At 35.7% G+C, this 144,179-nt stretch overlaps 1 protein-coding gene across 3 annotated transcripts; it reads right to left on the bottom strand.

The window, feature by feature from the left end:
• Window positions 1-1,808: 1,808 nt before the first annotated feature.
• On the bottom strand, window positions 1,809-89,805 carry USP7 (ubiquitin specific peptidase 7). 3 transcript variants are annotated; one of them, XM_056806134.1, is made up of 31 exons: window positions 89,673-89,805; window positions 45,942-46,046; window positions 38,199-38,397; window positions 34,968-35,106; window positions 33,737-33,825; window positions 30,811-30,919; window positions 29,633-29,763; window positions 27,771-27,825; window positions 26,251-26,331; window positions 26,063-26,153; window positions 25,636-25,718; window positions 25,154-25,263; window positions 23,048-23,204; window positions 22,431-22,575; window positions 21,699-21,829; window positions 20,314-20,448; window positions 18,114-18,215; window positions 17,883-17,988; window positions 15,241-15,333; window positions 15,073-15,140; window positions 14,598-14,698; window positions 13,500-13,653; window positions 12,445-12,512; window positions 11,666-11,774; window positions 11,484-11,561; window positions 9,572-9,672; window positions 6,358-6,457; window positions 4,888-5,007; window positions 4,431-4,502; window positions 3,684-3,774; window positions 1,809-3,224 (listed from the first exon to the last, which is right to left on the bottom strand). In XM_056806134.1, exons 1-31 carry the CDS (start codon window positions 89,743-89,745, stop codon window positions 3,118-3,120), a joined length of 3,303 nt encoding a protein of 1,100 aa, XP_056662112.1. In that variant the 5' UTR covers window positions 89,746-89,805; the 3' UTR covers window positions 1,809-3,117. The 3 variants fall into 3 exon arrangements, with proteins under 3 accessions (XP_056662112.1, XP_056662113.1, XP_056662114.1); XM_056806135.1 differs by lacking the exon at window positions 89,673-89,805 and adding an exon at window positions 55,463-55,617; XM_056806136.1 differs by lacking the exons at window positions 45,942-46,046; window positions 89,673-89,805 and adding an exon at window positions 44,978-45,130.
• Between the last annotated feature and the right edge of the window lie 54,374 nt (window positions 89,806-144,179).

Below are 144,179 nucleotides of genomic sequence, written 5' to 3' on the forward strand. Positions count from 1 at the left end.
AGATAACAGTTGTGCGGTATAACATTGCAACCCTATAGTCTTTCCAACTTGGTTGGATCTACTGGTATAGTCAGGATATCTCTCTGTATCACATGCCATCAGGTGATCCCTTTCCCTGAGTGTTATTCGCCCTGGCATGCTTCTTAAGGAATCTTGGGATTATAGGAGAAAGTTTGTGTAAACATGTAACCTCAACTCAACTCTTTTCAAGAAGCTAGTAGGAAAACTGGTATCAAAATTAGTGCTATATAGTCAAGTAACAAAAGGTATGATTTTGAGATGTAATGAAAATGTCAATATGGAAATAGTTTTAATCAATTATTCAGATGAAGCAGTAGAAGATGAACAGAGAAGTGTTTCTCATATTGCTGGCATGGATGCTGAACTCCCTTCATGACAGCATGCCAGGAAATTTTCATGAATTTCATTATGTAAGATTCACAAATTAAACTGATTCTTGGCATTATAAAGCCTGAGAATACACACTAGAAATGTCACATTGTTTAAAAGTTCTTACTAAACAGAACAAATGATTTCAGTACAAAGACTTTGCTCTTCCTACTTCTTGGCTGTGCTGAGGTACTCACAACAACAGCATTTGTCTGCTTCAAAGGCCCTGTTAAATTCACCACTAGGAAATATTAGGGTTCTTTACTTCTACAAGGATAAAACATTCTAACCTACAGATTCATTAAATTGCTGCATACTTGGGTAAAAAAAAAAAACACCACCATTAAGTATGTCAGTTTGCTATCAAAGGCATGTTATCACAATACTGTGGCTGCTAAAATGAGCCATGGCTTTACAATATCCCAAGAAATTAAAACAGAATTTGCCCCACCCAATTATATACTCCAATGATTTCAAGTAAATCTATAATGTTTTATAAAACTATTATCCCAATTGCCCAGAGGGTCTCGTACATTGCTAGTATCCAATACATGTTAAAGAAGGTGGTATTCACTTCAGTGGTTTAATATAAGCCATTAATGCCATCATTAAGGAAGTACCTTATATTTCATAATTAGAAAACCATTTTTTCATTCAATTAAAACCCAGAAGCATTGTTGTCTTTGATTTCCATGCCTGGAAGTGAAGGAATAATTAAATTCATCACACAATGTAAACATTACCAAAAGTTCTTTGAAAAAAGTCATTTAATATCTTATGGGAGAGTGGCAAGTTTCTGTTACCCTCCAAGACTATACTTAATCCCTTCTCCCTCCAAAAAACCCTTTAAAGTTCAAAGACAAAAACTATTGGTAAATTATTTTTACTATCATTTCCACAACTAATTTTTCAGGGGTTCGAAGGCAAAGTCTGTGGTACTGCTACTCCCGATGAGTGCTAGCTATTCATTGATTTTTTGAAGGCAGCTTTTGGGTTATGAAGGCATACACATTACAAAGGAAGTCCAGAGAGATCATAATTGAAAAGTACAGATTTCATCATAATACCTTTATAAATACCACATTTGGGGTGTGTGGACCATAGAATTTTAAACAAGGCAAGTGGAGTCAAATCCACTCCAAAAACTATGGATCCCACAGACTATATACCTTAAAAAGTATTCAAAGAATATTTCCAGTCATTGTATTTTACACGGTTCCTTCCTGGAAAACCTTTTATTTCTTAAGCTCAAATGGGACTAGTTAGAGGCCAAAAACCAGGATTATAACATTGGCAATACTGAAATTTAAAAAAAAAAATACATCTTAGTAAAATCTCGTTGTAAATGAAAAGGTTTCCCAAACTGTACTTCCAGGGAGAGTAGAAATCTTCCTCAACTTCCACGTCACTCACTGAAGTAAAATTTTTATAGAAAATTTTATTCAACATACAACATTTTCCAGCAAAAAGGCAATATACAGGAAGAGTTGTTGTACACTGCTGCTACAGAAACAAAAAAAAAATACTGGAAAAGAATGAAAAATAAATGTGATTTTGCTGATTCTATTTTTACTGCACTCAAAACTAGACACGCTGGCATTAGCTCCAAAATAAAAGGAAACAGTCTGGGACTGAAATAAAACTACACACAATGAATATCAACATCAGTGAAATTCACTTGCAGACTCACCCAACAAAATTAACCTCCAAGTGTTAAATTGTACATGTTCATTCATTAAATATACAATTTCATGTTCTTTTTCCTTTTCCTATTTTTTTGCTGTTTTTTTGCTTTGTTTTTCTTTTTTTATTGTTGTTTTTCTGTTTGTTTTTTACAAAGTCAACAGCTTACTAAACACTAGTGAGCATGCCCTCTGTGCTAAAAGGCTATTTTCCTGGTTTCTTCCATCTGTTCCCATTTAAATGAAACTATATTTATAATCCTTTCACCTGCTTTTGCCAACTTTTGATGTAATTAAATTTGCCAATAGGCAGCATAGTAAACCTTAATTGTATTTAACAGTGTTTTTAATTTATTAAAAAGACCCAAAATGTCTTGTAGGGCTTTATTCAGTGCACCCACTCTGCAAAATGGGCAGCAAAGTAGTGGCTGAACTAAATAAATCAAAATTTATTAAAAAAGATCCTATGCACAGCTGGAAGAGACATAAATCCCGAATAAGTGCCAACAATGTACACAATGAAGTAGAGATCTCTATTTATTGATGTTGTGAGTTCTTTTTCTTTTGCATTTACAAATGCACAAAAGGTCATTTAAAGTATAACTGAAGGAAATAAATCGGTTGTGAGTCTAAACATAAGACTTACTTGCTGCAGGGCTGGTGAAGGAGACCACACCAGGAAGGGCAGCCAGTCAGCTTATGCCATCTATAAATGTACTACAAGACAAATTTTTCGCCAATATCAATTGTCCTACTAAACTCTTCCCCCATTATGTTGACAATTGCCTTGCATTATGTTTACCATAAAATAACTCTCATTGGCATCCAAGCTTTATAAAAACACCTTCATTTTGCTCAAAAAGGGCAGTCAATAGATACAGAGAAGCCAAACTGAACAGCCTCAACAAAATAAAATTAACATCAGCAGCAAATCCTCTTGCTGAAGACTTCAGATATAGTGCACGTGTACCAAAGTTCTACTGTTGTTAAAAAGGTGCACACACACACGTATTGTCCCTTGCCTTGAACAAACTGGTTAAGTAAGTCAGTTATGAATTTTAATAGCCTTTTCAAGGTAAGTGTAGCGACTTCTCTTTGGGGCTTTATTGAAATGATCAAGCCCCAGCCAAGGCCTGGGATGAGACATGTTACCTAGGAGGAAAAAAGAAAGGAAAAAACTGAGACCATGTTGCAACTTACAACTGTTACTTTACACCCGAACACAGTGATCAGAGTTGCCATGGCTCATGAGGCCAAAGGCTAGTATACGCCTCCTCTACCCTACACAACACTGTTTATATACAATTCAACAAAATTTTTTATTATCAATTTTAAAGTGAATAATCCTAAGCAAATATTTCATGCTTATGGTGTTAACTATATTTCTCCTATCTTTAGGACACTGAAATATAATGTAATTGTAGTCTGCGAAAAAATGGTTTGAATATTTACTTATTAATGACGTAATAAAATAAGTATTTATTGCAGTTTATTTTTAATTATAATTTCTTTTAAATAGTAGTAAAACTAAAAGGGTTTCTTTTTGGTGTCTGAGCTTCTCTGACTTGTAATTGAAAGGAATAGTCTAAAACTAAAGGTCAAGGCACTTACCCGGCTGAGCCTCAAAATCTTTCAAATTGACTTCATATTCATCTTCATTTATGTACTGGTGTCGACCCATCATTACAATGGCAAATTTAAACTTAAAAACAAAAAAGCACAGAAACAAAACAAAACAAAAATCTTTTCAAGTCTGAATAGAGGCAAAATGTGACATTGCTGGATAAGTAGCACAGATGTAATATTAAGCAATATACAGGGATTGCTCATGTTTATGGATATAATTATATCCCTTTGTAATAATAAAAGCAAGCCACGAGGGAGCTGTAGTGTTATTTTTATAGGGGGGGAAAGAGGGGGTTGAGATTATGTAAAGAGGACAAATATGTGGGAAGACAGAATTATAAGAGGTAGGGGGGCTGTTGACCTGGCTCTTGGCAGGGGCAGAATGTGTATTCATTTTACAGATCAGGAACCCCATGAATCCAGGGGAGCTACAGATAAAGCCGAAGAGGTAAGGTGGTAACTTGGTTGTCAGGGGGCTGGGGTAGGGAGGCTCAGCATTAAACATAACATTTTATCAAGGAACCCCTAATTCGCATTAAAAGGAACAAGCGGGTTTTCAAGGAATAGTTTGATTAGTTGTGTTAGAGAAAGCAGCATATTGTCGATCAATATTCAAGAGTAAACATGGCCTTTATTTAATGATAATTAACATCATAGATCACTTAGAAAATATGATTTACAGATCTATTAAAATGATTTTACTGCCCTTGCAAGCCTAAGGTAAATTCTTACCTTTTCAAACTCCTTTTCCTGGATATCTAGCATTGTTTGAATTCGCTTCATCACTTCTCTGAAATGTTCACCCTAGAATGAATAAATGGATATACCCACTGATATTTTAAAAAGCTAGATGATTTCATTTGAAATTTTAAACTAATATTTTTTCATAATGAGCCACATGCATGACACTTAAATATAAAAGTAATACAATTTATTTCAAACAAACATACATTAAAGTTAACTCTTTATAATGCCCCAGAGCTAGGTGTCAGGAGAAAACTTGAAATTATATAAGCAGGTTATACAGGCCTCATGAAATCCAGTGAGTAGGAAGAAAATTACATGTAAGCTTTCCCCAGTTTATCAATTAATAGTCATATAATTAAAAAAATGAAAGCAAATCTGTGAACATATTACAAATTTTTAGCTTGAAGAGAATCAGGAGGACCTTAAAAAAAGTATTACTTACCTGGTGTATCCTGAGCAAAAATGGTATACCAAAAGTTCCAAAGACCTCTTTGTGGAAATGAGCCACTGTGATTAGCATCTCATTTTCTTTATCTATATCTACCTGGTCCAAGGGTATTTCCTGTAGTCAAATTAAATATTCTGATCATGAGCAGTTCTGATAAACAATTTAGAAGACAGAAATAGGTAGATTTACAATTAATACAAAGACACTACCAAATACTGTTTTTTCCTTAAATAATTCATTTTGAACCATTAGTTTTTATTTTAAAAAGGTATAAGGCCAAACTTAAAATTCAAAATATTTTCAATATAAAAGCATCATTCTAATATACCTATCACCTAATGGTTTCAGAGAAACTAGGAAAGACTTGTATGAAATAATGTAGTGTGAAGTGAAAAGAATAATTTTTATTGGAATACCTATATGGCTTAAAATAAACAAATAGCCCAAAACAGAAACTTTGAGAGATCTAAGAAATGTGACCAACTATGATACTAGAGGACCAGTGATGAAGCAGGACTGAAGGAGAGGGGATGGATTCAAATGTACATCTGATCATGACATAACTCTCCCCATTCAATAAATTCATCAGTGTAAGCCTCTCCCCCTATCACCTCCAGGATCAAGCAAAAAGTTTTTTGTTTGGCATTCAAAATCCTTCATAAACTGGTCCCCTCCTACAATCTGCTTACAACTTTATTTAATCCTGCCTTACTCTGTGATTCAATTCAAAGGAGACTCTGGTCCCCTTTTTGTATCTTGCACAAGACAGCCCATTCTCCTGACAGTAGGCACTGTCAGCTGATCAAATTCTCTCATCTTTATTTTCTGGCTTCCTATAAGTATAAACTTAAATTGCATCTCCTACAAATACCTTTCCTAATGTATCTTAAAGCTAGTGCTTTCCCTCTAGTCCCCTCAATTTATCCTGTCTAGAGCTTGATTGTAAATAGTTGTTTTCAAGTTGTCTTCCCCCAGAAGATTGGGAGTTCCTTGAGAGCAGGAGCTGTCTTTGGCCTTTCTTTGTATTCTCAGCAATCAGAACAATGCATATATTTACTTAATGAATAAATGATAATTGGCCGATTGGCTGAATTCTTTACCTCTCTATCAGGAAGTATGTAGCATGAGAAGTTATGATGTAAGATGTTTAGTACCTAAAGGGGACTTTCTTCTGGGAGTAATGAGAACAAAAACCTATGAAACATTTTTGCTTGAAACAAAAACTTGCTAGAGTCCTCTATTTCCAGAAATCTCTAAGAATCTACCACTTTATGAATCAGAAAACTATCTTCCACTGAAAATGTAACATTTAAAATGTATTTTAAAGGAAAGGATTGTCAAGTTGTACAATCTAATTAATTAGCTTTTTTTAAAAAAAGAAATTTACCTTCCATCATAACTGGTTTGCAATGAGAAACAATTTTTTATAATTCCTTCCAGTTCTAAATCTAATGATTTACTAACCTCTATTCGAAACGTTCGACTTGTTGCAGGTGATAAACATTCTAACAATTCATCTTCCTGATGGACACCAATAATTTTGTAGCTTACAATTTCTAGCAGCCTTAAAAATAGGAAAGGAATAGAAACAGAATTAAAAAAAATTATTTTAAGAAAATGATTGCTTGGGTTAAATTATTATAAACAAAAGTACGTTCTAAACCTGTTTAGTCCAAATTTGCCTAATTAGATGCATTTTATTGGGTAATATCACTTAACCAAGTCAACAATTTTTTTTTGTTGTTGAAATGGGTTTTTCTTAATGGTGGAGGGAAGTAGAGAGAGAGAAAAAAAAATAGATGCTAACTGATAAAAAAATAAACTAAATTAAAATCAGAAGAAATGTCCAAGGGGCAGCTAAATGGATCAACGGATTGAGAGCTAAGCCAAGAGGCAGGTTTAGTCCTGGGTTCAAATCTAGACCTACTATGTGACCCTGGGCAATTAACTTAACCCCAATTGTCTAGCCCTTACCACTCTTCCACCTTGGAACTGATAGTTGGTATTCAAAAGGAAATGTCAAAAGTGTGAAAGGGAAAAATGAAATAATGAAATGAACTCTAACTTTTAAAATGGGGGGGGGGGGGAAGGGGGGGTGCGGACACGCGCATGCCCCCGCACACCAGCTGGGTGGCTCAATGGATTGAGAGCCAGGTCTAGAAATGGGAGGTCCTGGGTTCAAATCTGGCATCAGACCCTTCCTGGCTGTATGACCCCGGACAAGTCACTTAACCCCAATTGCCTAGCCCTTACCACTCTTCTGCCTTGGAACCAATACACAGAATTGATTCTAAGACAAAAGGTAAGGGCTTAAAAACAAACAAACCAAAATAAATGAATAGAAATAAAAATAAAAACTATTATAGGGGGAACCTAGGTGGGTGCTAGAGTGCTTGACCTAGAGTCAGAAAGACCAGACTTAAAACCTGGCCTCAGACACTGTGACCCTGGGCAAATAATTTAACACTATTTGCCTTTTACAAAAGACACAAGAAAAGAAAAAATGACAGGGACAAAGAATTCATTTAAAAAAATAAAAGCATAATGTCTAGATTAAAAGACTTCCATATTTTGAGAACAGTTGTGATTAAAGCTGACACTATAATGAATGATAGAAGAGGAAGAACTTAAATTCAAAATAATTTCATTCTTTGCTCATAAACTTGAGAAAAGACTTGGAAGAACAGGAGAATTCAACAATTGAATAAACTTAAGATTGCTGCTTTCATTTGTGACTAGTACTTAGGATATGGCCTTCCCAACTGTTGCTATGCCTATTCTTTGAGGATAGAGGAATGGCATTCTCCATTCCAGATGAACAGTCTCACAACTGGAGATAACCTAACTCTTGTGAGAAATCATTCAATCCCCATTTCATACCCTCTACCACCTGATTCCTTACCCAGCTCAAACATCTCACCCAAAGGTACAACCTAACTACACTCAATACTTCCCCCCTGTGTCCTCTACAATGCTGGTTCCATCAGCAACAACAAACTTCATTTTACAGAAAATATTTTCTTTTCTCACTCCATCCACCTGTTATCTTTGTACTGAAAACTTGCTTCCTTTGATGATACAATCTCCCTGGCCAGCCTTTCCAGTACTGACTAAGGAACTAAGATTCCTTAGGTAACAGAGAGTAAGAGATTTGAAATACTCCTTATTCCCCCATTGTCACTTCTAAGTTCTCCCCATTATTCAGTAACCTTTCTTCCTTTGAAGCTCATGCTATTCAATTTACTACTCAATCAAGATCTTGGTAACAATTGTCTATGGATCCATAGGTCATTCCCCTTCCTCTCAATACTTAGTTCACAATTTATCTCTATTCTCTTACACCTGCCCTCATATTAAGGCACTTCCAATATACATAAGATTCTTTCTCAAAAACAACCACTCACTTTCCCTAACCTACTCTTCCACCCAACCTTAGTCACATACAAAGACAGTCATACCCTTGATCTTATCACCTACAAATATATAACACCTATATATTCAAGAATTCTGAATTACCCTTATTGGATTATAATCTTTTTCATAAAAATAAAACACACACACACACAACAAACTCATACTTTCTGTTTTAGTATCAATTCTAAGACAAAAAAAGAAATAGAAAGGGCTAGACAATCAGGGTTAAATGAATTGTCCAGGGTTAGAGTCTGAGGCCAGATGTAAAGAGGCTTGGTGTTCTATCAATTGTGCTTCCTAGCTGCTTCCTGCTCCCATAATTCATTCTTCGTCCTAGTCTTCATTCATGCTATAAATTCTAATCCCTTGAACACTCAATTCTCCAAGGTTATTTGGTCTGCACTAGCCACTTTTCTCATCTTGATCTCTTGAATAAACTGAATAAAGATCCACCACAAATTTATCACTGCTACTAAATACTTCTCATCAACTCACTATCCCGCTCTCCAAACTTTTTCTTACTTCTTCAGTCCTCCACTGGGGCTACTCCCCATCTCCCTGTCTCAGCTAAGAACTTTGCCTCATATCTTACAGAAAAAATTGAGGCCTTTGCTATGAATTCCATCTTTTCCATCCTTCCACATCTCCTATCACTCAGATGCCTTCTACTAATTTTTCTTCCTTCTCTCTTGTATGATGATGTCGACTTGCCACTTATTGAGACTAATCTCTCAAGATATCCCATTCCATCCCATCTCCTCCAACAGATTGCCCTTTGTCATTTCCCATCTTTCACTTATTTTCAGTCTATTTTTGTGAGCTTCTGCTTAAAAATTACCATGTCGTCCCTATACTGAAAATAACTCACTTGCCTATTATCTTTAAATTCCCACTAATTGCTGTCCTTTTCTCTTTCTTTCTCCACGTTCTCTCCTTGGCCTCTCTTGGTTGCCTTTGGCAATGTTGGCATTATTCTCCTCTTCTTTCCGGTATCTTTTAATATACCACTTTTAACTGGTTCTCCTCCTACCTGCATGACCACTCTTCTCTCATTTGTTGGATTCTCCCTCATTAGATTATATGTTCCTTTGGGGCAGGGACTCCTATTTTGCTCCCTTTGAAACCCCAGTGGTGACCACAGTGCCTGGCACATAATATACCTGATGCTTAATGTACACTGATTATTATCCAGTTAAGATGAATATAACTGAATGAGATTTCATTTTGTTTTTATTTGCCATAACTATTTTCAGAAAATGCTTACCTAAGTTTCCCTGACGCTTTCTCACATAGTTCTACAGCCTTTTTACATTCTTCTAACAGGTCCCGGACACACCCATGTTTGTCTGGATATAGTGTTATTTCCTAAATAGTAAAAGAATTAAACACATACTTTTTAGAAAATGCAAAATGTCTTTTTCATCCAAGTCTTCCAGTGTCTCATATTCATGTGTAAGTAGCCAAATTCTCAAGGGTGATGCAAAAAGAAAGCCAGCTATAACAGATCATATGCAGGCTAAAAAAAAAAATCTAGGAGTAAAAAAGATGTGATCTAAAATTGCAGTGCTAACTTCAGAAAGTCTTCACCAGAACTTCTCTCCCTAGCAATTCATGACATTGACTAGTTAAGTATGCTTGATTTATAATCTGCATTGAATCAGGAAGTAATAGAAATTTTTATAATATTAAAAAAATTTTCAGAAACCTTGTGAGGTACCCAGTATGCAGTTTTTTGCAAAGAAATAAACAAAAGTAGTGTAACTAGAATTATAGACTATCAGAGTCAGGATACCCAAAACAACAAAATAGAATTTTCATAAAATAACGTACCTATGACAATCTAATCCAGGTTGCCACAAGTTATGTTCAAAGTGGCTCATTATTAGTTTTATTTCTAAATATCACCTTTAGAAATGTCTAAAATAATGATGTCCTTAAAATTTATCTTTAGAATAAAGGCCAGAAAAGTTTTAGAATGTTCCAATGTACAATAATAAACAGTTACATTTTCCTACAGTTTACATTATGTAAAAATTTTATTTCAACTTATTCATCTACTTGCCACTTTCACTGCCAAATGAAATACTAGCAAAATTCAAATGACATACTAAAATTTTAGAAGAGGCTAGGAAATGTGCAATATATTAAGACAATCTACTAGGGACTAAAATGCAGAGGAATTAAAAAATAAAAATTAATCATGCCCCACATGGAGGAATTACGAAAATCTGTAAAACTGATACCATGTTGAAAGCCATAATTTTTCTATATACAATTTCCATAAAATTGATGGTGAGATCTTTAAAAATGAAGGTTCAACAGTGCAATTTGACTAGCAAATCAGAGTAACATGCAAACTATTTTAATTTCACTGAATAATAAAATGGCCAAGATAACTAGTGTCAATTTTGCTCCCAAATCCTTTAAGGCCCAAGCAAAATGAAAGTAAAATATTCACAAAATTATCTACAATTACAAATCAAAAGCATGTCATATATGCGATTCTTTTCATTCATACTGTGAAAATGGCAGTATTCTCTAGAAGTAATTTGTTCCAGGATGTGAAAAGACAGATCTCTCTCTCTCTCTCTCTCTCTCTCTCTCTCTAGATTAGCTTTTGGAAATAAATTTAGGGGTGTTAACACTATGAATTTTTAAAAAATCATTTTGAAAATCTAAAAAAAAATCTTCAGAAGTAATGTTTACCCGACTATAGCCATTACTCCAAATACTTTTAATTCTTGAACACTCTAGAAAAGTATATGTTTTAATAATTTCCTAACTGTATAGTGGGGGTTTTTCCCCGCTACAAAAAGTTCAATGGAAAAATGGAATATAAAAAGGTGAATATTCTCATTTGAATCATACTAAACTTTGCTAGAGGGAATTAGAGGACTCAGTGAATAAAGCTTGAAGCCTGGAATCAGGAAGACCCGAGTCCAAATCTGGCCTCCGACACCTAATAAATCGAGTCACCCTGGGCAACTCACTTAAGCTCTATCTGCCTTAATCCACTGGAGAAGGAAAGAAGTGGCACACCATTCCAGTATCTTTGCCAAGAAAATACCCTATAGATAGTATAAGGTGAACATAACTGAATGACTGAAAAGCAAAAACAAAAAAACTTTTTGAGGAAGTTTACAATCAGCTCATCTTATAAATATCGCTTTGCTTACCTCTTCCCTAAATTGACTGTTTAGCCAAATACATTTAAAACTCCTTCGATTTTCAAAATCTGTTATTTTCATTTTCAGCTAGGAAGAACAAACACAGTTTAAATACATGTCCACATATATTTTCCTCCCACCCATTCTGTGATAATTGCTCCTCCCCTTATAAATATGATTTGGCTTCCTACCTGCTGGTAGTAAAGTTTCTTAGGTTGTCTGGGTTTAAAGAATTGCAGGAGATCTCTTAAAGTACCTTCATAATTATGTCTAAGAGGATTACCTGGGCCATCCCTATAACTATACAAGAAAAGAGTGTATAAATATAATTTGTTTATATCTATAATATAAACATCTGGATGTACATACAGAAACAAGCCATTATATTTTTAAGCATAGGTATACAACTTAGGATCAACCATTTGGAAGTGAGTTAGTTACCTAAACCAACTAATTATGATAATGTTGTCTTTTGTTTTTAAAGAAATCATATGGAAAAAAATCTTATATTGTGGCAAATACTGCTATCAATTACAATATTTACATATGGATAAATGCCGGAAATCATACAACTGAAACCGAAAATAAAACAAGTGTCCTTAAAAATTATACTTTGACTTACTCCTTCCTTTACAGGCTAATTGCCTGAAAAAGCTCTTTTCTTCCCATTCAACAAGTTTCACATGATCACCATCTTCCAGCTAACACACATTCTGCAACCAGTCACCCATCAGTTTTTCAAATCAGTGACTGCAAAATATTAAAATACAAAACCTCCTACTCTTTCCTTGGGCCAACCCATCGCAGTAATGGGAAGCAATGGAATGCCAACTTAAGGAGGAGTTGCTTGGTATGGACAAAAAAAAAAGAAAAAAAAGACTATAACTCATTTAAACAGTCTTCACTATACCAGAGCAAAAGCATAGAAATATCAGCCTGCACAACACAGATTTCTATAAATACATCTTACCCTTGGGACTTGAAAAACTGAAGTAGCATTGGATCTGTATTTAGCCTCTGTGCAACTGTCTTTGCAACCTAAAAAAAATGAAATGGTTGTGATGACAAAGAATGTTCCAAATTAGATGAAAATATAAAATTTAAATATAATTATAAGCTATCAATATACTAATAGTTCTGTTGGTAAATATTAAAAAAGAATAGAATATAATCTAGAAAATATTTCTTAACTCTTAACTCATCATCATTGGAGATGATCTTAATCTTAAGTCTTTACAATTTTGCCTTAAGAATATTAAGAACTTTACATTACCAGAGATGAGTAAAACGCTTTCTTATACAATGTTTTTAATCTTATAATATCTTATAAAATGTAATTAATACATAAAATGTAGTTAATTAGTTATTTTAAGATTTTTTAGTATTACTCCATTTGTCCAATTATGATATCAGAAATCCAATACTTAATTCTGGAGAAAATGAAGAAATAAGGAGCAGGCATTTAACTGGAATCTGTATTCTAATGAATTGCCTAGGATGGACAATTATTTTTAAATGAATTTGTTTTAAAGCGTATCTACTTTCTAGTTGTAAAATGCAAACCTTATGATGGTAGAAATAAATTTGATCTTTCTGAAGAAATCACCTGCTCCCAAGAATGAAATAAAGGCTAATTGTACAACCATACACTCAATCCCCACACACTCAAAGTGAGATAAACCTAATCTTACTAAGTATAAACAAAAACTTATACTTTATTGGGGTGATGAGGATGGGAGAAAAAGTGCACTTTTGGTTTTTTGGGAAAGTTTCTAATAATGAAAGGAAAAAGTAGGAAGTGAAAAGTATGTTCTGGGGAAAATTCTTAATACATTCAAAATGTATTGTATGTTTTTCTACTCAGTAGGTTTGGGTATGGCTTATAATCCCAAAATGATCCATAATTAAAACTGATAGTATAAATAATTTCTTGTAGACACTATTTACTAAGAAAGTTCTTTAATGAGATAGAAGGATAAACTATATGTAGCTTGGAAAAGAAAAATGTCAATTTATTATATATACCTGAAAATAATTCATCCTATTTGACAAAGTAACAACAAATCCAGGATCATTAGGAATAGTTTTATCACAGAAAATGACATCCACACGGTGATACAGGTCTCTGAAATACTCCTTTGCAGTTGGTAGTTCACTGTTATCATTTTCTGGGTCATCCCTGAAAACAAAAATTAAGTACTTAAAAATGTAATAAGAGTTAATACAAATTACATTAATTTTAAAAAAGTTTTTTAAAAAGAAAAAGTATTGACAGGCAAATTTATTCAATGAAGAATCTACATCAAATTGACATTTAAATATTATGTTTTATGGCATAGAAGACTACAAGACTGTACTTAAAAATGGTCTGGCAAGACAAATCCAACTTTTTAGAGGCATGGATTAGTCTCATAACATGATAGTTTTGAATGGGTTTATTTGCATAATCTTGAAAATAACACTAGTTCCAATCTACCACACCAAATCCTGCTATTGCCAAATTATATTGAAATTGAAGGGGAAGAACAAAACAAAGGTACTGATATCAAATAGACACAATTAACTATACTATGTCCTTGAAAGAAAGTATAGAAATACTTATTTTAAATCCCAATATAACCATGTCATTATATAGCTCATAAATTATAATAAAAAAATTCTAACCCAGTAAGAATCTACAGTTCAGCTTTAATCTTTGGTTGGCAAAAAGTTAAATGAGTCTAATTTGAAAATCAGATGACTATAGAAATATTATTGTTCTAAACTTAATCCTTTCACTGACCCAAATCTCTCAGAGGAGGGGAAAGAGGACAGATTAAAGACAAATACTAAAAAGGACCTTGTGAAACCATGTAGAGTCCAATATGCTTATTTTATAGAAAAGGAAACTTGGAAGCAGAAAGGATTACGTGACTTTCCCAAGGCTACCATGGTAGCAAACAGAGCCAGGACATAAATTAGGTCTATTGACCCCAATCAGAGTTCTTTCTATGGTATCAAAAGGGAGTTAGTTGGGTTGGGTTTTAAGCTTGAGATAAAAGGCATCAAAATTCCTACCATTCAATAAAAAGCTTAACAGTAAGTTCAACTTGACCATAATTAAACCCTTAAAAAAATACATACTTCTGAAACACTATGATGTCACCATCCATTAGTTCATCGAGTGCTTTATCAAGAGACACATCATAATCCTGAATTCTCTCTGTTAAATTCGGTTTAACTTCCTATAGCAAAAGATAATATGAAAACAAAAACAAAGCAGCTTCTGTTTTTGTAAGAATTAAAAAAAAAAACGAATAGTAATCTAACAATGCATTGCATTCATCACTTTCTCTAATAAAGAATTGTCAATCATCTTATCTTAACCATAAACTTTACATATATATGTATATATATTTTCTAAGGATTCTTAAGTCACAAAATCCAAATACAAAATAGGCATAAAATTTATGCTAAATTTATTTTCTTTAAATCACAATCTGGCTATGAATACAGTTGTCACTATTTTACACCAATGATCACAATGAATAAATGAAGTTTAGAACTACAAAGAAACATAGCAAAGCATGTTATTATAGAAAACATAAACAATCCAAACCTCATAGAGGATAAGGTTAGTTTCTTGGGAAAATCCTGCTCTTTCACACATAACTGGGAGCAAGTCACCTAGTAAAGAAAATATATACAAGAGATCATGATGTAATATAATGAGAATTAAAGCACCAAATTTCTACATTGTAAGAGAAAAGCTTATGTAAAGACTTACGAATTTTACAGGATATTGGGGTATAGATATGTCCACAATAATTCAAACTCCGTGTTTTGGGATCATACATCTTCAAGAACAGCATTACATCATCTGTAAATTGATGAATAATTTTTTTGTGAACAAACTGAATATACACTCCTCCCCCATATTATACACCAAAACACAGTTAAGTTTAAAATTTAAAATCAGGGTCCTTTTTGTTTGCTTTAAACTTTTAAACACCAAGGCTTCAAATTATTTTGCTGGAATTAAATGAATTAGTGACCCTAACCAATTTCTGAAGTTTATGGGCTCATTATTTAACTCATAATTACAACTGAATAAAGATGGTTGAAAGAACTTTAAGATAAAATGTAGTTTCTTCTGTGAAGTATGATTAGGGATAATCTCTCAGTATTGTAATAGATAAACCTCTACTTAAATCCTGCCTCATAATGGTTCTGAGGTCTTCTAAGTTATGTCAATTGAAGGTAGGTTCTATAAAAAAGCCTTAATCTAGGCTTAATAACCTATGCTACATTACAAACATTTATACATCTTGAGATGTATCCTGAGATCTCCTTGATGTAACTATTCCCCCCCTAAAGGAAAGCGATCTCAATCTATGCCATTCCTGTCCACGTTACCCTGTAAATCTCAGTTATCTTTCAAAATGTTCAAAACCTATTAAATAATACAGAGAAGCATAAAAAGATCTATGAATTTATGCAATAAATTAAGTAGAGCCAAGAAAAAAAAATTAATGTTTACAATAAAAAATTGCTTTAAAAAAGGTAACTGTTGCAAAATTACAATGAAAGACAGGAGGTCCACAAATATACATTGTACATATTTTCAATGTATTCATCAGTTATGCCTATTTTTCCTCTTCTTTATAAGAAATATTATATTATGATGGCCCTGGCGGGGTGCTGGGGGTGGTGATAAAGTTACTTGTGTTATTGACGTCAATATTTTTTTGTGGTAGTAAAGAGCTGGAAATAAAGCAGATGCCCATTAACTGGGAGAACTGCTGAACAAATTATACTATAAAATCTGGCTCCTCTCTACCTATCCAGATTTCTTACAATTTGTACCTCTCATATACTCTGTTGTTGTAGCTATTGTCTACTTTCATTTTGTCAGAGATGACTCTAACCATCTCCCATCTCTAGACCTTTTTTGCTGACTTTCTGTACTCATTCCTCTCACCTTTGCTACTTCCCTTCTTCAAGATTCAGCTAATGTGCTACTATCTGTAGTAGGTCTCCCTGCCTCTTAGCTGCAAATGTCTTTCACTTTCAAATTACCTTCATTTAGATAGATATTACATTAAGTGAAAAGTTATTATTATGCTATCTCCCCTACTTGCAGGACAGGGATTGTTTTTTATTGTTGGGTTTTTGTTTTCATTTGTCTTTCTTTGTATCTCTAGTCCTCATTTAGCACAGTGTCTAGTACATAGTTAAGTGCTTAATAAATGTTAATAAAGTAACCCAGTGACCAAAGTAATCCCTAAACCCCTCACACTCTAAATTCTATGAACTTTTTGTTATTGTCGTTCAGTTGTATTTGACTCTTGTTGACCCCTTTCAGGGTTTTCATAGCAAAGATACTGGAGTTATTTGCTATTTTCTTCTATAGTTCCTTTCACAGATGTGAAACTAAGGCAAAGAGGGTTAAGAGGCAAACAGGATTATAGGTCATCCAGCTAGTGGAATGAGCCCAGATTTAGAAACTCAGAAAGATGAGTATTCCTGATTCTACTCTATCCAATGCAATGCCTAGTTGTCTGGAACTATGAATGTAATATCACATCATAAAATAACAAGGATTGTGAGGTTTCTCCCACCAATCTCCTTCATATCCATTTCTTTTAGCAGGTTAATAAGGTTTAAAGGATCTTGTCAATTTCTTCATAGGCCTATATTAGATTGTTTTTATTTTTCTGTTTCACAGACAGTCATAGCTAAAGAATGTATTACTTGAAGATAAGTATCTCTGTATTAGGCAGACAGTCTATTGTCAAAGCCTACATCTGGTATCTATTTCACCTATGACTAACCTAGTTGTATCAAATTGATATAAGTTCATCACTTGAAGTGAAGTCTCTTTTGAAGCATGTGCTAGATGATATTGTTTTAACTTTTTTGAGTTTTCATTTTATGTATATTAAAATGTTTAAAGTACATGCAAAAAGCAAAAATACCAACACAATGTTAATATGGTATTAAGAGCTAGTCTCCTCTTTGCTGCCCAATCACACATTATGGCATTATGAGATTTCCAGAATAGGCCCCTTTAACCCTCTAGATACAAAACACAGGAACAATTGTAACCATTTAGAAGTGGTTAATGGAAACAAAAATAGGTCAAGGAACTCTGAACTCACAATGCTTTTTCTGAATTTACTATAAGAATACTTATTTTCTTTTAAAGAAGCACTTACCTGGGTGGCTCAGTGGATTGAGAGCCAGGCCTAGGGACGGGAGGTCCTGGGTTCAAATCTGCCCTCAGACACTTCCCAGCTTTGTGACCCTGGGCAAGTCACTTGACCCCCATTGCCTAGTCCTGACCACTCTTCTGCCTTGGAGCCAATACACAGTATTGACTCTAAAACGGAAGGTAAGGGTTTAAAAAAAAAAAGAAGAAGCACTTACGATCTTTATCAAACTTTGGTAATGTTGCCCCACTAGCAGCCATTTCAGGATCTACTGTTTCAAGAAATATTGTCCATGGATTTTCATTGTCACTGAGTTCAATCATCTGTTTGGAAAAAAACAGGCACTTTAGTAGCAAAAATCTGCACTCATAAAATAAAAATGACCCCATATTTCTAGAATTCTATAAGCTGGATCATGTAAGAGATTCTTAACATATGAAACACTTACTGTTTTATTGCCATCTGCTTCATTATCTAACATTGCTGGTCTTTTTGTTCCATTACTCCTAGCCTGCATAGGCCATAATCGAATCTGATCCTGAGGAAATCCCTAAACAACAACAAAAAAAATTATAAAATCCCAATAAAATAATGAAGTAACACAATGGACTGAACCCTGAATGTGGACCTCTAAAAGGTCTGTGATTTTTTACTCTCTGAGAGATCCTGGGCAAATAAATCACTTAATTTTTTTAAGCTTTAGATGCCCGATACAGTTGCTGTGATACTAAACATAATTTATTATTTTTTTTTGTTGCCAATTTCAAGGGGTCATGTGATATATACACAGCATGGTATAATGCAGTGATCCTGAACCTTTTGTGCCCTGGCCCTAACCCCTCAACTAAGTGCCAGGCATACCCCACACAAGGGAAGAAGAAAGCTCTCCCATTGAGCTAATGGGCAGAAGGGTGAACGATGTGAGAAATGTCCTCAGCCAATGTAGAGAGGGGAAGAGGAGTTCTGTTTCCCTCCAACTCTGATGCCTGCCTTTTCCCTTGTGTGCTCCCATTAGGCTTTTGGGCAGAGGGCGGGGGATATGAAAAAATGTCAAACACAATGGAGAGGGGGAATGGAGCAGCAATGCCTGGGACCCTCTGCCTTTCTAGTAAGGAATTCTGGTGGTGGTGGTGGTATGTGTGTGAGGGGGTGGGGGGGGGGGGGTGTAGGGTAGGGCAGCTGCATGCCCACTGAGAGTACTCTACATGACATAGGTTGCCACCACTATTATAATGGACAAAGTTCACTTTAAATGCTAGGTTCAAAGGGTAACTATGAGATATAGTGTTATATGATCACTAGCAAATCATTTAAACACTTGGCACTCAAAAGCAACTCAAGACTCAAGTTATAGATGAGGATGTTCCTCTGTATGAGTTAAAAAAGTCTCCAAAATGAGGGATATTACTATCCTCAGCCAATGATCTTAATATTTTAAAATGGAAGACCAATGTACAGACTGCAGAGTTAAGAACATTCTCTTACAAATCTTTCAGAACTGGAATTCCATTTTCTATTCCCTTCCCACCATGCAGATTGATGATGATCTTAATTCTCTACTTCATAAATTATCAAAACCTTCTTCTGTTAGGAACTATACTTGGAAAAAAACATGCAAGGTGAAATTTAACAATTGAGAATTAATTTTGTACCTTATTAAGTGCTCTAGACAAAACAAAAATTTGGGGAGGTGGGGGGAGATGTGGTACAAGAACAGGGCAGGTGGGGGCAGTGGATGGAGAGCTAGGCCTGGATAAAAAGATCTTGGGTGCAAAAATGGATTCAGACACTTCTAAGCTGTGTGATCCTTGGCAAGTCACTTAACTTCCACTACCTAGCCCTTACTTCTCTTCTGCCTTAGAACCAATACACAATATTGATCCTAAAATGGAAGGTAAGGGTTAAAAAAAAGCTTCTAAATTGTTCATTGACTATCAATTAAAAAAAAAAAAACCCAAAACAAACCACCACCAGACTTTAATCTTAGGTTACAGGTTGCTGCACTGAGGCATTTATTAGATTTCCCTTTAGCTACACTTGCCATCATTGTCTCTGATGTTACAAACTAAAAATACTAATCTATCCCTGGACATTTCGTTCTTTTAAGTACAGTGTCCTCCATTAGAATGTAAGCTAAGTTGTGATTCATGGGTATTTCCTCTTTATTACTAACTAGTTTTGCAGGCAGAGAGTAGGGAGAGAGACATGGAAAAGTAGACAATATAAAAACAAAAGATACCAATAAGAATCTATAATAAAAAAAGAAAGTAAACCCCTTCAGGGTAGGAAATTGCTTTTGTTTATATTTGTATCTCCAGCATTTGAAATGTTTCACACGTAGTAAACAATGAATGCTTTTTAAATTCAATTATTGTCTACAATTCTACATTTCATAGATTTCTTTAGTGATATTAAAAAAAAATTCCAGCACTTAAATGATAGGAATAGAAAAGAACTAACAAATATTTGGACAGTTTAGTTCATAACCTTCATGAAAAATTTAAACAAAAATGTATCCCCATGAACTATAATCTGAATCCAATTTTCTCATTAAAAGTAAAAGAAGAACTTTCCCAACAAATGAACTCACTGAACTGGTGCACCAAAACTGAATATATTACAAGAACCATTTGATAAAACAAACTTACCATTGTTTGAGAAAGATTCTGTACAAACTCAGCTAATGAGGAGTTTTTTAATACTTTGAAGACTGTATATTTTACTTTTTCTTCATCATACATATCATTGCCTTGGTGCCCACAAAACTGGTCCTCGGTTACTATCTGGAAATATGCATTAATATTGAAACTGATTAAAAATGGGAAACCTTTCAACCAACCTTAATGAAAAATAAAATCACTCTTTGTATTGATTACAGCTAGTTTTGAATAAAGAATGAAAAATTACAGAAGAGGACTAAAATTCAAACGACCACATATAATGTAGTTTTAAAGCACAAAGAATTTTATTATAAATCACTTATTTATCCCTCACCCCCAACTGCAAATTCTAGCTTGATGAATATCAGTTCCTTTAAGTAAAAAAATGGGTCTTTTTTTCTCCCCAAATCAGAATACCATATTATTTTTACATTCATAAAACATATCAATATACACCATATATTATGAATATCAAATGAGAAGCTATGCAAACCACTAGATAATTGTTAGCTATTATTTCTTTCTCTAGTGGAAGTCTAGTTTAAAATTTTAGTCTGTTCTCTCCAGTAGAATGGAAACTTCTTGAATGCAATGTCTCCTTTTCTCAAATGCTCCTAAAAGTTTCTTCTAGTTTGATATCTTCATATTTCCTAGATCACTGAAAAATGTAAATAGCTAACATGGTCCAGTGTATGTAAAAAGACACAAGTAATATAATAAAGGATTTGTAGAACTAAGAGTTGACTTTTTTGGGGGGAAAAAAGAATCAGGGGCAAGGTAATCTTGGACATTTCAACACAAGGGTTTGAGAAATAAGAGGATAATGGTGGTGATGGCTGTCATGTGAGATAATAGCAGTCAGAAACCATCAATGGAACCATCTTGGGGCAAGGGGGGGAGAAGGGAAATGGGGGGAAAAAAAGATAGTCAAAGAATTAACTCTTTATTCCATTATGACTTATGAGCACTGTGGGTATTACCATAGCATGAAGGGAGAAATGATCTTCCAAATGGACATTTATATAAGTAGCACATATTTGGGATGGGTACGTATCATTAATTGTTCTTTTTTACTGTCTTGCTCTATAAGCTTTCATAAATCTATGTCTTAATCTTCTTTGGTATCCCTAAAGTTCCTATATAATGCTAGGCACAACATAAACATTCAAAAATACTATTAAAAATAAGAAAAATGGCCCCTCCAAATATTGTTCAGAGCTATACTAAATGAACTATTTTTTTCTCATTGATCATTTATTACTCCTAAAGTCTGAACATTCATAGGAATTCATGCTTTTAAACCCATGCTTTTATACCTGTCTCATCTAACAGTCAAATAAGGACTTTGTGCCCTCCTTGGTTTGGAAGCTGACCTGCACTTGCATATAGAGATGGGCTTCCTGCCGCTCCTTCCTCTTTTGAGCCTCTATTCTTTTTTCTTCTTGTAAGCGTTCTACCAATTGTTGAGGAATATCATGATCAGTGACAGCTTGCAAAACTTCACCTGCAGAAATAACTGGGAATTAGTTTAAAATTTTTAAGTGATTAAATTCTACTCCTTTGAAGTGAATATGCTAATCTGACAGATCACTTTTCAATTTTATTATGTGCTCTAGTCTTCTACCTTAAGAATTAACTCTTTGTGCCACTGACTCAGACCTAAATGATGAAAAAAAAAATATTTTTAACTACATGCCTGACTGAACTCAAGTTAGTTCTGACAAGATAATTGGGCTTTTCCTATTCTCTTTTAAGAATGCTCTAATCATTTACATAGCCATAATATAATTTCTTCAAAAGTCATTTTGAAATCTAAAAAAACCTATCTTCCCCTATTATCTCCTCATAGGAAATAATTTACCGTAAATAAATTAATGTAGTTGCTGATAGGGTGCAAAAGAAACCTAAAACTTCATAATACAATTGTGGGTTGACTTCTTATACTAAATCCTTCTCCTATCACTTTCATTTCTACATTTTGTTATAAAGAATGATGAATAGAGGATGATAATAAGTGTAATCTAAAGTTAAGGAGATGGGAAAACAATTTTAAAATGATGAAGGAAATATACACAAATTCAAATGGTAACATAATGTATACTTACTCAGTTTTGATTCCCTGATATAAACTAACATATAAGCATTAGTACAATGCCGAACTGATAAGTCATCATCATGACCTCCGTAATTATGCTCAATTGCTTCTTCCTTTGTACACCTTGACACAACATCGTCATCAAATTTACACCACTGTAAACAAAATGGATGCTGCTTAAATAAAACAGGTACTTTATTCTCTTAAAAAAAAAAAACTCTTACCTTCTGTCTTGGAATTGATACTAAATATCGGTTCTGAGACAGAAGAGCAGTACTAGCCAGGCAGTTGGGGTTAAGTAACTTGCCCAGGATCATAAACCAGTAAAATACAACTGTTAAGTATTGTGATCATGTGACAAAAATTCCCCATGCTGGAACATTTCCCCAGTGATATTTAGAATATACTCTCTCTCAAAATTAATGCCGTGATAATATAGTTGAAAAACATCATTAGATCAAAATAGTTGCAATGTGTTCTAAAACAGCTGCTTATACAACTAAAATCATACAATAATACATATTTTGATAGAGTAATGAAATACTTAGGAGTAAACTGAAAATTATTTTTATAAGAAAAAGGGTGGCTATTTTTAGGGTTTTGTTCAATTCTACTTCAGTTACTTACTTTGCCATCCCCTCTAGGGTTTAGATAAACCACATAATGTCCACCATGATTATCTCCACTATGTACTAGTACTGCATGAAGAATATAATTTGCAGGATCCTTGGGGTCAGTTTTTTGTAAAAACTCATCAAGTGGTAACTGTTCAGGAAACTCAAACCTATGAGAAAAATGCAACAGCTTTACTAAAGTGCATAAAATATTTCAGAAAGTTATGCTTATCACTAGTTTAAAAAAAATCTTAATTAGCCATGTTAATGGAAAGAAGTCATGACACGGTTAACACAATGATAGATGACATAAAAATAATTTATATTGGCCATTGGATGGTAATTTTTCTACTTACTGTGCATAGAGCTGCTGCTGATTTTCTGGAAACTGAAAAATTTTCAAACAAAATAATGAAACCATAGTATCCAGCTATTCCATCTTGTCCTTCCTGCTCCATAATCCATGCTAGGAATGGATTGCAATAGCACTCAGGTTGTGTGGTCACAGACAAGCCTAAAGCATTGTTAAGAGCTTTCTGCAACCCATATGGTTTATATCTTTCTTAGGGAAAGGATTCTAATTTTAATGAATGCAAGATCAATGAATCAGTTTGTCACATGACTGTGATAATGTTCATTTGACACTATGCTGAATGAATAGGGAAGTGCCAGAGGTGAAAGTTGTACTGCACAGAACAGACATTCCCAAATTTTAGAACACACGTCAAGGTCAACACACGTCAAGGACTAGTTCAGGCGAGGTATAAAACCTCTTCTTCATGCCCTAAGTCAAAAATCATTAGTCTGTTAAAAAAAGGGGGGAGGGGGGCGCGCGCATAAATCACTTTTTGTTTCTTTCCTTTGCCCTTCCACAGCTGTTAAGATGATGCAGGGGTATACCCATCCCTGGGGATCTGGATGAGGATTTAAAGTGCAAGGTAGTAAGGCAAAGGAAAGCAATACTAAGAGAGGTCTTCCTTAAAGATTATTAGATGATCAATAGCACTGAGTAATTTTCTTTAAAAAATAAACAAAAAATCCCTTACATTCTTCTGTCTTAGAATTGATACTAAGTATTAGTTCTAAGGAAGAAGAGAGGTAAGGGCCAGACATGGGATTAAAGTGACTTGCCCAGGGTCACACAGCTAAGAAGTGTCTGTGGCCAAATTTGAGTCCCAGATTTTTTGTCTACAGGCCCAGTATTTTTATCATAGAACAGCTTTCCAAACTGAATGCAACCCTGAAGAATCCACCTTTACAAGGTTTGATTTAGTCCTTTAAGGTAGTATTTAAAATTTGATATGTTGACAATTTTGAGGAAAGCACCAAGTGATGTGCCTGTATAATTTTTAACTAAGCCACAATTTAAATGGAGTTTAAATGTTAAATATAAAAAGGAACAGTGAAGATACCTAGCTCTTTTAAAAATTGATCAACAAACTAAACCAATTTAGAAGCATAATGGGAAGAAAAATATAACTAATTTTAAAATTAATTATCATACTAAAAATATCTGCATAACTATCTTTTCTCTTTGTTGGTATTAAGAAACCATCCTTAGTAATTAGTAATAAAATGGCTACTATAATAATTTAAATAAAAAGCAGAACACTATCATAAACAGGGTATAATTACATTTGTACCTTTCCTCCCAAATCACAGTGAAATTAATTCTTTTTAATAAGATTGGGCAAAAATTGTACCAGTCAGACATCATGTACTTTGTTATTTTCCATTTTAAATCAATTATTTTTGAAGAACCCAAACTAGAGATAAAAAAGAACAATCTATTAAAAAACTACTACAAGACCTTACATGAGACTTATTTTTATAATATGACTGGGAATCTATAATATACTATAACAGGAAGAAATGCAACATTGAAAGCTGACAGATTTGTTAAAACTTTTTAAAATTAATTTAGCAGACTTGAAGGGAGATCAAAATTGCTGGAGAGATGCACTGAAAACATCTCCAGAAAAACAAAGCATAATTTTCAACTTATCCTGAATTTCAGGTGTGAGTACAACATTCACATAGAAATGTAAAGAAAATCAGCTGGAGCTATAGGTTCAATAAACCTCTTAAAAATGGTAACAAATATACACAAAACTATTACCTATCATTTATCTTGATATTTTGGTCCGTTTGTGGGTCATACATAAATCTCATGAGTTGTAGATGTAACACTGGTGGCAATGTGAGGAATTTCACTCCCTTTTCTGCTTCCTGAACATTAAAAATAAATGTAGGTTAACTATTAGTAACTCTACATAACCAAAGTGGCAACATTTAAATTAGACATGTAAATATTTGCTATTTGTAACTATAGCTATATCTAGTCTTTATTTTTTAAGAAATATAATAAAACTAATTAATTATAAACCAATTGCAAAGCTTTTACTAGGTGTATTCTTAATATCCTGTTCCATATAAAGATAAACATATGGGAATGATAGGCTTGAGAGTACTGAAAGTGTGTTAATATGTAGTTACTTAAAGAAATTCTACCAATGTTAAAAATTATTTGACAATGAATTTGAAAATTTAGGCAAATATCGGAAATACAGCATTACCAATGTTACAATATTTCCCAGGTACCTGCAAGCCATGTTCTCCAGCATCATATTTATTGTCACCATCTAGCTGCTCCACTGCCACATAATCTATGAAGGACTCAAATACTAAGAAAAGATATAGAAGATTTTTTACTAAAATATAATTATTACAAGCATTATACTATAAATCAATTTTTTTTAAATGGAATGAAGATTTCAACAATAGTAAAATTTCATAAAATCATAAGCACTCTTTTCTTTTTTTTTAACACCCTCTTACTAAAATTGCAATTCATTGTATCATCATAATTACTAACATTTGAGAAAACAAGATAAGCAGAAATGTGAATTCAATCTTTTATATTTAGGCAATCAAAACTGGTTATATAGAAAACATACACTTTTAACCAAATATAAAATTTCATTTAAGGCCTAATTCAACATAATGTTATTATGAGTGTTAAACTTACTATTTTTTTTCCCCTTTATACTTAGCTGGATATCATAATAATCTTCTCTCCGATCAGATCGATAGTCCACATCTTTGCACTGGATATAGGACTATAAGAAAAACATATTGGCTTAATATGGGGCTTTACCACAAGTAATTAGCAACCATTCTATTATTTAAAAATAATTTAAGAGGGTATTTACATACCACCATCTTGCCTCTAAATAATTTAGGTATGGTGCCTTCTACACACGTTCCTTTCATTTTATTTTCCACATTATCTAGCAACTGAAAGAGAATTTTAGAATTAATTTTAACAAATTATATAGCATGTATGATCATGTTATACCCCTCATCATAATTATATCAAATTATATAGATCAGAGATTTAAGTGTTGAAGGAATCTAAGAAGACAAATAGTCAAAATTCTCTCACTTTAAAGATGAGAAAACTGAGGCTCAGATAATGATCTGCTTAAAGACTAAATCTGGTGTTCTATCAATTTTCAAGATATTTCTTACATGACAGAAGCTATCACAAAATAAACTAATTGTAATATATATAAAGAAGTTACATATGTTGTGAAGAAGTCCTCAGAACAATAAAGTGCACTTAGCTAGAAGTTCAATGAAGTTCATAAGCTTTGAAAAAGGGAGATAGGAACTTGACTTGAGCTACTCTTGGGGGTTAATGTAATAAAGCTAGTAGGCTATAGGAATGATGGTGGCTACCCCATCTCTAATAAGAGGATATTATCATAAGTAGTACCAACCACAGATAAAACAGTATTTCCAAGGGATTCATGTAATCTGTGTTAATTTTTAAAAACCAATTTTCACAAAACTTAATTTGGTGAGAAAAACTTCACACTTTAATAAATGGTCTATCTCTAAAATTTTATTACATTGTTTTCTTTAATGCCAAAATAATTTATTGTAGAAATATTGAAAAGGGAGGTCCACATGTTGGTTAAATTAAGAAGACCTAAGTACCATAGAAATCAATTACTGTGGCATATAAAGAGATAAAGCAGCATTGTAAAGTGATTCATATCAAGCACACATAATTCAATCTGTGCTCTCTATGTTATATACACACACACTAAATATGCATGAACAATTGGACTTTAAACCTATTTCCCACTTTAGTATTAAAGTTGCCAACCTTGTAAGCATTTACTTTTATTGAACACATACCTTATTGGTTTATCACAGTAAAAAAAGCAATGCTGCTCTTCTTTGCTAGAGCAAGGAAGTATTACTAGGTTTAACCAAATGAATATAATTTTCCTAAAAATAACAACAACAAAAAACACCCATACCTTCCATCTTAGAATCAATACTATGTATTGTTTCTAAGGCAGAAAAGCAGTTAGGGCTAAACAATAAGGGGTTAAGTGACTTGTTCAAGGTCACACAGGTAGGAAGTGTCAGACCAGATTTGAATGTAATTTTCCTTTGAAGAGAGGAAGGAGGACAGTAAGAATCACAGAATTTCAGAGCTGGGAAAAGATTATTATTTTATCTCTATGTACAATCTCATTTTGCAGAGAATAACAAAAACAATCATTCATACATAAGGTTGGCCACCTAGAACCAATGTCATCCCTTATTGAACAGGGAGACTACATATACACCCTGACTTCTTGAGCAATAAAATATACTTTATTTCATTAAAAAAAAAAGTATTATACATAATTAGGTTAAATATACTGCTGGAAACTTACCACTCGACACAGTTCTTGGACATCATGTTGCATGAAGCTGTCTAAAGTTTCCCATCTTTTAAAAAATAAAAATAAAAATTTTATGTTATGGAAATGTAGATTTAAGAGCTGGAAAGACTCCTTAATAGTTTTAATTGCCCAATCCCAGCATTTTAACAATGCAGAAATTTAGGCCAATGGGAGGAAAGTGACTTGCTCAAGGCCATGCAGGTAAGCAGAAGCAGGATTCTAATCCAAATATACCTTTGGATTTCTACCAGATTAAAATTTAGCAATTCAAATGAACTGGAATTCAAGAATAATTTGGAGAAGTCATTCAGTTTAAGTACACTTAATTGATATTCATGCTGATAAGATGAAAAGTACATTCTTATGAATTGAGAATGTCTAAATGAAGAAGTTTTCCATGAATAAAAATAAAAATTATTAACACATATGCCTATTTTTTTAAAAGACAAAATAATGAATTTATTGGTTCACATGAATTTTTCCCCAGATTTAATTTTTTGACTACTAAATTGAGAATAAAAAGAATCAAGTGTCAGAAAATCTATTTTGAAATGTTATAAATAGGTTAACTTAACAAGATTCAGCAACTAATGATTAAGAGGGTGAAGAGTGAGATATCATTGTGAATCTGTAAGATTTTTTAAGAAGCAAATTTTTTAGCCTAGATTTACAAGAAAAGCCTATTTCTATCATGCATCAGGATATAAAATGTATTGCTAATTATAATGCATTAAGAAGTTATAAGTGAAATTGGACATTTGCACTATTTAGATAATTTATATAAAAAGTAATTTGACAAAGGTGATGTGAAAAGTCTTATTCTAAACAGTAATACCTAACAGGTGTTTTGAAGAAAGTATTCTATGAGTGGAAGTGAGGGAGCTGCACATTGCACACATGGAGGACAATATATAAAAAGGTAGAAAACATTTGTTATTTGTCATTTGGAAATTTTTAAATGGCAAAACTTTGACTCACATACTGTAATTCAGCTATTCATGATTTTAAACTTATAGCTTTTGATACTATGAATGTGTATGTACATATATGTACTACCCCTTTTCAACCCAAGTCAATAACAACCTTATGTCAGTATCATTGTATCTCAAAGATCTGGGTATTTTTGCAGCTTTAAATAGTTCCTATCGTTTTCCAAATGATTCTACTAATTTAAAATTTTGCCATTAGTCTAACAGTTGGCCTGTTCCTCCAGTCATCTTGGTCTGAAACTGCCTTAAACTATCTTGAATGTATAAATAGTAGTATCTCTTTTTTTTCTATTTCACTTATTAAATGACTTATGGTTACTATTTTGTATCTAAATCAACCACTTAAATTTAATAAATAGATCTTACTGTTATAAATTTGTGCATATCTTCAAATTGGTATTCAATATTCATGGCAAATCTTACCTCCCATTTTTTCCATTTCTAGATATGCTCCTTTTCTGTGGTGCAAAAACTCTAATTTTATATCAAACTAGTATATTTTGTTTTCTGAAAAACTTTGTAAACCTTTTTTATTTAAGGTTTTTCAGAATATAAAAATCAGAGATGGAGTTTTTCTTTAATTATGATTGTGATAGTTTAAAAAATGTCAGAGCAGGTCTAATGAGATTAATTCCTTTGATCTCTTCAAATATAATATGAACTGAAAATAAATTCTAGAACATCTGCTTGAGCCCGATACAAATACCTCATTTTTATACATTCCTGTATCTTTTCTTTTCCATTTTGAGGAAAAACAGTTGTAAATTACAAGCTGACTAATACAAAACCTTATGTTTTCTTAAATCAATTTTAGAGAAAAATTTCCACCTGCAAGTTTTTTCTTCTTGATGTCCTTATACTTACCCAAATGATTTTGTTAGTTTTTTTGTTCCTACGGGTTTGTCACTGTGTTGTAATTCATAGAACACTCTTTGTAATGCTAAAGGAACACTTTTTGATGAGTCATCACCTTCTGTTGGCATCATGTATACAGCCTAAAAAGATTTAAAATAAAAACACAAAAAAAGTATTGAAATTTATTTAAAAAAAAAAAAACATTTTTACTGAGAAAATTTTTTTCTGTCTTAAAATACTGTAGGAATTATCTATCTGCAGAGTATATATTCCAAGACCTATAGGCGGATGGCTAAAACTTCAGATATAAATGAACACCTGCTGACCCCTGTCAAAAGGTTCTCTCCCCACTTCTGTCCCCAGCTTAATTAAAAAACAAAACCTAAAAAGACTAAAAGTGAAAGCAGAAGGAACTGTCTTCAGGGGAAGAATGCTGCCCCAGGTAGACTTCGGGCATTTCCTAAGACTTCTAGTACTTTGGAATGAGGTTAACTGAAACAGGAACCCTAAGGAGACCCTACTATATACATTGTTTTGTTTTGTTTTTTTCATTTACCTGTAATTGTGGCTGCCCTAAAAAGCTATATAGGGAAAATGTCTGAAACCTAAAGATTCACTTGGGTAAAAAGCAATTTTCATATCTTACAATTACATTATTTACATTAATACCCATGGTTGGCTCCTACTATTATAAGCTAATTAGAGGATAGATAACCATACATAAATCAGATCATCTGAATCCAGAATATGTTGAAATATGTCAACTACAATAGCTAAGACTGATTAACCAAATACATTCAGTAATGATAAACACTACTGATAAAAAGTTTTCCTTATAAACTCCTGACAGTAAGATAAGAATTTTTCTTCCAGGAAAATTTTTTTTAAATTAAATGTTTTAAACACATGAATATGAACCATAAAATTATGAATATATGGCTTATTCCTAAAATGAAAATCTTGAGTAACCAGTTAGAGGTAGAAGCATCATTTAAAAAATTAAATCACATTCACTGCAGTTATATTTTAATCACTTGTGTGATTAACAAGGAAAATGTTATGAATAAAGTCAAATTTTATGGCAATAAACAGTGTAAAAAAAAAATTAAAGATGTACTAAAAAGGACCTTCCCGAGTATTATTCTAAAGAAAAAAGTAGGTGGAAAGAGAATTATGATACACTTTACCTTGCGTAGTTGATTTGTGAAAAATAAAGTTTGTAACAAACTGTTCATGTAACAAGTTGCTCCCTGGTTCTTTAAACCAACATATCCCGTATGCTTCTTGGAATCCCACCTAAAAACAGTTTAAAGTTAAGAGTAAATTGCACAAGCTCTGTGTATCCTCATATTAATCATCCAAAACTGAGATATATGTCAATCTCACAAAACCTATTGAATGCACAGGATGATGGAAGGGAATGATTTATCCATGTTAAAATGATAGAAGCCCAAGTAAATATTAAGACATGAAATTTTCTACTAACTAATGCGACTGATCATTGTATTAATGAAAACAAGGACAAAAGTTTAATTCTACAGTTAGCTGGTTGGCTTTGTCATTTCATACTTTAGATAAAATTTCTAATCCCAACCAGGTCCCATGGAAATGTGTGGTACTGGTAAAAAGACCTGAGATAATTGATGGATTGGGCCAGCTATATTGTAACTAGTGGAAAAATAGATGAAAATACAAGTCCAGGTAGAAATATATGCACAGATTAAACCCTACAATAATAAATTCAACTCCAGTAGACAGACAGACAGGAAAATTTGGTTTAAGTCCTGCCTCTGTTAGATAAAATTTCTAATCCCAACCAGATCCCATGGAAATGTGTGGTACTGGTAAAAAGACCTGAGATAATTGATGGATTGGGCCAGCTATATTGTAACTAGTGGAAAAATAGATGAAAATACAAGTCCAGGTAGAAATATATGCACAGATTAAACCCTACAATAATAAATTCAACTCCAGTAGACAGACAGACAGGAAAATTTGGTTTAAGTCCTGCCTCTGTTACAAACAGTACTGATTATGTAACCCCTGTGCAAACACCTAACCTAAACTTTCCCTAGGAAAATTGCAGAACAATTGCTGATTTGTGTTGGTAGAGGGGGTTTCCTTGTTAGGAATTCTGTAAGTCATGAAATCATGGGTCTGGAACAAAAGTTACATTGAAATTCTTTGCATGTAAGTGTACTTTTGTTTGATAACAATGTAGATCTACACTCCTTAACATCAAAGGGATGAAATTAAAACAGAACAGAATCCTGAAAGTGAAGAAGTACTTTGAACACAGACTAAAACTTGATGGTTTCCTGAAGGAATAGAATCCACAAACAGAGGACAGGTATGGAAAGTAAACCAAAAGAATGACTGGTTTAAAAACAAAATGTACTAACCATTTTATTTTCCTTTAAAAGAAAGTCAACCAAAGAAGGCTTCTAAGGAAAGAGAGTAATTGTTATCTGACATTTTGCTAAGGATCCTCTTATTTAATTTCTTTTTCCATCAAATTGATGCAAACATGTTTGGGTATCAAAATATTAATAATTCAGTAATGTTTTACGCTATTGTGAGAGGGAGGAGCTAAGCAGGGAGTATTATTTTTAAGAAAGGATTCTTAATCCTTTATGTATCATGTTTCACTGTGGTATCCCTCCTGAAGACAAAATTTCCTTCTCAGTATATCATAAAATACGTAGGATTAACAAGGAAACCAATTATACTGAAAGTTATTAAAAATAAAAAATAAATAAAAAATAAGATTTCGGACATCAATCAGATTAAGAACTTCTAGCTTACAAAGATATGCTGTGATGTGAGTGAGCATCCTTGACTTGGGAAGCAGGATGTCTTTGTATGACCAATAAGGCTGTATAGTAGGTATATGTTTTACTGGATTGAAGTTTGCTGGATTCTAAGTAACTGGTGATAAGAGCCTATCATAATTCCATTTTGGGTTAGCCAAAGGTTTCATTTGTAAGGGTTGGAAAAAAAAAGATTTAAACACTGGCAGGTCAAGGTTCCTTTATTAAAAAATGTTTTATTTAATGATATAAAAAACAGTATATTGAAGTAAACCTATGTAATTACTTAGCTTTAGATATCAATCTCTCCTCCTTTTCTAGTTTTACTTTTCTCAACTAAGTCTACTCAACAAGGTTATGGGGATCTTGATTATCAAATTAAAGTATTTATAAAATATTCTGTAAACCTTAAAGCTCTGTATACACCGTAGCTATTATTTTGCATATATGCTCCATAATGGATCTATTAAACACATGTAGTTTCTCTAGGTTGTTTTAGTAATATTCAACCAGTCTCAGCATAGAAATTAAGCTATTTATCTGCCACTGCTAGAGACAAATTGACATTTCCTTAGTATCTTTTGTACTACTTCCTTTATGCATGTCATCACTGGTAATATTCCACAACCTACTTAAACATGAATCTATTGGGGTTTTTTGGGGTCTCAAGCCACCTTGACTCTTATATTTTAGTGCTCGATGACTTGTAGATGACTGTAGAAGAAAGAAGAGTGTTAGTGTTAACAAGAAAAATCTATGTATAAGGAAGCAGCCTGGAAATGTTTGAATAACTAAGCAAGTTCCCAAATGTAATCTAGCCCTATCTTTCTCTCATTTAATTATGGGCAAAAAAATTATCTTCCCAAGATAAATGTATGCCAATGATCATTCAATTGTACTCCATATTCTAAGCACAGATATAGCATTCCTCATTCATTTGGACTTTCCCTTGAGTGATCTAATAATATCTAATTATGGAGCTATTCCAGAACTTGAAAAGTCATCAAGTATAAACTTTTCAATAGCTTATAATTAAGTCCATTATACAAGAAATAGGATAGATAAATTTGAAGAGGTTACCCTCACTACCAAATTAAGATTCCAATTTTTCAGTTGTTATACCACTAAAAGATGTTTTATTGAGTCAAAGGATTGTGATCTGTGTCTAAAGATTTCTACACCAATGAAATCAACAGCCCCTACAGTTAGGGTAGTAAGGAATTTAAGAAATATACTTTGTGCTCAACATGGCTATTTACTAAAGAAAACTTTCTTAAAGTTAAAACTAAAAATAAAAACTTACGCAACTCCATGGGGAGCATCTGCCTGCACATAGACTTCAAAAGTAACCTTGTCATCTTCTATAAATCCTTTTTCAGGATCAGTAACTTCCTACAAAATGGGGGAGAGGGGGGAGAGAAGCTATTCAATATATATGGCATACCACATTCATATTTACCCAATTCCACTTTGTCAAAATTTATATTTGGTAAAAGAAGGAATAATGAAGCACATAAGTTATTTCCAGAAAGACAACAGCAACATTTATGAAATGTAAGTTTCTTGTAAGAATTGTTTCATTCACTGAATGACTAGTTACTGGTAGTGTTCATCAATAGAACAATAGGGAATACACTAAAATTTTCCTGATTCTTCTAGTCCTAGTCAAATCTTCAATGAGGATATGATTGGGGATAAAGGCTCTAAACAATCACTCTAATACAAATATTAATAAGATGGACATAAAAATAGTCTAAATTAATTAAATAAATTTAATTTAATTTAAAAAATCAAAAGGCATTATCCAACTCTAGAGAAGAACTGCTGAAGTCAGAACTTAGGTCAAAGAAAACAATATTTCGCTTTAGTTTATTTGGGGGTTTTGGTTTTATATGATTATTCTCTTATAAAAATGAACACTATGGAAGTATGTTTTGCATGATAATACAAGTATGAACCAGAAAAAATAAAATATTATGCATGCAAATGGTTTATATTTATACTTATGTAAGCATAAATGGGAAATTAAATACATAAAGTTAAATAAAATAGAATTTTTTAAAAAAGTTTTATCTAATCTTGTATTTATTTTTGTAACATTTCAGAGTGCAATGCATCATGCAAAACATAAAAGATACAAGGATCTTTTTATTTTAGGAATACACATAGTATATTTACTAATACTTAATTCAGTTCCTTAAAGTATTTACTTTAAAAATAGTGGCAATACAAAAGGCTCAGGTTTCAGTAGTTTTTAACTTGAAGTACTAATAATAATAATTGAATTATAAGTTTTGCTTCCCAGGTGTGGATATTAGCTACAACCTTGTCTTTGCCTATAATATATAAGCATTCCCAAGTAAGTAAAGCTTTATTTGAAGGTTTTCTTGGCAAATTGACATTTTTGCCCACTTAACACATTGTAGCATCATGATGCTAAAATTCAGAATAATTTTATGAACAGGAATCATACAACAATAGAAGAAATAAACAATATAAAAATTCAATTGTAATTAAACACATTGTGAACTTACACTCCATGCCATGAAATTGGAAAATCCCCAATCATTTTCTTTATGAAAGAATAAGTGACTGATGCGGCGGCTGAATGATTTTTCATCATCTTTGTAATTTATAATCTTCAGCACTGCTTGTGCATGACAAGACCATGACCTGTTTTTAAAAAGCATATGAATGAGAAGCTTAGTTGATGAATTTCAACTAATATATTTTTCAAGACAGCCCATAGTGTTACAGGAGACCTTATTTCATATTTTTACCAATTAAATTGACCAATTAAAAATATGGTTTAAGAGGAATCAGAAGCTTTAAGCTTTATTCTTTAAACTTTCTTTAGTGAAGAGTTGGTAGTATTAAAAACTGTTTTAAGTTTTAAAGATCAGTATTTTCAAAATATGGTTTTTTCTTTTTCATATTTTTAAATGCTTACCTTCCATCATGGAGTCAATACTGTGTATTGGTTCCAAGGCAGAAGAGTGGTAAGGACTGGGGGTTAAGTGACTTGCCCTGGGTGACACAACTAGGAAGTGTCTGAGGCCAGATTTGAACCTAGGAACGCCTGTCTCTAGGCCTGGCTCTCAATCCACTGAACTACCCAGCTGCCCCCCAAATTACGGTTTTTTCATAGGACAAAAGACTGGTATCTGCTCAACTTGTGACTTACAAAAAAAAAAAAAACACTGGATGTGGGATTTCATTGGTATAGGGAATTCCTGGTGAAGAAACTCTCTCAACCATTGCAGAACTACAACACATCCATAGAAAGTTGCATGGGACACTTGAGAGGTTAAGGAAACTTCCCTAAGATCACAAAACCAGAATGTGTCAGAAAACTTGAACCAAAAGTCTTCCTGACTTTGAGTCTGGCCCTCTCATCACACATCATCATGCTGCCTTTCTAAAAATTACTCTTTAGAGGGAAAAAAGTTTTTAAAATAAGCTCAGTATTTCATAAGTATTAATACCAGGCAGCATAAAAATAATTGTTTTAAAAAAAACTTGCAATTCCCAAAATAATATTCTGACAATAAAGATACTGATTTTAGATATCCTACATTCATTGGGCACACAAATACTGTAGAAATCAAAGGGCTGAAGTCAGCTAGTCAAATTTACTTTCTAATTTTTTCCCATGTTATCTAGTAAAAAGGCAGAAGAGTGATAATTTAAGATTAATAATTGCTCTGACTACTAGCCATTAGATATAAATAAAACCACATGAAGTTAACATGTAGATTCTATGCTTCAAGACTACAAAGAAAAGTGAATAGTGGAGACCCAAGAAAAATGCCATTATGAAAAATCAAATGCATGACCTATATAGTCTCACCCAAGTGATTTGGCAGAATTCCAAAATGGAATGTACTAATATTTTAGAAAAGTATCATTCAAATGTCATACCATTGTGAGCCTATTAGAAAATAAAATTTTGTATTCAAGCAAAAGAATTGCAACTAAGGACCAAAAACCTACCATTGAGTTTTTACTAGTCACGAGAATATTGTACTGGTAAATGTGCCATAATTTCCTAGATTAAAAGAAAAAACTGATAAAAAGATTGTATAATTGGTCTATAATTTGTGGAATTAAATTGTTTTGAACTTTGGCATCCCTAACTTCTTCCCTTCTGATTATTTTGTCTAAGCTGGGTTTATAATAAACTAGTTTTCTAGTCTGGAAATTGAGTTTTAAGAGCTAAAAATAATCTGAGAATGCTTAGTACATCCTCCTTATTTTATAGATAAGACGACTCAGCCTGGGAGAGACTAGTAGCAAGCAAGTAGCAGAGTTAGAAGATAAAAATAAATTCAATGAAACCCACATTCAGTGCTCTTTCCACTGCATATCATGTTGCACCTTGATTAATTAGCATGTGCAAGTAAGATCAACAAATTGGGATGTAAGAAAATTAGTATTCATGACTAATCTAGTGTATTCTTAAAAATAAGATAGAATATTCTTAAGGATTCTTCAAAAAAAGTTTTTTTCTCAAATTTGAAAAGTTGATACTCATTAAACATTATAAAATATAGTATTAAAATTTTTCTTTTTTGTGTTGTTCTGTAATGACTCCTCACTTGACGAGAAAACACTTCAAATATGTTCTTCCCCAAAACAACACATGTTCTGTATTCCTTAAGTATATCATTTATGATCATCAACTTGTGAACAGAAGAATGTTTTTACTACAATAATGAATTTTCTTACTTATAAAGTGAGGTTAGACTAGAGGATCTCTACAGCCAAAATTTAATTACCTGCAAATCTTAAAATAATTTATAAAGAATTGGTACAAAACTCCACAGATTTTCCCCTGTTCTAAACCTTTTTTTGGAAACCAAATAAATAATGTTTAACACAAAGGGGGGGGGGGGGCCCCGCGGGCCAAGCCATGTAAAAACTGTGTAGTTATGTCTTAAAAAAAAAAAAAAAGCCCAGATTTAACCATGACAAATGAATTCCAACACCAGGTCTGTTACTAAGTAGTTGTGTGGCCTTAAACGAGGTAGTTTAATCTTTCTGGGTTTCTCACATTATTTAGGAAGTTGCATCACAATGATTTCCAAAGCACCTTTCGGTTCTGATATTTCCTTGGGTCCAGGATGTTAGAACTTAAGATTTTTTTTTTTTTAAACCCTTACCTTCCGTCTTGGAGTCAATACTGTGTATTGGCTCCAAGGCAGAAAGAGTGGTAAGGGCTAGGCAATGGGGGTAAAGTGACTTGCCCAGGGTCACACAACTGGGAAGTGTCTGAGGCCAAATTTGAACCTAAGACCTCCCGTCTCTAAGCCTGGCTCTCAATCCACTGAGCTACCCAGCTGCCCCCGGAAAGATTTCTTAATGAAGAAAAATAATAAAAAATACCAAAATCGAAAAATTCAAAGCATGAAGTAGTTTCCCCTCAGAAAATATTAAGTAAATATAACAATGCTAAAGGTATGCAGCAAATCTTAATTATAAAGCTATACCCTTGACTTCTTGGCTAGGAATAGTAGGAATATAGCAATTCCTACATGATAGGCATTTTATTGGTTTCTGAACTGGAAGTTTAAAAAGTAACACAATGAAATTAGAAAGCAACAATATAACTAAAAATTCATAAAATAAAGCTTCATAAGAATAACAAAGTATGATAAGTGGAAGGGGGCAATGCCCCTTTATTAAAAATATTGAATTTGTTTAATGATAATTTAATTAACATCATTATTTGTAGATTTAAAATGTCATCATATGGAGTGTCTTACGTGGAGTCAGATTCAGCATTGCATTGGAGAAAGAATCCTACGCTTTTTTGGTGTGGTCTGTCTGGATAAAATCGTGGCATCACCATGATCTTCCATGGAAGATTCCTTACAAAACATGGAGGACTAAGGACTGACTCACTCAGTCTGCTGAAACGTTCAACTGTAAACTGAAAGGTTGCTTCTGAACGCCAGCTGGTATCTGGAAGAAAAATGGTTGGGAAATTAAGAGCATATACAAAAACTAAAAGTTGAAAACATTCTTCAACTATAAAAATCTATTTCAAAACAATTAATAAAATGCCAAAAATATAAACATTCTATACTTGCTGGAATTAACTGGCCAAAACATTAATGATTAATGTGAAACACTTTGTGAGCATCAACAGTACTGATTAGAGTCCTCCCACCCCTAAATAACAGATTGGTGAATGTTTCTTCATGAAATATGAAAATGCAAGCAAGGAGAGGGATAACAAAGAATATGTGTGTATTCTTCAATCAGTACCCAATTTCAAAGACAATGACTGGCTTCCTTATTGAACTCACACAACAATATTGTTGAGAATTTTATTCAGTGCAATAGAAAAAGATACTGAACTTCTGTATTTCTTAATTCACTGGCAATCCAGATGAACAAGGAATGGAAGATGAAGGAGGTAATACTGAATGTTTTCCAGCTAGATAAAGCAAATCACCTTTTTCTTTTTCAAAAAAAGTATTAAAAAAACCTATCAGCCTAATGTCTTCTAAAAAAGCAGAGACCTTAAAATACCAACACAGAACCAAGGAAATGGCATTGAGTTTTATGTGAAGAAAAGGAGGGGAAATGACCTTATTTTCAATTTTGATTAATGGTTAATAGACCTATACATGAACTTATCTGCAAAATATAGTGATGATAGCACCTATATAACATTTCCAGAATCATTGAGGAGAGGGGGCGGGGGGGGGGGTGGGGGGAAGAGGAGAACATCTTTTTTGATGGCTTAATTCTGTATTTAAAAAAATCCATCTTTCCCAACAAAAAATTTCAAGTGTTATGAAATCTAAAATTTCCCTCTGGTTTTATAGCTAAGATAATTCATTTAAAAAACTTTATCCATATCCAGAGTCTTTTATCTTCCCTTGTAATAGAAGACAGTGAAAATGTATGATTACTTAGGAAATCTTTTAGTGCTCTTTTAAAATAAGTCTTTAAAAACTTTAAAGGTCTTGTCTCAACCTGCAACATATTTAGGTGTTTTCTCAATAAGAGTTAAAAAAGTCAGTTTTTTGTACTTCTATGTAATATTCTGAAGGTTTAATAAAAAGCCTTTGATTTTTATTTCAATTTGGCATTTATTATTTGAATCATGAGTTAATTTTATTTAAGCAATAACAAAAAAGGGCAAGTATCCTTCTCTTGTGCAGGGGTTTCCTATTTAATTCTTTCCTCAGGGATATTCATCTATTATTACCTGTCACTAATTGGTAATAATTTGCATGCACAAGGGAAGAAAATAGTACTTATTGACAAGCCCATATTATTCCAGTTGGTACTAAAAATCAAGTACGCTTGTTCCTATAAACGTTTGGATAAATGTTTAAAAATCACTACCTTACTAAAACCAATATTGAAAAATGGAGTTGTATTTTTTTTTTAGCTTCAAATCATCTTTGATGTCCTCAGGACAAATGACCCAGTATAAACAAATATGCTTTGTGACAATCTCACTCAACCCACTTTAGAATTAGAAGATAACACCCTCCTTAGGTCCAGCAACCAAAATTTCTGAAATCTAAAATATGTGGCCTATGGAATAGCAAAGGCAGAGAATTGTGTAGACTGAAGTATTTCGGATCTTGCCTAGTACCAGAGTCAAGCAATGATGAAATTTAGTAACCCGCGAACTGTTAACTCTTAGAAATGGTTAGAGTGGGCCCACAGGAAATCAGCTCGGAGCATAACTGATTTCCCAGTAATTTGCTACTTCTAAAACTAGAAATTACAAAGTTTGTTAACATTAAAATTTGGTCTTGAGAAAACATGTCCATCAGTTCTCACAAAAGGGTAGTATTCTTTGCTATAGATAAACAGTATTATTAAAGAAAGGTTCACTTAGTTTTCAACTCAAAACAAGCAATTTTGAGGAGGAAAGATGATTCTTCTCTTGGACATATGCGATTGATTTTCTAAAGGACTCAACTATTAATTAAGTCAGAACCAGGTCTTAGCACACCAATTTCGTTTTAGAGATAACCTGCAAAAAGGGAAAAGGGTGGAAATTATTCAAGTTAATAGGTCACCGAATGCTTGTTGTCATATGATGACAAAATGTGAAACAAATTACTAATACTTTAGGATTACTAGAATATTTTCACTAGACCTTACAACCAAAGCACTTTAAAGGCTCAATACAATGGGAACATTAACAGTTAGATGAGGCTGAACACAAATTAATCAGAGACAGAATGATAAGAGCTAAGGAATAAACTGTATATTTACTCAAAACACTGTACACCATTAAAAAACTTAAAATTCTCACATTCAAAGTATCCCCTCCTTCAGAGAACATCATTCAAGTTCAAATTCACAACACAAATAGTACTAAGCTCTTTCTAACATTTTGCACATAGTAGGTGTTTTATGAACATGCTTTAGTAATAATGGGATGTTATTTCCAGGCACTGCTATGATTTAAGAGGAAATAATAGTAATTATCTTCAAATTATCATTTATCTTTTTAATTAAGTATTGTTTGAGTATAGTATGTTTTAGCATTTTTAAAACTGTATTTTAACAATTACAAACTATGGAAAGGGAAGGAGCACTTAATGCCTATGGCTACAGAGCACATAATTACAGGAAGACAAATTCAAGTTAAAGTATGTCTCGCATGTCTCTACCCCCAAAGGTCCATTTTGCCAACTCAGCATATTTTACAGACCTCCCCATCATGTCATGACACAAACTGCATGATGGTTTACCAGAAATATAGTTCAAAACAAAACCTCTTAGTTACATAAAAGCAACACTCCTAAAAGAAGAGGGAAAAAAAATCTTATTTTATCATATACTATGTATTTTTTTAAAAAGCATTTAAATGGAGAGGGCTATTTTAACTAAAGAATAATTCAGCCACACAAAAATGTAAGACTCTAAACAAGTTAAACAGAGGCCAATAAAAGTAAACAAATGGGGAAGTTAGTCTATTCTTTGCCCTAAGAAAAAAATCAAACTTTTTGAGTTGGACAATGCTCAGTAGCTATCTAATCCAAAATAAATCTAAATAACAAAAACTTCCGAATGATATAGCAGAGGATTTATTTGTCTGGAGACTTCAAGGGATTTCATTATACCTCCCAAGGTGGAGCGTTCTTAATTTAACGAAGCTTTAATTTTCCTCCTTAAAATTTCCACCAACCTCATCTTTTTCTGCCCTCTGGATCCAAGAAAGAATAGGCCTAATCATTCCCTCTTACACAACTAAGTAATTGATCTGAATATAATGCTACCCATCTCCAAACTTCTTCAAACTTCAAGTTTCTTCACAATAATCTTCCTGTGGCATCTGATCATAATTGTACTAGTTGCCTTATCTGGATACTCTTCAAATTATTCATGACTTAGCTAAAATGTAGTATTATCATAATGGAACACAATACAAGTATGTTCTGACCAGAGAAGAATACTACAGAATTATCTTCTCTTATTCCCGGAAACTATGACCAAATATTACACTGTTAACTTATTAATTCAAGTTCGGAAAAACCTTTCAATCTTCCTTATCTACTTATGCTACCCATCAGATAATTATGAAGCTGAAGCTGGTTTTCTGAATCCAAGCTCAAGAACATTTACTACTATTTAAAGGAGGGATCCTTCTAAAATATAGGTTGCCTACTGTGCCATTCTTCTAATTATTGAACTAAATGGCACTGTATTACCTACAAGCTCAAATATTACCCTGCTTGCCCCACATAAAATTAGTTTTTAAAAATGTTGTTAAGCACCTTACAAACATTATTTCATTTGATTCCCACAACAGCCTTAGCAAAATAGGAAAATCATCTGCTCCCACAGGCAGCCCCTTGATAAGTTTGAAATTAGAAATCCAACTTAGATATAATATATATCCCCCCACTGTGGAAGAGGCATGGAGAAAGGTTCCACACCACCCATGTACTTTTCTTATATTTGACACTGAGCTCCACAATCTCAGCAGTTGTGGGCAGTCTTTTGTACAGTCATCTAACAAGGGAGAAAGGAAAAGGTATCCAAATACTAGATAAAGTATAAAGTCTTTGGGGAAGGAGGTACCAAAGGACCTTTTCCCACTTTGACCCCTTTGTAGTTTATAACCACAACCTCAGGGATGGAGTAGAAGGAAAGGATTACCACGTAGAAGAACAGATGGTCTTTCTAGCACCTGGGTCCTTGGGCATAACCTCGCTGAGAATGAGCCTGCTTTTCCAAATACTTTTGCTTTATAGAGTAAGCTTACATGTTTATGGTACTGAGTAAGATTTACCAACCATATTCAGGTTTCGAGAATACTAATGCATAATGAATCCACAGAAGGATAAAAATCTTACTTAATCTTGGAGACTCTTACTGAAACAGTTTTCCTGTGCCAAATGTTACCATCTTTTTACCACAGTAATTATTGTTTTCATACTATATGTGCCCAATGTTAATCCAAAACAATTAGGAAGGAAATAACAGAATATCAATTTTAAAAAACATAGTCTTTCATGAGAACTAGGTAGATGATTAAAATATTCTCTCATTTTTATGAGAGAGTAAACACGGGAAAGGAGAGCACACTGAGTCTTTAAAAATTGAGAAGTACACAATTTCATTTGCATATTTTAAACTTATTATCATTTGAATTTATAACAATTTACTGGAACTACAACCTAGAGCTTCTGGATCTAGGATCTCATGCTAGGATTATTTCAATAACCTTTTGATCACCAAGTCTCTCCTATTCCAATGCCTAAAATTTATCCCTCTACTTCTTGCCTTCTTTCATTTGGGTCTCAAGATTTTAAAAAATATTAAACTTCTGCAAAAATCTTTTCCCGGTTCCTGTTAATGCTAGTCCCTTCCCTTTGCCATTAATCTCCAATTTATCACGTATACACCTTATTTTTACACAGCTATTAATATGTCTAATGACCAGCCCAAACCCCATTAAATTATGAGCTCCTTTAGGGTAGGATTTTTAAATTTTTTTCCCCTAGGCACTTAAATGTTTATTTAATTTGACTAGATCTATTTTCCCCCTACTACACTTCAACATTCATATAGTTTTCAAGTTTGCAAAGCACTCAAAAAAAATATTTTTATCCTCACAACCCCTTGAAAACAGGATGTCATTATTATTCTCCTTTTAGACAAAGAAATTGAGGAAGAAAACAGTTATCTCCTGTGCAACCTAGCTGCCTATACTTCATGCTGCTTCAACAAAAGTTCACTTTTTTCTCCTCCAATTTTATAAAATTCTGATTATTTTATTCCAACTCTGTGACTCTTATCATAAACACTTTCTTTCATCAAAAAATCACTACAATGTGTTTACTTTTACAGAATTCTTGATATGCTATAAACATAACTCAATTACAACCTTTTCTAAACAATAAAGATTAAAAGTGAAAAATATAAAGTATTTTTTTACTTAATAAATCCTTATTTCACCATACCTTTTTTTAATAGAAATGAAGAGCCATTCTTTTCCCTACCTAATTAAATCTTTAACTTTTCCCATCACTACATTTATAGATTATGTAGTGTCATTTTCTTCCTAATATAAAGCCAAATATATAAAGTTCCAACTGGAACAACTCTTAAGATGGCCTTGCCAAAATCTAGTAAATGGGTCCACAGAAATAATACTTTGTTAATCTGGAATAAATTCTATTTGGAATAAATTCTTTTTGATATGTAATCCTTTTATTTCTACCCTAGTTCCTGTCTAAACAATAATAAGTAAAAATTTCTATCATAGAACTTCTTAAATATGTTTTATATACTAAAAATAAGGATAAGAAATGGGCTCAGGCATAATAAGTAACCTTTCAACATTTCAAAGAGTCACTGAATTTTGTTAAAACTAGAAAAGATCTCAATTGAGATCAATCAGCCCAAACCTGGGCTATCCTGTGCTAGCAAGTTATTATCCTTCAACTCTTCTAACTCATCCTCATCTCAAAGATTCCAACCAGCTAAATAAACCACCCATCTTAAATATTAAACAGCAAACAAAATTGATCTTTGATCCTATGGAAAGCTTCATTCTTTCTCCACATTTTGAAGACATTCCCCTTTCCCCTCAGGTATTCAAAACACTTCACTGCCAAATGAGGAGAATCAGCTGTTTCATCTCAAGCTCCTATAGAACAGCAATGTAATTTCTAACAATTTAGTCACTTTTACCGTAATTCCATTACACACTAGAAATGCTCTTGAGATTGTTAAAAGTTAGAAATAAAGGTATTTTACTTCTGTTGTTTCTTCTATTGCTGTACCTCTAGGAAATAGCATATAATCACTCTGTAAAACATAACAAACTATAATGGAGTGCTCTCTTTGCGCCTGTATCTTCTTAATAAACACTATTTTTTTTTTTTAGACCAGCTTCCTGGATACTTTTATTTTTAAAAAGTCTCTTTTGGCATTTTTGGTGATTTAAAGAAAAACACCAAAAAAACCACACCCACACAATTGTCCTTTTCTACACAGGGTTTAAGTGCACTCCACAGGTAATAAAGCAGCGGGATTTAGACCACTCCTTTACCTTCCTCAGATAATGCCTCAGCCAGCTGACAGGGGATAAACCGCACTGTGAGAGAACTCTCAACTACTGCTGCAGTTTCTCATGGAGGCTGAACTTTTGGCAGGAGGTTTGAACAGCAGTCCTTCTGGTGATGCAGCACGTGACTGATGGTTTCTTTCAACTGCCCCGTTACTCCCCTGGGAAGGACACAACCCTCATGAGGATTGATGGACATGTTTTTGACAGAACATGGTTTCATATTACACTGCAAGATTCCAGGGACTGCACAAAATTATTACTGGCTGGTATCTTTTCAGATTTGGTAGGGGGTTTTTTTTGTCTTTTCTTTTCTCATTTTAAATAAACTGGTCATAGTCAAACTACACAAAAGTTTTTATGAAAGGGAAAAAGTGAAAGAGGAAGTGGTATTCAAATGATATGAACTTAATACATTTGTACCGACATTAAACTATTACCAAATTATTTTGCTTCTAAAACTTGCTGACTTATTAACTATGTATGATCTTTGGAGGAAACTTGGTCTTCCATCTAGAGACAGTGTGTGTAAAAATGGAGATCATCCAAAATTGGTTTTACACTTAACATGAGCTACAATTAAAAGGGGAAATAGTGTATTAGAAACACAAAACCAAGCAAGCTCAAGAGGTCTAGAAACTGTTAAAGCTTTCAAAAAGAAAAAAAGCAATAGTCTATACTTCATTTTGAGCCCACATTCATGCTGGCTATAAAGCTGCAATCATAAATATATATTAAACAACTATAAACTTTTTATTTTAAATATTCCCAAACAACTGAAGGAAAAAAGTCAACTCAAACACATCCAACATGGAATCCATAAGCTACTTTGCAATTCGAACCACAACATCCCCAAATGCTTTTAGGCCAAACTGTATAAGAATTACTCACTATAAAGGAACTCTAAAGAAAGAAAATAATCATAAATCATCTTCTAAGATTTACTTACCATCCTCCATATCTTCCTCTGTGTTATTATGTCCATCGGCCATTGCTACATTTCCATTGATGACAGGATTTTGTGTAATTCTTGGTGGATCATCTGTATCTCCAGCTTTTAAGAGGAGGGAAAAAGAAACTGAATATTTTAACTTTTAAGTCCTTACTTCACAAAGAGTTCAGTAATGAAGTTGTATTTAATGACTTTTATTGGAGACCAAGTTTTTCATTAAAAAATGAAGCAGGAAATAGTTCTAGCAAACACATCAAGTTATTTTTTATCTATATGTTAGTTTCACTTTAGAAAACATCAGTGTCTCTTATATTTTCCTCAACTATCAGGACATACCAGTTATCAGCATTATTTGACAGAAAGGTATGTCTATCAGTATACTAGCATTGGGATATATTCTTAAAAATAGGATCTCTAAAGCAAGAGTTCTAACCTGTGGTCTAAAAACATTAAAAGAAAATGTTTAAAACTGTATTTCAATTGATTTAATCTTATTATTTCATACATGTAAAAATACAGTAAAAGGGGTTACCAACAGGCAAAAGGAACCCATGACATACTAATAATAAAGGGAAAAACATATCCAAATTCAGGTTTTATGTAAACTACATCATGGGGGGGGTGGGGGGGAGTAGTGCATTCTATAATAGGGGCAAATAGGTTTTTTTATCTAATTTTAGAGTAATAATATTTAAATTGTTTTTTAACTACCATTTTACTACTAATGGCCATTTTTGAATGCTTTACTTGACTAATTGATGATTATATTTTTACATTTATTAATGACATAAAAAAAAGTAAAAACCACCTCAAGAAAATTGTATTTATAAGGATAAGAATTGGCCCTGAGGTCCAGAATAAAGAAATTTCCTTCTACACATGGAAGTTGGCACAATTTCTAGTCTTAGTTGTCTACGGCACTAAGAAGTTATTAGAGTTGGGGATGGGGGTGGGCGAAGAAGGATGTAGAGATTCTTATTATTTTAAGGGTCATCAAAAACCAGATTAGTTAACAAATACTCAGAGGTAAATGGAAGAAGTACAAATGCAATTTTTTTTAATGGGACGACTATGTAAGAAAAAATTCAACAGATGAACAATGACATAATGACATTGAACCCAAATGAGCTACACTTTACTTGAATTCACAATTGCACCATCATTAATATTCTATGGTTTTATATTTGGGATTTCCTTTGCCTGGTAATATGCAAACATATCATTAAAAGAATATCAAAGAAGCAACTAAGGTGTTTCAGTAGATAGTCAGGTCTGGAGACCAGAGATTCTGAGTTCAAATCTGGCTGTACCCACTTCCTACCTGTGTGACCCTGGGCAACTCACTTAATCTCAACTGCCTAGCCCTTATATTCTACTGCCTTGGAACTTGGTAAGAGTTTTTGCTTAAAAAAAAAAAAAAGAAGAAGAAGAAGAAGAAGAAAAAATCAAATACTTTTGGAAACAAAACTTTTGGTTGCAAATTCAATCCCATAAGCAAGGCTTAAAATATATATATTCATAATTGTCTCTTCCAGACAAAGGCCCATTAAGACTATTCAAAAGCAATGGCATTCAGCACCATGGACAGCAGCACTTTTGTTACAGGTTTACCAGCTTCTTGGGTGACTTTCTAGCATGGAGAGGAAAAAATTCTACTTTCACAATATTGATACTACATAAATTCCCCCCAATTTTCACATTATAGACTATCATTATATTCAACTTGCATTAGTTTTAAATGTTTAAAGTTAAATTAGCTTAAAATTTAAAAAATTTAGTTTCCCAAGCTACTTTACACCTTTGATAAATGAGGAAATATCACTTATTAAAAATTATTCCTTGAATTAGTACCTTGTATTTTGAAGATATTTTCAAAAATACATGTTAAATGTGTTGTTTGTTCTTTTTCATGTGTAGTTTAAATGTTTCCTACAATTACTTAGACTAACTATGCATCCAAATAACAAATAATCAATTAGATTTGTGTCAATAGGATACTATTTACATCACTTTGTAGAAATAAATAAAATTTTCTTCTAAGATCCTCTAAACAGAAGGGATCTTTGGAAATTATCACTAGTGTATTTTTGAAAACTTTTGTCATTCCTACTTTAAAGACAAAGAAAACAATGGCAGTAAAAGAGCCCCCACATTTGGAATCAGAGACCAGCATTAAAACTCAAGCTCTGTCACTTGCTACAAGTGTCATCCAGTTACCAGGTCACTTACCAAGTCTGCCTCAATTTCCTTATTGACAAAAAGGGAGTTGAATTCTGATTACACTACCTCTTGGATCCCTTCTAGTTCTAAATCGATAATCCCATAATTGAGACAAAAGAAACAAGGCAATAAGGACAAATCTTTGATAAAATATTATTTTAAAGTTTAAAGTAGTAATGAACTGGTTCACCTTTGCCATATCCTTTCCTGTTCAGGTACAGGGGACTATATATCTCATCAAAGGAGTTTATGGGAGATAAGCGTTTTTGAGAATTTGTATTGCACTTATTTTAACATTTGACAGAATTCTTTTTCAGTGTTCTCCATTTGGTAATCTGAGTGTTTTCTGAAGGTCTTTCTCTATTTTGTAGTCTCAGTTTTTTTAAACTATAATTTTCCATAGTGGATTCTGTTTTTTTATTCTTTTGTTGTGATTTTAGCTTGTTTATTGACTATTTTGTTCACAGGATTTTCTGCTCTTTTTAAATCAGATTTATTGGTTTTGTTCAAAGACATGGCTTTTAGTTTCACCATTTCTACAGTTTTATTGTTTTTCCAATTTATTTACTTCAAATTTTCAGTGTTATGGGTGGAGGAATGTTGCTTAATTTTAAAAAGTCTCTTTTTTAGTTGTTAACGTAAGTGTTTAGAGAAATAGATTTTCCTGCAAGGAAAAATTTAGCTGCATCTGGTGTGTGCACCAGAAATTGTGGTGTGATTTTGTTAACTCACTTGTAATTGATCTTTAGTGTGTCATCTCAATTTGAAGAACCTGTGTCTTGTAAAACCAATGGAAAGAAATCCCATAAAATTATACAGGTTTAGAGAAAACTTCAGAAAAAAATATAGGCCCAACATATTTTACTAGGAAAACTAGGGCCTATAGAAGTTCAAGTGACTTATTCTTAATCCAGATGTTATTTCTAGTTCAGGATACTTTCTGTTACATGTTTTGGTTAAAAAAAAAAAAAGGAAATTAGGGACCTGTTCACATTGAACACACATTATTTGTATTCACATAGATTATTTTACAATAACGCTTTCCCCCCTGGTTTCTCATTGTTGTGTGGTGGTAACATTTGATTCACAAGAGTATAAACTTTCTCAATTCTGACATCAAGCTTCTTCAGCTCAAGTTGTAAAGCTTATAGCAGAGGTCTATTAACAGCCTATGAATCTATAATAACAGGATTAGACTAACTGAATGGGGGAGGAGCAAAATTATCACCTACCAACATGGGTAAGTGATGAAACCAAAGATCCCTGACGGACTGAAATGTATTTTAGAATTTTAGATATAGAATATTTAGTTATAGTTATAGAAGTTTAGTTATATATATTATAGTTATAGAATATTTAGTTATAGAATTTTAGTTATAGTTATACTTAAGTAGGAGAGGCAGGTATTTTTTTATAGAGTGGTGAATTTGGAAATCAGGGAAAACCTGGAACCAAGTGCTGCCTCTGAAGAGCCTGTGATCACTGCCTCAGGCGTCATAGATAGGTGTGTGTATATAGGCTATGTCAGTGGGAATTCTTATACGGGCCATGCTGACTAAATCAATTCTGACCTGTAAGTGTGATGAGGTTATGTGAAGAGAAGCCAAGTTTCTGATTAACTGGAAAACAATGATAGCATTTAACTATTATTTAAGGGTTAGTTCCTATTTGGAGCTTATTTGTCAAGGAAATATAAGGAATGGAAGTTTCAATCTGTCTCTCTGCTTAAAGAAGAATGCCATGAGGGCACTAAGTCTGGGACCTTGAGAAACTGTATTTTCTGAAAAACTGATATATATTCATTGCTTCTACTCCTATCCAGGTCACTAAGCCCATTATGATACATCTCTCTCTAACATTTGGAAATTATTTTTTCCAGGGTTAATAACCACTTTAAGAAAATCCAATGGGTATGTTTGCCACAATTTGCCCTTTTAGTAGTACTAGGCCAAGTCCTTGTTTTGACATTATCTCCTCAGTTTGTTGTGATATTTTCTAATACCTGTTTGTGACCTTGTTATATTCTTTTTAAATAACAAATAAAAACTAGTATTTATATAGTACTTCAAAATACTTCATTTTATCCATTATAGGAAGGTGCTATAACCTCACTTTTATACATCAGACATCCATCAGCTTATTTGATCTCATCATTCCATTTTACTATATTTTACCTCTAAGACTTCTAACCTTGGAGTTCCTTTCTGTGTAATTTAATTCATTAAGTTTAACATGATGTAGCAGGGCTTTTCCATTTCCCACTATCCCTTACCCCTTATAGGGCTTACTACTATCAAATCTGTAAAGCCACGCTCTCAATAATTGAACTCCACTTCAACACTGGCTTCACAAATCGTATTATTGCCTTGAATTTCTGCCAGACTCACAAGGTTAAACACCTCCCTAATTTTTAGTATTTCTTAGAACATAACACTGTTGAAATGATAGAACCACATAAACAAATTCATGGAGACTAACCATCACCAAAAGAAGTGAGCCTTCAATTCTTTTTTAAGGACAACCTTTTTTAGATTATCAGCCTTTAAATATCTGCAATTTTTTGAATGGAGAAAATGTGTATGTATTGCAAATTAAGATGAATTATAGGCTGCATCCAGGCTTTATATAAAACAGATTTAGGAGGAAAAGTGCAGCTTGAATTTAGATTTAGGTATAGTCTTAAGATTAATTAAAAGTCTGTAACTTTATTGGTGTAGGGTATGCTATTCATTCCAATGTAGACTGTAGTAATCTTCAAAAGGTAAGGGAAAGAGCACTAACTGGACTCAAATGTTCCTGGGTTTAAATTCTTTTGACATTTATAATACCCATGTGACTTTGGACAATTCACTTAATCCCCCTTAGCATTAATTTCCTTATCTGTAAAAAATGAGAGAATTAGACTAGATGTCTTGGGATCCCCTGTAGCTCTAGCTCTATGAGTCCTGTCATCCATAGGATCTTTAATATTATTAGCTTTTCCCCTTCAAAGTAATTCTTTAATTATCTGCTAGACCTGGAAGGATCCATCATATCTCAAATCTAGCACATACAAAACTGAACACATTACCAACTCAAAATTCTCCTATCTGGGTGACAGGTTTCTTTCTTTTTTTTTCTTTTCTAACCCTTACCTTCTGTCTTAGAATCAATACTAAGTATTGGTAAGGGTGGTAAGGGCTAGGCAATGGGGGTTAAGTGATTTGACCAGGGTCACAAAGCTAGAAAGTGTCTGAGGTCATATTTGAACCCAGGACCTCCTATCTCTGGGCCTGACTCTCAATTCACTGAGCCACCCAGCTGTCCCCAAGGGTGACAGGTTTTTATCAAACTTTATCACAAGGCTCCAAACAAGACCTTTGCTCCTCTATTCATCCATTATCCCATTCATCTACAATCAGTGAAGCTTTCTATAATCTTTCATGCAGCCATTAAAATTTTTTTGAACTTAAAAGTTATCTAGAATCTTGTCTACCATAAAGTCCAATTCTAATTTTAACATCTCTACAATGACCACAGTTCTAGCCTTTATCAAGAGAAGCCAAATTATGATCATAATAGTAATAACCACAATGGATTAGACATAAAGGCTATCTTTAGGAAGCTTTTAGCCACAAAACACTCTCCTCATCAAACTCTTCAATTGTTCTTCTTAATCATAAAATCTTAGTCTAATTTTCAAACACTCCAAATGTAGTCCCAAAAAGTGTTTCCAAACATTCTTCTGTGTGGAAGTGTGGTGAACAACAGAGACCTGGCCTTGAAGTTGGAAGGATCTGGGTTCAAGTCTTATCTGTTACATAATGGCTGCAAAGTCATTCCCAGTGCGCCTCCAAGTAACTCTCCCAAAGAGTGTATTTAAACTGCAGGCTCAAATCCTGTTTATCAGAGTGCTCATTCATTCCTCACAGTCCAAAGCTAATCTTTTGAGAATTCCCTTTCCAATTCTATGTTTCTAAGTACAGTTCAATTTAACTTCTAAATTATGTCAAAGATTTCTCAGAATTATCCAATTTCCATATTCTACAAGTAAATACTCTTGGAATAATCCCAGCCCAGGATGGTCTCTCTCCAAAATATTCCCACTACATTTACGGTCTGTGCTACATTTGGTGCTTAAAGCACATAAATGGAAGGGCAGCTCTATTACAATTAAATTATTTATAACATTTATTTATAACATAATATTTTTAATACCTCTGGACAGAAATTTGTTGGATCCTCTATCCCCCACTCCCTGAACAGTTTTATATACATTTTAGACACAATATCTGCAGATTGGTGAGGAAAGCCAGGTTATTTGAGAGTCTGTGGTTAATTAGGCAAGTCAAAACAAAATAATCTGAGTGTTTTAAAGGTTTATGGAATTAGTCTTTTAGTTTTAATACTTGATCCATGTAATAGGAAACTGGAAGATTTACATTTGTATCCAAACACTTAAAGGAAAAAAAATACAATTGTAAAATTGTAATTCTAAGAAATGAAGGCCTCTCTGGTTGTTTAGGATTGCATCCATTAAAATCTCTGATATAAAGAAAATAACAGAAAATGTGAGCATATCAATCCCTTATGCCATGGGGTTGTTCTAATATACCAACTCCAAAACAGTTCCTAAAATCCTGAAAATGCCTAAAGTATTTAATCTGATAGATAATATAAATGATGAAAGGATGACCTGCAGTGACAGATGAATTATCAATAATTTTATAGATTTGATGCAATAAGAAAATCTATTAATATCTAAGCTTAAGGATTGTCCCAGTTATCTACTATGTATTCCAGAGACAAAGCAAAAATAAAAGGCTCTCCTGATTCTCAAGAAGCTTATGTTCTATTGGGGATATATAGACTCATGTGCATAAATGTATACAATGAATAACAGTTAAATCCAAAAGAAAACAATTAATGACATATATACTATATCACTCTTATTTTGATCAAAGGATCATTTGTTTGAGCCCCAAAACTTCTAATTTAGCATATTAGTGCATTATAGAGGAAAACAAGGATTAAAATTACAAAAAGAAAAAAGGACTATGTTAGTTTCCTGGCTACCAACATGATCTACTTTTTATAGATATCAGTGAAAATTTAAAAATACTATTAAATGCTACGGTTTAATTCCTCAGAAAATACACAAATGAATCAAATTAAATCAGAGGAAAAAACAAATTTCATAGTGTCTACCATATATAAAGTAATTGTTTTGCAATTTTGACTGAATACATGCCAAGGAATAGGTTGTAATTATTCAAAAATGGAATGATTATCACAAAAAACTGATGCTAGTAAATAAAAAAGATATTTGATGTTAGGTATAAAATACTAGTTGCCTTTAAAAACATTATTCAGTATATGCAATTAGTCACACATTGTTATAATCTTCTTGTAAGTCACCTGAGGGCCCAGAAAGGTAAGGGCCTAGGGGATGGGGAAACAGCTGGTGGTCCCATGGATAGAGGTAATAGGTCTAGGGTCAGAAAAACTTGAGTTCAGGCCTCTAGCTGTATGGCCTTGGGCAAGTTGTTTGCTTGCTTCAGTTTCCTACAATGTAATATGGGGATAATAATAGCAGCTAACTCACAGGGTTGTTCCGAGGATCAAATAATATCTGTAAAGAGTGCTTGGTACATAGTTGGTGCTATTTATACATGTTTATTCTCTTCATCTTCTTTCCCTAATGCACAGTTACTGTGTGACTACAATTATACACCAGCAATTTGTCATCAACCTTCATACCTTATCTGGTAAGGACTCATGGGCAGCTCAGTGCATAAAGCATCAGGTCTAGAGTCAGGAAGAAATCAGGCCTCAGAATTTTCTTAGCTATGTCACCCTGGGCAAAACATTTTACCTTGTCTGCCTCAGTTTCCTCATCTGTAAAATGAGGTGGAAAAAGAAATGGCAAATCACTCCTGTATCTTTGCCAAGAAAGCCACAAATGGGGTTAACAGTTGGACATGACTCAAAAGACTGAACAACAAAAATACTGAACACTTATCTTCAAGTATAAATTTATATTTTTCTAGGGGAAAAATACCTGCTACAACATAAAATGAAACAGTATCATTACAATAGAAAAGCAAATTTTGACCAATTTCTAGACTATTTCATTAAGTTGATACTAAAAAGAACTTATTGATATAGCATTAAAAAACTTCAGAGAAAAAATGACTGTAAAATAGTATACAAAAGATTAATGAACAATAACATTTAGAATTATTCCATTATCCTGATAAGTAAATTAATTACAAAAGAATTTAATATGTTGGGAACTATATTTGTGTCTTATTTAATAGATTATATTTATATACATTTGCCAGATGCTCAAATTTCTGTTTTAGAAACAATTACCACAGCCATCTGATTAATATAATATTTAAAACTGGCTTTACTAATTTTATACATTTTCATCTATCTTTTTTCATTCGGCTACCCTTGAGATAAAGATAACTGGTCTTAGTGGAGTTAATCCATAGGTGTGAAAAAGATCAAAACTATGCGACCCATGCTAGGTTCTCAGCCTCTTTTGCTACCCAACTTATTGAACTCAGGTCTCTTACTGGAAGCCTCTATATTATTGCTGGATTATTTCTGTGACCACAATTTCTAGAAAGTATTGGGAGGGTAACTGGTTCAGAAAACACTGTCCCTAAATGAGGCTGATGGTTTAGCCAGAAATTTGATTTAAATGATTCCTAGTATTTTGATGAACCATAGAGCCTGACCATAAAAAGTTCTAGGAACAAAGACAATAAAATGTGATTAGTTTATGAGATTCTAGAAATGGCTCAGGTATATAATAATGTTCTTTCAAAAAGAATAATTACAAGTTTTTACATTTAACATAAAAACATCTATGCTAATTAATATTTTAAATGGTTTCCATTTGCCAATCTTAAGTTTTAATTAGTCCAAATTTTCTTGATCAAGTTATGGCTGATTTACTTCAAACTAAGCTAAAAAACAGGTCTCCTGATTCTATTAACCTTCAACTTTGAGATATCATAGGACTAACAATCATAATACTGTTAGAGTTGATAAACCAAAAGTTCATATGTAAACCCTATCATTAAATACTTATAAAAAAATCCTACCATAATGTTAAGTAACAGGTAGGTTTAAGTCCTATTTCTGTGAAAAATGGAGCAAGCAATTTAGAGTTCCAAAACAAATCCAGAAGACCCAAATATAAGCAGAAAATGCTTTCAATAATTGAGGGGGAATTCTTTGGGAATATAAATCATTTGCATTATATGAGTATATAAAGACATACACATGAGAAAAGCACAAAGTACCTTTTTAAAGAAGAGCTTTTACTCTGGAGTAGATATAACACATACACAAAAGGCCTATACTTGGCCAGTTTAAGATCTGTATTTCCTCCACTATTATTGAAGATGCTCAGGCTTTCTCTTCCCACTAGCTTCCATTTGTGATGTCATAAGTACAGAACTACTAACTCATGCAAGAAGATCTGTCTATTGCTATGGAAATGATAGTAATATCACTAATTCAGCATTTAAAACACTAGCAGATGAAACAGGCAAAGAAAAAATTCTAATTTGTTCATCTCAAATAATCTTATAACTTTAGGTCTGCAGAGTAAACCTTTGAAAAAAAAATATTCCACCAAAAAAAAAATACACTGAATTTAAAACTTGAGAGAATACTGTCACCAATTATGTGGTGCTTTAGTCCAAAATAAAAAGCATGCTTTTATAGGTCTCACCTGATTTAAACTTTCACCAGTGTGTTAGCTTTTAAAACTCTCCCTAAAGAAAATCTAATTTTCATTAACTCAGCTCAAAAACACTGCACGGCCTTCACTTGTATTTTAAAATGCTGCTTTCTCCCATTTCTCCAATCTTCCACTAAGACGGGTAAAAAAAATTAAAAAATAAAAAACACCTCTTCCCTTTGTGGTTTTCAAATCTTAGGATTCATATCCTTTCCACTGTCTTGGCAATGTTACAATCTGCTCATGCTTGATCTCCCCCAAAATTCCAAAGCTAGTTACTTGACACTTACTATATATACACCACTAATTTCTATAAAAGGTCTAAAGCATACTAGTTTAAATTTTTTTTTTTGAGGTAAGAAGGGGAAGGTTTTCTATTTTAAAAAATACTTTATTTTCCCAATTATAGGTAATAGTTTTCAATATGCATTTTGCATAATTTTAAGATCCAAATATCATTCTTCTTCCCATCCCTCAAAATCCTCCTGGAGATAAGCAATTTTATCTGGGCTATATAAGTATTATCATGTAAAACATACTTCCATATTGGTCATTGTAAGAGAATATGCATATGAAACCCAAACCCCAAAATAACACAAATAAAGAGAAAAATAGTATCCTTTGATGTGCATTCTGACTCCAACAGTTCTTTCTCGGGAGGATAGCATTCCTTGTCATAATCCTTCAGAACTGTCCTGATATTAAGTTAATTTCAATACATTAGCGATCACCCCTTCAAAAAATTACTCTTTCAAAGAATTTTTAAAAGTCAAGGAGCTATAATTTATATGAAGTTTTATATCTAAAATCTTAATACCCACAAAATACTAATTTAGAAAATACAGTAGTGAAGATAGGAAGATTAGCATTAAGAAGGTTGCTAAACTTAAATAGCCCTAAAATAGAGTGGCATCCTTTTACTGCATACTTATGTATATAATCCTTTAGTTTAATGAAATATAAAACCATCAATTTCTAAGATAGTTCCTGAAACAATAAAAATAAGACGGATTAGGAACAGATTTATAATGAGGGGATGGGGGAGACCCAGAATGACTACCACACCACATAGAAGAACAAGCTTGCAAATTTAGGTGATACATGAGTGAGATCTACCAATTTCAAAGTTATTTGTTGGGTTTTGTCATTGTTTTTGTAGAATGTGAGAGATACAAAAGAGCATATATAAGTAAACAACTTCACTGGCAAAGTGAAGCAGGAACTGTTTAATTATCCTATGAGCATTATAAAAGCATGGGGACAGCTGGGGAAAGTCTTGCTTAAAGCCTTGTTCACAGAACAACAAGGACAGTATCACAGGATGTCTAGGAGGATAGTATTGCTCAGTACTAGGAAACAGAAGGAGGGCTTAGAGGAGAATATGAAAGGGAATTGTATAGGACCTGGATTCAATTCCCACTTGGACTAGAGTAAAAGCTTCCTAATTGGTTTCCCTAACTCAAACTTTCTTCCTTTTCCAATTCATCTATTACTCAAAAACAAATCTAACCATATTACTCTCTACTCAAAACCTAATAGCTCCTTATGTTTTTTACATTTACCACCTTTCTCGCTACTTTTCCTGACATACATTTGTACCACTTTCATGCACTTCATGGTCTAACCAATTTTGGGTTTGTTCTTGACAAACACAAGAAACATTTCACCTTCCCTCTCCCAACATCATCACCTTAGAATCGCTGATTTTCTTCAAAGCTCAGCTCAAGTATCATTTTCCATCAGGTCTTTTCTGATATTCCTCCCACAACATGTTCATTCACATTCCCCCATCCTCCCCCCACATTACCGTGTAAATTTTAAATATGTGTATATCTGAAAACACACTCCAGATGAAACCTCTTTCAGGATACGTTTCTTTCTTATTTCTGTATCCACAAAGACTAGTACAAATTTCTGATACATATCAAGCACACAGACTGACCTAAGATACTTACTTGATGTGATTATGAGCAAGTTATTTAACTTCTCAGTTTCCTTAAGCCACTTTCAATAACCATAACACAACAACTGCCCATCAATCAATAAACATTTAATATTTCTTACTATTTGCCAAATATGTGCTAAGTCCTGGGGATATAAAGAAGCAAATAATATGAAATTCATGTTTTCTATACCAATTAAGTCACAATTCCTAACCAAAACATATACATTAAAAAAAAAAGAACACAAAGGAAAAAGACACAAACTGGTCACCTGGGCCTGAGTTGAGTTGAGCCCTTTTCTAAAATTATTAGTTGGAATTTAGCCATAATGTAATTATCTGTATGATGGCTGGGGCAAATGGGTATGGTGTGTACTACATTTAGAAGGGAAGAACTTTTTTGGTTTTAATAAATGCTGTATTCTTTTCTACTGTACCCAAAACAAACACAGCCTAACTTGTATGTAACCTAAGTGTAACTAATGAGCTTGTCATGAAAAACTGATATTTATATAGTGCTTTAAAAAGTTTGCTAAGTGCTTTGTATCTCAATGACCCTCAAAATAACATCATAAGGAAGATGGTGTTATTCCCATTTTACAGAATGTGGGAATTAAGAAATAGGTCATATAGCCAGTGTCTGAGGCAGGACTAAAAAAATTAAGTCTTCTAGATTAATTCCAGCCCTGGATTTACTATGTCACTGAATACAAAAACAAAGAATAAATCAATTCTGAGTTGCAAGTTTACATTCTTTTTTTTTTCAAGTTTACATTCTAATGGAGGAAAACAAGTACATTCATTATGCACACTTCCATCCCCACTCCCTCACCATAAAGTAAAAACAAATATATACATATTAAACAGAAAGGTAGTTAGTTTGGGAGGGAATAAACAAAGGAATCAGGGAAGACCTTATGAAGATGGTGCTTGCCCTGAATGTTCAAGGAAGAAAAAGACAGAGGCATGTGGGACTTCCAAATAATTGTGATAAAGAACAAGTCTGCTGATTAAAAAAAAATATATAAAAGTGCATATCTGGAGCTTGGGGGTGGGCAAAGAGAAAAGAGAGATTGGTTAAATGATAGCACTCAGATATTGTGAGGACTGGTACCTCTGAAGAAATTGAAGACCACCATGACAAAAAGGCAAAATAATAAGCTTTTTAATTTCACTCAGATGCTTTAAGTAAGAAATTGTGTTTTTAGTATGCATACAGTAAGATGTAAAAACCCTTAGCCAAAGAAGTATAGTACCTTGGGATCAATTCAGATTAATAGCTTTGACCAAAAAATAAATAAATTAAAATCAATGGACCAGGTTAGAAGAGCCCTTTACAAAAGGGTTGAGGATATGCATTATAAAGGGAGGGGGGAGGGAGAGAAAGGGCAACAGATTGGGAGAAATCTAGGTTAATTTTTCACAGGTAGTAGCAGAGTCTTGAAATGTTAAAAGATTCTAAGAGGCAGTTAAGAAGAGAATGCATTCTAGCTGTGGGGCCAGCCTGATTAAAGAAACAGGACTTACTGTTTTTCAGTCATATCTTATCTAACTCTTCATGACCCCATTTGGGGGAGATATACTGGAGTGGTGTGTCATTTCTACTCCAGCTCATTTTAAAGATGAGGAAAGTGAACAAATGGGGTTAAGTGACTTGCTCAGGGTCACCCAGTTAGCAAGTGTCTAAGGCCATATTTGAATGTAGGAGTATCAAGTCTTATTTCCAGGGTTAGTACTCTTATCTATCCACTGTTCCAACTAGCTGCCCTCTTTAGACTTATAAGAAGGAATAACTGAATAGTTTGAGCCAGATATATGCCTATATGAGCGTGACAAAAACCAACCTGGAGAGTTTGTATTTTGTCCTAGAGGTAAAAGATAACCACTGAAACTTTGAGTAGGCCAGTGACATAGTCAGAATATTATTAGAAAGATTATTTTGGGAGGCAGTAGGTGGTTCAAAGGATGGTGATGAGAAGTTCTGGGTTCAAATGTGAAATTTTAAAATTGAAACTGATACCTTGTGTTGATAACAAGAGAAAGTAAGGGAAGAAAGGAAGGAAATTTTGGCAGGAAAGGAGGTAAACTGAATAGGAGTAAGGATAAAGATATCAGTTAAGAACCTGAATTAGAGTGGCTGCTCAGTAGGATAGATGATACATAATATGGAAGTGAACTGAATAAATTTGAAAAATGACAGGGGTTGGGGGGACCTAAGGATGATCAAAAAGTTGTCAATGATGGTGCCTTGTGTTAGCTGCAAGACAAATCACAAGGAATCAAAGTAGGGTGAATGCTAATGTCCATTTTTCATGTTTTCGGTTTGAGATATTAGATGTCCATGCACGTGAAAATTGAAAGCCATGATGATGCAGGTGGCATGGCATTTAAGCAAAGCTCAGATTTTGGTATACTGAAGCATTTGAGTGACTTATTTTCAGGTATATTCACATAATCACACAATATTTAAAAAAATCAAATTGTGTTATGCATGCGTATGTGCGTGTGTGATGTGTATCATGTATGTGCTCCCAGTACATCTTGAGACCAATTTGTCAATCTGACTTTGAAGCTGATGGCATCAATTCCCTTTACTCAAAAAGTATTATGACAACTGACTAATGGAAATGTCCACTGACTTTAATGTTACTGAAAAATGAAACTTCTGGTTTGCTGAAAATTGCCAGTAGGGCTATTCTACAAAAGGTGAATATTTTAAAAACTGTTCTAGGTGCCAATTTACTTCAAAGCAAAATGGATTTTATTCTATCCAGCACCATACAAGTAACATTTTAATTTGATTCTGCTTCAGTAAACCATTATAGTACATGAATTTAGGCAGGATGCTTTTAATCCATTCTAAAACAGAACCTGAAGTCAGATTGAATTCACCTTGAAAGAAACATGCTCATCTCTTTAGTGGCCATATAAAAGGTCTATATACCAAATATACTTTACAAAAAAATAAAACCATATTAGACATTGCCAAAAAAAATTCAGTAAGCTTTTCAGAAATTTTAAATGCCTATGGCTTTCAGAAGCAGAGAAATCAATTTGCTTTGTTAAAATACCTTACCAAACGGTTGAATAATGGTTATAAGTATTGGATAATTTGCCTTATATAATGTACTTATCTGTCCCATAAATTCCTAAATAGCAAACTATTTTCTAAACCAATGAATATTTTTTTATTGAGTGCCTACTACACAATCAATTAGATACTGATGATGATTGAAGAGTGGAAATGTAAGCATGATTAGGAAGCTATCAATTGTTACAACAGTTCTGGGAAGTAAAACAAAGTGTCAATTAATTGGGGAATGGATAAACAAATTGTATTAGGTGAATAATAGGATATTACTGTACCACAAGAAATGTTGAAAAGAATTTAGAGAAATAAAAATAGGGATCTGATGAAAGACTATATATTTCTTACCAAAAGATAGCCTATCAATGAGCTAGAAACCAAGTAAATTTCTAACCATGGCACACATGAAAAAATTTAAAAATACTATGTTGCTGTCCCTTTCTAGTGACAGTTGCAAAATCCTGTTTAAAAAAAAGAAAGGAGATTGCAAAGAATCACACAATTCTAAGACCATCCATAAAGATGAATAATAACTATGATTTACAATTACATATATAAAGAGCCAAAGTAAAATAGGTTTACAATTACATATATTCTCATTTGATGCTCGGAATTAATTCTACTATAGATGAAGAAACTGAGGTTAAATAACTTGCCCAGGGCCATAGCAGACACAGCTAGTGGGTGCCTAACTCAGAAAGGATTTGAGCAGTTTTCCTAACTTCAAGTCCAGTGACACTATCCACTAAAATTAAGTACTAATCTCCATTATACCTCTAGGTATTAATGTAATCATGGGTTAATCTCAACACATAGAAAACATGTGAGCAGAAAAAAAAAAAAGCCAGGGGACCTTAATATTTTATTTCCCAAATATGCCTTTTCTTTCTTTTTCCTTTTTAATATAAAACTTCTTCAGCAAACAACTCATTCACCTATACCCAATCTAGTTCTTACAATGGTTGGCCTCTCCAAATATCTACCTATTTTTTATGATGCCAACCCCAAGAATCACAGCTTCCAAATAACATGGTGGAAACACTATTATCCATAATCAGTTAATCTGACTGAAAACAGCTCCCAAATATGTAGCACTAAAGACTTAAGAATCACATCACATATTATCTCATTAGATCCCCAAGATAAACTTTTGGTTTTACATGGGCAGAAACAGAGGAAATCAGAGAAAAGTTACAATCCCTCCTTTGGAGGGAGTACAGTAATAAGATTATGGATTGACTAAATAATACTCAAAATATACCTTTTGAACAAGAACAAGGAATTCACATTCTACTAAAAGGCCCCAACTACAGTTATGAAGTATTTTCTAATTTTTCTTCCTATATGAACTAGAAGATATAAAAAATTATCCAGGGTTACATATGAAACTGTACCAATTTTCATTTTGTACCATTAGCTTTAAATATATATGAGGCTACATATATATTGTATACATAAATACATTCCATACACTTTCTCTGCTATACATTTTTAAAAACAGCTTATGCTCTTCTTAAAAAGAAAAGGGGGAAGGGATCATTACTACTACCTCTATTCTTCCCTCTTTCAACTATCCTTCTCTTAACTCCTTTAAAAACTGTTACCAAAAAAATTTAGTTAAATTGAATAAGTACATACACTGGATGGTTAAAAAATGTTATTCTTTCTGCATTGTGAATCTATCACCTCTGTCAGAATGAAACAGGTATTATCACAGGTCTTCTGGAGACACCTTAAAAGAGTTCTACAAGACTTTCAAATTTGTTTCTCTTTACAATGCTGTTGTTCTTTGGGCTCTGCATGGGTCCATACTACCTAGGATTCATAAAAATTAGTTCACCCAACATTTTTTACAACTCAATATATTCCATTACATTTACATATGACTCACTTAGCCATTCTATTCTTCAACTGATAAACAACCCCTCCTTAAGATTCAATTTCTCTCCTTTGTTCCAACATGGACATATTTAGAAATGAAATGTTTAAAACAAAAAAAAAAGCAAAGTTGCCACCTCCAAGGAATTGGTATACAATAGGTATAAAATAAAGATAGATGTATTGATTTGTTTTTAGATTTTATTTTAATTGTTAAAAGGAGGTTATTTCTATGGCTGTGATAGCAGTCATGGAAAGTGACAGCCCCCAAACACAGCTCATCAATTAAAAATTGTTCAAAATAACTATCCAAAAAATGTAAACTACAATGAATCAGAGGTATCACCATCAATCTGAAAAAGTGGTGGGGGCAGCTGGGTGGCTCAGTGGAATGAGAGCCAGGACTAGAGATGGAGGTCCTAGGTTCAAATCTGGCCTCAGACACTTCCTAGCTGTGTGACCCTGGGCAAGTCATTTGACCCCCATTGCCTAGCCCTTACCACTCTTCTGCCCTGGAACCATTACACAGTCCCATTCTCCCCAACATCCTAAAAACTCTAACTAGATCTTGCCATTCTCTTAGTGTTGTTATTATTATTATTATTCTATATCTCTTTCCTTTTCAGTTGGAAGTGCCTCATCCCCCATTTCTCATTTCCTTTGCAATTGGTTTTCTGATCTCATCATTCAATTTAAGCTGTTTTCCTTAAAGTTACTATTAATCTCTACTAAACTCAGTCCCTATTCTTAACTCCCTGATGAATGACACTGCTGACCACATTCTGAACCATCAAAAAAATTCTATTCACTCTTGGTTCTGTCTGCTCTTTTTTCCATTTTCCTTTGTTGACTCTTCATGTCATGCCCACTAAGAGCCCAACATTCTGCCCTATGCTCTCTTCTCAATTCTTCCTATAGTCTCTCACTTGATCCTATGGGTTCCATGAACATTTTTCTGAAGATGCTTCTCAGAGCTAACATGTCCAAAATATAACTCATCTTTCCTCAAAATTAATTCTTCTCCCAAACTGTCTACCTCTGTTGAGAACATTCTCACCCTTCTCGTTACCCAGTTTTCAAGTCTGGAGTCATCTTCAACTCTATGTTGTCTCCTTTCCTCTTTACTCACCTGAAGACTAACTGTCCTCTTGCCTCAACTTTTAAAATAGCTTCTAAATTAGTCTCCTTTTTCTCAAAAAAATTTTCCCTCTCTAATTTATCTTCACACTTACCAAATGAGTATCCCTAAAGCATAATCCTGACCACATAACTACTAGGTTCAAGAAGTTCGAGTGATCGCTATTAACTGAAGAATCAAATCTTAACTCCTCTATTTGACATTGAAGGTTTTTAACAACCTTTTCAGGTATGTTAAATTATCTCTTTAGCAAAACAGTCAGATGGGCCTTCTTGCTGTTCTTCACACAATATTCCATCTTTTACCTTCAACTCTTAGTACCTGTCTAGAATCATCTTTTCCTTGCCTTCCTATCTTCAAAGCTCAGCTCAAGTGCCACTTTCTTTTCTTTTTAAAAAAACTATTATTGGGGGCAGTTAGGTGGTTCAATGGATTGAGAGCGAGGCCTAGAGAAGGGAGGTCCTGGATTCAAATGTGACCTCAGACACTTGCTAGCTGTGTGACCCTGGGCAAGTCACTTAACCCCCATTGCCTAGCCCTTACAGTTTTTCTGCCTTGGAGCCAATACACAGTATTGACTCCAAGATGGAAGGTAAGGGTTTTTAAAAAAATAAAAAACTATTATCTTCTGTCTTTGTATCTATTCTAAGGCAGAAGAGCAGTAAGTGCTAGGCAATAAGAGTTAAGTAAATTTGCCCAGGGTCCCAACTCCAGGCCTGATGCTCTATAGACTGTGAAATGTAGTCGTTTCCAAATGGAAGCGCCTAATTCTCCCAGCTTCTTATTCCCCTTCCCCCACAACTCCTTGTGTTTGGTATATACTTCTATATTTATCCATTGTCTCTATTAACAAGACTTTGGTTTCATTTTTTAGTACCCAGTAACTAACATATAGCAGGTACTTAACAAATCCTTATGGACTGATAAAAGAATAAGCAAACAAGTACAGACTCCAATTTACTGGATATAAATTACAATGCCAAAGCCCAGAGTTTTTAGATGCAATAGCTTGTGTTTAAGGTGAATGGGAGTGAATAAGAGCACCTATTGCTACTGTTTCCTCAAAACAGGTTACATAATAATAAATTGCATACTGAGAAATGCCCAACCTAAATCTGTAGTGCTTTATAGTTTTCAATAACGGATGCAAGGGATTTAAACAATACATTCTCTTCCAGTTATGTATCATATAACTACAGGTCACATTTGTAAAGGTTAAAGGTTAAACAGAATTGACATTTAGTTTCTTGGTAATAAGGAAAACAATGTTTGAGATTTTAAACAAAAAACTAATTTTTATAGCTAAATTTACATTCAAATCATTCTAATTTGCCCAATTACAGTAGTGGTTTTCTTTATTTAAAAAAAAAACCCACACCCAAAACAAAACAAAAACAAAAAAACCACACCATAAATGGCAACTTTCAAACAATAACTCTAAAATAATTTCCTGCCTCTTGGGTCTCAACAAAACCCTTATTGATTCAACTTTTTGCTGTTAAAACTTAGTAAATGGGTAAAACGGATGTTTCTAATATTTCTTTCAATATTCTAATGTGTTTGCTTGTACCCAATTGGTTTAAAAGCTAAATAAACACTTGCCAGAAATATTATAGATTTTGGATCTATTTTTATTTGGATATAGATTGAACTAGATGACCTGAGATTCTGTAAAAACATCAAATTGAATTATTTTTTTAAGTAGATTAAAAGTTCAAATCACTACAATGATGACGAACTATAAACTATTATCAAGCATATGAAATTTGCATAACAATTTTAACCAGGACCTGAGATGATCTAGCTTTCAAAATTATCTTGCAAATAAATATTAGATTAGATTAGAAATGCTGCAATCTATTAGCCATATCCTTACTTTATTTCCTTCTCTATGAAATAGCATTCTTATAAAATTATGATTTCTAAAATATGAAACAATTATGGAAAAACATGAACTTTCTATAATGTTTTTTAGAGACTAGTAACAAAGCATATCTTTTGCCTGAAAAATTATAAGTAGATTAAGACTGCAGATTTCTTTTAGAAAAACTAACCTCCAGATCTGCACAGTTAGAACATTATATACAAAAATGTGGGATAAAATTATCTGATTTCAACACAAACTGCAAAAGATGAAAATTCTCTATGTAACTCATCAAAATAAAATTACTAAAGTCAGTCTACAGCTGAAGTTTTTATAAATGCTTTCCAACTGATACAAAAATTTGAGGAATGGGGCTGGGGAGTGGAGAAAGAGAAAAACTACAGTACAGTGATGGCAAACCTTTTAAAGATGGGAGTGCCAGGTCCTGGCCCCACCCCATCTCTCCTAACATGGGAGGAAGTACTCCCATTGGACTGCAGGGCAGGGAGATGATGTGGGAAAAAAATGTCATCAGGCATGGTGGAAAGAAGCACCTCTGAGTCTCTATGCCTTTCTGGTAACAAACACTGTGAGGGAGGTTGGCCTGTGTGGTCACAAAAGAGCCCTCTTGGTGCCATCTTTGGCACCTATGCCATAGGTTCACCATCACTGATATAGAAGGTTTCAGTCTTCCTAAAGAAAGAACCTACATCAAGTGTCCTAAGTTTGGAGACCAGGGCTGGGGAAAGGTAAAATTTGGAAAATGAGAGGGAATCAACAAGAGTACAGCAGTGTATTAGAGACTTTGAAAGCAATTTAGTAGGTGCAGTCCAGGTTAGTTCGTCTTAGTACCTTGGATTTTTTTCTGCCATGGAATTGAGGATTTACCAAGAATAACAATGCTAAAATGGCAAGATATTTTTAAGTATAGCACCTACAAACCAACTAAAATGGCAAGCAGTCCTTTGACTGGGTTTGGAAGCAAAGAAAGCTCAGAATGTACAGAAATGGATTGCGAAGATGAAGATAAAATAATCAAAATAAAAAAGCATTTCAAATACCTACTATGTAACAAGCTCTGTATCAGGTACTGGAAATAGAGAAGACAAAATGAATATGGGACTGGAATTCTTAACAAAGGCAAATAATAGCCTAGTGTGAGTGAAAAAAGAATTAGATGGAGAAGACTAGATGGGATGCCATCAGGATTGAATCTCAAAGTTCTAGATTTTGAAGTAATGCAATTTCAAAAGATAGGAAACTTTGTTGGTGACCATCCTAGCATAAAGAAGGTACTTGGAATAGCCTCTGGCCCCAAAGATGTTTTGCATAAAATTTTAAAACATGAGTAGGTGGGGATTCAAATACAACCATCTGGATGGTAACTCTTGGACTTCAACCTTTATTTTTAAAGCACATGAATTTTTAAAAACTCTTACATGTTTTAGGAAACCTTTTTATCTAATTAAGTGACAATTTTGGTAAAGGCAAGAATGAGCTCTCTTAGTACAGAGATCTCAGCAAAAGTGAAAGTCTAAAAAATTAAGTGAAAAGAGTCTTAAGGACATCAAAGCTTGCCTGTAGTCCAGAGCTGTATATAACCCTGTGCATAGATTTCCTTATTCATATGCTTCCTTGCTTAGGATTCTGTAAGTATATGCCCACTGATCCCCACAAATACTGCTTGAAGTGATGGAAAGCACCCAACTTTGTGAACAGAATGTAATGTTTTGTTTTTTCCTATCTTTGCTTTCTATGAAGTAAATATTATATTTTAAAAGAGTGAAAAAGTCTAAGCTGGGCCCTAGAGAAGAGATAAAGGTATCTTTCCTTCTTTACAGAGGTAAGGGGCTATGAGTATAGAATATCCCATGTACTGTGAGGCTGCATGATGAATTGCTTAATTTATACTCAACTGCTTTTTCTTTTCTTTTAAACCTTTTTTTTTTCATTAAAAAGGGATGGGTGGTTCAATAGGTAGGGATGAGAGAGAGAGTACTCATTTATTAGTAAAATTCTAAGAAAGCCAAAAAGTCTGTTTCTTCTTATTTTACTGTTAATTTTTATATGAATTTGTTGAGTTTCTGCTACATGGAACAGGAATAAGGACTCCATCTGTGTCAATTAAATGTTTCAACGAACTACTACTACTAAACACAGGTCAGTACCTTCTCTGCAACATGTCTGTGAGAGTTGCCTAACAATGGGGTGATATAACTAGCATGCATATATATATATATATATATATATATATACATGTGTGTTATATGTGTGTTATATATATAACACACACACACACACATACACATCTCAGAGGCAACACTCGAAATCAGTCAGGTTTCCTCGATCCAAGGGCTGCTTTCTATGTACTATATATGTACACCTGGATGCCTTTCAACTAGTACTGTTAAGAATGAATATAAATTTGCTAGTCATTTTTACCATTATGAAATAAAAATGTTCTTGTATATCACTCAATGATTTACAATTTGACTTTCTTTTCAGATAAAAATATGGTCATTCTTGCCTTTTTTGAATTTTGAAATGCATATTCAAACTACAATTCTATTGATGTTTTGTATTGAATGTATTTTTTAACTCATACTTTATCTTAGAATTGGTTATTGGTTCCAAGGTAGCAGAAGAACAGTAAGGGCTAGGCAATTGAGGTTAAGTGACATGCCCAAGGTCATACAGCTAGGAAGTGCCTGAGGTCAGATTTGAACCCAGAAAAATTGGTACCTATCCACTTAGCCACCTACCTGCCATAAATATATTTATTAAAAGGAAAAAAAAGTCATTGGAACTGAGGTATCAGTTTTTTAGAATGGTCATCAAAATTAATGCTTTTAGGTGCCTGGTCAAAAGGAAAGATAAAGAGACCAAATGAAGAGGGTAAAAGGTCTTTCAACAACAAAACTGTATGCCAAGAATACTGTAAAGACAATAAGTTGAAAATAGCCTAAGTTATGACACTAAGAATTCAAACAGAAAAAAGTTTACTTATGACCATTTATTTCAGTTTTTTTTAATTAGCAACACTAATTATTTTTATCTTAACTCCTACCAACAATAATGTCTCTAGCTGGAATATACCAAATCTAATTCAGAATTATCATTAAAAAGTAGAAACATGGCATAAAAAGGTAATTTTTCCTTTTTTTTCTTTTACAAATAACCAATAGAATAATTCCAATATCACCAATCAGATAGGAGAGATTTTGAAGTAGCAATAAATTCCATACTTGGGTAGGACAAGCTAACATAATAAAAACGACAATCTTACCCAAACTAATTTAACTTATTTAGTGCCATAACCATCGAACTACCAAAAACCTTTTTAACTAAATTAGAAAAAAAAAACATAACAAAGTTCATTTGTTAGAACAAAAGATCAAGGATATCCAGGGAAATTATGAAAAAAAATGCAAATGAAGGTGGCCTTACAGTCCCAAATCTCAAACTATACTATTAAGCAGTGGTCATCAAAACAATATGGTAGTAAGAGACAGAAAGGAGGATCAGTGGAATAGACTTGGGGTAAGTGACCTCAGCAAGACAGTCTAATCCACTATTTGATAAAAAAAAACTGCTGGGAAGATTGGAAGGCAGTATGAGAGAGATTAGGTTTGAATGAAGTCTCACACCTTACACCAACATAAACTCAGAATGGGTGAATGACTTGAATATAAAGAAGGAAACTATAAGTAAATTAGGTGAACACACAATAGCATACATGTCAGATCTTTGGGAAAGGAAAGATTTTAAGACCAAGCAAGAGTTAGAAAAAAAAATCACAAAATGTAAAATAATTTTGATTACATTAAATTAAAAAGTTTTCATACAAACAAAACCAATGTAACCAGAAGGAAAGCAACATATTGGGGGGGGGGGGGGGGTGGATCTTCATAACCAAAACCTCTGACAAAGGTCTAATTACTCAAATTTATAAAGAGCTAACTAAAATCAACAAAAAAACCAAGCCATTCCCCAATTAATAAAGACATGAATAGGCAATTTTCAGATAAAGAAATCAAAACTATTCTATGCCCGAAGGAGGCTAAAAGACTTGTCTGCCCTTTGATCCAATTTATACCCCAAAGAGATAATAAGGAAAAAGACCTGTATAAGGATATTTATAGCTGTGCTCTTTGTGATGGCAAAAAATTGGAAAATGAGGGAATGCTCTCCAATTGGGGAAATGGCTGAACAAACTGTGGTATATGTTGTTGATGGAATACTATTGTGCTCAAAGTAATAATGAACTGGAGGAATTCCATGTGAACTGGAATGGCCTCCAGGAATTGATGCAGAGTGAGGAGCAGAACCAGGAGAATATTATACACAAAGACTAATACACTGTGGTACAATCGAATGTAAGGGACTTCTCCATTAGTGGCAATGCAATGATCTTGAGGGATTTACGAGAAAGAACACTCCACATTCAGAGGAATAACTGTGGGAGCAGAAACACAGAAAAAAAACAACTGCTTGATTACATGGATCTAAGGAGATATGATTAAGGATGTAGATTCTAAATGATCATCCTAGTGCAAACATCAACAACATGGAAATGGGTTCAGATCAAAGACACCTACAAAACCCAGTGGAATTGCGTGTCTGCTATGGGAAGAGGTGGGGGGGAGGGAAAGGAAAGAATTATTCTTGCAACCAAGGAATAATGTTCTAAATTGACTAATTAAATAAAATTTTCAAAATAAATAAATTCAGTACAAATAGAAGCAAGGGGGAGCAAAGATGGTGGTGGTGTGCTAGCAGGAACCTTATGAGATCTCCTTTCAAATGATCAAAGCATCTCAAAAAGACAAATGAAAATCAGACAAGTAAAGGGCCTCTCCCACTGGAGCCAGCCTTAAAGGTAGGCAGTGTTTGAGGATTCCCATGCTATAAGGGGGCAAAACTTCACTAATTAAAGTGCAAGTTGATCAACCCTCCCCCAAGCCAGAGTCAGAGTGAGGGCTGGGGCATCTCTAATTCTTGGGGGCTGGCTGAAAGTACCAGGCTTATCCTGAGGGCAATGCAAGGCCTGGGCAAGGCATCAAGCCTGAAGAGCCAGAGTCTGGGCAGCAGAGTACAGAAACAAGGCTGGCCATAGCCAAGGCAGCAGGGGCTGGAAGAATAGCCTCAGATCATAATGCTTCAAAGAGCACTACACAAAGAACATCACAGATCTACCGGCCCTCACCCAGGCTTCTGACTGGGCAGGGAAGATACTAACATGGCAAAGCCCTGCGAGATGGAAGCTGACAGAAGCTAAGAAAGCGACGACCACCAACATGCAGAAGTCCTAAGCCACTAGTGGCAAAAGGAATAAGCAAGAGCAAAAAAATCAAACCAAACCAAAACAAAACAAACCTAAAACTCTTGACACTAGATAATTTCTATGGCGAAAGAGCAAAATATAGATGCAATAGCAGTGTGACAAACAAGCAAACTCATTCAAACTTTCCAAAAAAATGGAAATTGGTCACATGCTCTCAAGGAATTCAAAAAGGAGTTCAAGAATCAAGTAAGATAGAAGAAAAATGGGAAAAGCGAGGGAAAGAAATAAAAGTAATACAAAAAAAAATAACAGCTTAAAAGACAAAATTGCCCATATGGAAAAAGAGGCACAGCAGAAGTAATAAGCAAATTGGTGACCAGAACTGACCTGCTAGAAGCCATGAAAAGCAAGATAGACCAACCCAGAAAGGAAAATATCAAAAGATCATAGCTGAAAACTCAGTCTTTAAAGACTAGGATTGGGTAAATAGACAGTAAGAATAAAGAAAAATCAAAAGAATGAAAACATTGAAATAAATATAAAATATCTCATTGAAAAAACAACTGATCTAGAAAATAGATCTAAAAGAGGCAATTTGAGAATTACTGGTCTTACCTGAAAAGCCTGGAACAAAATAAAAGCCTTGACATCATATTACAAGAAATTATCCAAGAAAACTGCCCTGATATTGTAATAGAAGGGTAAAAAGAAGATTTATAGCAGGCAGAAAAGTGATAAAAGGAATGGAGTCTTCCCCCTCTAAAGCAGGGACAGAGTGAGAAGGTGATGTTGATAAGCCAAGGGAGAGAAAGGAGAATAGGTTCTCTTTTCCCCCTCAGCACTCTCTGACAACCCCCCACCCACCCACACACACACACTATGGCTACCTTCAACTCTTAACTGCTGGGTTCTCTGAAGGATCTTGTTAAAGAGACTTATATTAATATGAGCCTCTTTCTTCTTGGGGAGAGAAATGTCACTTCTCTTCTCCCTCAATCTCAAATTTCCCTCTAATAACAGTTGAGTCAGTTTCTGGGTCTTATTAACTGAGTTTATTTGAGTGAACCAGAAAGGGAATCTATCTAACTAATATCTAACTAACCCCCCCCCCCCCAAGTCAGGCAGATCAGGTTTGGTTCACCTACCCTCTCGGGGTCTTGTTCTTGTTCTTGGCTGCACAGAGAGCGTCCCCAAGTTCAAATTCTTGAACAAGAAAGCAAAATATACATCAAAAGAATCCATAGATCACCCCTTACATTAAATTCACAAAAGACAACCCCCAGGAAAGTTATAGCCAAATTTAAGAGCTTCCAGACCAAAGAGAAAATACTGCAAGCTGCCAGAGACAATTCAGATTATGAAGGGAGTCCCAGTTAGGATTACATAGGATGTAGCATCTTCCACACTAAAGGACCTCAAGGCTTGGAATATGATATTCAGGAAGGCAAGAGAATTGGGTCTACAACCAAGAATCACCTACCCATCAAAACTGACTCTATACTTTCAGGGGAAAGTATGGGCATTTAATAAAACAGAAGATTTCCAAGCATTTCTAAAGAAAAAACCAGACCTAAATGAAAAATGTAATGTCAAAATACAAAATTCAAGAGGACCATAAAAAGAGAAACAAGAGAGGGAAAAATTTTAAGGGCTTCAATAAGGTCAAAATGATTATATTCCTACATGGAAAAATGATATCTGCAACTCTTAAAAACTATTTTCATAATCATAGTACAACCAGAAACCAAAAAGTGCATTACCTGAATATGGGTAAATAGTCTTTAAGATTATTCCCTGAATAAATCCAAGTTATCTTTTTCCAAATGATATTGTATAGAAATTTACTTTTTGTTTAAACAGAGCATAAACTAGGTAAAATCATAACTACTATACATAGTACTTTGCAAAGTAAATAGCTTAAATTTCTGAATTAAAACAGTTGTATAAAAATTTAAAGGATTTGGGCAACAAGATTATGGCACAGATTGCTACACACCTTCATTTCTTATGTAATTTCTTTTTTTATGCCTTTACCTTCAGTCTTAAAATGAATGCTATGTATTGGTTACAAGGTAGAATAATAGTCAGGGCTAGGAAATGGGGCTTAAGTGACTTCACCAAGGTTACACAGCTAGGAAGTAAATGCAAAAAATATTTGAACCCAGGACTTCCTGTCTCTAGACCTGGCTCTTAATCCACTAATCCACTTGGCCACTGTTATCTAATTTCTAAAGAGGTGGCAACAGAGTTCTTGAGTAGGGATAGGAGAGAGGGGGAAAAAAAGGAAAACCCCAAACACTTCAAATAACTAGAACAAGAAGTTTCAAGTTAAGTTAGTTTAAAAATGTTTAACAAATCTGAATCCACTTGAAAGCTACTATGATAATGAGTGTTCTTAAAGCTTTTACTCAAAGACATTTTATAAAGAATGCTATTCACCAATCACCTGGTAAATTATAGAATTAATAGTTATTGCTGGACGGATTTTAGAACATAAAACTATACTTCACTGTTTAACAGGTGAAGAAGCTAGGTCCTAGAATTTTAATGATTTGCTCAAGATCACAAAAAGTGAACACCTAAAAGAATAATTAGGACTAGAAACCAGATGGTTAAAAAAAACCTCAATGTTCCTACCAACAAAAATCAATGTCAACTCATTCCTAGAAGTTATTTGTACAATAGACATAATTAAAAACATGCATTCATATATCATCATTGCATATTAGCAGGCACAAGTTAAAGCTACAGTTGTCTAAAAAAGTCTATACACTAGTAGACTGAAAGGACCAGATTGTTTCAACAAAGGGAGAACTCAAGTATTGAACAGGAGTCCTCAAACTGTTAAAAGAATATTTCATCACTACTGGCAGATTCTTCATGGAAATTTAGGAAAGATATGAATCAACATCACAAAAGATAAGAGGACATGGAATAAGTTTGGGCCATTAGATGAAGTAACTACATCAGTGAGAGAACTGACTCATTGAGGTTACCAAATAAGAAACAATCTCGTTGTTCATAAATTAACTATTCTTTCTTTACTTGAATGAATTTCCCTCTGATCTCATGTGCAATAAATGATTTTAATGAAAGCAGGTCTTTTAAATTATCTTGTTAGTGATAATAGGCTATTGTGTGTCATACCTAGATGCCTGTGTGAGGGGCAGGGGGGAGGAGGGGAAGAGTGTAGGATGGCACTTAAAGGATAAGTTTGGTCATCTCAATTTTATAACATTGATTTGCTGTACTTTCCATTTGCTCCAGGGAGCATGTGTACTCTTTTCCTGGTCCAGTTTAATTTAACTTTTGCATTAGTGCAGAAGTCTTCCCATGCCAACAAATTTACATTATCTAACCTCAAAAGGACCTTCACTGCAGCATTCCTTTTATTCTTCACTGTCACACTCCTCTTTTAGCAGAGGGCCTGACTTACTTTATTGAGGAAATTGAGGTTATTGGCCACAAATGCTTTTTTCTTCTCCCATTCTCTTTTCAGAGCCTCTAATCTCAGAAAAAGAAATATCTACCCCTCTTATTTTCAATCTCTACTTATCTACTGTTTTCTTTCCTATAAATCTTCCTCCCCCATTAAAAAAATAAAACCTTTATAAGACCATGCCACCAAACTCAAGCTTGTATTTCATAACCTTCCTCCTTTTTGAAGCAAAAGCAGCTGTCAGCCTTTCTCTCCTCTTACTCATTTCCTCACCTTTAAAATCTGCCTTAAACTGCTACCAAATTTTATAGAAATTCCTCTATCTACTGTCATGGCTCCCAAAGCTCTGTATGAGCCTTCATTCCTTCTCTCTATGCTCTCCAGGTAACTATCAGCTCTCATGGGCTTACTTATCTCTGAGTAGATGAGAAGTCATGGATCTATGTATCTGGCCAGCCCTAGCTTCTCCAAGTTTCAGCCTCAAACCACCAAAAGCCTATTGGAAAGGTCAAACTAGATATTCTGGAGCCATTTCATACTCTTTATATCCATAATAGAACATTTTCTCACAAATGTACCCATTTTCCCTATATCTGTTGAATATACCCATTCTTTCAATCTTTGAAAGTTCATATCCTCAACATTATCCTCGTCTCCTCCTACTATCTTATCCTACACACCCTGATCAGTTGCCAAATCTTTCTATTGCTGCATTCACATCTACATAGTCGACCCTTTCACAACTACCACATTTGTTTAGGCCCCCATCACCTCTCACCTGAACTATTGCAATGTCTTCCCAGATTTTCCTTAAGCATACACATGACTATGTCACTTCTCCACTCAATAAGCTACACAAACTCCTTTATTTGGCTTTTATAATCATTCATAGCCTGGGCCCAAGCTATCTTTCCAGACTCATAGACTATTCCTCTTCAAAGTGCTGCTCAAGAACCACTTCTATAGAAATGAATCCTTTCTTGAGCCATACTGATACAAGTTCTCCTTAACTGTCAGAATGTTTATATATGAATTATGTTAACATATATATATACATATATATATATATATATATACACACACACACACACACACACACACACACACACACACAGCATAGAGACATTGTGATGTAGTGGGGTACAGTCAGTCTTGGCCAGACTGACATTATGGGCATGTGACCCTTGGCAAATCATTGAATCTTAGTGACTGTTAAGATGCAGAGAAGATGCAAATCTACACTGGCAGAGGAAGTTTCCACAAGACCTAGGAATTCATCTTAATATACATGAAATAACAGGTCCAGGTTCAGTCCCCAAGCCTATATCATGTATATACTTCTTGACTGAATGCAAGCACCTCAATAGCAATTGTTAAGTTTCTCACTTCTGTGTCCCCAATTAGTCTAGCACAGGGCCTGAGACATACTGGGTATTAAGTGCTTGATTTCTGTATTCATCATATCCATAAGTTAAAAAAATAATAGCAATGTTTATTACCTTCAAAAACCATACTTATTTAATCATTCCCCCAAATGGGTATCTTAATGTCTATAAATATTTTGGCGATATCCTATACCAAGATAAGGTCAAAATTGGTATGTGATTTAAACCTAAAGAGTGATACTATAAGTAAAGTAGGGGAACATAGAATAGTTTACCTGTCAGATCTATGGAAAAGGGAAGAATTTATGATGTAAAATGAATAATTTTGATTATATTAAATTAAAATGGGTTTGTACAAACAAAACTAATGCAACCAAGATTAGAAGGGAAACAACTGGGAAAAAATGTTATAACAAATTTCTCTGACAAAGGTCTCATTTCTCAAATATATAAAGAACTAAATCAATTTTATAAGAATCTAACCCGTTTCCTGATTGACAAATGGTCAAAGGATATGAATACGTAGTTTTCAGATGAAGAAATCAAAGCTATCAACAATTACAGGAAAAAAACGTTCTAAATTCCTCTTGATTAGAGAAATGAAATTCAAACAACTGAGGTACCACCTCACACCTATCAAACTGGCCAATATGACAGTAAAGGAAAATGATAAATATTGGAGATGTGGCAAAATTGGGACACTAATGCATTGCTGGTGAAGCTATGAACTGATCAAACCAGTTCTGCAGGGCAATTTGGAATTATGGCCAAAAGGCTATAAAACAATGCATACCCTTTGATCCAGTAAAACTACTTCTAGGTCTGTATCTCAGAGATTAAAAAAGGGGGAAAGGACCTACTTGTACAAAAATATTTATAGATGCTCTTTTTGCAATGGCAATGAATTGGAAATTAAAGAGATTTCTATTAATTAGGGAATGGCTGAGTAAACTATGGTATACGATGGTGATGGAATATTACTCTTCAGTAAGGAATGATGAACCAGATAATTTTAGAAAGACCTTCATGACCTGAAGCAGAGTCAAAAAAGAAGAACCAGGGAAACACTGTACACAGTAATAGCAATATTGTGGAATGATTAACTGTGATAGACTTAGCTACTATAAGCAACACAACGATTCAGAATAACACTGAGGGACTTATGGCAAAGAATGCTGTCCACCTCCAGTGAAAGAACCGTTGGGAGTCAGAATGCAGAACAAAGTATACCATTTTTCATTCATTTATTTAGGTTTGTGTTGGGGTTTTGGTTTTACAAAATTATTCACGAAAATGAATATGGAAATGTTTGCATGATAATACAAGTATAACCCAGATAAAATACCTGCCAGCATGGGAAGGGGAAGAGGAAGGGAGGGAGATAAGTTCAATCATAAAACTTAGGAAAACTTGTGTGAAAATTTGATATTATATGTAATTGGTAAAAAATAAAAAAATATATTTTTAAATTTGGTGATACAGGGCCTTTTTTAAATCACTAAAGCATGTGCTTAGCAGTAAAATCTCAGGTTAAACATTCTTAAAAATTAAATTTGCAAAAAACCTAATTTATGGTTCCACAGAATTTTATTTATATATTTGAATATCTATATTTGTGGTGGTTATGGTTATAATTTACAAAATGTAAATCACATAAACAAATTTCAGAGATGGAATTGGCCTTTATAGAGTGAGTCAATTCTCCCTCTTTTAAGAGGGCTGAATCTAATAAGTAGTGAACTAGAGGCTCAAATCTAGTCTGGTGTTCTTTCTATTTTTGCCTAATTGCTATTCATGTTGCCCCATTTGCTAAAAAACATTCAGAACTCTATTTAGACACCATAAAACAAAGCCGAATTATTGTGACACCAATTTCTGGTTTTAAAGGAAACATTAACTGCATAAACAAAACAGTTACTGATTTGATCTCCAAATCTCTCAAAGCATAAATAATAAGTTGAATATAGCATAAATTGCCCCTCAAATTCCTACAACATTTTGGACAAAGGACTTTTGCTGCTAAATTTTCTACAACATTTAGAGATAAATGATGAAGATAAAAATAATCTCAAAAATGTTACCAGTTATACATTTCTATGGCATCAAGTGTCTAAGTTATACATATCTTGTGAATTTGAAGACAACATAGTAGATGCCAGGTATTATTATCACTGAAGTATCCTTAGTCCTGCCAGGTAAATTTTGTCTTAAGTTTTTAACTCTTGATGTAGGAAATGAACATACCTCCCCGTTAATAATACAGATCAGTTTGTAATATTAATCTACTTACAGTATCGATATAGCTCACACCAAGAGATAATTCAACCTGGCCTATATGCAGTAAGGTCCTTTCTTAAAGCCCTTTTCAATGTTAAAATTCTAAAGTTTAAAAACTAAATAAGGAAGCCTGACATTTGAGCAGGGGTCAAATCATAAATATATAGTGTCCCAAAATTCTTAATGCATTTTAAAGTTTTAATAGCTTAAAAAAGTAGTAAGACTTTTGTGACACCCTGTATTAAAGAGATTTAGCACAGGTTACCAAGTTTTAAATATATATTTAGAACCCTTCATTTTTCATATTTAAATGTTTCCTTTTGATTCTGGCTTTTAAATCCATTAGGGGTTTATAATCTAGTAGATAAATAAGATGAATTTTAAAAGTAGGAATGTTAGGGAAAGAACACTTCTAAATGGTTGGAGTACTTAGGGACCTAAGGAAAACTATGGAAAAGGTATCATCTGCATGTCTTAAGATTTCAATAGCTAAGGAGAACAACTTTTGGAAATAGAAAGTAGGTTGGAATCCAGTAGTATGGGTTAGCCAGAGCATGGAATACATTAAGAGGCAAAAAAGGCAGACAGCAAAAAGGAAATTGAAAAAAAGACTGCTGCAAGTTAAGATTTTTCGATTTTATTCCATGGACTAAGGATATCAAAATCTTGAAATCAAGAAGTCAAGTGATAAAGAGTCCATTAGGAAAATCTTTAGAATCTGTGACAGATTGAAAACTAGTAGCAAAGAGACTAATTAGGAGGCTATTACAGATGTGGTAAGAGGAAAGGGCTTGAATTAGCATGGTAATGAAAGATGGGGTCAGATGCAAGAAATATTGAAAACAGGATCAGCAGAACTTGGCAATTTGATTGACTAGAGGAAAGGAGGATTAAGAAAGAAACTAAGAGTCACAAAGGATTTAAAAGATGCAAACGGACCGGATAAGGTGGCATCTTCAGCAAGTATAGAGAAGTTGGCAGGAAGGAGCAAAGGAATTCAATTTTAATTGTGCTCCAACTGAGGTGCTTAGGAGATAATAAAAAATGTGAAATGAGTTTAGAAGAGGTTGGGAGTGGAGATAAAGAGTTTTGATCAAAGGTACCAAACTTTTTAAATAGGTGAGATCAGAGAGAAAAGAAAAAAACAAGAACCATTCCCCAGTGGGAAAAAAAATATAAAAAAAATTTTTAAATAAAATGCCAATATTTGGCAGAATAAATGCCAATTGTTATAAACAAGCATAAAAAAAATACTTCAAATCTCTATAAGAAAAATGCCAATTAAAACATTATGGTGTCACTTTACAAATTGGCAAAGATGTTAAAATACAAACAAAAATTAGTAAAGCTGCAAATCCATACAACCATTATGTAAAATAAGAAATTATTTAACAGAAGTCATTAATCTATTAAAAGTCTTTCTACTGGGCAAACACTACCCCCAATAGCCCCGCCCCCAATACAACTTCACCAAGTTTCCAAATGTAACAAAATATTGCTTACTGCACTTTCTTGTAGCAAAGAAGCCTACCAAAAAAAAATCCTGGAAACAAAGTAGGTGCCCATCTATTTTAGAGAACGGCTGACCAAAATATGGTACATGAATAATGGGATGATTGTGTTGTAGGGAAAAAAGAAATATATGGAATATAGAGAAACAGTCAAGTGATGCAGATTAGAGAGAAAGCAGAACCAAGAGAATAAAATACTGAAATTGAAAACCATCACAAAAAAGCAACTAAACTCATTCTGCAATTAACTATCTTGACTTCCCAGAACAAGGAAGAAACACATCCCTCCTCCATATAAAAACTGAAGGCAAAAATGTGTACAAATGTGATAGCTTTTTCCTTCCTTTAATGGAGAACATGCTGGGAAATGAATGATTTTTTAAAATAGTTCAATGTTGGTAGGAATAACAAGAAAAGTATCTATACCCTAGACTTAAAAATTCCAGAAACAGCCAATTGTTTTCTTTTTTTTCTGAGGCAAACCTATTATGTGTAAAACTCAAACCAAAAAGGATGAGCAATTTCACACAAGCCTACAAATATTATATATTTATGCACATCATTTTCAATATCCTTGTAATCTTTTAGTGACCAACACAGATTTCAAATAAAAGTGTTTTTGTTAACGTTTTAAGGCTACTTTTATTAACACATACCCAGGAAGATGTAATTTGAGTGATATGTTTGTTTGAGTGAATGTTTATTTTATGGGGGAGGAAATTTAAGTCAACCAACTTTTTTTAATTAAAAAAATTGTTTTGTTTTTAAATTTTACTTTCTGTTCCAGTAACAACTCTAAAACAGAAGACCAAGGTCTAGGCAATTAAGATTTAAGTGACTTTCCCTGTGCTGCACAGGTAGAAAATGTTTTGGGGTCACATGTGAACCCAAATCTTCAGACTCCAGCCCTGGCACTATACCACCAACTGCTACATCAATGTTTTTGAAAAAGAAAAAAAAATGGAACATCTAATTCCTTACTTTCCTATGACAGTAACGCCATATACGAGTCTTATACTAGTGGCCCCCAATCCGCTTTGGTTGGGAATCACTTTATTATTTTCAAAGCAAGTGATGAACCATGGCCTCTTAAAAATAATTCTGAAATCAACACCAACTAAAATGAATATTTCTAGACATAACAGAATAAGATGGTTACATAAAAAACTGCAAATCTTTATTACATATGTAGATGGTCCTTTCCCTTTTAAGTATATAATAAATTGCCTATGCATTTTTAATACGTTTTTAACAATAGTGGGGGTGTAGGTTGAAGAGGGAAGGAAGGGGGAAGAACCCTATTACCACCTTCTCTGCTCTCCCCGTTTAACAAGTACATCTAGATAAGAAGAATGCATCTATGTAGTGAACCTTTTAAAAGTGTATGTACTTTTATAAATTGTTCTCCTGGTTCTGCCTACTTCACTTGTTGGGAAGTAAAAAGCCTTGCCATGTTCGTCTTTTTTGTCATCATTTCTAACATTTCACATTAATAACCCACTGCCTTCATATACCACAATTTGTTATACCTGTCCCCAACTGATGGTCACCCCTTTGGTTTTCAGTTCTCTGCTTAAAAACAAAACAAAACAAACAAAAAAACCCTGTTCTAAATATTTATACATAAGGGGTATCACCATATAAATATATATAAGGAGTATCACTATATCTGTGGCATAGTTATGAAGTATTTTTCAAAAATCACATGCATGTCAAGGTCCAAAACTTAAATAAAGGTTTAGCACTTTAGAGAAATGAAGTTTAGTGGGAAAAAAAGGGAGGAAAAAGCAGCAGTACTTCTTAAAAGACTTAGAAGTCAGGAACATAGACATAATTCAATTTCTTTCCTAATGCTTTCTGACATTTAAAAAATAAAGACAAAAGATGCTAGGGCCCATTCATTCATAAAAGTTCTATAGATGTATTCATTCATCTTTAAACTCTGTTCTTCATTTTGTTTCTACCTACTCCTTTGATTTTTAATAGCATCTGTTCTTGCAAAAGGTACACCACAGTACCATAATTAAAAACCACCTGCTTCTAGAAAAAGGGTTTCTTAATCTTTTTCTTTGGTCATGGTCCTTTCTGACAGTCAGGAGAAGCCTAATACAGCTGTTGCCTACATAATTGAAGGAAATGAAGAAATTCAGTTAGAGGTTAGTGAAAATATAGATGTAAACTTTTCCCCCCAAGTTCATGGGACAACCAGAAATCTATCCACAAATTCAATAAAGAACATACCTAATAAGGATCTGGTCTATCAGCTAGAACCTATAAAATACTCCAAATCTTCATCTGTTTTTCCTTCTTCTACTGGTCCTACTGGAATTTTGGTTTCTATTTAGAGTAATTGATCTAAAAGTAAGAAAACTCAATAGAAGCTGTGGTCACTTTCAAAGAGATTAATATGGAAATTTTACTTTTGCAAGACTTTACATATATAACAGGTGTCAATACTGGCCTTATTGCTGGGTGTGGCTAAAAGGAAGACTATGGAACTGAAAATTATTTTTAAATGATTGTTAATGGAAGGCAACTAGGTAGCTCAGTGGATTGTAAGCCAGATCTAATCACGGGAAGTCCTGGGTTCAAATTTGGTCTCAGATACTTCCTGGCTGGGCAAGTCACTTAGCCCCCACTGCTTAGCCCATACTACTCTTTTGCCTTGGAACCAATACATAGGATTGATTCTAAGATGTAAGGTAAGGATTTTAAAAATAATGAATGTCAAGGAACAGCTTGGTGACACAGTGAATGGAGCAGCAGGCCTGAAGTTAGGGGGTCTTGGGTTCAAATCTGACCTCAGACACTTCCTAGCTGTGTGACCCTGAACAAGGCACTTAATCCAGTTTGCAAGCTCTTAGAGTTGTTAATAAGACAAAAAATAAGGGTAAAAAAAGAATGTTTAAAAAATTTTTAATCTATGTCTAGATGAAAATAAGAATTTGAGATTAAAATAAATATTTTATAAGAACTAAGTGGCTTAAAAGTATGTATACTCACTGCTTCAATTTATGTGGGGTCTTGTAAATAAAAATAGCCAACATTTTAAGGTTCATAAATTATTTCACATGTTAGCTCATTTGATCCGTATAACAACCCTGTAAAGTATTACCCATATTTTACAAATTAGCAAACTGAGGCTCAAGAGAGGCTCAAGTGACTTGCTTAGTGTCATACAGCTAACAAATATTTAGGTTAGATGTAAACCCAGAAATTCCTAACTTTTCAAGTGTTTTATCAGCCATTTGAAACATTCTGTCTCCTGTTCTAAATTCAAATTCATTATTCCAATTGAGTCTATGAATATGAAATAATATAGTACATATATGAAGAATTATAGGTTCTTCCCTTATGTTTACCCAAGCTTTACTCCATTTTACTTTTATTAATTTTCTTCTTAATATTAGATTTAAGATACAGACAGGTTGAAAAAATTTTAACTTGGCTTTTATAACCCTAGAATATTATATTTCAGATATGCTAAAATTACTTTAAATAGTATTGCTAGATTTTGAGTCAGAAAACACCTAACCTTAGGCAAGCTATTTAACTGCTTTGAGTCTCAGTTTCTTCAACAATAAAATGGAAGCAATTAGATAATTTCGAGGATCTTTCCAACTCTAAAACTACCAATTCTCCAAATATAAAAATTTCATACTTAAGAAGTGGGCTTCTTTCAGCCCCAGAATAAAGAAAGGTTTGAGTAGTGTTTTAATAAAGCAAGACAAAAATTGCATCATTCACATAAACAAATCAAAGAAAATGAGTAAGATTTAAATATTCCTTACACCTCTATATTGCTAGATTTCTATTCCAATTGGATTTGGGAAGCAACACATAATTTTATATTTAAACCTGCAACTGTAGAATGACAGGAATTACCTTGTTACAAATTTGTCATCCTAAGAGGAGTTGTGCACTAGATGTCACTTCAGATACACAAGTTACATGTTATCTATTCCATAACATTGAAACAATAACAAAAAGAAAAAGTGACCTATAGTTTTTAAAAATATATAGCAATTTCATTAACTAGGAAATTAGGATTGATTAAAACAACTTTGGGAAAACTGGCTTTTTAACTTTCATCTTGAAAAAAGACTTCTCCATAAAACTTGGATTAAATAGCCTCAAAACTGAAAAAGAGGACAAAACCAGTTGAATTTGACACTAACGACAAAAAAAGTAGTGTCTGACACATAGTTAAATGCCTAATAAATGCTTTGTCTATTTAAAACATCTTAACCTGGTAGCATCTTATTTTCACATCACATTACATCATGTTATAAAAACCTTAAGAGCATAAAGTATATTATCTACTGGCTAAATTCAATTCACTAAGAATAAGAGCTAGAAGGGACTGTAAAATTCATCCAGACTAACCCCTTAGGTTAAGGGATAGGAAAAAGAGAGACCCAGAAAGGTTAAGTGGTTTGACTAAGGTCACCCCCATAGTGGAAATCTACCATTACCGGAAAAAACAATAACACAGAAATAAAAAAGACACTATAGTGGATGTTACAAGAATACATAGATGAATAAGATGCCAGCCCCAAATGCAAGGATACAAATAGCAGTGTAAGTGCCATGAAGTGGTACAAAGAACTATCATAGAATCACAGATTTAGAGTTGGAAAAGACCCACCCCAAACACATTTTACAGAGAAGGCCTGACCTGCTCAAAGAATCCACAAATAGTTAAGCTGCAGCTTCCCAACTATATTGTGCTGCTTAAGTATGGTAGGCCAGAGCAAAATACTGAATGTGAAGTCACAGGACCTTACTCTTCCATATACTACTACTGTGTGTGACCTTGGTATGGGACCAAGTCACTTCACCTCTAGGTTGTAAAATGTGGGGGTGGACTACATATAAAGGTTCCTACCAATTCTAGAAGTATGAACTTATATTAGTTATATTAGTTAAGGCAAAAGGGAAGATCATTTTATTTGGGGTAGGGCATGTGAAATGAAAGGTTAAAAGATTTTAAGAAAGACTTCAAACTAGAAAAGGAAAGGCTTTACATTGACATTTTATAGAAGCTCTCAACTGACAGGGAGGGAATGGAATATGAAGATGAGTTCAGTTTGACAGAACACAGGTGCAATTTTGAGGAAAAGTGTTAGATAATGTTGGGACAAAAAAAATGTTGGAAACATTATTAAAGACCCTGAATGCTAGTTAAGATTTGGTTCTATAATCTCAAGAGATTGGGGAGGTAGCAGCAGTGTGAGCAACTAAAACTAATTTTGCATTATGTCAAGGATAGATTATAGCAAGGATCCTTAATGTTTTATGTTGTGTGTGAACCTCTTAGGCTGTCTGAAAAAGCCTATGGACCCTCTCTCAGTATCACATTTCTAACTGCATAAAACACAGGATTACAAAGGAAATCAATTAAAGTAATTATCAAGAATAATTATTCTTTTAAAAATTATAGATCCCGTATGAAGAACTCTTGGACTAAAGTGAAGGAATTAGAAGCTGAGATGCCAGAAATAGAAAGTATAGATAGTTCAAAAAGGAAAAATGTTTAAGACACAGGGACTGACTTAAGAGGAGGATATCATGGAGAAACTAAAGTTGACTCCAAGACTTTTAGAATAAACTGGTGAATTTTATCTCAGAAATTTACCAAAACTATTGAGGCTGTGAAATTCACAACTAGAGTGAATCCTTGTTATAGTGAAAGGTATAAACTTAGATTTTAAAATAACAGATTTACAAGTGATGGATAACTTGTGCACGGATGACTTCTAATAAACCCTGTACAATATAACCGAATCCATGGCAAAATACTTTAAAACTAGATTTTACTACAAGAACTAATGTGTTGGGCTTATCTTGCTTATATGAATGTCCAAATACACTGTCATTTTTATAAAACAAGTTGGTTAAAAAATAAACAAAACTTTGTATTTCCTTCCACAGTTCCAAGTGTAAGCAATGATGGAATCATCAGATTCCATCAACTAAAATCCTGCTAAAGTACCTGGGGGAATAATTACTAATTCCTTACATGCTTGTTAAAGCCAGATTTTTAAAAATCTGGTATAATTGTAGAGTTTGTATTTATCAACTCATGTCAATCTAAAGTTTAATTTAAAAATACTTTTTCTGAACAAAATTGATGGAACACACACTTGGAAGGAAAAATCTTTATTTCTGTTTTCTGTAAAAATATCATTTTTCAACTATGGAAAAATTTTAAATCATGAAACAACGTCCTAATACTTTTATCTAAATGCTTTTTTGGTCAAGAGAAAATCAAAAAACCTATCTTAGAAATTCAGGATAACAAGAAGCGTGATATTAAGTTTAATAAAATAAGAACAAAATTCAATTCCATGAAACATGGTACAATTGAGATGGACAGCTAAACTTTCCCTACTGATAGAGAAAGCCAACCAACCTATCTAATTTCCTTTGACCCTTTCTTTTCCTAGAAGCAAGACTCCTCTTACAAGGACACCAAACATGAGTTTTAATAATATACTACTAGTACAGATTATAGCATCTTATCAGACAATCTTCAGGAAGGCAGTATACATAGTATATAGTCAGAAGTCCTGAGTCCCAATCCCAGATCTGTTACCTACAACTAGGCAAGTTATGCTAAGCACCTCTAGGGGTCTTAGTTTTATCTGTAAAATTAAAGACTTTAACTAGATAGCCTGTAAGATTTCTTCCATCTCTAAATTTATTTATTACCCGTGACTCTTTCTAACCCCCTTCCATACACACAATGCCTTGAAAAACCCTCAAAGGGAAAAACTATCTACAATTCCATTCCAAGTTAAGTCCTATAATAATAAAGTTGTGTCTCTCTTAAGGCATACTTCGGCAACTGTTGGATGATAGAATGACTTCCTAAGTACCTAAAACCCAACATGTATAAAGATGGATAAAGTATTAAGTGCTTACTATATGCCATCTACTATCTAAGCAGAGTAGATTTTTTTTTTCTTAAATGAAAGATAAACTTTCTATCTTCCTATCTGCGGATGTTTTATAACTGAATTCCCCTCTCCCGAAGTTATCAGTCTCCCAGAAAAACATCCAAAACAAATTTCCTCAAGAAGTTCTATAAACTCTTAAAGCATCTTCTTTTAGAATGTAAAAAACTTGAATTTATCCTTCAATATTTTGGTTAATTTTGTGACTTGTGAACACAAACATTCCTTTTCAAGGGAAAAATGTTTAAAAAAAAAGTCCAATTAATAGAAGCTTGCACATATTAGCATTTTAGAGTTTTTACAAGGCAAATTCTTTTTTTAAAAAGTAAAACAAAAAAATTCCTGTGCCGTAGGTGGTCCATGTATGATGCTACAATTAACCTGTGAGTCAGGGAGGCTTACTTTCCCCAAAATCAAGCCTTCCAGTTAGTGAGTGTAGTAGTGTCCCACCTCAGATGTTTTGATTCCAAGTCAGATTAGTTGCTTTTTCACTCAATCCCTGGAGAACTTGTCTCTTACTTATTTAGAATAAGTAAACAGCAGTAAAATGAACTCTGGAAAGAAAAAAGTCTAGCATTTGCTATGCTTTCTTAAGGACCCTGTAACACCTTAAAGAATAGCATTTCAAGTTTACTGGAATTTAATTCCAGAGATAGATTTACTAACAAGACACTGACACCGAATGTCCATATCTCTGAATTCTCAATATATTTCCAACTATTAATAGTGATGTAATTCTATATCATGTGACAGCATTTTGGTTTTCTTATGGGCATGGTTAAAAAGTAACACTTGAAAAGTAAACTGAAAAGTACCTACTTTTTAGAACAAGCTGCTTGACACAAAATGACATGAAGTCCTTTATTGGTGTTAAAAGAAAATACTCAAGGAAAACCTCAGTAGTACATGTTATATATAATTTAAACAAATATGAATGATTCCTACCCTAAGCTACTGCTCTGGGCACAATGAAACTGGTCATCTAGTCCTCTACATGGTCTCTGCTTCATTCACTACTATCATCTATACAGCATATGTGAAATAATGAAGCAGTTTATTTCATTTCTTTAAAATCTGAAAAGGCATCTTTTCTCATTTAGTATCCAATTATTACCGAGCCATTAACAGGGGAAATAGCAATAAGAAGTATTACCTCAAGCCATTAAAGTTTCAGAAACGGAATTCAGAATATTTAAAAACAAAAGTTTATTTCTTCTATTTTGTCAAACTAGTAACTACATATCCTGTTGAGATTTTGCTTTTCACCCAGTGTCACTAAAATGAAAATATCCTGTCACTTTGTCTTTAGTATGACCTTTATAGTATGATTTTTGGGAAAAAGCATACTGTTTTCAAAGTATTTTTCTTTTTAAAAACCTTGCCATGTCAAAACCAAGTTTCTGCAAATTTCCTTGACAAACCTATGTAAGTAAAAAGGGAATTTATAACATAGTACAAACTTCACACCATAAGAAAATAGTGTGATTGACATGTGCAGAAAATACAAGTCACTTTTAAAAACAGGTTTGGAACAAGACAATTTCTGAGACATGCCCAAGCTACCACGTGTGACCAGACTAATATGGTTTCAAACTCTGAATGAATTCATATTGTGCTATATATAAATGTAAAAGCCTTTTAAAAAAAACTAAAGCTGATAGCCACCACCCCCCAATCAGCAGCCTAAGTCAAGCTGAAAGGTCCAGAAATTCAGTTTTTTTATGTATTTTGGGGGGGTAAAAGGTCCGAATTATATAATTTTTTAAAAATCAGCTTAAATCAAAAGCTTAAAAGGTCCAGAAATTCTGTGTTTTATGTACTTTGGGGATGAAACGTCTTTTCTAGATATATTTCACTGGGGATCTTCGATGTTATGGCTCAACTGTTTCTAAGTACCAAGTAACTCAAAAAAGTGATTCACTTTTCTGAACCTTTCAATCTAGAATTTCGACACAAAATACCATATATATGTATGTAGCACTTTCCTAAACCTAACTACAATAATGCTGCTAAGATCAAAACAAAACAAATCTCCTTTGGCAAGATCACTGAAGTTTTGCCCTAAGGATACCTTAGACATTATTACAACTTCTTGCTCCAGTTGCATAATGGATAAGGTATGGTGATAAAATGTTTTGCGTTAAGAAAAAGTAAGCTGCTAGGGAACCCCTTGATAGTTTCCCTTTAAAAAGAGGCATCAAAGGAGACTATGGCTGGTTACAAGGAGATAAACAATGCACCCACAATTGCCAAAGAGGATTCCTAGCCTCAACTCCATGCTAAAGCTCCCCCAATTCAGAGTTGGTCAAAGTGCCCTGCTGAGAAAGATTCTCCTCACAGCAGCAACCCCCTTCAAGCAGAAGTTTAACCGCAAATAGGAGAGCCCCTTCGCCCTCGGGCCGGGCACCGTCCCCAGTCCCTGGTGCCCCACGTCCCCTCCCCTCTCCACCACAACACGGCCCGGCCCTGCCCTGCCCAGCCTCCCCCTCCCCCCCTACTCCGCTGCATGACTGTGCAGCCTCTCCCAGGACTGGGGCCCCCAAGGCAGACCCCGGCCCTAGACCCCACTTTCGAGCCGAGGGAGGCGGGCCAAGGGGGGCTGCCAAGAAGTGCAGGAGGGCCAGGCAGCGAGGGAGGGTGGGCGGGCGGCCAGGCGCCGTCCGGTTCTGTGCCCCGATTAAAGATGGCGAGCATCTCGCGTGGCTCCCTAGGCTCCCCCATACAATGAAAGAGACCCGAAGGCAGCGGCATCCCCCCCCAACCCCCCACGCGGGCCACGGAGAGAGAGTGGGCGGGCCGGCAGGCCTACCCAAAACACTGGGCGGCGGCAGGGGCAGCGCGTCGGCAGCCGGGCTGTCCTGGGTCCCCCACACTCCACCGGGCCCCGGGGAAAACAAACACCCTCCCAGGGCACCTCTGCCACTAGCACACACTCAGACACACTCACACACACACGCACACGCACAGCTTTTCCAGCCTGGTCGCCCCCAGACGCGGCTTACCTTCCATCTCCATGTCTTCCGGCTCACTCAGCTGCTGCTCCCCCGCTTTCTGCTGCTGCTGCTGGTGGTTCATGTCGGCCGCGACCTGGGCCTCGCCTGCTGCCAGGAACCGGGGCTGCGGGCCCGGGAAGCGGGGAGCAGCGAGGAGCCTGGGCGGCGGCGGCGGCGGCGTCGAGGCGGCCTCCTCCTCGTCGTCGTCCTCGTCGGCTCCGGCCGAGGCAGGCGGCGGCGGGCAGGGGGCGGCGGCGGCTGCAGGGAGGGCAGAGGCCGGGGTTGGCGGCGGCGGTGGCGGCGGCTGTGGCGGGGGCAGGGAGACGCGCACGTATTTGCTCGCTATTCGCCCAATCTCGGCGCCGAGGCGGGGGAGCGGCGGCGGCCGAGGCGGGGGAGAGGCCGGCGGGCCGGGCCGAGACGGGCTTCCCTCCCGCGCCTGCCTCCGTCCCTCCCGCCGGGGCCCGCCCCCGCTCTCTGGCCGGCCCCGGGCTTATGTAAGCCGGACTGGGGGCGCGGGCCCACCAGCCCCTTCACGGCGGCCGCCCGGAGTCTGGGCGGCGGCGGTGGCGGCTCGGGGCTAGCTGGCCCCGGCGGGCGGCAGGCTAGGCTGGCTGGCTGGCGAGCGACGCGGCCGCGGCCTCGGCCTTGGCCTCAGCGGGGAGGCCTGGGTGCGGAGCGGCCTCGGGCCGGACTTGGGCTCTGGGGTCGGTGCGGCGGCGGATCCGGCGGCGGCTGCGCCGCACTCTCCGCCTTGCGGCCTCCGCCTCCTGTCCGGACAGAGCAGCAGACGCACCTCCGGCGGCTCGGCTCCCACTCAAAATGGCGGCGGCGTGAAATGTCACATCCGCATGGGGGGCCCGAGAGCGAGCGAGTGAACGAGCGAGCGAGGCAGGAGAGGGGAGAGAGGGCGAGCGAGCAAGTGAGCGAGAGGAAGGAGAGACGAGAGGAAGAGAGAGAGAGAGAGAGAGAAGGAGGGAGGGAGGGAGGAGAGAGACGAAAGAGGGGTGGGTGGTAGGGAGGGAGGTAGAGAGTGAGCGAGGGAGGGAGGGAGGGAGGGAGAAAGCAAGCCAAGAGCAGGGAGGCAACCAACCGGGGAGGATAGGGAACAGCAGCGCCGCCGCCGTCGCCCCGGGAACAGCAGCGCGGGCCGGGGGCGGCCGAGGCGGAGGCCGCCTTGGGGATACTCAACTTCCCGCCTCCTCTCAAGACTCCTCTCAGGACACCCCCTAGCCACCCACCCACCCACCGTCCGGGCTGCCCCGAGAACGGACCTCTCCCTCCCATTCATTCCTCGATTTTAACATCCCGCGTGCCAAACTTCCTACTCACCCTCTCTCCCCCTCGGGATCCTGAATCCCACCTAACCCTTCTCTGCCCCACGCACTCCTCACGCACATTCTCTCTGTCCAGTTACCTCCAAACGATTCCCCCTTTGGCTCTGACTTACAACTCCCAGCCCAGCAGGTTGCGTGGAGGAAGAGTGAATAGAAGAGCTGGGTCTGTTGGAGGCCGGGGACCTGAGTTTGAATATGGTCCCCGAGGGTCAAGGTTGTGGTCGACCTTGGAAAGAGTTACTGTGGGCCTCAGTTTCCTCCTCTGTAATATGAAGGGGGGTAGAGCTTTAGATGGTCTCTAAATCCCTAGTTGCAAGGTTTTGCCCTTCATCTCCACTGCCCCGGAAATAAGATATCCAGTCTAAGCATTCTTAATTTACACTTATTAGGAGTCCATTGGACAGCCCCCCTCCACAAATACCGGATTGCTCCAGCCCTATAGAACTCTCTCCAATACTTTATTTCTTTAATCAGCTCAAATTTGCATGACAGTAACTCAGATCCGTCCACCCTGGATTCACAAACACCCGGACTCCAGGAGCTCGGGGGAAGAAAACCTATTGCCTGGGGATTTATTCTTCATCTTCCTCAGTCAATTTCCCACCAAAAATAATCTTTTAAGAGTGGTTAGACACAGGATTATGAACTCTTTGGGGGCAGTTACATTGTCTTCTAGGTTCTTGACATTCATGTGGTCTAATTGAGAAAAACACAGCAAAGAAAAAATTTAAATGATAACCCAAAGAGAACAATAATACAATGTTAAATTGGTAATGCCTGAGAGGAAACTTTACCTTCTTTTGTAAACACTTGCAAAGCCTGTGCTTTAAATGTATTTGTGGATCTCCTGCTTCAAACACCTGTAGGTTTCACATTAAGGATATCTATTTGGAAAACACTCATCTGGACATCTGTCAGAGAAAGAATGCTGAGGTTAATCCTAATATTCAATTCCATTTAAGAAGCATTTATTAAGTGCCTTCCAAGTGGAGTGCTAAGCATATTTGTTTCAAAGCACCCCATCTCCAAATCCCCTTACCCCACAAGAATTGACAGTCCACTAAGGAATTTCCCTTCTCTAGTTTTCCTTCATCTGCCCTAACCTATTTTCTAAAATCTGGGCTGGGGCTTCAGCATTTATTGTTATTCTGGAATTTCTCAAGTCAATGAAGAATTTGCAAATACAAATCAACCTTGCAAACTCCTTAAACGCTGGGGCAATTTCATTTTTGACTTTGTATACCCAATAGTGGGGAGAAATAAAAGGATTGAATGAATTTGAACTATACACCATGGATAAAATCCAGTGTTCTGCCTTGAGTTTCTGTTGCAAACAATTATCCTTGATACCTGTAGATTCAGAGATTAAAGAGGGTAAGTTCCTAATTATCTTACATCTTTTTCTTGGAGAAAAAAAGAAAAGGTTTAGGAAAGCATTAAATAGAAGTTAGGAAGTGTGTAAACAAGTTAGATATGTTTTGTTAGTTATATGTGCTGACTTTTTTTTTAACCTCTGTTGACTGACTGGAAAATGGGAATGGGAATCTCAATTCCAGTTTGAGTAGGGGTATGAAGTAGGGGATGGGGCTTCTGAATCTTCCTGGAATTCTCTTTCTCCAGTTTCTCATTTCTTTAACCCTATTACAATACTTTACATTGGTTAGCTGTTGTCTGTGTTTTGGCCCAAACAAAGTAGATAGAGTCTGGACTTAAAGTCAGGAAGGCCCTGGTTTGAATCTTGCCTCATATACTTGGTTGTGTGACTCTAGGCCAGTTACATGATTACCTCAGAGCCTCAGTTTCCTTTTTTGCAAAATAATGATAATTGCACATACCTCAGGGTTGTTGTGAAGATCAAATAAAATAATATATGTAAAATCATTTGCAAAGCTTAAAGTGAAATGCTACATAAATGTGTACTATTATTTTTGGAGAAAAAAGAAACCTGAAGCAAAGGCCAATGCAAAGGTCAGTGTATTTCTAAAGGATGGAGCTTGCCCCATTTTCATTGCACTAGTATTATGTTCATGTAAATAAAAAAAACTACTTTTCAATTGTAGGGGATGTGGAAGAGCAGCTCTGCAGAAAATGTGAATCAGCTATGTGTCATTGGTCTGCTTAGAGGGTTGCCTTCAGATTTAATTCAGTTGATACAGTTAAATATTTTTTGAGTTTCCCAAATGAAGGGGATTGGTTTAAGTGTAAAATATTACTACCACAGCAACTTGAAATTTTCTAGTCTGTCCAGCTAACAAAACAGAACAGATGAAAAGAATGTAAACTAGGAAAGCCTCAATAGCAACCTGAGGGAGGTAGCTCTACTCATTGAGTACATCCCATAAAGTCAATGGGAGTGACCCCCTATCATTATTAGTTTAGCAAGACACATTTCATTTCACAGTCCTGGTGCCAATGCCATAACTTGGCAGAAACTATGTTATTTCTCTGGAGCATTGAGTATGTGAATTGAAAAACGTTTTTTAGTTAAAAATGATAGTGTAATGAAGAATCAAAGAGGCAACTGAACTTAGTTCGTTTTCTTTTCATGGATCTCAGGGCAAAGGGTGACTGGAAAGCAAAGCAAAGTCATATGGAACCATCTAAACAAGTAGGTAAGTCTACAAGCAATTATTAAGGACTAACTATAGGCCAGGCCTGGTGCCCAGCTCCAGAGAGGCAAAAAAAGGCAAAAACAGCCCTTGCCCTCAAGGAGCTCACATTCTAGTAGAGGGGGAGGAGGAGGGAACTAAGCACTTCCTATTCTAATAGAAGGTGACAACATGCCAAAATATCATACATACAAGATATATACAATGTAAATGGAAATCCATTTTGATTAACATTGAATTGCAAAATTGAGATATGATTTAATATTAATGATTATTATACTTGCTTCTTGTGCTTATAGGTTGTTGGCATTTTAACCTTTTTGTATACAAAAGCATACCTCACTTTGATAGGATGCCTAGACTAACTTGAAATTAAAAATTAAAATATACAAATATCAAAATACAAAGTAATTCCAAATAATAACCAGAATAGTGGGTATCTTTGAAACAAATGTATGTCTAAGTCTTCATGATTTTCTCTCCTGATACTTTTAGAAAATTAAAACTATTTGAAGCCATTTCTTTTTGCTGTCTGCCCAAACAAAGGCTGATCTTTCTTAAAAGGATTAAAGCACACTGTTGTCTTTAGTGCTCAAGCTTGCTGAGGAGTAATACAAATAGTTATTATAGTGAATTCTCTGCATTTTAGTCAACTATTCTTGTAAATTTAAGTAACATTGGTTGTAATCTAAATATCACCCCCCTCCATTTATAAACTTTTAGTAATCATCTACCTGATAGCTCTTTAGAGTTTACAAAGTGTTTTATATATTTTAACTCATTTTATCCTCACTACAACTTTGGGAGGTAGGTGCTATTGTTATTCCCATTTTGCAGAAGAAGAAATTAAAGCAGGCACCCAGGATTACTGCTAGTAAAGTGCTTGATCTACCTTCCTGACTCTAGGTCCCTGCACTCAATCCACTGCCCACATAATTGTCTAGAATTTATACAGGTGATCCTAAAGGTCTTGGTGCAGGTTTAAGTTTTAATGTCACTTAATAACTTAAAAATGCACTAACAGAAAACCAAATTAACAATATCCAAGATGAAAAGGGAGACCTCACTTCTAATGAAGAGGAAATTAAGGCAATCATTAAAAACTATTTTGCCCAATTATGTGGCAATAAATATGGCAGTCTAGGTGATATGGATGAATATTTACAAAAATATAAATGACCTAGATTAACAGAAGAAGACATAGAATACTTAAATAACCACATATCAGAAAAAGAAATTAAACATGCCATCAAAGAACTCGCTAAGAAAAAATCCCCAGGTCCAAATGGATTCCCAAGTGAATTCTATCAAACATTCAAAGAACAACTAATTCCAATACTATACAAACTATTTGACATAACTTGCAAAGAAGGAGTTCTACCAAATTCCTTTTATGACACAAATATAGTACTGATTCCAAAGCCAGGCAGGTCAAAACAGAAAGAAAACTATAGACCAATCTCCTTAATGAACATGGATGCAAAAATTTTAAATACAATATTAGCAAAAAGACTCCAGCAAGTGATCATAAGAGTCATTTATTATGGTTAGGTGGGATTTATACCAGGAATGCAAGGATGGTTTAATATTAGGAAAACCATCCACATTATTGACCATATCAACAAGCAAACCAACAAAATCACATGAGTATCTCAATAGATACAGAAAAAGCCTTTGACAAAATACAACACTCATTTCTATTGAAAATACTAGAAAGTATAGGAATAGAAGGGCCTTTCCTAAGAATAATAAACAGTATATGTCTAAAACCATCAGCTAATATCATCTGCAATGGGGATAAACTAGATACATTCCCAATAAGATCAGGAGTGAAACAAGGATGCCCATTATCGCCTCTATTATTTGACATTGTACTAGAACACTAGCAGTAGCAATTAGAGAACAAAAAGAAATTGAAGGCATCAAAATAGGCAAGGAGGAGACCAAGTTATCGCTCTTTGCAGATGACATGATGGTCTACTTAAAGAATCCTAGAGATTCAACCAAAAAGCTAATTGAAATAATCAACAACTTTAGCAAAGTTGCAGGATATAAAATAAACCCGCATAAGTCATCAGCATTTCTATATATCTCCAACACAGCTCAGCAGCAAAAACTAGAAAGAGAAATCCCATTCAAAATCACCTTAGACAAAATAAAATACCTAGGAATCTCTCCCGAGACAAACACAGGAACTATATGAACACAACTACAAAACACTCTCCACACAACTAAAACTAGACTTGAGCAATTGGAAAAACATTAACTGCTCATGGGTAGGACGAGCCAATATAGTAAAAATAACCATCCTACCCAAACTTATCTATCTACTTAGTGCCATAACCATGGAACTTCCAAAAAATTTCTTTACTGATTTAGAAAAAACTATAACAAAGTTCATTTGGAATAACAAAGGATCAAGGATATCCAGGGAAATAATGAAAAAAAAAAAATACAAAGGAAGGAGGCCTTGCAGTCCCAGATCTCAAACTCTATTACAAAGCAGCAGTCATCAAAACAATTTGGTACTGGCTAAGAGACAGAAAGGAGGATCAGTGGAATAGACTTGGGGCAAGGGACCTCAGCAAGACAATATATGATAAACCCAAAGATCCCAGATCCCAGCTTTTGGGTCAAAAATTCACTATTCAATAAAAACTGCTGGGAAGATTGGAAGAGACTATGGGAAAAGATTAGGTTTGGATCAATACCTCACACCCTACACCAAGATAAATTCAAAATGGGTGAATGACTTGAACATAAAGAAGGAAACTATAAGTAAATTAGGCAAACACAGAATAGTATACATGTCAGACCTTTGGGAAGGAAAAGACTTTAAAACCAAGCAAGACATAGAAAGAGTCACAAAATGTAAAATAAATAATTTCGACTACATCAAATTAAAAAGCTTTTGTACAAACAAAACCAATATAACTAAAATCAGAAGGAAAGCAACAAATTGGGAAAAAATCTTCATAAAAACCTCTGACAAAGGTTTAATTACTCAAACTTACAAAGAGCTAAATCAATTGTACAAAAAATCAAGCATTCTCCAATTGATAAATGGGCAAGGGACATGAATAGGCAGTTCTCAGCCAAAGAAATCAAAACTATTAATAAGCACATGAAAAAGTGTTCTACATCTCTTATAATCAGAGAGATGCAAATCAAAACAACTCTGAGGTATCACCTCACACCCAGCAGATTGAATAACATGACAGCTATGGAAAGTAATGAATGCTGGAGGGGATGTGGCAAAGTAGGGACACTAATTCATTGCTGGTGGAGTTGTGAGTTGATCCAACCATTCTGGAGGGCAATTTGGATCTATGCCCAAAGGGCGATAAAAGACTGTCTGCCCTTTGATCCAGCTATAGCACTGCTGGGTCTGTACCCCAAAGAGATAATGGACAAAAAGACTTGTACAAAAATATTCATAGCTGCGCTCTTTGTGGTGGCCAAAAACTGGAAAACGAGGGGATGCCCATCAATTGGGGAATGGCTGAGCAAATTGTGGTATATGTTGGTGATGGAATACTATTGTGCAAAAAGTAATAATAAAGTGGAGGAATTCCATGGAGACTGGAACAACCTCCAGGAAGTGATGCAGAGCAAGAGGAGCAGAACCAGGAGAACATTGTACACAGAGACTAATACACTGTGGTACAATCGAATATAATGGACTTCTCTATTAGTGTCAATGCAGTGATCCTGAATAATCTGCAGGGATCTAGGAGAAAAACATTATCCACAAGCAGAGGACAAACTGTGGGAGTAAAAACGCCAAGGAAAAGCAACTGCTTGACTACCAGGGCTGAGGGGAAATGACTGAGGAGAGACTCTAAATGAACACCCTAGTGCAAATACCAACAACATGGAAATGGGTTCCAGTCAAGAACACATGTGAAACCCAGTGGAATCACGCGTCAGCTATGGGGGGTGAGGGAAGAAAAGAAAATGATCTTTATCTCTAATGAATAATGCTTGGAAATGATCAAATAAAAATTATTAAAAAATAAAAAAAAGAAGCCTTCCCAAGAAGATCAGGAATGAAACAAGGATGCCCATTATCACCTCTATTATTTAACATTGTACTAGAAACACTAGCAGTAGCTATTAGAGAAGAAAAAGAAATTGAAGGCATCAAAATAGGTAATGAGGAGATCAAGCTATCACTCTTTGCAGATGATATGATTTTCTACTTAAAGAATCCTAGAGAATCCACCAAAAAGCTAATGTAAATAATCAACAACTTTAGCAAAGTTGCAGGTTACACAATATCAGCATTTCTATATATTTCCAACACATCCCAGCAGCAAGAGTTAGAAAGAGAGGGGGCAGCTGGGAGGCTCATTAGATTGAAAGCCAGGCCTAGAGATGGGAGGTCCTAGATTCAAATCTGACCTCAGACAATTCTTAGCTGTGTGGCCCTGGGCAAGTCACTTAACCCCCATTGCCTAGGCCTTAGCACCTTCTGCCTTGGAGCCAATACACAATATTGACTCCAAGCCAGAAAGTAAGGGTTAAAAAAAATGTTTAGAAAGAGAAATTCCATTTAAAATCACCCTAGACAATATAAAATATTTAGGGATCTCTCTGCCAAGACAAACACAGGAACTACTTGAACACAACTACAAAACGCTATCCACACAATTAAAACTAGACCTAAATAATTGGAAAAATATTAATTGCTCATGGACAGGATGAGCTAATATAATAAAAATGACAATCCTACCAAAACTAATTTACTATTTAGTGTTGTACCCTGTAAACTACCAAGAAACATTTTTACTGAATTGGGGGGGGGGGGGGACTATAACAAAGTTCATTTGAAAGGGAAAAAAATAAAAAATATGAAGGGAAATACTGAATAAAAATGTGAAGGAAGGTGGCCTAGGAGTACCAGAACTCAAACTATACTATTAAGCAGTGGTCATCAAAACAATATGGTACTGGTTAAGAGATAAAAGGGAAGATCAGTGGAATAGACTTGGGGTAAGTGACCTCAGCAAGACAGTCTATGATAAGCTCAAGAATCCCAGCTTTTGGGACAAAAATCCACTAATTGTCAAAAAGCTGGAGAAATTGGTACACAGTATGGGAGAGATTAGGTTTAAATCAACACCAAGATAAACTCAGAATGGGTGAATGACTTGAATATAAAGAATGAAACTAAGTAAATTAGGTGAACATAAAATAGTATACTTATCAGATCTTTGGGAAGGGAAAGATTTTAAGACCAAGCAAGAGTTAGAAAAAAAAAATCACAAAATATAAAATAAATATTTTGATTACATTAAATTAAAAAGGGTTTGTACAAACAAAACCAATGCAACCAAAATTAGAATGAAAGCAAAAAATTGGGAAACAATCTTTATAACAAAAACCTCAACGGTCTAATTACTCAAATTTATATAGAGCTAAAAATTGTACAAAAAAAAATAAGCCATTCCCCAATTGATAAATGGGCAAGGGACATGAATAGGCAATTTTCAGATAAAGAAATCAAAACTATCAATAAACACATAAAAAATGTTCTAAATCTCTTATAATCAGAGAGATGTAAATCAAAACAACTCTGAGTTACCACCTCACACCTAGCAGATTGGCTAACATGACAGCAAAGGAAAGTAATAAATGTTGGAGGGGATGTGGCAAAGTTGGGACATTAATACATTGCTGGTGGAGTTGTGAATTGATCCAACCATTCTGGAAGGCAATTTGGAACTATGCCCAAAGGGCACTAAAAGACTGCCTATACCCTTTGATCCAGCCATAGTACTGCTGGGTTTGTACCCCCAAAGAGATAATAAGGAAAAAGACTAGACTTGTACAAGAATATTCATAGTCACACCCTTTTTGGTGGCAAAAAATTAGAAAATGAGGGGATGCCCTCCAATTGGGGAATGGCTGAACAAATTGTGGGATCTGTTGGTGATGCAATACTATTGTGCTCAAAGAAACAATAAACTGGAGGAATTGCCTCCAGGAATTGATGCAGAGTGAGGAGCAGAACCAGGAGAACATTGTACACAGAGACTGATACACTGTGGTACAATTGAACGTAATGGACTTCTCTACTAGCAGCAATGCAATGATCCAGGACATTTCTGAAGGACTTATGAGACTATCCACATTCAGAGGAAAATCTGTTGGAGTAGAAAAACAGAAGAAAAACAACTGCTTAATCGCATGTGTCAATGAGGATATGATTGGGGTTATAAACCCTAAATGATCACCCTAGTGAAAATATCAATAATATGGAAATAGGTCTTGACCAAAGACACATGTAAAACCCATTGGAATTTGCTTCAGATATGGGAGGGGGCTGGAGGGAGAGGAGGGAAAGAACATTATTTTTGTAATCCTGAAAAATGCTCTAAATTAATCAATTAAATAATTTTTTTAATGAACAAACACTTTTGGGACACACTGTACTGTATATCTCCTATAACGTGATCTCATATAATTTTTCTAATAAAATATCTAAATTTTTTAATAAAATTTTTACATTTAGATTGTTGAGCTGCTTTTAGTTTCTGAAAAATGAGATTATTCTTAAAATCCAGAGTTCATTGGCCTCTACTCAAAATAAATTATGAAATCAAGAGCCAAATGGGAATTTAGGGGTAATTTAATTACAAGGTCATCTATTTGGAAATGGGAAGAATTTTAGAGGTCATCTAATCCATCCAGAACCCTTTGCATAAAGGAAATTGAGCAACCTTATCAACTGGTTGTGGTTGCAAGATGATGAGCCTAATTATATTTTCCAGGGGAGATGTCAACAATCCTCATTAAGAATGAGCATATCTTAATTCTCATTAATTCAATCAACAAGCATTTATTAAGAAACCAACCCCTCTTAGTTCTTCTCCTTTCCCTCTGTTAAATATTTCCTGTTTAATATATCACTTTTTTGTATATGTTTGTTTGCATATTCTCTTCCCCTTTAAATCATATGCTCCTTGAGGGCAGGCTTCATTAAAGAGTCAATCTCTCTCCTCTTCCCTTTTCAGAGAGATCCTGAGCGAACAATAGAACCAAGAGTTGATTTGGGTATGAAAAGGGAGAAAGCCTCTATCCCTCTGGACCCACTAATGGATACATTGGGGCAGAAGCATATGAGTTTTATGTAGAGCCTATCTTCAAAGCTCAAGAGGAAGACTCGTGGAATCAAAGTTCTTGTCTCCAGTTTTAGAGCCCCAGTGGCATAAAAACTCAGATTGTTTGTATCATTACAAATAGACCATTGGTTAGGCAGCTAGGTGGCTTAGTGGACAGAGAACAAGCCTAGAGAGGGGAGGTCCTGGCCTCAAATTTGGCCTTAGACACTTCCTAGCTTTGTGAACCTGGACAGGTCACTTAGCCCTAATTGTCTAGCCCTTATCACTCTTCTTTCTTGGACCCTTAGTATCAATTCTAAGACTGATGGTGAAGGTTTAAAAAAATAAAAACGATAGACCATTGGTCCAGCACCAGGAATGAGATGGAAAGGAGAGTACACCACCGAAAAGTAGAAGATGCATGTTAACTGCAATTAGATCTATGAGAAAGCAGAATTTTTAAAATTCCATTTTTACATGGGATAGGATTTAGCTGAACCACCTCAGTTCAATGAGCAAAATCTCCATTGGAGTTTTGGAAGCTTCCATGTGTTCAAATGGTAGAAATTTCGGAACCTCAGCTTCCTAAAAGAACTCCTAGAGACTTTTATGACCATACCTATCTGACAGAGGCAGTAGCAGGGTGATTATTTCCTGAACTGTGTCAAAACTCTTCAGTGGTTGTGGGATGAAGTATAGAGAAAGAAAGAGGAATGCCTGAATAGAGAGCTAAAGAAGAGACTCCTGGAAGCTACCCTTCTAGAAAGAAAAGGGAGAATTCTATCTTTCCAGGAGAGAAGGGGATTTTGTTTACAGCTCCTGAAGCTGGAGAAAAACCCAGATACATAAGGGAGGACATTTTTTGTACTTGATCTGTGATTTCACTAATGTAAGAGTTTCCAGGTGAGGAATGTCTTTCATCAATGGAAACAAGCGACTTCTCTGCAACTTAAGAGTATTAAAAGTTGTCACTGTGCATTGAGAAGGCAAGAGATGTTCCCAGGGTCACACTGTCCCTATATGTCAGAGGAGAGACTACCCAAATTTTCCTGACTATTTAATAAGTTCCAGAATCGTACAATTAATTAATATGGTGAAGTGGGATTATTCAAATTTTCACTGCATATTTCCATTGGGCTGGAACCAATGACCATATTTTATGCAATTATAACTTCCAATGGTACACATTTGAATCCATATGACTGCTTCAAGGATTCATTATTTTCACTCACCAGGACCTAACAGTATACCACACTGTCCTCCTATAATCAGGAATTATTTGGACGATATAGTTCCAGTGGCAATGGGTTGACTCTAGCACTTTCAAGTTTATTTTCCTAGTTTTGAGGGAAGTCCAAGCCCTAAGGAATCAAGCTGGAGGTCTATAAGCATACTTGGGGTAAAAGTGAGACTCACTTGAATTTGTGGAGGACTAGTCTACTTTTCTAGCAACCCTAAGTTTGCTTACCTTTTAAGAGAAGGAGCACTATGAATTATATAGGGACCCTAAAGGCAAGAAGGAACTCACCAGAGAGAGAGAGGGAGAATTGTAATATTTGTTATTGGACTATTGAGTACATTCTGTAATATTTGCTTGGAGCGAAATAAAACCTGTCCACATCTGTGAAGACTTAGATACTAGATTTATGCTGAAATTTCCCAGAGTCAGCTCTGAAAGGGATAAAATGAGACAAAGACGTGATATGAGAGGGAAGCAGGTGCTATCATTATCATCCCCATTTTATAATTTAGAAAACAGGCAGACAGCTTAAATGACTTGCCAGAGATCACACAGTATCTGAGGCTGGATTTGAACTCAGGTCTTCCCAACTATAGACGCAGCATTCTGTCCACTACATCACTTAGTTGCATCTAGAATGCATAATGACAATAATTATAGCATTTATATAATATTTACTATATGCCAGATACTGTGCATAAGCACTCTACAAATATTAGCATGCTTAATCATCACAACAACTCTGGGAAGTAGGTGCTATTATTATCCCTATTTTATAATTGATGAAGCTGAAGTAGAGGTTAGGTGACTTGCCCAAGGTCACACAGTTAAAGAAATTGTGAAAAATTATCAGAAATGAGTTCTTTCTCCTCTCACCTCCCATAGCACTAAATTAATATATATTTTTTAAGGTACTGATCACATTCTTCTCTATGATTTTTTTGTATATGTAATAGTTGCTAATATTTATATAATATGTTATAATTTATAAAGTACTTTCTTAAAACAACTTGATGGGAAAGTAGTACAAGTAGAGAGGGTCCCAAAAGTATTAGGGCAGTTTGGGATACCTTGTATTGCTTTCACCAAACCTTGGGGAAGGCAAGTGATTTTTCCATCATCACATAACTAATAAGTGGCAATGCCGAGACCTAAAACCTGGTATTGTGAAGCTAGGTTCAAAGTTCTTTCCTCTCTGAAATGCTGATGCCCTATCCTATCTTCCCTACGAGATCATAAGCTCCAAAATGACTGAGATTATATTTTATGGATTTGTGAGTTTTTTAAAATTCTGACTTTCTTTTATGTTTTTCCAGTTACATATAGAAACAATTTTTTACAATTGTTTTCTGACATTGTATTTCAGATTCTTTCCCTCCACCACCCCCCCTTAAGGTAGCAAATGGTCTGTTATAAGTTATACCAGTGCTTTCATGCAATATATATTTCCATATTCCCCATACCATGACAGAAGATACATGTCACACATAAAATAAAAAAACTCATGAAGGAAATAAAGTGAAAGATGGAATGCTTTGACTGGCAATCAGATTCTAACATTTTCTTCTTTGGCTTTGGGTAGCATTTTTTATTATGAGTCCCTAAGGGTTATCTTGGGACCTTGTTTTGCTGATAATAGTTTAGTCCTTCATAGCTGGTCATCACATAATATTTTTATTACTAGATATACTGTTCTCCTGGTTCTACTCACTTCACTTTGCATCAATTCGTATACATTTTTCAGATTTTTCTAAATATCTCGTTTTTCATTTCTTATGGTGACTTAGTATTTCATTACAACCGTATACCATAACTTGTTTGTCCATTCCCCAATTGATGGCCACCCTCTCAGTGTCCAGTTCTTTGCCACGACAAAGAGAACTGCTAAAAATATGTTTGTGCAAGTAAGTCCTTTTCCTCTATTTCTGTCTCTTTGGGATACAGAAGCAGTAGTGATAGTATGGGGTCAAAGGTTATGGATAGATTTATGGTCCTTTGGGTTTGGTTGCAGATTGCTCTCCAGAATCAGTATATCAGTGGATTTGTGACTTCTTAAGTCTAAAAACCCCAGAATGGTTCCTTACATAAATGTTCAACAAATATTTTTAGAATGAGTGAACAGGACATTAAAAAAAAAAATCCTTACCTTCTATCTTAGTACCAATTTTAAGAAGAATGGCAAGGCTTAGGTAACTGGGGTTGAGTGACTTACCCAGGGTCACACAGCTAGGAAGTGTCTGAGGCCAGATTTGAACCCATGACTGGTACTCTATCCACTAGACTGCCCCTAATAAGCATGTATTTTGAAACTAACCTGTGTTTACTTATCTCTGATATGTTGGACCCATACCTAGGGCCTAGCACAGTGCTTTCCTCTTTGACTGTACGTGTCTGGATTTTTCCATCATGTCCCAGAAACCTCTTCATTCTGAAAGATCACTTCAGCCCAGGAACTCCCACCGTGTAAGAGCCCTCTACCCCTGCGGTCCCTCCCTCTGACAGGTTACCTTCTCCCAGAACCTCCACCCCAGAAGGGGTCTCGAGTCACACATTTCTTCACTTCCTACTGGGCCACACGCCCCTGGGTCTTTCACTCCTACGCCCCTTGAGGGGAGAGGCTGACTTTCTTTTTGTACCTGTATGACTGGCATTTAATAAATGCTTGCGGACTTGCACATAGTCCATACCTCATAAATGTTTGTTGACTAATTGATTTATTGTTCAATTACTTTGTTTAAATTGTCAGTGACTCGGGCCTGGGTGTGAGAGGATCAGGCTTTTCAGACAGAGGGTAGGACTTAGTCCTCTCAAACTCAGAGTCATTATGAAGAATATTTATTGAGAGGGACAGCTAGATAGCACAGTGAAGCGTGCCAGGCCTGGAACTGAGAGGACCCAGATTCAAATCTGCCTTCCTTCAGACACTTCCCAGCTGTGTGACCCTGGGCAAGTCACTTGACCCCCATTGCCTAGCCCTTACCACTCTTCTGCCTTGGAACCAAGACACAGTACTGATTCCAACACGGAAGGTGAGGGTTTTTTACATAATAAATAAAATAAAAAAATTTTTAAAAATGTAAAAGAGATATATAGTGTGAGTGGAAGGTGATCTCAAAGAATGGAGGTTGTGGGATGGAGAAAGGTTTACTTGAAAAGGTCAGACTTGAACTAAAACAAAGCCAGGAGGTGGAGATGAGGAAGGAGGGCCTTCTAGGCATGGGGAGAACCAGTGAAAGGGTGCAAAATGGAAGAATGGAGTGTCCTATTTAAGGAACCAGAAGGCCAGTATTGCTGGATTGGAGGGTCTTTATAGGGGCACAAAGTAGAAAAGACTGGAAAGGTGTAAGAAGAGGCCAGATTGTTAAGGGCTTTAAAAGCCAGATGATTGAAAATAGATCCTGCGGGTAATAGGGAGCCATTGGGATTTATTGGATTAGAGGAATGGTGATAGTGTTTCAACTCTACTTTAAGAAAAACACTTTTTCAGCAGAGGGAGGATGGATTAGAGGAGGGAAGGAAGGTAACACCAAATACACTTAGATTTCAGTAGTACAGGCATGAGCTGATAAGGGCCAGCCATAGAGTGACAGCTGTGTGAGTGGAGATGAATGATGTAAAAAGAGATGTGGAAATGGCAAGGCTTGGCTACAGAATGGATATGTGGAGTGAGTGTGATGAAGAGACAAGGGTGTACCCACGTTATTAGAATGGGTGACTTCAGGAAGAAGGTGTTGCCCACCATGGTATTGGGGAAATTGGGAAGAGGAGAAGGTTTTGGAGGAAAGATAATGAGTTGAGTTAGAGGTGCCTAGGAGACATCTACATCACTCAGATGCTTTCCTCCACTATCTCTTCCTTCACTCCTGTTTCATATTCTCTATGAATGAACCCCCTCTATACGTACAAAGAATCCATTCCACATTGTTTTCTCTAGTAGACAGTACCTTCTGCCATTCCTATTCTTTCACATATCTTCATTCTTTCCTTATCTACAGACTCATCATTGCCTTAAACACAGCCATGTATTCTCATCCCCAGAAAACCATCACTTCATCATTCTGTTTCTACTAGCTGTCATCCAATATCTTTCTCCTCTCTAAAACGCTCTCTCTCTCTAAAAAAGCTCTCTAAAAATGGCTAAACTTGAGAAGACAGTCTATAATCCTGTCTCTGCTTCACCTTTTCTCACTAGATTCTAAACCCTCTGCAGCCTGACATCCAACTTCATCATTCAACTGAAATATGAGTTAACCTGGAGTGGCTCCGATGGCTCTGTTCTGGAGCCTCTTCTCTTCTCCCTCTGTACTATCTCAACTGATGATCTCACCAGCTCCCACAGACTAGTGATACTATTGTCATCTCTATGCAGATAATCCTCAGATCTATTGATCCAGCCCTAACCTCTTTCCTGCCACTCTTCTGACTTCATAGTTTTGTAACTCCAAATGCCTCTTGGACATCTTGAATGAGGTATCACATAGATACCTCCAACTCAACATGTCCAAAACAGATCTCATTATCTCCACTCCTGCCCTTCCCCAAATCCTTTCCTCTTACTGCCAATAGCACCACAATCTTCCCAAGCACCCAAGGCTCACAAGCTAGGTGTCATCTTCTACACCTCACTCTCTCTGAGTCTCCCTATCCAAATTGTGATTCTGCCTTCTTAATATCTCATCTATGCTCCCATTTCTCCTTTGATCCTGCCATCACCCTGGTGCAGGATCTCATTCCCTTCTTCTTGTTGGTCTCTCTGCCTTAAGGCTCTCCCTCCAACTACCTTTCAAACTGATCTAACTAACCTGAAAATCTGGTCATATCATTTCTTTATTCAATAAATTTGAGTAACTCTCTATTACCTCTAAGATCAAATATAATAACTTTATAACCTGACGCCTTTCTACTTTTCCAGGCTTCTTACATCTTACTCTCCCCAGCATCTGCATTCTCTGAGATCCAGTGACATTGAACTACTTTATGTTCTTTGAATAAGAAATTCAATTCTTATATGAACTGGGAACCATGAGCAGAACCAGAGGAATATCATACACAGAAAGTAAAACATTGTAGAAAAATCCAGTGTAATGGACTTTGCTACAAGTAGCCATGCTACAAGCAAGACACTCATGAAGGACTTATGGGAAAGAATGCTATCCACATTGAGAGAAAGAACTATGGGGGTAGAAATGCAAAAACAAATCATATGACATCATTTATCACATGTATATAAAGGTATTCGATTTGGGGTTTAGGCTTTAAAAAATGTCTCTATAGCAAAAATGAGTAATATGGAATTGGGTATCAAGTGACATTTGCACAACCCAGTGGAATTGCTTGTTGGCTTTGAGAGAGGGAAGGGAAGAGGGGAGGTAAAGAAAACGAATCATGGAAACATGGAAAAATATTAAAAATTAAAAATGAATTTAAAAAGCCTCAATTCTTATATCCTGAATCCCAGCATTTTTACTGACTGTCCCTCCTGCCTGGACTGTTCTTCCTCATCTCTGCCTTGGCTTCCCTGGCTTTCTTCAAGTTCCAGCCAAAATCTCTCCTTCTACAGGAAATCTTTACATTTTAACATCTTCTCTCTGTTTATTATCTCCAATTTATCCTGTACATGGTTTGTTTGTATACAGTTTTTGTATGTTGTCTCTCCCATTAGACCGTGAAACTCCTTGGGTAAGGAATTTTTTCACTTTTGTTTGTATCTTCAGTGCTTAGCAGAGTTCATGGCACATACTGGGTGCTTAATAAATGTTTGCTGACTTGACTTGATAGGAGACTGGAGTTTGGGGAGAAACACCCAAGGTTAGTGGGTGTGACCAGGAGGAAGATCCCAAAAAGGAGACTGAGAAGAAATGGTCAGATAGATAAGAGTAGTGCCAGGACAGAGCAATATTAGGCAAACTTATGTGCATGAGAAGAGGGTGACTGAAATTATTAAGTGCTTCAGAGGTCAAAAGTATGAAGAATGAGAAAAAGATATTAGATTTGGCAATTGGGTATGCTTTGCATGACTTTGAATGTAAAATCAATACATTGCTTGCTTTCTCCATGGATGGGGAGAAGCAAGAAGGAGGGAGAGAATTTGGAACTGGAAGTTTTAAAAAATAACTTAAAAATTCTTTTAAATACAATTTAGAGATCACTGGTGATCATTTGGACAAACTTTCCATAATTTCAGTTGAATGATCCAGACTCTATTAGATTGTTTGTATCCTCATGAGCCTACCTAGCAAAGGCCTGGTATATAATAAGCACTTAATAAATTAACTGGTTAACTAGGTGTTTGGGGGGAACTCTCTGAGGGGGCTGTGTTTATATAACTGGGGTAGGGAAATAGAGAGTAGAAAAAAGCTAAACGTTTTTTAGAGAAGTTGAAGGACAGCAAATCTACAGTATCTTCTAAATTTTGCAACCTGGGACAAAATCCTAATTATCAGGTTATATTTTGCCTTATAAAGATGGGGATGGAATACTGTCCTTTGTTTGTTTACTTGGTTTAGATTTGTGTCATTTATGAGCCTTTTTAATATGAGTGTCCTAAAAATCAACTGGATAAATTAGAGTATTTCACTTAAGGCTCTTTGAAAGATTTCACCAGGTTTAACTGAATTTGTTATAAAATGGCTTCAAGATAGAAGGAAACACAGACTAAAAAGAACAGCTTTGAAAGCTTCAGCTTGGATTTATTGTACTTTAAAAGCAATCTATATAAAATAGAACTCTAAAGTTCACTTTTTATGTTCTATTATGTATATGGAAATACCCATTAAAATATTTATTAAGTTTAGAATAAAAATCAATCAAATAATTAGAATTACTTAATACTTCAAGGGAAGGGGGTAGCTACTTGGATCAGTGGATTGAGAGCCAGGCCTAGAGACGGGAGGTCCTACGTTCAAATTTGGTCTCAGATACTTCCCAGCTGTGTGACCTTGGGCAATCACTTAACTCCCATTGCCTAGCCCTTACGACTCTTCTGCCTTGGAACCAATACTTGGTATTGATTCTAAGGTGGAAGGTAAGGGTTTGAAATTTTTAAAAAATAATTCAATGGAAGAAAGGAAGGAGAAAGGAAGGAAGAAAATAAGGATGGGAGGAAGGAAGGAAAAAAGGAGGGTACTTAAGAAGAAAAGAGGAGGGAAGGAAAAAGGGAGGCAGAAAAGCAGGAAGAGAGAGTGAGGGAGAGAAGTTGAAAGGAAATGATGAAGAGTGAGAGAGGCAGAAAGTGATAGAGAGAAAGAGTCTTAAATAGAAAGATAAGTCTTAAGTAGGCTGATACTTAGATAACAGATATATAGACCATTACTGGGCCCAAACTTCAAGCCATTCTGCAATACAAAACAATACAGTAAGCAATTTATCAAAAGCCAACTATATGCTAAGCACTAGGGATATAAATAAGAAAAAGAAAGATAGCCCCTACCCTCAAGGAGTTTATGGTCATATTCTATAGAGTTGAAAGCAAACAGAACTAAAGATGAAAAGAAGAGAGTTAGCACTCCAATTTAGCAGGTTCTGCCAGAGATTATACTCTCCTGAGCTTTGAGAAGCCAATGCCTTTAGGAGCCATGAGATTATGTCTCTAATGGAAATTATTAAGAGATAACCTGAAGCGGTCAACAGCTGCATCAAGAACCTTCCTGATGAAGAAAATCTCAAGGAAAACAATAATTGAAGCTGAGATGGAGGGAACTGTAAGGGTCATCTCCTTAAAAGACTACTAAATAGTCACCCATTCTCTATGAAAAACCTATATAGTATTAGGTCATTGAGTGCCTTATGGAGTGGCCCATTCTATTTTAACATGGCTTTAATTCTTCCCTACACTGAGCTAAAACTTGACTTCCTATAAATTCTACCAGCAGATAATAGCTCAATTTGATTCAATTCAACAAAGATAAATTAAGACTTTATTTACTGTGTGAGATAAAGCCAAGATGCCAGATAAAAGAATGCAAAGCTGTGAGCTTCTATCCACAAACTCCTCAAAAGAATTCTAGAAAATGCACCAAATCAAATTTTGATAGGAAAATTCAGAAAAAGGCCAGTGAGTCCTTTATCCAGCCTAGCATGGCATAGTTAGACAGAGAGGTCTATAAAACTGAAGTCGGGTTAAGAACAAACTGTAGAGTTTACTCTAGCACCCAAGGAGAAACTGTATACCAAGTCAGGAAGAGGTGTGAAACCTATACTGGTGTACCCCCAGACATGTAACAGAGCACTGTGATAGGGTAAGAAATCAACTGGCAGCTTTGTTGCCCTCTATACAATTTCAGGTCACAGATCCAGTATATATCAAGAAGGGAACTTACAGTCCAACAGTGGTATTCCTAGAGAACCTAAGCAGACTACAAAGAAAGGAAGAAGCCAACAACAGAAGTGGTGTGGCTCAAACCCCAAGTTCAGAGCAAGATCTGATTTCTAGCATCTAGTCCAGCTTGTAGAGAAATAACCAAGGCAAAACCCAGACCAAAGAGAAGCCTATAATTCTACCATTTTGAACCGACAAAGCTGACTGATGGAGCAAAGTCTAACAGAATTCTATGCCTGCAAAGATCCAAACCCAGGTCAGGAAGCTGCAGAGTTTAGAAGTAGAGGGTGGGGAATGGAGAGAGTACGAGATGATGGAGTAATTAGATTTTGCCTTGATCAGATCATTTTGAAAGCAATGAAAGCTTACAGTACCTCAGTCTCTAATAATCTGGAATGAAACAATACTCAATACCCCAAGAAAACAGCAAAAGTTCCTGCCCAGACCTTCTTTCTGGAACTGTGGTTGATCCCAGTCTTAAAATTATTGTCTGAAGTCAGAAGGTTGGCTGGACAAATGGGCAAATGAAAAAAGAATCTTACCATAATAAGCTATCACATGGTACCTAAATGCTCAAAACACAAACATTAAAAGGTCTCCAAAATATGTACTAGCAATGCATCAAAGAAAAACAGCTTAGGCACAAACTTTTCCTGGAAGGGATAAAGCAAGAGATAAAAAATGTACATGATCTAGACATAAAAGGAGATTGTATAAGCAAATTAGAAGAATAGGGAAACTATTACCTATTAGATTTATGGATGGAGAGGAATTTGTGAATAAACAAGAGATGGTGAGCTTTGTGAGATGTAAAATGGATAATTTTGAGTACATTAAATTGAAAAGGTTTTGTACAAATAAAACAAATGTCAAGATTAGAAGGAAAGCATAAAAGTGGGGGGGGGTTACAGATACTCTCTCAGAAAGAAGTCTCATGTCTAAAAATATATAGACAACTTTGTCAAATTTATGGCAATAAGAGCCATCCTCCAATTGGTAAATGGGAAAAAGATACAAACGGACAGTTTTCAGATGAAGAAATCAAAAGCCATATACAGGTACATGAAAAATGCTCTAAATTACTACTGATTAGGGAAAGGCAAATCAAAATAATTCTAATATATCATCTCATGTCCATCAGATTGGCTAATATAACAGAAGGTGAAAATGACAAATGTTGGAGAGGATGTGGAAAAATGGGGACCCTAATACAATCTTGGTAGAAGTGTGAACTGATCCAATATTTTTCAAGAGCAATTTGGAATTATACACAAAGAGCTATAAAACTGTATATATCTTTAGTCCTAGTACCACTATTGCTTAGTCTATTTCCCAAAGAGGTCAAGGAAAAAGGGAAAGAAACTATATGTTCCCAAATATTTATAGAAGCTCTCTTTGTTGTGGCTGGAAATCAAAGGGATATCCATCAAGTGGGGAATAGCTAAACGAATTGCGGCATATAATCATGATGTAATACTACTGTACTATAAGAAACAATGAGATTAGTTTTAAAAAACTTGTAAAGAACTACATGAGATAGTGAAGAATGAAACAAATAGAACCAAGATAACATTATATACAGCTACAGATTTAATATTTGAAGAATAAATTGTCAATGTTCACCTCCAGAGAATGAACTGAGAAGTGGAAACATGAAAGACATAGTCTGAAGAGGAGAGGAAGAGACTGAATTTTTTAAATAATTAATTTTTTAAAAAGCACTCAAATATTTTTATAAGTGAGAGTTCTTTTTTTAAGGTTTTAAAATGTATTTTAAATTAATTTTTTATTATTTTATTTAATTGATTAATTTAGAATATTTTCCATGGTTACATGATTTGTATTCTTTCCCTCCCCTTCTCCCTCCCCCCTCCCATAGCCAAGGAGCAATTCCACTGAGTTTTACATGTGTCATTGGTGAAGACCTATTTCCATATTATTAATATTTGCAATAGAGTGATCATTTAGAGTCTACATCTCCAATTGTATCCCCATTAAACCATGTGATCAAGCAAATGTTTTCTTCTGTGTTTCTACTCCCACAGTTTTTTCTTTGGATGTGGATAGCATTCTTTCTCAGAAGTCCCTCAGAATTGTCATAGGTCATTGCATCGCTGCTAGTAGAGAAGTCCATTATGTTGGATTGTGTCACAATGTATCGGTCTCTGTGTACAATGTTCTCCTGGTTCTGCTCCTTTCACTCCGCATCACTTCCTGGAGGTCGGTCCCGTTCACATGGAATTCCTCCAGTTTATTGTTTCTTTGAGCACAATAGTATTGCATCACCAACAGACATCACAATTTGTTCAGCCATTCCCCAATCAAAGGGCATCCCTCCATTTTCCAACTTTTTGCCACCAACTTTTCAAACTTTCTGTACAAGTCTTTTTCCTTATTATCTCTTTGGGGTACAAACCTAGCAGTGGTATGGCTGGGTCAAAGAGTAGGCATTCATTTAAAGCCCTTTGTGAAGAGTTCCAAATTGCCCTCCAAAATGGTTGGACCAATCCACAACTCAACCAGCAATGAATCAATGTCCCTACTTTGCCACATCCCCTCCAACATTTATTATTTTCCTTTGCTGTCATGTTAGCCAATCTGCTAGGTGTGAGGTGGTACCTCAGAATTGTTTTGATTTACATTTCTCTAATTATAAGAGATTTAGAACAATTTTTCATGTACTTATTGATAATTTTGATTTCTTTATTTGAAAATTGCCTATTCATGTTCCTTGCCCATTTATCAATTGGGGAGTGGCTTGATTTTTTGTACAATTGGTTTAGCTCCTTATAAATTTGAGTAACTGAGAGTTCTTGAGGAAAAAATTAGAAAAGAAATGAGAGGTATGTAAGAAAGAATTGGAAAGGGATCAACATACTCCATTTTATTAAATCTTAAAAGAAAAAAACTGCCCAGATGTCTTAGGACAGAGAGAAAAGTGGAAGTATAAAGAATATGCTCATCACTTCCAGAAAGAAACCCTAAAATGGAAATTCCCAGGAACATCATGGCCAAAGTCCAGAGTTTTTAAGTGAAAGAGAAAATATTGCAAGCAACCAGAAAGAAAGAATTCAAGTAAAAAGAAGCCATAGTCAGCATCAGCCACAATAATAAAGGAACAGAAATACAATATTCCAAGGCAAAGGATATGGGTTTACAGCCAAAAATAACTTATCCAGCAAAATGGAGCATAATCCTATGGGAGAAAATGATCCATTAATGAAATAGAGGACTTCCAAGCATTCTTGATGAAAAAACCAGAGCTGCAGAGAAACTTTGATGCTCAAATGCAAGAGTGAAGAGAAACATTAAAAGTTGTATAAATGGAGATTTTGAGCTAAACATGAATGAACAATAATAAAAAACTAAACAAGGAAAAACTGCTTACGTTCAAATATGGGGAAATGACACTTATGTCCCCTCTTAACCCTGTCATCATCAGGGTTCATAGAGTGATCCCAATTAGACAAAGCCTAGGTAGGAATTATTCTGTCTTGTTTTAATGATCTTGAGAAAGGAATAGAAAGAGAGCAAGCGGATTGCTCTGGATGGGGGTGGGAAAGGAAAGTTAGGAGAAATTATCTCACATAATTGAGATGTACAAATAGACATTTAAAACAAATAAGCAGGAAGGAATTGGGGGAAAGCTGACACTTGAACCTCCCTCTCACATGAACTGTTCAGAAAGAGGAAAACACACACACACACACACACACACACACACACACACACACACACACACACACATTTGTACTCCATAGAGAAACAGGAGGAAAAAAGGAGGAGGGAAGAAGAGAAATTAGGGAAGGTAGATTAAAGGATAATCTGTTCTAAGGATACACAAAAATAATTATAGCTCTTTGTGAGTTAGCAATGAATGGAAATGTGAAAGGGTGTTCATCAGTTGAGGAAGAACAAGTTATGGGAAAAAATATGTATGAGTATGTATGAATGCATATATATTAGATAAAGGTATATTCATCAATAGGTAAACAAGTTATGGTTTATAAATGTGTTGGAATGCTATTTTGCTGAACTTTTCTCAGCATAATGACCAATGATTCCATAGGACTACTGTTGAAACATCTCTGATAGGGAAGTAAAGGACTCAAAATGCAGAATGGGACAAATTCTCTTGGTCATTGCCAACGTAGAAATTTAATTGACTATATTTTTGTAGTGGGTTTTGTTTTTCTTGAATTCTCAATAGAAGGCCATGTTGGGGTAGGGCGGCAAAGAGGTGGATCTTGGTTGATGGAAACAAAATATTTCTAAGAAAGTCTTTCCTGTGTGTAGAGCACTGTATTGGATGCTGAGTAAGGTACAAAATTTAGATAAGACATTGTCCCTGCCATCAGGAAACTTATAGTCTAGTAGGGAGATATTATATGTAGGCAAAAGTTTATAATAGAAATAAGATGCGGTAAGGGCATAAAAAGATGAAAGATGATATGAAAGGTCTATGAACAAAAATCTTATAGCAACCAAACAACTTCTTTTATCTTCCACTGTACTTTCCCTCCTTTGTACACAGTTTCCTGTGCCTACAATAGGGATCCTCCATGATCTTTCCAATGTTTGCCATCCCCTTCCTTCTCCAGTATTTTCTCAAACTTGGCCTCTATTGGAACTTTCTCCTCCTTCTCTCACCTATCTGGCTATTCCTCCATCTTTGTGGGATATTCTCTCTAGAATACATTGTTGGGATCAGAACTATCCTTATTAGTGAATTCTTCACAGAATCCACAACATCCAACTAGCCCCAGACCTGCTTCATGTTACAGAAAGTCATCTTTTTGTTATCCACATCCTGCCTCTGCCCCAGCCTCAACCTCTCTGGATTTTTATTTCTGAAACCCTAACCAAATCAGTACTTTTTTTTGCTACTGGAAAAGGCGTCTTTATTTTCCTAAGGCTCCACTCAAGGTTTTCTATACTTCCTAAGCCAAAATACATCTCGGTGGCTGCGGATTCCCTCATTTCCAATGTAAGCTATTTGAGGGCAGAGATTATCACCTTTTTGCATTTATACCCCAACTTTTAGCTAGTTGCCTTGCAACCAGCTTCCTTTTCACTGACTAGTCAACTTCTTCCTCTGGTGCTCTAAGCTATGTGTTCTGTCCTGGGTCCTCTCTACAGTCTCTGAGTGATCTCCTTTGCTCCCCTGGTCTCATTTATTCGCTCTGCTCTGATAAATCACCGATATATCCAGATCTACAGTCTCTCCTGAGCTTGACTCCCCATTCCAATTGTCAGCTCAGTGTCTCTGAGGAGATACGTCCTTGGTATTTCAAATTCCACAGTGCAAAATTAAACCCATCCTTTATGCCCTACTCACTCTGCCTTTAGAATTCTTTACGATAAATGAAATGGAAAATGCCAATTTTATTTATAAAATATGGGTCCCATAGTTATACTATGCATAAGAGAAGAAGTTTAACAATATTGTCGGGCGAGTAAAATGCTGGGATTGAGTCTGCAGGAGTATATACGAGAATTCTGTTCGAAACCTTTATGTTTCTTTGGATTCCGAAATTTTCCAAGGTTTTAGTTTTAGTTGTTCATTTGAATTGGAGATATTTTCATTGATTATCATGGATAAGGATATTTTAAATTACTACTGTGTTGTGCTGCGTACTCTGGGAAAAATAAAAAGTTAATGTATTATTGGTTGACAGTGGTTGAATATGCTATTTTAATAAAATATTATAATTTAAAAAAAAAAAGAATTCTTCATGAATCCATTGCTCTTTCAGTCATTCAGGTGTACAACCACAGTCCTCTCTGACCTCTCTCTCTTCCTTATTCCCTTATATTTAACCACCTGCCACGTTCTATTGCTTCGATCTCCACGTCATCCATCTCTTTCTCTCCATTCGTAAGAATCGGAAGATGACGTCATATGAGGTCCTACTCCAGCCCTGAGTAGCTGCCTGTGGTCCATTTCCTATATGCAGACTTCTCCTTGCTCCGAGATAAGAACCAGATCAAAAACTCCGAGTGAATATTAGCCTGTGTACTCGAATTCTATAGAGCATGCATTAGAGTCTGGAAACTAGCTCAGGAGAGTTAAGAGTTCATCAGAAATTTAGGTCACGCTCTACTTTAATATGAGGCCTGTTTAGAGCTAGTAGCTGCCTGTGCTAGAGAGCACACTGTGTGTGCTTACAGAAGAGAACTTTCTTATACAAAAAAGTTAAAAGTCCCAGGGTTCCTTTGGAACTGCCTCTTCCTTCTTCTCCCACCTCCCCAAATCCTTCTCTACTGGTTGATCTCACATTGAGTTGAATCTGTAAATTTTGTGAAAGGTCTCTCATTCTCCTTTTTTTCTTGTAAATTATGATTTATCACAAAAAAAAAAAACCACTTCTGCAAAGAAGCATTTGTCACCAAATGCTGGGATTTAAATGGATATAAGAACTTAATTGTCTATTTTCATTTTAAGGAAAAATCCTATGAGCTCAGAAATAACATTAATTAAGATTCTATGTGTGGGGAACAAGTAAGCCAGAGTACATGAAGGAGAGTAATGTGAAATCAATCTAGAAAGATAGGTTAGAGTCAAATAGGGAACCCTTGAAGATTCTTGAGTAGGAGTGTAAGTAATAGAGTAAAATCTTTGCTTACCTAATGTTAATGTGGCAGTTGTTTGGAAGATGGGTTTGGGAGGGGACCTTAAAAGCAGGGAGAACAATCTCCTTGAAGTCAGGTTCTGTTTCATGTTTTTCTATCTCTATTATTTAAAGGTATTCATTTTAGGGGGCAGCTGGATGGCTCAGTAGAGTTGAAAGGCAGGCCCAGAGGTGGGAGGTCCTGGGTTCAAATTTGACCTCAGATACTTCCCAGCTGTGTGACCCTGGGCAAGACACTTAAGCCCCATTGCCTAGCCCTTACCACTCTTCTGCCTTGGAACCAAGACACAGTATTGATTCTAAGACAGAAGGTGAGGGTTTAAAAAAAAATATTCATTTTAAAGAAAATCAGATTAGAACAAAAGTATTGCTAACTCTAAAATCTGGAGTACCAATTATTTTAAAGTACTTCCTATATTCATTTCTCATTTGTCTTTAGATTATGACCATTTTTATTTTTTTATTTTTATTTTTTACATTTCCTTTATTTATTCATATTTGAGAAAATCTTACAAGATTTATGTTTTCAGCATCCAGGATTCTGAGTCACAAAATAGTCTCTTACCTTTCAAAATACACAGAGACCAAGCCACATGCTCTTCACCAGAAAATACAATTATCTTTAGCCCGTTTTTTACTTTATCATACATCTTGTACCTATCAGGAATGAACCATCCTGTCTGTCCAAAAGGTTAGGGATATGAATGTGAATTAACTTTTTTTTTAATGATAGCATTCAAAAATGAAGTTATTTTATTATTTTTTTAAAGTTTTTAAACATTATTTTATTTGGTCATTTTCTTACATTATTCATTGGAAACAAAGATCATTTACTTTCCCCGCACCCCCCCCCACCCCTCCCCTAGCTGAGTATCACAGGTGTCCTCGATCTGAACTCATTTCCATGCTATTGGTTTTTGCATTAGGGTGTTCATTTAGAGTCTCTCCTCTATCATATCCCCTCAACCTCTGTAGTCAAGCAGTTGCCTTTCCTCGGTGTTTTTACTCCCACAATTTGTCCTCTGCTTGAGGATAGTGTTTTTTCTCATAGATCCCTGCAGATTGTTCAGAGACATTGCATTGCCACTAATGGAGAAGTCCATTACATTCGATTGTACCACAGTGTCTCAGTCTCTGTGTACAGGGTTCTCCTGGTTCTGCTCCTTTCGCTCTGCATCACTTCCTGGAGGTCATTCCAGTCTCCATGGAATTTCTCTATTTTATTATTCCTTTTAGCACAATAGTATTCCATCACCAACATATACCACAATTTGTTCAGCCATTCCCCAATTGAAGGGCATCCCCTTATTTTCCAATTTTTGGCCACCACAAAGAGCGCAGCTATGAATATTCTTGTACAAGTCTTTTTCCTTATTATCTCTTTGGGGTACAAACCCAGCAGTGCTATAGCTGGATCATAGGGCAGGCAGTATTTTAGCGCCCTTTGGGCATAGTTCCAAATTGCCCTCCAGAATGGTTGTATTAATTCACAACTCCACCAACAATGAATTAATGTCCCAACTTTGCCACATTCCCTCCAGCATTCACTACTTTCCTTTGCTGTCTTGTTAGCCAATCTGCTAGGTGTGAGATGATACCTCAGAATTATTTTGATTTGCATCTCTCTGATTACAAGAGATTTAGAGCACTTTTTCATGTGCTTATTAATAGTTTTGATTTCTTTAACTGAAAACTGCCTATTCATGTCCCTTGCCCATTTTTCAATTGGAGAATGGCTTGATTTTTTATACAACTGGTTTAACTCTTTATAGATTTGAGTAATTAGACCTTTGTCAGAGGTTTTGGTTATGAAGATTGTTTCCCAATTTGTTGCTTCCCTTCTAATTTTAGTTACATTGGTTTTGTTTGTACAAACCCTTTTTAATTTGATGTAGTCAAAATTATTTATTTTATATTTTGTGACTCTTTCTAAGTCTTGCTTGGTTTTAAAGTCTTTCCCTTCCCAAAGGTCTGACATGTATACTATTCTGTGTTCGCCTAATTTTCTTATAGTTTCCTTCTTTATGTTCAAGTCATTCACCCATTCTGAGTTTATCTTGGTGTAGGGTATGAGGTGTTGATCCAAATCTAATCTCTCCCACACTGTCTTCCAATTTTCACAGCAGTTTTTATCAAATAGTGGATTTTTGTCCCAAAAGCTGGGGTCTTTGGGTTTGTCATGATTATGACCATTTTTAGAAGTGCATGGCTTGGTCCATTTTTTTTCTTTAAAAGATCCATTTTTCAGTCATTATTTTGGGTTAATGTATTTCCTTTGAAGTAGTGTTTTTAAAACTCAAAAATACATTCTTTCAAAAACTTAAAATGTGTTACAGTGGACAATGTCTGGCACATGCTAGGCATTTAATAGAGAGTTATTCCCTTACTCTCTCTTCTCCTTCCCTCTGTGGAAGGAAATAGACACCATTTTTGAAAATTTTGAAAAAAGAAACTTTTTGATGATCTATGTTATTTAATCTGGATTTCTTTTTAAGCACAGAAAACTTAAATTTTTTAAGGAATCTAAACAAATGGAAAAGTTAAATAACTGGATTTTATTTACATGTTCTGCAAGAAATTTTGATGAAAAAAAAAAGCAAATGAAAAATAGACAAGCTGATGTCCAGGATTTTAGATCACAGATTGAGAGCTAAAAGGGACCTTAGGGGTTACTGAGTACAACTTCCTAATTTTACAGATGAACTGAAGCTGAGAACATTAGTGACTTGTTCGGTGTTATTACAGGTGGCAGAGCTAGAATTTAAATTAAGATTCTCCAACTTCAAATCTAATATTTTTCTACTATTACACCCTAAGCCACTTTCAGAATAAGCCACAAGGATAATGATGATAATAAAATCCAGCTATATTTATATTATACCTACTATGTGCCAGACACTGTGCTAGGTGCTTTACAGATTTCTTTGATTCTTATAATAACAATTCTGAGAGGTGAGTACTATTATTATGTCTATATTACAGCTGAGCAAATTGAGACTGAGGTTAAGCGATTTGCTTAAGGTCACATAGCTAGTAAGTATCTGAGACTGGTTTTGAACTCTGTTCTTCCTTGATTCTTGGCCTGGAGCTCAACAGTGATGGGGCCTTACACATTCTATATTTCTTTGCATCTGTGGCTAATATGGCAACTCTCTTAACCACAATAGTTACTTAACTGGAACACTGTATTTCCCAACCATCCTGAATCAAGGAGAGCAAAGCATTATGAAATTACAAGCTTCTATTTTGTGATGTACATTTGCCTTTGTTTTTAGTGTAGCATCAATGCTCTACCCATACAGATCTCCAGCAGAAACCATAGCCAATGAATGTACTGTTCGTGCACATGATGGATAAAGATAAGGGCAAGTTAATTTAGAAAGGTCCAGAGTTTGTTCATGAGGAGAAGGATTTGGAAAATAATACTTTACTTTTGAATAATACAATCCTCTCCAGTATTCTGGAGGCCATTTGGGGGTCATTTTCCACCTCCAGATGCCAGCTCCTACCTCCTGCCTGCTCCTGCCTTTTGGGAAAAGGCCACCCAGGTCCACATCACCTTTTGCTTTGAGGTACATCAAGGGAGAACCTTCAATTGTCTAATCACCTGTCCCTCTCAAATGACCTCTCCAACCACTGAAATTCTGCCTGGCGTCATTGCTCAATAGTTATCCAGCCTCCTAGATATCATCCTGCATTTCTCCTCATCCCTGGGTCTATGGTGTCTAAAATCAGTGCCTCCATTTCCTCTTCTCTCAAAGTCTTAAAACTACAGTCTAGTTTCTGATTTTATTCAAATGAAACTATTCTCTTAATGGCAAAATCTTTTTAAATTGTTCATTGCCTTTTTGAAGTCCTCATTTTTTTCACCTCTCAGGAACCCCTCCTCCCTTCTTCATACTCTCTTTTCTCTAGGTTTTTGAGACACTGCTCTCTCCTAGTTCTCCTAATGTCTAACCACTCCTCAGTTTCCTTAAGATCATGCCAGTTAACCATAGGTGGATCTCAGTTCTTTCATCTTCTTTCCATATATTATCTCACTTGAAGATCCCATCAACTCTGATGGGTTCAGTTATCTCTATCTATTAAGGTGACTTTCATATCTGTATTTCCAGCTCTAACCTCTCTCCTGAACTCCGGACTCATGTCACTTGTATCTTATACATCTTAAGCTGGATGTCCCATGAGGATCTCAAACTCAAAATGCCTAAGATAGAACTCTCCCCCCAAAATTCTTCCCTCACCTGAACTTCTCCATTACTGCCAAGGACACAGCTCCTTCCATTTGCCCAAACTAGAAGCCTTGGCAACATTCCATTTCTCACTTGCACTCCTTCTTACTCCCTTCTTACCATATACATATGTATATGCACACACACATATATAGTATATTTCCTTTCATAGTGGCTCTTATATACTCACTGCTTCACTGACACAATCACAGGTCTGGTTCAAGTTCTGATTATCTAACATCTGAACTATTGAAATTACCTTATAATTGGTCCTTGTCTCAAATCCTTTCCCACTCTAATCCACCCTCCACTCAGCTGCCAAAATGATTAAGGACTACACAGTTGAGCTTAAGTGACTTGCTCAAGCTCACACAACTAGGAAGTATCTTGGGCCAAATTTAAACTTAGGAACAACCATCTCCAGGTCTGGCTCTAAATCCACTGAGCCACCTTGATGCCCCCAAAGTGATTTTCCTAAAGCATTGTTCTGACCATATTACACTCCTCTCCAACTTAATAAACTCCACTGGCTCCTTATTACCTCCAAGATTAAAAACAAAATCTTAAATTTGGTTTGTCAAGCCCTTTACACCCTGGTTCTTTCCTGCCTTTCCAGTATTCTTATACTACCTAACCCTCTAAAGCCCTTCTGGTTCAGTCATACTGATCTTTTTGCTCTTCTTTAAATAGGATGCGCCCTGTTTCACTGGCTGCCCCCCAGAACTGTCATGGCCTCCTTTTCCACCTCTACCTCTTGATTGCCCTGGTCTCTTTCAAGACTTAACTCAAACTTGAACTTTTGAAGAAGGCCTTTCCTCACCCTCCAGGACCCTTACCAGAATTCCTTACCCTCTGAGAATAACTTCTTTTATAATGTATATATCTTACATGTTTGTACGTTGTCTCTCTACTAGAATGAGAGATTCTTGAGGGCAGGGACCATGTTTTTGCTTTTTTGTTGTTGTTGTGTTTTGTTTTTGTATTCCTAGTGTCTAGCACATTGCCTGGAACGTGGTAAGCACCTAATAAATGTTTGCTGACTCATTGAGTTTCTGCTTAAAGAATTTGTCATCTTTTCTATCTCTGATTGTTATTGATGGAATGTGATAAATAAGTAATTGGCTTTTTTTAGTGGAGGAAAACCTCTTAGATGTTCCTGGCTTTAAGGAATGGGGGTAAAATGAAAAGTACACACCTGATGGGGGGGGGGAAGGTGGGGGCAAAGATCAGGAACCAGATTTTTGCCCCAATGGAACTAATGCCAATTCTGGATGTTGTTTTGCTTGAGTAGCGCATACCACCTTTGAGAGTACTTGGAGTTCCTCTGGGTATCACTATGAAGTTGGCTTTTTTTTTTTAAGTGAAAAGACTTTGGTCCTTCTCAGTTAGGAGCCCCAGGGTCATCTGAACCTCTTCTTTTGTTTGATTGTTTTTTGCTATTGCCTTTCTCCAGAGGGTTGATAAAGGGATGGGATGGATCCCTGACTGAGAAAGTGCATGCTGGGAGTATTAATTTGAATCTTTTATAATTTATTGCCACTGTTCTGAAGAAAATTTTATACCTTACATTTCATAAGTAAATTGCAATGAAAACCAGAGGGTATTGTAGAAGGAGATTTCACAACCAGTAAGGAGGCAGAACAAGATTTGATTGAATGATGTTAATTCCTAAAATTGCCAACACCAATCATGAAGAGGAGTTAAGAGGTAAGTAGCAACTAGGTACCTTAGAAAGTTTTGGTTGTGAATCTTAAAACTGCTCAGACTCTACCTTAGAACATTTGGTTAAGGCTATTCCTTATTGTAACAAATGGAGGTACTTGATCAGGAATGTATTGGGAATTTTAACATTACTCCACCCATACTTAGGCATACTTTAGAGGAAGATAAAGTTGTAAACTCCTTACTGAACAATGAAAAGTTCCTAACTCATACTTATAGTAAAGCTAGAACCTTAAGCTAGGTCTATTTTTAGATCTAATACAAAAGGGTGCTAAGTACCTATAAAGGTAATATTAATCACTAAAAAGGTCAAGCAACTTACAAAAGTCAAGAGGTGTGAAGTTTTAGTCTACTCAGAGAAGGTGATAACAAAAGAAGATGTGAACTAAGAATGGTCAGTCCTGGGGAAAACATCTACTGTGATTGGTAGATGTGAAAATTTAGGGGAGGTGACATAAGAGAAATTTTTCTTTAAAAGGAGCTGGCTCTGAACTTAGAGGAGAGTTTGGAGTTAGTTGGAAGAGCTGGTTCTTTGAACTCAGTTCAGGAGTTGAGGATTTCAGTGAAGGACTGGAGTTTTGCTTGGGACAAATCTGGTGGTGAGTAATTAAAGACTGACTAGTCTCTCTTAAGGCTCAGGCCTACTTCATACTATTTACTCTCTCTCTCTCTCTCCCTTTCCTTAATTCCTTCAATTGTGTTAATTAAAATCTCCATAAAACCCAGCTGACTTGGGTATTTTCATACTTGGGAATTTTTCCCATGGCGACCACTTATTTTTGATTTAAATCAAGACACTAAAAATTATCTTTACAGTTTTGGCAATTCACAGTCTTGAAATCCACATTTTCATGGTTACATGGTCCTAAGGAGTGTCTATGACAGATGGGGTTGAATGCTTGAGAGACGGTGAGTTGCCAGTGTTCTGACCAAGATAAGATTAGGCACTGATCACTTTGCCTCCATGCCAGTTACATTTTTAAAATTAGTTACAGAGAAAACACATTTAATTCCTTTATAGGATTTGGAATTGAAAGGATTTTAGAGACCATAAGATCATCTAGTTAAATCCCCTCATTTATGTGTAAGAAAACAAGCTCAGAGACACTGAATGCCTTACCCAGGGTCACAAAAGGATAAAAGACAAAATTTAAATCAAAGTCTTCTGAATCAAATTCTATATAATAAAAGTGTAGCAAAAGAAACACTTTAGTTAATATTAACTGTCGTAGGGTCTTCAGGACACTTGATTTTTGTCCAAAAGGCCCTGAGAGCTTGGGTAGGTCAACATGACCCCTCCCTTTTTTGCTTTTTTCATGATTTTGTCTTTGAGAAAGATTGCCAGTCTGCCACTCTATTTCTTTCACATGCCAGAGAGTAGAGAAGAAGAGAGAGAGTTCTTGGTGAAGCAGGAGACCACTGCTAACTCTTTGCATCCATTGCTATTAAAGACAGGCTGAAGAGCAAAGGCAGAAATGGGATAGGTTTTGGAGAGCAATGGTAGCTCAGGTAGGAACCTGGAAGAGATAAGACAAAGGCAGTGAGATGTTTAGACAGACTACCTGCCAAAGGCAGAGGTAAAGAGGGCCAGGACTAACAATTGTTATGAAACCTCAGCTACTGGTAAAATTGGACTAGGACACATTCAAAACCACAGGCAGGAAATGCCTATTCTGTCCAATTGTTTGAAGAGTCAACCCTAGAAGGTTCTAAAGACTCAATTCTTTTCCACAACTTACTAGTTGTGGAGTTTGAGGGAGACAACTGGACATGACAGTTCCTTTATAGTGGTTTATTTGTTTTTTACACTATTTCAACAAACCATGTAGTCATAGAAGTTTTTCTTGAATCTTATGAAATAAGGTTGGTTGACAAAAAGAGGGGAAATTTCTCAAACAAGTAATATCCATCTAATAATTTTTCAAAGCTAAGTCAGTATACAGAAATAAATAGATATTGGGGATTTAGGATTCTTCAGTATAAGGATCAGACACTAAAATTACTATGAATTTTTATATTAAATGAAGAACATTAAAATGATCCCTCCCTCCCAAAAGAAATTGAGTTCTACTATTTTGGGACTAAACTTTTGGACATATGGTGCTTTTATATTCTGCAAAAGACTTTTAGTTTGCCAATAGAAAGTTCATTGAGTCTACTTATAGTGAAAATCTGCCTATGACTATAATAATCTCAATCTTAGTACTAGACAAATATTAGGGGATTAGAATTGGACCTGTGATTTCATTAGTATAAGAAATTTTCAGATGATGAAATTGTACCCATATAAACCAATACCTTCCCTGCAATTTACAATCTTAGAAAATTGCCTAGAGCATGGAGAGATGAAGTGTCTTGCTGACACTTGGTCACATGGTTAGTATGTGTCAGAGGCAGAACTTGACTAGTATTCTTGGCTTCACTACCAACTTTCTATCCACTGCTCCATGCTTCCTGTCAGATAGGTAAGAAGGTAGAACAGTTTGGAAGTCTTGGTTATTATGGTCTCTTCTCTGAGAACCATTTAGCTCCTTTCTGTTAAAAGCAGTGAAATTTTTTCATCAGGAATTATTGTTCAATAGAAATGAAAACTTCAATGCTTATAGATTTTCTAGGACCCCATTGGTAAATCTATGGCTTGTGTGCCAGAGTATGCTAGAGAAATAAAAATGGAGATTTGAAATCCAGACTTCAATTCCCAGAAGTCCTTGGTAGTTCCCACAATGCCTAAAATCTCACCCTGAATCCTCACCTGAGTGTGAGAGCAAAAAGTGGTATTTAAACTGGCTGTACAGCCTTTGTCACCCTCTCTCTCTCCCTGCTTCTGCTTCCAAGCACATGCATCTCTCAAGATGTAGAGTAAGTGAAACTGAATGGGCTTTCAGCCCTCCTAGGCACGTTCTATCTTATTTTGTATTTTCTTTATTTCTTAATCTTTAATAAACCTCTTAAAATATAATACTTTTAGCAGAGAAACAAATTTTAATTGTTACAGGTTTGGCGAACCACGTCAGTTGTGACGAAATACCCTCAATCTTTTTAACTTTTCTAAATCTTTCTTAAGTTCAGCTTTTAATAGCTAGTGCCTAGATAGTGATTTTTTTAAGCCAAGTTCCTCCAAGAATTTTCAGAAAAGCCTCTTAATCTGGACCTGTTTGACTCAAATCACTCCTGCTCTGGCTGCTGCTCTTGGTCTCTTGCTCATCTGGGCCCAGCATCTGGACCTGTTTGACCCAGATCTCGATCACCTGGTGACCCACCCACCCAGGCCCAGAAATTCTGGCTCATCTACCCAGGCCCAGGACTCACTTCCCCCAGCTGGTAAAAAATAGGGGTGATTCTCCTTAGGCTACAATTAGCCCCAATGTGGACTGGAGGCAGGAGATCATGGTGGGGGGGGGCAGAAAAGAAGGAAGAGACTTTTCCAAACAGGAACTTAAAGCATGACTACTTTAAAAGGATATCTTTTGACTGCATTGATTCTTTTATTTACTTCAGCTGAGTGCCAGGGGAAAAATTCAGCTCCATACAACTCTTTAGACAAATTTGAGATTCCTAAAATCCACCCTTACTATGGGAAGGCAGTTCAATGGCTCAGTGAATTGAGAGCCAGGCCTAGATACGGGAGGTCCTTAGTTGAAACCTGGCCTCAGACAATTCCTGGCAGTGTGGCCCTGGACAGGTCATTTAACCCCCATTGCCTAGCCCTTACCAATCTCCTGCCTTCTGACAATAAGCATCTAAATGGATAAAAATCCAAGGAACTTTAAAGAGACTGGAGATTATATTTTTAAGGCATTTCAGACTCCAATGTTTTATAAAAATCTCTGTATTCTATTGCATTTTCTGATTGCTTTGTTTAAGGTTTAACTTTGTGATTTTAAGTTCATATATTACTGCGTTCAATACTATTCTGCTATACTGAAGCATTTTAATGTACTGGGTTTTAACTCCTGTTAAATTCTGTTGCTTTTCCTCTATAACTATACTGAACAAACATTATTGAAGAAGCCCATATAAAAACAGCTTTTCTATTTTTGACTTTGTAAATTGTCACATAGAGGATAGATGGACTCCATCAGAAAATTGCTATAACAACCTCTGGAAAATTTAATGAGCTAAATATCTCAAATTGATTTTAAGGGTTCTTTAGAAATGATTTTTAGAATTTTTCTTAACAATATCTGGTCATTTTGCCTGCCCCTAACATGAGGTTTAGTAGCTGAAGTGAAATACAATTATAAACTTCAACTCCCACATTTATAAAAATGTGAATGGAAGTTGGGAAGTTAATCACAGGGCATTGTACCCTTAGAAGCCTCCCTGCCAAAAAGGGGAGCATCTCTCATTTATACTCTTCAGCTCACTTTACAGAGGTTTGAGTTTTTCCTAGACTCCTCTACCACATTTCTGTAATGATATTTAGATTTCTTGATGATGTTCTAGACCCAAAAAAATACATTTTACTTTTTTTATATATGTTTACCAAGGTTGAAAGATTTGCTACGTTTGTAAAAATTGTGACAAATATCCATCAGTTCATAAACTTTTAAAAATGCCATATAGCAACTCATGTGTAAAAAATGATAATGTGTTTGTTTGCTATTGTAATTAACTGGACTACTGAAAAATTTGGGGGATATTGATACTTACATATTTGTACGACTGTTCTTTAAAAAAAAAACAACTGTTACCTTGTGAAATTCATTTGCTTTGTACTCACAGTGGATCATGGCCAGATATGAAGAGGAAATGGATCTCATTTTTGGTGAGAAAGCCTTGTATTCGATATTTTCTTAGCTGACACAGTGTGTCAATGATTATAAACTACATTTTGAATTTTTAAAAGTTTTATTATGTTTTTCTTGCATATGCAAAATACTATTTCAGTTTTTTCTCTCTGTTTTATATTTGAAGCACATCACCAGCATTAAGATTTTCTTTAACTTTTTGATTTTGCAGTAATATAAGTTTAAAATACATTTGCTATAATGTCAATGCATGCCCCAAAAGCTTGAGACTATAAATATGATGCCACTAATTGTTTAAACAAAATTATGGGACTTTACTTAATGATTCTGTCTGATTCCAGGACAAGAGATACAAAAGAGCTATTACACAGGGTCAAAGAGAAACCAATCCAGGAAGGATTGATGTACTTCCAAGCCAATACAAAGGACTTGAACCTAGTGTGAAGATTCAAGGCTGCGACGCTTAACATACGTTAAGACATAGGCCTTCCTTGTATCCACACTCACTCGGAAAATATTTACAGATGAATATCCCAAACTTGGCTCCTTACCTGGCTCCTATAATCTAGTCCCTTTTCTGTCTTTCATAGTGTGGCAAACTTTCTGTAGTCCTGGCTACTAACTGGGTAAATGCATAATTGCTTAGATCATTTTAATTGGGCCCTGATTCAAGGACCTGTTATAGATTTACTTTTCCTTTACTTGGAATTTTTACACATTAGACTTTGATAGTTTATATTTTCATCCAGAAATTTTCTTTTTTATTTGGATTTTTCTGATGTCTTTTTAATTTCTCTTACCAATTGATTCATATATCTCATAATTCAGCCATGCATCCCTAAGTGATTTTTCAATCACCCTCTTCATGGGCAAATGTAAAAAATATTATTATTTTAAATTGCAAAGTATAAATTCCTTTTGAGAGTATTTTAGGTTAAGAAAGATGCTACCTCTCTGAATCCAGAAACTGAACTGTTTGGAGAAGACAGCATGAAGATGTCTCCAGACCACAAGCTGTATGAGAAGATCAAGAATGAACTTTGGGTGTGGTTGATTGAACATTTATTTGCATGTATACTTTCATGCCAAAGGGGACTACCCCCTAACTGGCTTTTTTGTCAATGCATCTAGAAATTATTGGTTTTGTTCTTTTTTCCTCTTGTCCTCAAATTATTGTAATCTTTAAGTTGATTATGTTTTCATGATCCTTTTGGGGAAAATCTTTCCCAATAAGGATCAAACAGGGAAATGTAAAAATGGAGATTTGAAACCCAGACTTCAATTCCCAGAAGTCCTTGGTAGTTCCCACAATGCCTAAAATCTCACCCTGAGTCCTCACCTGAGTACCAGAGCAAAAAGGGGTATTTAAACTGACTGTACAGCCTGCGTAGTCCTCTCTCTCTCCCTGCTTCCTCTTCTAAGCACATGCATCTCTCAAGATGTAGAGTAAGTGAAACTGAATGGGCTTTCAGCCCTCCTAGGCACATTCTATCTTATTTTGTATTTTCTTTATTTCTTAATCTTTAATAAACCTCTTAAAATATAATACTTTTAGCAGAGAAACAAATTTTAATTGTTACAGAGAGGACTGCTCCCATCCACCTCTCCACACCTCCTGAGGACATTTCTCTTATGGCTTCTCTGCCGAGCAGCTCAATGGCACTACTTCCTCCCTCCCCCATCTAGGGTAAGGAGGAGGATCACATGCAGCGTGAGGGTGCAGTTTGGGTACTTGGTTGCTAAAACATTCATCATCACCCTTCTAGAAGATGGACTATAATAAAGGTTAATTTCAGATTTCTAAATGGACACTGCTTTTAAATGAAGGTGTATTTATTATAATCCTATACGATAGGTTTGTCATTCTGTGGACATACAAAAAAAGGGAAATAGAAAACTTCAAATATTTAGAAATATACATATTTTAGGGGAAAAAAACCCTATTGTTTTCCTATTGTAGCATTACTAAATACCTAAAGGATGTCAAGTCCCTTGTAAGTTGGAAAACACTAAAGAAATGTTGAACAGTTACTATGGACATTTCAAAACATCTGTTGCAAAGTAAAGCATCTAGTTAAGTAATAGATAATAATGCATTGAGGAGCTGTGGACAGAATTTAGCAATTGTTGGGAATCATGTGGGCCTCTTCTCTTTCCCCAATCTTAACTTAGCAAGTGTTGCTCACCAAGCAGTGTAAGAAAGTGTCTGTCCCCCTTCCCTTCCATGTTCCCTTCTCTTCCCTTCCCTTCCTTTCCTTTCCCTTTCTTCCTTACTTCCTTATCTTGGGTGACTATATATATATATATATATATATATATGTGTGTGTGTGTGTGTGTGTGTGTGTGTCTGTAATGGTTTTCTTTTTCCTGCCTTCTAAATGGGTGAGGGAAGGAAAGGAAAGAATACAGAATGAGAATAAAATTGCAGCCAAAAAAAAGTTAAGAATTCCACCCAACTGAAGGCTTTCTTTAATTTTTTTTCTGATATTACAAGGATTATAGAAGAGCAACTGGTTGTTTTCCTGTCATCTTACCATGGGGTCAGCACATCTTCCCTCCTTATTATATAATTCTCTGATGATATTATTTATTCTTCTGTTTCAGAGTTCCTCATTGCTTCTGAGTCACAGCACATACGTGTAGGCTATAACACATAAAAACATTATTCAAAGTAAATAACAAGATTTTTTTGGGTGGAGGACAATTGCAGTTGAGGGTGGGGATGAGGAAAGGTTTCCTGTAGAAGGCAGCATATGAGCTGAGCTTTTTAAAAGGAAGCTAGGATTCAGAGGCACAAATGAGGAGAGAGTACATAGCAAAGATATACAGATAGGGACTGAATGTTGTGTGTGAGGAGCAGTAAGTAAACAAGTTAGGCTGACCATAAAATGTGTGAAGGGGGAGGATATATATGTGTATGTATACATATGTAATGGGCAGCAAGATGGTGCTGTGGATAGAGTGCTGGGCCAGGAAGACATCTTGAGGTCAAATCTGGCCTCAGATATACTAGCTTTATGACCCTCACCCTGCTTGCCTCAGTTTCCTCATCTATAAAATGAGCTGGAGAAGGAAATGCCAAGCCACTCTAGAATCTGTGCCCCCAAAATGGGGTCACAAAGAATTGGATAGGCCTGCAATGACTAAATAATTAAACAACAAAATATATCCCTATCTCACATACACACAGGAACACACACACACACACACACACACACACATACACACACACACACACACAAGTGTATGCTTATACAGAAGCAGGAAGGGTGAATTAAGAGCTAGTATGAGAAAAGTTTTAGATGCCAAACAAAAGAGTTTGTATTGTATCCTAGAGGCAATAGGGTGTCACTAGAGCTTAGTAAGCAGTGGAGTGACAAGGTTAGATCTATGCTTTGGGAATACAAATCTGGCAATTGTGTCAAGGATAAAGTGGAGGATCTTTCCTGATTAAAGAAATACACATTAAAACAACTCTGAGGTACCACCTCACACCTAGCAGATTGGCCAATATGACAGCAAAGGAAAATAATAAATGTTGGAGGAGATATGACAAAATTGGGACACTGATGCATTGCTGGTGGAGTTGTGGAATCGTCCAACCATTTTGGAAGGCAATTTGGAACTCTTCACAAAGGGCTTTAAATGAATGCCTACCCTTTGACCCAGCCATACCACTGCTGGGTTTGTACCCCCAAAGAGATAATAAGGAAAAAAACTTGTACAAAAATATTCATAGCCAAGCTCTTTATGGTGGCAAAAAATTAGAAAATGAGGGGGTGTCCATCGACTGGGGAATGGCTAAATAAATAATATTCTATTTATTCTATTTATCTATTAAAAGCTTATTGTGGGGAACAGCTAGGTGACTAAGTGTATGGCAGCCTGGCTTGGAGAAGGGAGGTCCTGCATTCAAACATGGCCTTAGACTCTTAATAGCTGTGTGACCTGGGCAAGTTACTTAACCCCATTGCCAAATCCTTACCACTCTTCTGCCTTGGAACCAATACTTAGTAAGAATTCTAAGAAAGAAGGCAAAGGTTTTGAAAAGAAAAGCAAAAAAGAAAAAGATGCAAACATAAAAGTTAAGATAGTATCTCCCCTCATGGAGATTATCTTTTGGGGAAGACAATTTATAAAGGGGAGTTGTGGCCAGGAGAGGGAGGGGCCCTTTGGTAAGGAAAGTTAAAGTGAGCCTGGTTATTAGAGAGAGGATAGACACACCCTATCCAGGAACCAAGGCAGAGTTAATTTGATTTGGGTTCCAGAACTGGGTGAGGCATTGGAGAGGCTTGAGAAAAGATTCCTGAAGAGTAGGGAGTGAAATGAAATCTGGTGACTGAAATCGTGGTCAGGGAGAGGCAGTCACCATTCAAGACATCAGGATTCCAGAGAGGAAGAAAGCAGGGTACATGGTGTCTGACAAAGACACCTTTCTTTTCTGAAAGCCCATTGTCTCTAGAGACCAAGGCTATGGAGGGCAGAAGGTGGTTTGGTTAGGGAGGGTGTTTTTGTTCTTTGGTTCCTGCTACCTCTCTTTTTAGTAAATATCCCTTTGCAAAAGCTAATTGATATTCATTGCTTATCAGCAATATCAAAGAGATAATAACTGCTAAGATAATATTGGGGCAGAAATCCCTGGCAATGACTGTGGAAAGGAACACACCAGAATTGGAGTTTGAGCTAGTTGGCAAAGTGGATAGAATATTTGGCTTGGAGTCAGGAAGACACAACTTCCTGAGTTCCAATTTGGCCTCAGACATCCCTGGGTAAGTCATTTAACCCTGTTTGTTTCAGTTTCCTCATCTGTAAAATAAACTAGAGAAGAAAATGGCAAGCAACTCTGGTATCTTTGCCAAGAAAACCCCAAATGGGTCTCATGAAGAGTGAGACACAATTGAAATGATTGTAGAAATCCTAGGTGGGAGATGTAACCACTCTATGAGAATTCAACTTGCCAATGGGAATAGAAGGTTGGATAAGACTGGCCAGTCTACATAGATTATATTAAAAACAACAACAACAACATAGTGGGTAGCTAAGTGACTTGGTGGATTAAAAGCCAGGCCTGGAGCTGGAAGGTCCTGGGTTCAAATCAAATCAAATTGTCTGGCCCTTATTGCTCTTCTGCCTTGGAACCAATATCTAATTCTAATAACCAATTCTAAGACCTAAGGTAAGGGTTTAAAAAAAAACCACCACCAACAAACAAACAGCATAGTCCTGGCTCTCAAAGAAGCATGAAGATGAGGTGTGAACAGAAATTACTATAAATAAAAAATTCGAAGATAAGGACAAAGAAGACATTCATAAAAACCAGGAGGGTAGATCATTTCTAAATGAAGGTTGAAGAAGGAGTGGGGAAGATTTCAGATAGGAGATACCTCCTGAGTATTGAAAGAAGGAAAAGATTTCAATAGTTTGAGAGAGAAGTGAGATTAGGGATCAGAGAATCTCAGAGTTAGAAAGGACTTCAAGGTTCATCTAGTCTAATTCTTTCACTTTATAGATAAGGATACTGAGACCTGGAGTCATTAAGTGGCTTACCCAGGATCAAATGAATTATAAGAGGATCTGAGATTTGAACAGTTTCACTTATTCCACTCAATTCCAGTCAGTGTACTTATGGGTCCCAGCTGGTATGAATGTAAACTTCATCAACATGAATAAGCATAAACTCAATCAAAGAAGGCTACCAACAATTCTTTCCATCGTATGAACCAAAATTACCTATAAAATAATATTTTACATTTATATGGTGCTTAATTTTTCAAAGTTCTTTTTATCTTTATTACTTTTTCTTATTCTTATAGCTTTTCTTATCATTATTTTGGCCCAATCCTTTGATTTCATTGGTGAAGAGAACTCCCAATGAGAAAACTTCAGTGCTACAGATCAGCATGACATCCACGAATTATAGTCTTAGAGAGTTTCTGGGAATCTGTGGCAGTAAGTGAATTACTTACCTGTGGTCATACAGTATATTTCAGAGACAGGAGAGATTTGAACACTAGTTTTCCTGGCTTCAAGGAGACTCATCTAAATAAAACCTATTCTACCTCTTGTGTATGTTTCTAATCTGTTCTTTAAACATGAGTAATTATTGAAATATTTTCTTCTCCTCCATATAGTTTGCTTTCTCATCTCTATTATCCTTTTTTTTTTAACCCTTACCTTTCATCTTAGGATCAATACTGTGTATTGACTATAGACTATAGACTATAGTGTTGGAGGTCAAATTTGAACCTAGGACCTCCCATCTTTAGGCTTGGCTCTCAAGCCACTGAGCTACCCAGCTGCCTCCTCTAATATCCAATTTTATTCTGACTTAAGGCAGAATTTTATTAACCTCATTTTACAAATGATGAAACAGATCCAGATTTTAAGAGATTTTGCCTAAAATCCTCAGAACGAGAGTAGCAGAGCTAGGACAAGCAAAGTCACAGAGGTAAGATAGGGAAGGAATATATATGATGTCTGGAAGGGAGTGATATAAGACTGAAAATGTTTGGAGCCAGATTCTAGAAGAACCTGTACTCAGATAAGCAATTTTCACTTTACTTCGTAAGAAATGAGAAGTCATAGAAAGTTTTTGAGCAGAATAGTGACATGATTGTAGTAATATATTACAAAATCACATTTAGACTGATGTGTGAGATGACTTAAAGTGAAGAGAATGGAGGCAGAAAAAGCCTCCTTAGGAGCCTGTAAGGCTGTTAATAGTCCCTAACCATACCATGGAAACCAGGGCAGATGAGCTGTAGGGTGGGAAGGAACAGCTGGAAGCAATAATATTCAACAGAAAAAAATCAGGGAGAGCCAGAACTTCAAGCTGGTGTTTGTTAGGTTTTAGCCTCTTGTATTGTGATGGAGGAACTTTTTGTTTCGGAAGATGAGATTGACGGTGAGGTACGTGGGTACGGCAGGCAAATATTGTTCTGGGGGGCTGCTGTTCCTGAATGTCTTTGTGTTCCCTTGTGCTGTATGTCCCTGCAGAAAGGCCAGAGAGAGCACTAAAGATTTTGGCCAGTGGTGAATCTGGGTCACATATAGAGTTAAGGACAAACGCATCCTTGGGGACACCTCCTCAGCCCTTCCCTATTCCATCCAGGTGCCTGAGTCAGAAGTCGTGGGACCCTGTAATAACCCATGGGAGTGGTGATGAAGGCATAAATTAGGTTAGTGGAAGTGGGAAGGGAATGGAGGACAGAGAGTCAACAAGTGTATGGACCTGTCAGCTAAGTTAATAGCCACCCACCTGGACTTTATCTCTGAGCATGGACAGTTGGATGGTTAAGCTGATTTCTTTTCAATGGTTTTAGGTCTCCTTAAGGGACAAGATAGGTGGTACAATAGATAGAGTGCTAGGCATGAAGTCAACTTCCCAAGGTTAAATCTTGCCTTAGACACTTACTTTAGTTACTTTACCCTGTTTGCCTCAGTTTCCTAATCTTTTTTTTTTCTTTAAACCCTTACTTTCCATCTTGGAATCAATACTGTGTATTGTTCCAAGGCAAAAGAGCGGTAAGGGCTAGGCAATGGAGGTTAAGTGACTTGCCCAGGGTCACACAACTAGGAAGTGTCTGAGGCCAGATTTGAACCCAGGACCTCCCATCTCTAGGCTTGGGTCTCTGAGCTACCATCCACTGAGCTACCCAGCTGCCCCCCACCCCCAGTTTTCTAATCTTTAAAATAAACCAGAGAAGGAAATGGCAAACCATTCCAGTCTTTGTCAAGAAAACATCATATGGGGTCACAAAGCATTAGACAGGACTGAACAAGGTCTTAATAAGGACATATAATGCAATGCATACTATTTTGTCTGTTAAAAAAAAAAAAGAGTATCTAGACTTCTGTATCAGTATTTTCTTGTTGTATTTGTTTCTTTTGTGCTCTTCTCTGCCCTCTTCCTTCTCTCCCCATCTCCAACATCACTGCTGAATGCTATTTTATGTGCTGATCTAGAGAATAAATTGTATTGCTGGATTCCCCACAAAAAAAAAAAGAAAAAAAGAATACCTCATTATCTATAGGGAATCCCTCTTCAACTTGGATGCTACACCAGCTACCCTCCATGACTCTGACAAAAATCTTTGGTAAGCCTATATGTGCCCATTTTGTGCCATGCCTAGTAATAAGGAGATAACTGAGCAAATTTATATCTATGGTTGCCTCTACCTTAGTACCTATATCTCGAATTGGTTTTACAAACAGACAATACGCTAGGTGCAGAATTGGACAGGAAGAAGAAAAGTGGGCTAGATTGTACCTGGCAAGTTATACAGAGGTTTCAATGATCCCAAACTACTTTTTGACATCAAACCGTATCAATTTAACACTAACACTTAATATGCTATATGGGTGGCAGCTGGGTAGCTCAATGGATTGAGAGCCAGGACTATAGATAGGAGGTCCTGGGTTCAAATTTGGCCTCAGACACTTTCCAGCTGTGTGACCCAGGGCAAGTCACTTGACCCCCATTGCCTAGCCCTTACCACTCTTCTGCCTTAGAACCAATACACAGTATTGACTCTAAGATGGAAGGTAAGGGCTTAATAAATAAATAATGAAAAATAAAAAGATATATGCTATATGACCAAAAATCATGGAACACTATGATCTTCAAAGAATTAGAACTGTGGATGACCTAGAAGACAATGAAAAGATACATTGTCAGCATACGGAAGATGCAGGATCAATGCAATGACAAACTGCAGTTCCAGAAGACCAAAGATGGAGCAGTCTTTCCATATCCTGATAGATGATGGACCCAAGATGGTAAGATATATTATTTTTGTATATTTGGAAATTGGCTTTGCCTGATTATGCATATTGGTTATGAGAGTTTTTCTTTTCTTTTTTGGTCCAATTAGAGGTAGAAGGTAGAAGGGAGAGAATGCAAATGCTTAGTAATTCATTACATTTCCTTTTTGAAAAGCAACTTTGTTGATGTCCACATTAAAAAAAGGAGAGACATGCAGAACTGAAAGAATTTTAAGATCCTAAAAAGGTCTTATGCTTTGGTATTTTCCATAGCACTTGACACAGAGTGAGCATCTAATAATTGTTTGATCAATAAATCTATGAATTGATCCTCTCTATCTTTTGAGAGCAGGGCCTCTGACAAGCAGTGGCTGCTGTGTATGCTCACCCTTTCCCTAAGGTCACTATTATTAAATGAGGGTTCTCCTAAATTAGAAGAAAAGAGAGGGCACTTATAAATGTTGGGCAAAGTCTAGAGTCCTAATGAAAAGAAAAATAAAAGGCAAACGGTTTTGGTAGGGAATTTTTTGGTTCAGATTTGTGATTCCATTGGTGTGAGGATCTGCAGGGGGAAGAAACACTCTATCAATGCATCTGGCAGCATCTCTGATAATGCAGATGAGCCAATCTTTTTAGTAAGTTGTCCAGGACGTTGAGAGGTGACACAACTCAGGGTTATGATGCAAAACTAGGTTTTCCTGACTCCAGGACAAGCTCTCTATCTAATATGCTTTGCTGCCTCTCTCTATGTCATATTAACCTTAAGAAAACATAAGGTGGGCAGCAAGATGGCTCAGTGAATAAAGAGTCAGGCCTGGAGATGGGAGGTCTGGGTTCAACTCTGACCTCTGTCCCTTCCTAGCTGTGTGATTCTTATGCCCATTTGCCTTGCCTTTACCATTCTTCTGCCTCCAAACCAATAATGATTCTAAGATGGAAGGTTTAAAAAAAAAAGCAACAGAAGAACCAATAATGATCCTAAGATGGAAGGTTTTAAAAAAAGCAACAGAAGAACCAATGATTCTAAGATGGAAGGTTTAAAAAAAAGCAACAGAAGAACCAATGATCCTAAGATGGAAGGTTTAAAAAAAAGCAACAGAAGAACCAATAATGATCCTAAGATGGAAGGTTTAAAAAAAAGCAACAGAAGAACCAATGATCCTAAGATGGAAGGTTTAAAAAAAAGCAACAGAAGAACCAATAATGATCCTAAGATGGAAGGTTTTAAAAAAAGCAACAGAAGAACCAATGATTCTAAGATGGAAGGTTTAAAAAAAAGCAACAGAAGAACCAATGATCCTAAGATGGAAGGTTTAAAAAAAAGCAACAGAAGAACCAATAATGATCCTAAGATGGAAGGTTTAAAAAAAAGCAACAGAAGAACCAATGATCCTAAGATGGAAGGTTTAAAAAAAAGCAACAGAAGAACCAATAATGATCCTAAGATGGAAGGTTTTAAAAAAAGCAACAGAAGAACCAATGATTCTAAGATGGAAGGTTTAAAAAAAAGCAACAGAAGAACCAATGATCCTAAGATGGAAGGTTTAAAAAAAAGCAACAGAAGAACCAATAATGATCCTAAGATGGAAGGTTTAAAAAAAAGCAACAGAAGAACCAATGATCCTAAGATGGAAGGTTTAAAAAAAAGCAACAGAAGAACCAATAATGATCCTAAGATGGAAGGTTTTAAAAAAAGCAACAGAAGAACCAATGATTCTAAGATGGAAGGTTTAAAAAAAAGCAACAGAAGAACCAATAATGATTCTAAGATGGAAGGTTTAAAAAAAAAAGCAACAGAAGAACCAATAATGATTCTAAGATGGAAGGTTAAAAAAAAAAAGCAACAGAAGAACCAATGATTCTAAGATGGAAGGTTTAAAAAAAAAAAGCAACAGAAGAGCTGTATGGTATTTTTTGTCTTGTAATTTGTTCTTTTCTTTAAAAAAATTACACATTTCTTTCTCCTATGCCTTTCTTGGCCTTCATATTTTTCATCTTCACTTGCAGGATTTTTTCCCCTCTAAGAATCACTAGTGCCAGGAAAGTTTTATTAATGTGGCAGATGTGCTGATGAAGCAACAACCCACTACCAGGTGATTAGTAAATTGCTTGCAAGGCATCCATGAAGTGAACTAGCTAATACTTCATTGCAGCCCAGCCAGAAAATGGGAGGTGATGGTGGAGGGAATCTATGAGGGCAAGCTAAGCCAAAGTAAAGATCTGAGCAAGGTGGTAAGCAGGGCTGTTTTCCAGAACTGAAGTTGTGTGACCCTGGGCAAGTCACTTCACCCCCTTTGCCTAGGCCTTACCACTCTTCTGCCCTCAAATCAATCCATAGTATTGATTCTAAGACAGAAGGAAAGAATTTAAAAAAGAACTGAAGGAACTGGTTTCTGTGATTCATGGGGCAAATTTCCTTTAGGACTCGATCAGTCTCTTCCCCAAAGAGCCAGAGGCTTTAAGCTGGAAGGTATCTTACGTGTCATCTACTCCAGAGGTGTCACATATTAATCCTAAGCACTGTGCAAACAAGAGCAAAAGATGAGAAATATCTAATGAAGTTTAAAAAAATTACAGTAAAGAAGATAACATTACATTTTAAAACTGTCAATATACAGCCCCATTTCTAATTGAGTTTGACACTACTAATTGAATTTAATCTCCCCATTTCACAGATGAGGAAACTGAGGCCTATTCACCAATTCATACTTTCTCTACCTAAATCAAACAGCCTGTTCTTATTGGTTTCCCACTTTCTCAGTCCTATGCTATTCCGTTCTACTTCTCCCCAACCTCTAGCTGCCTCTGTATTCTCTTTTCATGATACCCTCTAGAATCTCTATTAAAAAAAAAAATAAATCCATAACTTCTGTCTTAAATACTACGCATCTGTTCTAAGGCAGAAGAGAGATAAGGGCTAGGCAATGGATAGTGTGACTTGTCCAAGGTCACACAGCTAGGAAGTGTGTAAGGCCAGATTTGAACTCCCACCTTTGTTTTTCTTGAGTTCAGGGTAAATGGCTCCCTCTGGACCAAATTGCCACCCTGCCCTCATGCTCCATGAGAAACGGCTCCTTCTCTTATACCTGTTAAGACAAGGAGCCAGGAGAAGTTGTCATTGCTGTTGCTCCTCGTCAATTCCAGACACTCTACCTCCAGCATTCAGCATCTTCTTCCTGAACGACTGCCCCATCTGGCTACAAGAAGGTCTTTTCTCTGGAGAGGAAACTCCCAGAGGCGAGGCTTGCCTTTGTATTCCTAGTTCCTCCTTCAGTGTGTGGCACATTGTTGTTGATCAGCCTTTCAGGTGTGTCCAACTCTTTGTAATCCCATCAGAGGTTTTGTTGGGAAAGACATTGAAGTGGTTTGCCCTTTCCCTCTTCAGTGAATTAAGGCAGAGGTGATGTGACTTGCCTGGGGTCACCCAGTGAGTGTCTGAGTCTGAATTTGAACTCAGATCTTCCTGACTCCAGGTTCAGTGCTCTATCCAGCTGCCTCTGCCTAGCACATAGTGAGCACTTAATGCTTATTGACTGACACCCTATAGGTTCTTTTTTTGTTCTTTTCTAAACCCTTACCCTCTGTCTTAGAATCAATACTAAATATTGGCTTCAAGGCAGAAGAGCCCTAAGGCTCTGGGGGTTAAGGGACTTGCCTAGGGTCACACACCTGAAGCTAAATTTGAACCCAAGACCTCGAAAGATCTCCAAGCCTGACTCTATTCACTGAGCCATCTAGCTGTTCCCTCCACCCAAGATTCTTGTGGCTATACTCTACTGGCAGAAAGATGCATAACCAACTGGATCCTCTACAAATTCATGTTATTCACTCCCAGTGGCCCTTGCACTGCTCCATGGCAATTCATTTTTTTTTTGTGCTTTGATGAATTTTCTTTCCCACTTACCATTTTTGCAGTTTCAAAACTCTTCTCTCTTCAAATCCCCTCTCACCTCCCTTTCAGAAATATATCTCGTTTGAAAATGACCAAATAAAATAATGTTTAAAGTTAAAAAAAAGAAAAAGAAAAAGAAATATCTCTCACCTCCTACTTTGCTGGGATCTCAAGGCCATGCTCTCTCAGCATCCTCCCCCCACTCCCCACACTATATTTTAAAACCTTTATTCACCCCTTATTTGCTCCACTCAGAGGAAGAAGTAGCCCTTCATCTAGATACCCTCCTTGTGTCTTGGATGCTTTCCTATCTCTTCTGGAGGTTTTCCTCTCTGGTCATTTCTTCATATCTCTCTTTCCAATACCCACACATACGAGGCACTCAGTGCGTATTTCTAGAGATGGCTCAGTGGCTTGTCCTATGTCACACAGTGTCAGGCAGAGTCACGATTCAATCCCAGGCTGCTTTCCCAGTTTCCCATGATATGGTGATCCTGTTCTGATGGAAGCAAACAGAATGTGGGGACAGACACAATTTTTTAACCTCTTGGAGGGAAACGACTGCCTTAAAGAGTATTAGCCCGAAGTAGTCTTCCTCCTTTCTTCCTCTTCTACCCCAATTCCTCTGAGGAGTGATCTGCCAAGCCTGCTGGTCTCCATTATTTTTAAATTCTCCTTTTTCTGTAGCTATTGACTTCCCAAACACTATCTATAATGTGTTCCTTCTGTATTATAGGATTCAACTTTGTTCAGGAATAGGATTTCTCATCATAAGCAACGGATAGCCCTGTTTAAGTCCAGCCCAGACAATTACTAGTTGTGTGACCCTGGGCCAGCCACTTAACCTTAATTTGACTCAGTTTCCTCAACTGTAAAATAGGGATAAATATAGGAAAAATAGCATCTACCTCGCAGGATGATTATGAAGATAAAATTAAGGAATATTTCTAAAGGGGCTTAACCTAGTGCCTGGCCTCCAGTAGGTGCTATATAAATGCTACTACTATTTTTGTTGTTATGCTGGTGACAGGGACTAGATCTCTTTGTTTCAGAGATTTAGGAAATTAAGAGATTCAGTGATTTGCCCAGGGTCACACAGGGTGTTTCAGAGGCAGGACTTAAATTCAGATAGTCCTGGCTTTGGTGCCAGCGTTTTTTTCCACTAAATCAGATGGTTTCTCTAATTGCTGTTTGAAATATATTGTTGCATAAATATATTGTTATTTACCTATGAAATAGATTGTCACACTTCCTTCTAATTTAAGAGAAAGTGATTTTATATTCCCCTCTCCCCCAAATATTAATGGGCCAGAGACCAAGACTGAAATCTCTTCCCCTTCCCAGAGATTGTTTATAAAACATAAAACACTGGAAAGAAAAGATATTTCCTCCTTTCAGTCCCAGATTGCTACTTTTTAAAAAAACCTTTATTTTCTGTCTTAGTAACAACTCTAAGATAAAGGTTACACAGCTAGAAAATAACTGAGGTCAAGTTTGAACCCAGGTCCCCTCAACTCTATGTCTGGTACTCTATCCACTACAATACCTAGCTACCCCACTTTGATTTCAGATTGCTGTTGAGAAGATACTGCAAGTTGCTTAACTCTGCCTCAGTTTCCTCACCTGTAAAATGAACTGGAGAAGGAAATGGTAAACCAATCTAATATCTTTTCCAAGAAAATCCCAAATGGAGTCAGGAGAGTGGATAAGACTGAAATGACTGAATATCCCAATTAGCTTGGTGAACGACACAAAGATACTCTACAACTCACTGATAAGCAACGAGCTCTAATTAGATCACCTGCTGGAAAAGCTACACTGAAAGCTCCTGGAGAGTAGGGAGTCTTAGATCCAAACTTTGCATTTTGCTGCAGAACTTAGCACAGAGCTAGGCACATGGTATGTACTTAATAGTTGTTGGTTAGGTGAATGAATGGAAAGAGCATGATTGAGAGGACCCCCTCTTAGTTCAGGGAAAAGGTATTTGTTGTTCATTCATGCCCAAGTTTTTGTAACTCCCTGGACCATACTATCCATGGAGTCTTCTTTACAAAGACTCTGGAGTGGTTTGCAGAATTAAGGGAAGGCAACCCCAGTTATCTTGACTTTTGTTCTGCCACTGGACTTCATTGGAAGAGACAGGGAGGAATATGACTTGTACAACTTTTCCTCACTTAGATCCAGCTCATGTGCAAGTCAAGACATCACTCTCAGGCCATTGGTCCTTTCTGAAAATGAAGAAAGAATAACAAAGCAACGAGAAGTTAAGTGACTTGCCCAGGGTCACACAGTAAGTATCTGAGGTTGGACTTGAACTTAGGTCTTCATGACTCCGAGCTGTAAGGTGTAAATTTAGGGGTTTTGACTAATATTATCCTTATGGTCGCCAGGGATTAATTCAAATTCCAATAAAAATACTCAAGTCAGTTTGGGAATTTTATGGTGATTTAATTAATATCGAGGGAAGGAATTAAGAAGAAGAAGAGAGGGAAAGGGGTACAAGATTTCTCCAGCCTAGACTGAGCCAAGGGGAGTTCAGAGACCTTCCAGCCACAAGGTCTACTCTGAGATGAGGGGCCTCCTAGGAGTATGGCGTTTTAGGAAAGGTAAAGGAAAAAAAGGAATCAGCCTAAACTAAGAGAGAGCTCAGGGAAGACGCCTCACCTGACCCACAATATTAACCTTCTCCCAGTTACTGTATCAAAGACGCTCACCACCAAAGCCGATAATAGCTGCAGCCACGCCAAGATGGCAAGATGCCCAGCACACTGCCACCAGCCACCTCTCCGCCAAAGAGTACCAGAGCCACCTCTCCGCGAAAAGACCCCAAGAGAGGAAGTGACAAAACATATAGACCATTTTTTACATCACTTCCTGCATTTCACATGTACCAATGGTAGCTTAAGCTTGACCTAAGACAGCCCAGGGGTCTGTCAGTTGTTTCTGATTTGTCATTTGCTAGCACAAGTCTGTCTCTCATAGGCCATCCTTCTCAACACTTAATCCTTAAGTAGGGGTGTAGACATTCCTGTTTTGTTAGATTAAGCAGGGTGGAGTAAATCTAAAATTCATAGTGGCCCAATCCACTAAGCGAAACACCTACTGTGATCCAGACACTGTGCTGAGCACTTTACATATATTATCTTCTGTATCAACACTGATCTTCTTCCTTCCAAAAGAATGTATCAGGGAGCAGCCGGGTGGCTCAGTGGATGGAGAGCCAGGCCTAGAGAAGGGAGGTCCTAGGTTCAAATCTGGCCTCAGACACTTCCCAGCTGTGTGACCCTGGGCAAGTCACTAACCCCCATTGCCTAGCCCTTTCCATTCTTCTGCCTTGGACCCAATACAGAAAATTGATTCCAAGATGGAAAGTAAGGTCTAAAAAAAAAATACATCACCTCCAACTTTACTAAGAAATCAAAGCTGTCCACCACATGCCTATTCAAACCTTGAAACAATTAGGTGAGTTAAGTGCTATTATTATCCCCTTTTTTACAGTTTAGGGTAGATGGAGGTTAAAGTGGCTTGTTCAGAGTCATATAGCTAGAAAGTATCAGAGGCCAGATTTGAACTTGGATTTTTTAAAATTTTACTTTTTTATTTTATTTAATTAGAATTTTTTTTAAACCCTTACCTTTTGTCTTAGAATTAATACTGGGTATTGATTCTAAGGCAGAAGAGCAGTAAGGGCTAGTGTAAGGATAGAAATGTGAGGGGTTTTTATAAAAGATTGGATGGGGGATTATTGAAGAGCAGGGTCACCAGGAACTTTATGAAATTCCAAAGAGATTTATTTTAACAATTTATATATTTATAAAATATAGAAAGAGTGAAAGTAAGGAAATTAGAAAGAGGATAGGGTAAGATAGGTAGCCTAAGCACTAAGTAATTTTGCTCTGGCCCCTGGGTCAGGGC

Source organism: Monodelphis domestica, chromosome 7, assembly GCF_027887165.1.
Source record: "Monodelphis domestica isolate mMonDom1 chromosome 7, mMonDom1.pri, whole genome shotgun sequence".
Lineage (NCBI taxonomy): Eukaryota > Metazoa > Chordata > Mammalia > Didelphimorphia > Didelphidae > Monodelphis > Monodelphis domestica.

Coding starts and splice junctions, on each gene's coding strand:
- USP7 (XM_056806134.1), bottom strand. CDS start 89,745: ATGAACCACCAGCAGCAGCAGCAGAAAGCGGGGGAGCAGCAGCTGAGT. Junction 9,673..11,483: donor ACAGTCAATTTAGGGAAGAG/GTAAGCAAAGCG, acceptor TTTACTATTTAG/GAAATAACACTATATCCAGA. Junction 3,225..3,683: donor AGATTTTGAGGCTCAGCCGG/GTAAGTGCCTTG, acceptor TTTTCCTCCTAG/GTAACATGTCTCATCCCAGG.